This window comes from Prionailurus bengalensis, chromosome B2, assembly GCF_016509475.1.
Source record: "Prionailurus bengalensis isolate Pbe53 chromosome B2, Fcat_Pben_1.1_paternal_pri, whole genome shotgun sequence".
NCBI lineage: Eukaryota > Metazoa > Chordata > Mammalia > Carnivora > Felidae > Prionailurus > Prionailurus bengalensis.
Genome location: NC_057349.1, coordinates 118,744,116 through 118,866,011, shown reverse-complemented (window position 1 = coordinate 118,866,011; position 121,896 = coordinate 118,744,116). Strand labels below are relative to the sequence as shown.

The 121,896-nt window shown below is 38.4% G+C and overlaps 2 protein-coding genes and 1 pseudogene across 3 annotated transcripts; 2 read left to right on the top strand and 1 right to left on the bottom strand.

Moving 5' to 3' along the window:
* Positions 1-1,631: 1,631 nt before the first annotated feature.
* Positions 1,632-46,369, top strand: MED23 (mediator complex subunit 23). Of its 2 annotated transcripts, XM_043592381.1 has the most exons (30): positions 1,724-1,956; positions 2,301-2,332; positions 2,495-2,582; positions 5,300-5,424; positions 6,430-6,541; positions 8,491-8,589; positions 9,191-9,292; positions 9,878-9,947; positions 11,418-11,530; positions 13,004-13,099; positions 13,644-13,661; positions 18,749-18,949; positions 20,537-20,680; positions 22,715-22,860; positions 23,859-24,104; positions 26,148-26,290; positions 27,326-27,500; positions 29,057-29,220; positions 31,636-31,760; positions 32,795-33,000; positions 33,090-33,270; positions 34,741-34,911; positions 35,349-35,565; positions 37,127-37,363; positions 38,684-38,849; positions 39,662-39,734; positions 40,733-40,947; positions 41,882-42,002; positions 42,751-42,882; positions 44,694-46,369. In XM_043592381.1, the coding sequence occupies exons 1-30, from the start codon at positions 1,909-1,911 to the stop codon at positions 44,859-44,861; spliced, it is 4,134 nt and encodes a 1,377-aa protein (XP_043448316.1). In that variant the 5' UTR covers positions 1,724-1,908; the 3' UTR covers positions 44,862-46,369. The 2 variants fall into 2 exon arrangements, with proteins under 2 accessions (XP_043448318.1, XP_043448316.1); XM_043592383.1 differs by lacking the exon at positions 13,644-13,661 and having other exon boundaries at positions 1,632-1,956.
* Positions 46,370-47,867: 1,498 nt separating this feature from the next.
* On the bottom strand, positions 47,868-59,027 carry ARG1 (arginase 1). The gene is made up of 8 exons (XM_043592384.1): positions 58,894-59,027; positions 55,299-55,371; positions 52,684-52,858; positions 50,963-51,122; positions 49,688-49,782; positions 49,262-49,366; positions 48,687-48,823; positions 47,868-48,465 (listed from the first exon to the last, which is right to left on the bottom strand). The coding sequence occupies exons 1-8, from the start codon at positions 58,948-58,950 to the stop codon at positions 48,299-48,301; spliced, it is 969 nt and encodes a 322-aa protein (XP_043448319.1). The 5' UTR covers positions 58,951-59,027; the 3' UTR covers positions 47,868-48,298.
* A 25,350-nt stretch (positions 59,028-84,377) lies between these two features.
* Positions 84,378-87,276, top strand: LOC122490539 (annotated as a pseudogene).
* The last annotated feature ends 34,620 nt before the right edge of the window (positions 87,277-121,896 follow it).

Genomic DNA, 121,896 nt, shown 5'->3' with positions numbered 1-121,896 from the left:
TGGTTCTCCAAATATACAGTTATGTGAAAGAAGCTAGGCACAAAAGAATACATACTGTGTGATTCCAGTTATATAAACTTCAAGAACATGCAAATTAATTCATGGTTACATAAGTTAAAACAGTGTTTGGGGGTTTGGCTGCAAAGGAACATCAGGAACTTCCTGGTGTGATAAATATACTCCATCTCTTCACTGAATTGGCAGTTAGACCAGTGTAAACATTTGTCAAGATTCATGGATCTGTACATGCAAAATGTATGTATTTCATTGTTTATAGATTACACATCAAATGAAGAGATTAATATCAGGGGAAACACATGAAGGTATAGGAATAGATGGTCAATTTTTATTCAATGGATGGAACATCAGCAAGCATGTTATAAAAATTAATTTGTATTTGGTTACAAAAAAAATATAATTCTTTCTTGACCATTCTTCCTTTTTAACTATACAAGCCCTGACCAATATTGAGATTTCAAGCATTTGCTAAGAACACACTCATTTGGAAACAGAGTGAAAGCCTGGAAGTCTGCTAGACAGTAACTGAAAACTGTCTTAAAAGTGTATCTGGGGCCATCTGGGTGGCTCAGTCGGTTAAGGGTCCGACTCTTGATTTCGGGTCAGGTCATGATCTCAAGGTTCTTGACATCAAGTCCTGCATTGGCTGTGCTGACAGGCTGACAGCGGGAACCTGCTTGGGATTCTCTCTCTCCACCCTTCTCCTTGTCTCTGCCCCTCCTCACCCCAAACAAACTTAAGAAAAGGTACATCTGATCAAAGATAGTCCAAAATAAGATAGTCTGTTTAGCACACACAAAAAATCTGGTCTGCCATTCTTCTAGCTTGGATATTTTACAAAATTGATTACTGCATTATGGTTCATTAAGTACCTAACATTGTGTCTAGCTCTGAGCAAAGGGTGAACAAATATTTCATAAATGAAGTACTCCACTACTTATGCACCAAGGTGTTAAATGAAGATAAAGAAGAGACCCTAAATCAGCTTAACTGAGGAGGGCAGGCTTCCAGGAATATGTCAAACTGATGCTTGAAAAAATAAAGTGGTGAGTGAGGGGTACACTCCACAGTGCACTTAGCCACTGATTTGACCATGCCAGTAGATCAGCCTTCCTATTTGCCAACCCTTCTCCACCGCTACCCTCACCAAAGAGGCTAGGTATTCAGTAATAGGTAATAAATAACATTTATTATTTTATATGATTATAACTAAAAATGGTAGATATTATTATTTGATTATTCTAATTAAAAATCAGTAATAATGCGTTCATTTATTTTTTCAACCTTTTTTGAAAGCCTGCTATGTGTCACGCACTGTGCAAGGCACTGAAGTTACCGTACTTGAGAAGGTATGGTCCCTGTCGTCAAGAAAGGTGTGGTTTCAAATCCAGCCTCCAGAAAGTCAGCAGGTGACAGACGTCATGTTCACCTAGGTTGCAGGAGGAGCATTTCTCCCTGGCTGCCATTCCCTGGGCTCCAAGTTTTTTTCCTTCCCAGGAGGCAAAAGCATCTGAGCCAGAAGCATCTCCCGCTCCAGCCGGGAGGTGGCGACCTGCAGCCGACGACGCCTCGGGGTACTTAGGTTCAAAGCTCCACTTGGGGGCGCTCTCGTCTGGCTCGCAGGCCGCCCTTCTCCACCGGCGGAACATTTGGCTGGGTCTCTGGTTTCTGCAGGTTTCATAATCCGCACGCACCCGGCACTTCCGGGCTTCCGGGCAGACTCCTGCGGTTTGCTGGGCCTCGAAAGGGGAGCCTTTCCGCTGAGCGCTAGAGAAAGCGACTCCTGAGAGCCCAGGTTTCCGGCGGGCGTCTTCGCCCCTCTGCCCCTCAATTCCCGGAGCTCGGGTCTAACCCGGGCCGCTCGCTGGGCGTCCTAGGAAGGCAGGGGCGATGGTCCAAATGGAGACGCAACTGCAGAGCATTTTTGAGGACGTGGTGGTGAGTGGAGCCACCAGGGATAAAGGGCAGTGGCCGGGCGAGGGGGACACTCGGTGGCTGACTCAAGGAACCCGGTCCAGGCAACCTGTCCCCTTCCTCTCCTTTGTTGTGACACCGTGCATGTCCGCAAGGGTTTAGGAATCTCCAACAGCTGTCAACTTCAAAGTCGCCTTTGAAATCCACAATACCCTTCGTGACAGACCAGGCCGGGGTTGTTATTTTGTGTGTGTCTCTGATTGAGTTGATTTGTCCTATGTTACATTGTAGTGTTTTTCTCGAGGAGGTCCCTCCTTTTTTCTTCTTCTTTTGTTTGTTTTACATCGTTTACTTTTCGTTTTTTACAGAAAACGGAAATTATAGAAGAGGCTTTTCCTGGGTGAGTATATATGCATGGCAGATTTTTGTGTTTTTACATGAGTGTATTTTTGTAAGATTTTACTTTGGTTTGTCTTGGAGATATATAAGATCCATAAGATTCTGGTTATGTTGAATTACCGTTTTAGAACTAGTAGCCAATAATCTGACTTTTGTGTTTTAGAATGTTTATGGACACCCCTGAAGATGAAAAAACAAAACTAATTAGCTGTTTGGGGGCCTTCAGACAGTTTTGGGGTGGTCTTTCTCAGGTGAGCACTGCATTTTTACGACATTCAGCTGATGATTTTTGATGCCTTCTTTTTTACATTATTTTGTTGTTGCTGTTAAGGTATTTCTGGAAAGGGAGAAATAAGTTTGTCAATATTTTTTATTTGTATATTCGGGCTTCCATTTGTTTCCATTTGTATTCTTCTAGTGGAGAACCAGTACTGAGAAGTCAAGTTGATAACAGCACAGTGTGAGATGTCTTTAAAAATCTCCTCCATGTTAGATTATATAAAACCATTTTCATCCTATTTTGATTTATTTGGTGCAAGGGAAAAGAGCTGTGGTAGAAGTGTAAAAGATACAAATTTCATTCATTTTCTCAACAAAGGAGCTACAAAGCATTGATACAAAGATACTATGATCAAAGATACTATAGTAAAGGTACAAAAAAATGCCACAATAAGGATACTGTAATAAAGATACTAAGATATTACAATAAAAACAAGGAAAGGAGCAGCAAAACTTAGTAACAAAGAACAGTCACCAGAAAATATGTTCATGAAAAAGACAAAATGTGTGATCCTTAAAGAGCTGCTGTTCCTGTAGTGTATTATCTTCTCATGGTGCATTATTTGTAGGGAAATGAGAACCGTTCCCATTTAAGCCACTGGTGATAAGACTTGCTGCTCAAACATGGGTTACATAATGGCATATATTCTCTTTTATTTATTTATTTATTTATTTATTTATTTATTTATTTATTTTTTATTAGAGACCCTGAGAGGAGGAGAGGGGCAGAGGGACAGAGGGGGAGAAAGAGACAGAGAGAGAGTGTCTTAAGCAGGCTCCATGCTCAGCACACAGCCCGATGCTAAACTTGATTACTTGACCCTGAGATCATGACCTGAGCCAAAATCAAGAGTCGGATGCTCAACTGACTGAGCCACCCAGGCGCCCCGGCATATATTCATTAAAAAAAAAAAAAAATGTTTTAATTACTTTCTGATAGGTAATATATTCATATGACTCCAAATGCAAAAGGTACCAAAAAGGGGGACCCTACGAATAGCCTGCCTTCTATCTTTCTTAACTTAATCACCTACTTTTTCATGTCAGCAGCCAGTATCCCCAGTTTGTTGCCTTCTGGAAGTATTTTACACATGTAGAATCAATTTTTATAAAACATTCATATAATGTGTACACTGTTCATTAGCACCTTTTTTCCTCTTACTATTAAATTCTGAAAGTAATTCTACATTAATCCATTGAAATTCTCCATTAATCCATTAATTCTACTAATCCAAGTTACTTCTGCCTTTCATACAGTAGCATAATCCATCATATGACTGTACCTTCCTTTATTTAACCAGTCTCCTACTGAGTGACATTTAGGTTATTTGTTAGGTTATTTAAACAATACTAAATGAATAACAATACTTTAAACAGTACTAAAATGAATAATATTCTGCATAGGACACTGTGCAGAATAAATTCCTGAAAGTAGTATTGGTAGGTTAGAGGGTATGTCTATTTATAATTTTTATACAGATTGCCTAACAGCTTTTCCTAAGGGTCATACCAGGCAAGGGGAGAATAAGCGTACCTGTTCCCAGCCTCACAGTAGGGTGTTAATGAATGTTTCTTGATGTTTACCAATCTAAAACAGGAGAAATTATATCTCATCATGGTTTATTTTGCATTTCTCTAATATCGAACATCTTTTCAACATATTTTAATTTTTAAATAATTTATTAAACATTTTATGGATTAAGGATGGCCTGTGTGTTCAAGAAGTTTATATTCTAATGGGGGAGCCAGGAAGAAAATAGATATTTCTTTTTTTTTTTTTTAATTTTTTTTAATTTTTTTTTTTTTTAAATTTATTTTTGAGACAGAGACAGAGCATGAACGGGGGAGGGTCAGAGAGAGGGAGACACAGAATCTGAAACAGGCTCCAGGCTCTGAGCTGTCAGCACAGAGCCCGACGCGGGGCTCGAACTCATGGACTGCAAGATCATGACCTGAGTCGAAGTCGGCCGCTTAACCGACTGAGCCACCCAGGTGCCCCAGAAAATAGATATTTCTAAATCAGCATTATATTTTCAACAATAGAAGTGTGTTTGAGGGACAGTAGTAGTGCGGAAGAGGAGGACATGTAGGTCCCTCTTGAGGGTATCCTAGAAGACAAACTGATGTGGGTACTACATTTTGGTATCAGGTTATACAAGTCTAGAAATTTGATATGTCATTGGATTCATAATTAGGCTCTTAGGGATTAGATTTCACACAATTCTCATGAGGCTGATATACTGACTCACAGTGGATCCCCCCCCACCCCCCACCCCACCCCACCCCACCCCCCACCCAGCCCAATGACAGGAATGTTTATATCTGCCATTAAGGGCATTGCTTACGATTTCTTACACAGTACACAGTCTTTGTTAGTGCTTTCTACTGACCATGAAAATACTAAGAAAATCTTACTCCTTCTGGCAGTCTCATGTAATAAAAATAGTGGGAATTTAATCTATAGAATTGTATTGATTTTAAGCTTAATATGACTGAAATACTAAATCTGAATTTTTTCATTTTGTCTTTTTTTTTTTTAATTGTTTTCATTCATGAATGTTTATAGTGGAGTATTTCATTCATAGTCTTGATATACTCCCAGGTATATTAGCCATTTGTTAGCTATGTATATGGCTATATATAAAATATCACTTTGGGCCTAAAATATAATCATTTTTTAATTTTCCAGGAATCTCATGAACAGTGCATCCAGTGGATTGTTAAATTTATTCATGGCCAGCATAGTCCTAAAAGAATTTCTTTTCTTTATGACTGCTTAGCGATGGCAGTGGAGACTGGTCTCCTTCCACCCAGGTATGTTTACTGATAGAGCAATCCAAAGAATTTTTTTTTATTAATATTTGGAAATTGATCCAGGTTGTTATAATAGAGTAAAAGAATGAAAAAGGAGGTTAGGCTCAACAAGTAATCCTTCATAAAACGTCAGGTTTTAGTTTCTAGGATATAGTATTCTTAGAATTGTGTACATAAAAGCTCAAAACCAGGCAGGCTTTGCCTTTCAACTCAGGAGCTAGGATCACTTAACTTTTCCTGCACAGTGAACTACGTGAACACATTGTGACTTAAAAACAATAATAATCCTCTTATTAACACTCATGGTTGCAATGATTGACTGAGTTCAGTAGGCAGTTTTTCTCAGGATCTTGAGATTGCAGTCAGATGGTAGCTATGGCTATAGTTATCACAAAGGTTTCCCCATTCATGTCTGGTGGTCGATGCCTGGCTGTCATCTGAGACTTTAGCTGGGACTATCATCTGGAATCTATACATGCCCTCTCCTCATGATCTGGACTTTCTCACAGCATGATGGCACCCAACACAAGCATTCAAAAGAAGGCTAGAGAGAAGCTACATTACCTTGCCCTGGATGTCATAAGCACCCGTTTTGCCATAATCTTAGGCCTGCCCAGATTTTAGGGAAGAGAGTGTAGACCCTTCTCCCACCTCTTCATGGGAGTAGTGTCAGTGTCACACTTTAAAAGAGCGTGTGGGATTGAAAATCTTGTTTCAGCCATCTTGGAAAAATACAATCTACCGCAAACTGATAGATGGTAAGCATTTCATCTATAGTTTCTGGTAGATTTCTGTCTAGTAAGAATATACACAATATTATCGTGTTCTGTTTTGTGTTCTTTCACTTAAGTGAAAAAAATGTACATAATTTTTTAAAGTACATATGAAAAGTAATGTTCCTTTCTCAGAAATGCTATGATAAATACAAAGAATACACAGACCTTGGCTGTTAGAGAATTTGAAAAATTCTGTTGTGTAACTGGAATGGGTATTCTTATTTTCTAGGATGGTTTGTGAATCCCTGATAAACTCTGACACACTGGAATGGGAAAGAACGCAGCTTTGGGCCTTAACATTTAAACTAGTTCGGAAAATAATTGGGGGAGTGGATTACAAGGTATTTTTTCCTAATTATAAAAAGTAATCACTTTCAGACATAATTGATTTTTAGTGTGTAGATCTTAATTTCAGATGGAATAAATGAAATGGAAGCATTTATTTTTTGTTGTATTTCCTAAAGGAACTTAAAATTGCTCAGTGTTTCCCATAGCTTCTCTGCTCTCCTCCCAACATTCTTTTTATTTTTAAATTAAAAAAAATTTTTTTTAATGTTATTTATTTTTGACAGAGAGAGAGACAGAGCATGAGCAGGGGAGGGCCAGAGAGAGAGAGGGGGAGACACAGAATCTGAAGCAGGCTCCAGGCTCTGAGCTGTCAGCACAGAGCTCGATGTGGGGCTCAAACTCACAGACCATGAGATCATGACCTGAGCCGAAGTCGGACTCTCAACCGACTGAGCCACCCGGGCACCCCTCTCCTCCCAGCATTCTTAAAAATTCCAGTCCTAATATATATGATGAGTAGGGAAGTCACCAGCAGACTCTGTTGCCTTTTCATGTCACAGATCTTACAATGTTGCGCCCCTTTCAAATGAAAGAACACAGAGCAGGGGCATGTGAAACCATGAAGGGATGTAGTCATCAGCTGCTAAAGGGAGCAAGCCCTGTTTCACCTCTGCTTTGACCTCCTTTGACCACATATGCTTCAGCGCTCTTCTCTTGACCCAGAATAACAGCACACACTCTCACTGTGTCTCGTAATACAACTCAGGGTCTCCCTTGCTGCAAACACCATTCTCCTTCATTCAGACTACCTTTGTTATTGTCCTTTTTTTTTTTTTTTTAATTTTTCTTTTTCAACGTTTATTTATTTTGGGGACAGAGAGAGACAGAGCATGAACGGGGGAGGGGCAGAGAGAGAGGGAGACACAGAATCAGAAACAGGCTCCAGGCTCTGAGCCATCAGCCCAGAGGCTGACGCGGGGCTTGAACTCCCGGACCGCGAGATCGTAACCTGGCTGAAGTTGGACGCTTAACCGACTGCGCCACCCAGGTGCCCCATTAGAATTAATTCTAAGAAATTAATTAGAATTAGAATTAATTCTAAGAAATTAATTAGAATTAGAATTAATTCTAAGAAATTAATTAGAATTAGAATTAATTCTAAGAAACTTTTTTCTTTCTTTCTATCTTTTTTTAATTTTCTCTTTACTTACACTTCACTTTCCTTAGCAGGTTTACTTGGAGTTTTTGCTTTCTTCACTTGATCTTAGCCAAAAAGCCGAGAAGCGATGGAGTTTTTGCTTTCTAATTTGTAGGATGCCTTATAATTTTTTTTCTAATTTCTTTCATGTGTATGTTTTGTCTCTTTTTTGCAAGACTGATCACACAGTTCATACTCAATAAATGCATGTTAAATGAAATTTTTTCTCTATATATCTGATTCTGCTCTGAAATAAGGCAACTAGTAATAGATAGGAGATGACCAATTAACAGAATAGCCTTATTGGATAAGTTTGAGTGATTAGGTATGTGATGGATGAGAAGGGGGAGTAAAGTTAGAATACGACAAAGCGAGTAAGCAGAAGGGATCACCTGCCAGAAAATTTAATATTATGGCCCATGTCTCAGAGTGTTTTCGAGTTCTATTTAAATATATTTTTGTAAGCTCAAATTAAACTTTTTGGACTCTCATAACAATAGAAAGTGTAGTAATGTTGTGAGGGTCCGAAAAACTTAGCAGAGTGTGGACTGATTTTTATTTGTAAGTAACTTTCTTTGTTCATTCATATTGTAGGACATTCTTTAGAATTCTGTTTTGCAACATGACTCTTCTCTTGGGTTAATCTTAGGGACTTAAATGTTAGCTCTGATTCAGAAAAATTGAAAATGTGACATTGAAGGTAACATTTTTTTTCTGATTATGTGATGTTGAAATTTTTAGGTGTTTTAACTAGCACAGGGGGCACTACTTAGTTTTAACCTATGTGTTTTTTTCTTATATCAGGGTGTTCGAGATCTCTTAAAAGTGATTTTGGAGAAAATCTTGACAATTCCCAATACAGTGAGCTCAGCTGTTGTACAGCAGCTTCTAGCAGCAAGAGAGGTAATTTAGGACATGTTTGCAATTCATTGATCATAATCTCAAAAAAGTCTATGTTTATATAGATCTGTGCCTTTAAAATATATGGTAGTTTGTGAACTGTTCCATTTGGGTACTTCTACAAAAATCACTTCTAGTTTTACTGTTTATTATATTTTTATGATATGATTAAAATGTATTTTACTTTTATTGTATTTCTAATGAAAATTTTAATTAAGTCATAGCTTTTTATTATGAAAACAATATAGACTTAAAGTATTTTCAGCTGTTACAAGACCATAGCCTGTGGACCACTGAAAGATCTTTGTGCTTAGTAACTAATGTTGCAAGAGTTGTTACTTTGATCTGTTGCTTTCCTCTTAGAGGCTACCAATATTTAAAGCAAGGTTATTTACTAACATCCATTTCATTGTCCATGAATCTTCATTTTTAGAGATTCTTGCACATATAAATGAATTCTTTTATGCTATAGTGTAAGCCCATTAAACCCATAATATCATATCTTTGCTTTTAATATCTTTGTTCTTGTTGCCACTGTTGCATTTAAAGGGCTTATCTGTGGAACTAATCAAGAACAATAACATTGCTCTTTTATTTTTCTTAGGTTATAGCATATATCTTGGAAAGAAATGCCTGTCTATTACCAGCCTATTTTGCAGTCACAGAGATCAGGAAACTATATCCTGAGGGAAAACTTCCACACTGGGTAAATCTGATATTTTCTATATTTTTAAATAGAAATTTTAATCAAAAATAGTTATATTAATCTAATTTTTGTGGGTTTTTTTACTTATTTTTTTTTAAATTTACATCCAAATTAGTTAGCATATAGTGCAACAATGATTTCAAGAGTAGATTCCTTAGTGCCCTTACCCATTTAGCCCATCCCCCCTCCCACAAACCCTCCCGTTATATTAATCTAATTTTTGTGTGCTTATTTTCAAAATGGTCACTTTTATCCTGAGATAAAATGTGCTTTTTTTTTTATCATTATAATGTATTTGTTTTATTTTTCTGCTATCTTCTTGAGACAGTTTCTATATCATGTGTTAAAATATACCAGCTTCATCAAATAGCTAAGGACATGGTGGTATGATTTGGCTTAATTCAGGGACAGACGAACTGGGAAGTAATTCTTTGTAAGGAAGTATAAGAGGACTAACTTTTGAGTCATTTTTATATGCTAGGTATTGTATTAAATCTTAACATATTGTCTCATTTTATATAAACGATGGTTATATTCAGAGCAGTCTTGATTTTATTTTTGTACTTGTTTTTGTTTTGTTTTTAGTTACTTGGAAACTTGGTATCAGACTTTGTGGATACCTTCAGGCCTACAGCAAGGATAAACTCCATTTGTGGTAGGATTATAATTTAAAATACACTAAATAATACCTGGTTTTTAGTCAGCTACTGAACAAAATTTGCAGATGTACCTTACACATGTCCTAGTGGTTTGTTATTTTGATAATTCTGTAGAAGCTTAATAATAGCCATTTCCTTGTTTTCAGGTACTTTTTGTGTTGAGTGTAGGGAAGAAAAAACAGGTGTCTGGACTAGGTCTAAGTTTCAGGTGGAATCATTCTAGAAGATGTTTTTCCTGGTGAAAAGAGGGAACTTTTATTAGAGCTAGTAAAGCCCCATGGAATCTCCAGGCAACTAGAAGTCTCAACCGATCTGTCCCTCTGAGGCCATAGTACACAAAACTATCAGGTTCTTTCAGCCCATTCCAATTCACACTTCTGTTCTATACTTCATTTCTTTTGTTTTTCATTTTTTCATGTTTTGTTAGACTCTCAGAATTTTTTTATTTATTTTTTCCTTAGATTGTTCTTTTTGAGAAAAAGAGAGCAGGGGAGGGGCAGAGAAAGAGAATCTGAAGCAGTCTCCACTACCAGCACTGAGCCTGATGCAGGACTTGATCTCACAACCCTGAGATCATGACCTAAGCTGAAATCAAGAGTAGGACATTTAACTGACTTAGCCACCCAGGCACCCCTCAGAATTTTCTTTTAAAAATAATCATGTGATTTGGCAATTTGTGCAGTGCGCAGCAGTGTTTGGGTATATAGACCATTATTTAGTTGATGACCAAATTTTCAGCACTTCTTGTGAGTCAGGTGCTATTCTAGATTGGAAATACAAAAATAAAGCAGACACTAGACAGATAGTTCTCAGACGTCTAGCTTTTGTAACTGAGTGGATATTGGTATCATTTAATGAATTCTAGAAGTGGTGCAGATTTGAGAAGCATGATGAGTTCAACTTAAGATGTGTTAAGCTTGAGGTGCCTGTGGGACATCCAAGTGACAATATTCATTAGGCAGTCAGGTATCTGAGTTGATGGTCATATGCTACATCTAAGGCCTCTAGGAACATCATGTGTAAAGTGAATCATGTTGACCCTAGACTAGAGATCTGTAAACTTTTTCTATAAATGGTGATATAGTAAATATTTTAGGCTTTAGGAGCCATTCAATCTGTTGGAACTACTCAGCTCTGTCATTGTGGTGCAAAAGCATCAGCGTTCCAGTAAGACTTTACAAAAACAGGCGGCAAGCTGCATCTGGCCCACGGATTATAGTTTGCTATATCTAACCTAGATACTTGGACAAATGTAACATTTTTGAATTTGGAATGTCTGTACAATTGGTCTTCGACCATCTGGACTAAAAATAATCAAAGAAAATTCCCGAAACTTAACTACAAGCTTTTTACAATCAGTGTCTGATTCAGCCCAGATATTTATTAAATATTCACAGAATGGTCAAAGGACCAGGCATTTCTGTGTTCATGTTTACTTAAAAACATTTTTTTTGTAATACATACAGGCCGCTGCAGCCTTCTGCCAGTTGTAAATAACTCGGGAGCCATTTGTAACTCGTGGAAATTGGATCCTGCAACTCTTCGTTTTCCCTTGAAAGGCCTCTTGCCATATGATAAGGTGTGTAGATAAATCTAATGGAATTTTCGATCCATCTAACAGCCTTCATCCTGGATTATTTGATGTGTTGTGCTAAATTCTCTCTTCATAGGCTGAAGAAGTACATATTTAATGAAAAATGGTTTGTGGTTTATCATGTGATTCTAGTATCCAATTATTCCCTGTGGTTTGTGATATTGTGGATGTTTATGCTCCAGTGGACAAAGCACATAGACTAAGAAAACTGAATCTTTAAGTAGAATCCTTGTTTTTATTTTTCCTTTACAAAGTGAGGACCAAAAATGAATTTGTGTGGTTCTTAAAATTTGAAGAGTGAGCCTCTCCTTTGTTAGATTTTTTATTTTTATTTTTTTAAGTTTCTTTAAGTAATCTCTACACCCAACATGGGGCTTGAACTCACAACCCCAAGATCAAGAGTCACATGCTCTTCTGACTGAGCCAGCCAGGTGCCCTGACTTTTGTTAGATTTTTTAAAGAGGGGATGGAAAGGACAAAAGTGGAATAGAGTATTCCCAAAGGAGAAAAATCTATAAGTATCAATAAAATGAAGCATGGCATACAGATACAACACTATACTGAAATTTGATAGATTCATTATAGTATGGTTGAAATGGTTACAGAGCAGGGTATGGGGAAGACTGGATATTTTTCATGTAAATGTTTCGTGTCAAAAATGATGTACAGAGTGATTAGGAAACTTGCTCAGAAGTGAGGAGAGTGAATAGTGAAACTAAGGTCACAATTCTGAGTTCTCGGCATATTATTAGTCAGCAAACTTTGGAATGTGAAAGAGTGGTAAACTACATGGAATTTATAGTTACCATGATAGCAATGATATTGAAAATAGATAAATAAATTATGCACTTACTGTATGCCCAGCACTACTCTAAGAACTTTTTTGCAATAACCCTTATTCTCGACTATCGTCTTAGTGTCTCCATTATACATATGATGCAACTGAGACAGAGTGGGGTAGCAGTTTGGCTAAGGCCCCTTGTTTAGGAAATGGTAGAGTCAGTATTTGAACTCAGACAATCTGATTCCAGAATCTACACTCTTAACCCCTTTACTATCAAGTCATTTCCCTCTAAATTTGGAAGTAGTGTTTATATTAACACTATGAAAGTGATTGGAAACTGCCTCCATTCCTTTGGTTAGATTTCTGAACAGAAGATTCTTTCCTTACAGTGATGCTTAAGACTTTCATGTGACTGTAACTGAAGTCATTTCAAAATTTAACCTCTGTATGACCTTGGGCAAGTCCCTTCATCTCAGTTTTATCACCTATCAAATGAGGGGTGGGGTCAGATTAACTGTAAGCACTAAAATCCTATGATTTTTTTCCACTAGATACTGCCTACTGTATGAAGGTAACAAGTGCCTTTAGTGGATTTTTTTTATCCCAATTTCAAATTATTTGAATTAACATTTACTTTGATCTTGAAGCAATAATTTTTTTTATTTTCTTTAAAGGATCTGTTTGAACCACAGACTGCTTTGTTGAGATATGTATTGGAGCAGCCTTATTCCAGGGATATGGTCTGCAATATGCTAGGTTTAAATAAGCAGGTACTGTACTATGCTGGAAACCTAGTAAATTCTGCATAGAATCTGCACTATTCTTTTCTCTTTTCTTTGCTAGAGCTAACTGAGCAAAACAGTTAAGAACTATTTGGTGATTTTTTTTTTTAATATGTGGTTTATTAAACAATGAATTGTTCCTATCATTTATATATTGCTTTAAAAATGTTTAAATTAAAAAGGAGATATTTTAAAAGTTGGTTTATTTTGCATTGCTTTTTTTTCTATAAGGCCAGTTTCAAGTATACCTTTTGCCAGAGAAACCTACACATGACTTAACCATAATTTTTCACTTTTTTGTTGTTTGGGTGCCTATTTTTATAACCCTTGGTATCTTCAGCGTGGCCTGGCTGCTGATTTTTTCCCCCCTTTTTGGTGTATGTTTGTTTTTGGTGGTTTAACATGTGGGAGGGTTTGTGCTGACTCTGGGTTCCTTGAGGCTGGCCTCATAGTCACTGTTTTGTCTTTTCTTTTTTTCTTCCTTTATTTTTGTTCTGTCCTGTCTTGTCCTGCCCATCCTCCAATGCTCTAGACCTTGAACATTGCTCAGGTATGTTCACAACCTTACTGTTGTATTGTGACTAACGATACGCTGGCCGCTTTGTAGCCACTGATTCCATTTAGAGAATACATGTATGGTCGGGGCTTGAAATTGGCAGGACCATGCTGAGACCAAGGCCACTAAAGCGAATTTCTTCTTGGGATATGAGAGTTGTTTTTGGTGGATTGTTTTTGGTTTTGGTTTTTGGTGTTTGTTTTTTTATATTCTTTTTTTTTCTTTTTTCTTTTTTCCTTTTTTTTTTTTTTTTAACAAAAAGAGACAACACCTGGCACACAATAACACCTGTCACTTTTTGATGGGTGGTTTTTTCCTTCCCACTCCATTTTCCTTTTTTTTTTTTTTTCTTTTTTTATACTTTAGGGCTAAAGCTCGCCTTGTGGAATTTTCAGACATGGAAAGATTTGTGGTGGCCTTTATCTTTCCGGATTATTAAAACATAAATAAATAACATCTATAAAACTATTTACATTGCTTTGCCTTAAAACAAAAACAAATTAAAAACAAAACAAAAAAGAGGGAAAAGCACTTTACTAGAGATACGTTATTTTAAAAGTTGGAGTGGTAAACTTTATGCAGGGAAGGTTTTTTTGGAAATATGGGGATTGACTAAGAAATGTCACACTCTTAGGTGACCCCACACCTGCTTGACAAACACCCTTCTTTGTCAGTCTTTGCCAGAAGTGTCCTCCTCCTAGAGTGGGCTCCTTGCAATTGAAGCTCACCTGTGGTGGGAGAAAAACACTATGGCCAAACTTTATGAACCAAACTCTTATACAGTCCCAAGTCTGTTCCAGGACTTTTCACCTTTGAGATTTTAAGCAAAATAGTGGTTCCAATTATTTTTGTTAAAAATTTTTGAGCCCAACATATTAAAATAGACCAGCTTTTTGATTTTAAAAAGACGTTCTTGTCTAGGTTACATAAAATAGCGTTACTGTTTGCAATACTATAGTGAAGGTTGTGCCAGTGCTTCCATTTATAAAGCCCTATTTTTAAGGACATATAGCTTGGCCATAAAACTTGCTCAGTGTTGAAACTTTGCATGCCAAACCTCACCCTAGTAGCAGTATCTCTTTTATTATTTTAAGTTTTTTCTTCTGAAAAATTTACCAAGTTTCCTTGTTTGGACAAGCCTATGTTCATGTGAAACTGAACTGCCTCACACTACAGTACCTGACAGTCACTTCACACAATCTGTCAATTTAACATCTTAAATAGCAAGTCATTATTTCTGATCAGCTTTCACTTGAGTTAGAGGTAAGTATTCAGCCAACTTTGAAAGAATGCTTCATGCTATGTCTTAAAACTAATTTTTGCAATGAACTTTAAGTCATACTTGACTCAATTTTTTTTTTTTTTTACAGTTTGGTGGATAAATGTACCCATGGTCATTTGAGCTGCGAGTACCTTCCCCCAGATAGCCTTAGCTATCATTAGCTTTTTTCTCTTGGGATGCAGCTCTTCTCAGACTAGAAATTGACAAAACAATTCATCGAAGAGTATTTCTGATTTGATTATTTTAATAACAAGTTTCAACCTAAAAAAAGTTTATGACTAAGACATAAATCCGTAAAAAATAAAGTTTATAATGGAAATGCTGACAGAACATTATTAGTATTGGTCCCACTGTAAACATTGTCAAAAGTTCACAATTCATCAGTAATTGTTTGGTACAAAACTCTGTAGTGAATGGACTTGTAGATGGAAGATATATGCTGAACTGACTTGATATATTAATTTTACCACCTGGAAAGTAGAGTAGAAAGTGAGAATACAAAGTATAAGGCATATGATTAAAAATAAACAAGTTATCTTATCACATCTTTTATCATTACAGAACTATATCCTGCACTATACTTTCTTGTCCTTTCTCTAGCAATGCAATAATTTACTCAAAGCTTGAAACTTTTTAAGAGCTGTCCATATTGCATTTTCCAGTAGGAATTGGGCTATATTTTATCCTAAAGTTGGTCACATTCAAAAAGTCATAAATAGCCCAGTTCTGTGACCAGCAAGGTGGAGTGTTCCCAGTGGAAGAATCCTGTTTTAGATGTTCACACAGCTTCATGTTCTTTCTGCCCAAGAAGAACATTATATAACAGATACACCCCTCAAGCTCTTATGTGGTGGTGTGTGAACTCTGGCTACCCTGAGACAGTGATAGACCAATCACTCAATTATCTTTGAAAGGCACCATTGAAAGTGGTATTAACTGGCATAGGGCTGATTGGCAGAGAATATGATAAATGACGTACAAAGGGATTTTTCTTCCCAACTTGTCCTGAATAGGTATTGCTCTAAAATTGATTTCTAGCACTGAAATAATGGTTTGAAATTAACTTAAGCCCACCTAAGTACAGTATGTTAAAATTTTGCCACAAAAGCAGTACCAGAACTGTTACATCAAAAGGGTCAGGGGCCACTTAATCTAGGATATGGTTACTTGGACTGAAAAGCATTATCATTTGCCACTTGAAATAGTGGTGGGAAAGAATAAGGGGCATGAGTGGAGGTCAATGTTAGTATTTCTATTAATGCCTTGTGCCTCCTTTTTAGCTTTTACCAAAGCTGAAAATTTTAAATAAGTTTCCAATACAGTTTGAGCTCTCATGCAGAAATTGAAATGGTAAAATATTGAACTTAGATTCTTAATGTTAAAACAAGTTTTAACTAAATATTCATGTAAATATGATATAAACTAGCTAATTCAACCAAATGCCTAGATCTCGAAGGATTAAGTTTACAGAAGCTTTCAGAAAGCATGTTGTGAATAGCCATAGAGCATCCATTGGCTTACAGAAGTATCATAGCCTAGTGATTGATAATCTTTATCAGATCATTAAACTGCTTTACAAATTCTCATTTGTTCCACTTTGTAAAATAATGTACATGGTGGAGAGTATTAATTTTAATGTACTTATTTTTTAGTAATGAAAACTAAAGCCAAACTTACTATTCTAAAGTAGTTAGCGTAGATCATTTTATATTTCAACAGGGTTTTTTTTTTTTTTTTGTATTAATAAAATTGGCAAATAAACAGAGGAACTAACCTATCTTGAAACTTGGTTTGAGAAATATCCTTGGCTTTCATCAAAACACCTGGGAAACACAGAGTTAATCCTGATAAATGTTCTGGCACACTCAGACACCAGGGCATTAGATGTCATAGAGATTCCAGGCTGATTTAATTCTTAACAGAAAACTTAGAGGGAATTTGAATTGTGGTATGTATTGAAAGATCGTCAGCTTTAACTGTAAATTTCCTAGTTGTTCTTACTTTGTCAAAATCTTAATATTTTTGGTTTTCCTCTTTAAGTCATTAACTGTACGACTATTACTACACCCTAAAAATATGTAGGTAAAAGTCTGGTTTTTTAAAGACACACAGCTAATACTAAAAAGGGAAACTCCAAAATGACTCAGGTGCTAAAAACCAATTTTATTTAGTTTGCTCTTTTTTCCCCGAAGCAGACTGATGGAAGACCATCATGGATGGAGGAGTAGATGACAAATTGGTTAGTTTCCAAACTAGAAGGAAATTCCCATCAGTAATGAAAAATTCCTACTGGAAATCCTGGCTTTACTTCTTTTCACAAATTTTTCTGACTCTTGTATACTTTGAATGATTTCACTCTAAATTTGTGTTGTCTGACACATTCCTTAGGTTGTTGGTGGTTGGCAGAACTAGTGAATTTCAAGCCCTGTACACAGTAGTTTTGCATGCTGATTTAAGAAATAGTTCGTAGTGTTGTCTGTTGCACTTTGCTCTGCTTCATAATGATAATTACATTTGGAGGGAAAGTACTGTAGTCCCAACTGGTGGTGTTAATATTGCTATTTGTAAACCTGTAATGTGGTTGAACTGTGATCATGGCATTGTGTTTTGGAAAAAATATGAAACAACCATTGATGCTTACTGTTTCGGATAGATGTTTGTTTTATTTGCATGCTTTAAGAAAGTGCAGCTATATTGGAGCTTTACAAGTTTGGAGCTGGCAAAGAGCATGCAAAAGAGGGGATGCTATTCATTATGTTTTGTTTTTTTCCCAAATCCGTCCCCATTTTGCATTTTTTCCCTAAATTTAAAGAAATCATATCCCTTTTTCATGGCAAAAGACTAATAATCACATCTAAAGCTTAGAAGGAAAGCATCTGTATTAGTAATTGTATTCACTAGAAAGGCTTCCAACTGCCTGGCTATTAAGTCATATAACATATTTTATAAAAGAAATATGAAAATGACTTAAAATATGGCTTAACATATTTCTTTTGGTAAAAGCATATTTTTTAAATCGCTTTAAAAGCATAAATCTTTTTGCCTCTAGAAAGGGAAGTTGCATTTTCATTTTAGTGTTTAAATTCAATTCTTTTTCTTGTTTTAGATTTTAAAATAGTCTAATTTAAAATTAAAGCTGCATTATGTTTGGCTTTTAAGAAGGAAGAGCAGAGATTAACTTTGAGGTCGGTTATTCAGTAGAGGAAGTTTCCATTTCAATGTCAGGATCAATACCACACACCGAAAAACAGATACTGAGTATAATCTGGCAGCTATTTAGATATACCTTATCTCTGTGTGTGAAGGTAGTGTAAACTTGTGGTGGTTGCTTTAAAATACATAGATTCTCACTGCCTTGTTTGTTCTCCTCACAATATTTGATTCTTGGAAATTCGGGGTTCTTATATTTTGAGTTAGAATAGAAAATTAATACTACTATCCTCATTTCCTGTGCTTTTTAAATTATCTTTTTTTAAAAGGATAAATAACTAAATTTTCTGCTGTGCAGTACCCTTTGTCAAATTGAAGCAGTGATGTCTGATGTCTGTAGTAAAAGTTAAAAGTGAATAGGAAGTCTGTTTTGTGTGAGATCTGAAAAATAATCTTTGTAATGGAACTCATCCTCTATGATAATGTAACGTGATGCAGCTTTAATAGACTAAACCTAACCTTAACTTTCTAAGTTCAACTTCATTCCATGCTTCTCAGCCTCTTGTTACAATTAATGCCCATTAACCGGTAAACTTCTGAAACTAACCGGGAGGCTTTTGGAATACTGTATCTAATCTCTGCCCTACAGCACAAGCAGCGCTGCCCTGTGCTGGAGGACCAGTTGGTGGATCTGGTGGTCTATGCCATGGAGCGGTCCGAGACCGAGGAGAAGTTTGACGATGGGGGAACGAGCCAACTCCTGTGGCAGCACCTCTCGAGTCAGCTCATTTTCTTTGTGCTTTTCCAGTTTGCAAGTTTCCCACATATGGTCCTTTCTCTTCATCAGAAGGTGAGTAGCAACTGTCCTGTTGGAGCCACTTCACCTGTCGATTGGTCGGCTTTAGAGTGGTATCGACGCTGCCTAGTGGTTTCAGCAGTGGCCGAAGCTCTGAGCCCTGATGGCCGTTTTGTTCAGTGCCTTTATGGCTTCTAAACTTTCTACTTTCTTGTCACTGTAAATATTGGTTTCAGTCATTCATTCCACATATTCATAGTGCGAGGACCAGGGGATACAAAATGAAAAGGCACTACAGTACCCTGAAGGAGCTCCTTACTCATGGGAAGATATAGCTATATACAATTTGATTACGATAATAGTTCGCGTAATGGAAGCATGTTTTCCTGCAATGGAAACAAAGGGGAATAATCCCTATTAAAGACATCAGGAACGGCTTTAGCAAAGAGATATTGAAGACAAATAGAAATTTGCCAAGAGGAAAAGATAGGAAAGTGTTTCCATAGCAATAAGATGATCATTTTGGAAAGGACAAAAGTGTGTGAGAATTGGAGAGAAAAATATAAATGGGGAAGTGTTGGTGAGAACAGAAAGGCAGTAAGGCAAGACCAGACGTGGAAAGCTTTACATGGACAAACATACTTGTTCTAATGAGTTTAGATTCTCTTTGGGCGGCAAATGAGGAGGGGAATGACCTCATCATATATACGTTGGAATAATTACTGCTAATTGCCACAAGTAGGAAGATGGGGACATAAAAATGGACAGGTCCAAAGTCAGAGGCAAGGATGTTGGTAAGGGAACCTTTGCAGTGATCTGAGTGGGAGATGCTGACGGCCTAAGCCAGAAAAGAGAGGAGGAGCCCAAGACCAGAAAAGCTGAGAGGTGAATAGGACTTGGTAATGGGTAGGTAACAGAGGGAGTAACAGGAGTCTGGCATCACTCACTGGTTTCTACTTTGGCAGTGAATGAAAAAGTGGGACAATGAATCCAAAACGGAATACAAATGGACGAGTAAATCTGTAGAAGAGTTGGTTTTATCATAATGTTTTAGACATGTTGAATGCATATAAATGTTGTTATAACATCTCTACAGCATGATTTTTGGGGGGGAAATTTTTCATAAGCATTGTTAAAATCCTTCTAACCACCAGTTCCCCCCACTGCCACCCCCACCACCATTGATTTCTGTTCTAATCTACAGGAAACCAGGAAAAGTGTTTTTTGATACCCACTCCTCAAGGATTTTAAATTGAAGAAAAAAAAATCCTTTTTGTATAATGAAGTATTCCTTGTGTTTTGATGAAAGATTTTTAGCAATTGTCTTATATTAAACTTGATTCTCTTGCATACATGATCAACTTAGTTATGCTCTAAAACATTGAACTTTTGATATGTATAGTTGTTTTGGGATCAGGGAGGAACTCTATATATAATATTAAAATAATTTAAAAGGCTTTGCTTGGTGTGTCTTAAGTTGAGATTAAGTATTGTAAATGCCAAAGGTGGATGCTAACTTTCGGAGAACAGGGTTTCTCCTGTTTTTTGTGGGGGTTTTGTTTTTGTTTTTTTCCCTTTAAACTTTACTACATCCATCTCTTTAACCAGCTGTGTAGATGTGTATTTAAACATCTTTTACAGTTAGCAGGGAGAGGACTGATTAAAGGCAGAGATCATCTAATGTGGGTTCTCCTGCAATTCATTTCTGGAAGTATTCAGAAAAATGCACTCGCTGATTTTCTCCCTGTCATGAAGCTCTTTGACCTTCTGTATCCAGAAAAAGAAGTAAGTTTTACAAATTGTTAACAGTGTGATGAGGGGAGTATGTCTAATTTATGTGTAAGGATTTTTGTGTGATTTTGTGAACAGGTTAGCAGATTTGGAAGCTGAAAACCTGGGTTCTTTCCCAATTCTGTGACTAAAAATCATGAGATGGTGCATGAGTCTCTCTTGATATTAGTTTACTCATGCAAAGTGAAGAAATTGAACTAGATTAGTTCTGAAGCTTATCTTAAATTAAATTGAACATCTATAGCAAGCTCTTTCTCTATATTCTTTTTTTTTTTTTTTTTTTTTTTGAGAGGGAGCATGAGCAGGGGAGGGGAGGAGGGAGAGGAAGAGCAAGTATCTTCAACAGGCTCTACGCCCAGCACGGAGTCCAACATGGGGCTCGATCTCACAGTCATGAGATCATGACCTGAAACGAAATCAAAAGTGGTATACTTAACCAACTGAACCAGCCAGGTGTATTTCTCTGTATTCTAAGTAGGTTTACAATTTTTTTAAAAGCATTAAGCTGTTTTGATCTATACAAATCATTGAATGATCAAATAACATCAGTGTCTGTTAATGTCTGTTTTTGTTTGTTTGTGAGTTTAGTATGTTCCCCCATTGTTCTGTTAGATGAGGTATTTGGGTAAAATATGGTATATATTGACGATTGCCATTTCTTTAAACACATGTTATTATGGAAATTTTTAAATGCACAAAAAAGGTAGGGTGAATAAAAAAATAAACCCCTGTGTACTCATCACCAAAAAATATTTTCTAAGTTTTTCATTAGTCTCACGTATACAATATAGTGATTCAACAATTCTGTATGTTAGTGCTCATCAAGATAAGCGTACTCTTATCCCCATCACCTATTTTACCCATTCCCCCCACCCACCCACCTCGCCTCTGGTAGCCATCACTTTGTTCTCTATAATTAAAAGTCTATTTCTTGGTTTGTCTCTCCCTTTTTTTTTCTTTGCTCATTTGTTTTGTTTCTTAAATTCCACATATGAGTGAAATCATATGGTATTTGTCTTAACATACTCTTTAGCTCCAACCATGTTGCAAATGACAAGATTTCATTCTTTTTTGTGACTGAATAATATTCCATCGTGTGTGTGTGTGTGTGTGTGTGTGTGTGTGCATGCGCACGCACACGCCATATCTTCATTCATTCATCAGTGTACACTTGGGCCGCTTCCATAATTTGGCTGTTGTAAATAATGTTGCAGTAAGCACAGGGGTGTGTGTATCTCTTTGAATTCATGTTTTTCTGTTTTGGGGGTAAATACCTAGTAGTGTGACTACTGGATTGTAGAGTAGTTCTAACTTTTAAGGAACTTTTTGAGGAACTTCCATGCTGTCTTCCACAGTTTGCATTCCCACCAACAGTGCACAAGGGTTCCTTTTTCTCCACATCCTCACCAACACTTGTTTGTTGTGTTTTCTGTTTTGGCCATTCTGACAGGTGTGAGGTGATACATCATTGTAGTTTTAAGAAACATCCTTGCTTCATCTTTCCACTCATCTTTTTTGTTAATACTAGACAATTTTAAAGCAAATTCCACATGTCCATATCATTTCCCCCATCAGTATACAATATGTATAGTGTGTGTGATAATATATATTGAATACAGTACTTATTTAGATTGCATATTTCTTAATTTTTCTATGTTCTTGAAAACCATATATGTGACCTTTAGAAATTCGGAGTTTACGGTATATTTATCACATTCAGTAAAATTTCATAATGTGTCTGTTTTTTAAAGAATGTAAATTTTTGAATGATTGTGAATGCTCTGTGACAACACCTGTGAATTTCTGTTAATTCCTTGGCAAGTAAACAATCTTGTAATAGTTTTAATTTTTTATAGCTGTTAGATCTTCTGATTTATATTATTAAAGAGTCAAAGAACAATTGAAGCTGAATTAATACAGGGTATTTTAAGAAGAGTTATATCAACAATGGATTATTAGAATACATATTTATTAAAATATTTACAATTTGTTAATTCTCTTTCTTACAATATGCAAATTGTTTTCCAGTATATCCCAGTTCCTGATATTAACAAACCCCAGTCAACTCATGCCTTTGCAATGACTTGCATTTGGATTCATCTCAATAGAAAAGCCCAAAATGACAACTCCAAGCTACAGATTCCAATACCTCATTCTCTAAAGCTTCACCATGAGTAAGTAATTTGTAGCTTAACAGTTCATTTTTTAAAATTACTGTTTTAAAAAACGGCAATGACATTAGCCTAATGTCATTATAGGCTAATGTCAGTCTCAGTATTTGTATGAAGTATAGAAATCTCCCCACACCCACTGGAGGTAAAGGTGAATATTTAATTGCATGTCCTGCCAAGAGAGACTGACCAATAACCTGCATCAGAAAACAATTAGAAAATTAATTCTGTTTATATGTATGCAGATATATAATTTTTAATTTCCAGGTCTAATCTTAGCTTTTACATGTTTTACCTTAATTAAAGTTCTTAATTTCCAAAAGTATGTGAAAATGTTTCCAAATTTCCTAAGCACTCAGGATTTGAGCGTGATCTGACAGCTCTCTTTCACTCCCTGGCTGCCAGGACTGTTTGAGCTTTTCTGGCTGGTGTGCTCCCTTACATCATTTCCAGAGCTGTGATAACTCAAAGAAGATGCTCTTAAAAAGAGCATAGGACTTGGCTTTAGATAGTCACGGATATTAGGAATATCTGAACTTCCCACCTAGAACTTCTGGAAAGGATCCCCAGATCTCTTCATAGGAGACTGTAGGGGAGTCAGACTTCACATTCCATTTGGCTGTCCCTTTATGAGACATTCCTCAATCATCTTTTCACAGTGACATCTATAATGAAGGCACATTGTTATACTTAGCCAGATGGATGATAAATAGAATTTGTGAGTTACTTGTTCATTATTTGAATCTTAGTGCTGTGTATGTAGTAATACTTAACACATATTCATTAACTGGTAGCTTATTATTATTTAAGTTCTTATTGATATGCTACTTAAACTTTTGTACGTTAACCACTCTATATTTTGAGCAGAAACTATTATACCTGTAGGAATAAAGATAGTATTGGTAAATCATTTCATGAAAGTAAATGTTTTTTAAAACACAAAGCTAACTTTCTGGAAGTTACTTGTGTTTTTTACTGTTTGATGGTACTTGAAATTGTAGGTTCCTACAGCAGAGTCTTAGAAATAAAAGTTTACAGATGAATGACTATAAGATCGCCCTGCTGTGTAATGCATACTCTACAAATTCCGAATGTTTTACATTACCCATGGGAGCTCTGGTAGAAACTATTTATGGGAATGGAATTATGAGAGTACCTCTTCCTGGAACGAGCTGCTTGGCTTCCGCGTCTATTACTCCCTTACCCATGAACCTCCTGGATTCACTGACGGTTCATGCCAAAATGAGGTATGTTCTTTTTATTTATTTGGTCCTGTGTTGGGGAATTGATATTGGTGTAGTACAGGCATTATTTCATGATTATGTGTGTGTTTTTTATGGTCAGTTGCATTTTTTTCATGATTTGGTTTACTATAAAAGTTATTTATTATAGGAATTCTAGAATATAAAATAAACATGAATAAAATAACTGATATAATCTCATCATAACAAATAAGCATTGTAAAGTTTTTTGGTATATGTTCTGAGTCTTTTTTTCTATGTATAAATATATGAATTTATGGGCTAGGTTTTTTGGTTTTTTTTTTTTTTAATAAAATGTGTTCTTACAGTAACACTTTGTTATAACCACCTTTTCCCCATAATAATCTGTCAAACACCTCTTTAGGTTTAGTGTTTTTCAGAAACATCTGTTTTAATTGCTACAAAGAAGTCTTTGGTGTGGCCATATATAATTATTTAGCCAGTTCTGCATTGTTGGGCATGAGTTATTCATGGTGTCTTACTATTATAATGATGGCTAGAAGATTATTTTTATGTCTTTACATCTACCCATAGTACATTTTTATCAAGTAATTTGCTGGAAATAGCTGAGTCCAGGAATGTGAAAATTATAATGCCTTTGCTGTATTGATTACAAATAGGATGCTCTTAGAATTGACATTATGGTTTCCAAAAGACAGAAAATGCTCTGTTGGGTGTGATTCTTGAACCTTAAGTACCCCTTAAGAGCCAAGCTGATAATGTAAATGAGTGACACATTCTGCTGAGTGGAAGAGAGTCAGATATTAGTGCACATGGAAGTGTGTGTATATAGAAGGAATTGAGGCTGACTGAAGCTTTCCTCATGGTGCTGCCATTTTAGCTAATTTCTATAATGTAAGAACGTAAGCTAATGTAACTAAATCTTCTAAATTTTTTTTGAGAAGGGGTAGAAATCCAGATTTTTATTTCTAGTCTTTCAGCTCTTAAGTACTGGCTCAAACATCAGACACTGTGGGTGAAAGAGAATGCATCTGTGGGACATCAGTTCTAGAAAAGCCATGCTCTTTTTCTCATGGTAAACTTTGTCATAAAATTATACATGTGCTTTACCTGCCTAGGTGACAGAGTTGAGGGAAGCCCTGTTAGAACCCAACATTTGGATCTTAGCAGTGATTTTTTTTTTAAAGTAATTCCATAATAAAAGTTGTTTGCTTTCTCAAACAGTTTTAGTTACATATTTGAAAGAGAAAAACAGACTAAAGCCATTCATGCATGTTCTTTTATTAAAATTATTTTTGAGGTTTGGGTTTCTTTTTGTGTTTTAGTTTTTGTTTCAGTCTTTTTTTTTTTTTAAAAATATGTATTTTGAGGGGCGCCTGGGTGGCGCAGTCGGTTAAGCGTCCGACTTCAGTCAGGTCACGATCTCGCGGTCTGTGAGTTCGAGCCCCGCGTCAGGCTCTGGGCTGATGGCTCAGAGCCTGGAGCCTGTTTCCGATTCTGTGTCTCCCTCTCTCTCTGCCCCTCCCCCGTTCATGCTCTGTCTCTCTCTGTCCCAAAAATAAATAAACGTTGAAAAAAAAAATTAAAAAAAAATAAAAAATATGTATTTTGAGAGTGCACAGGGGAGGGACAGAGAGAGAGGGAGAGAGAGAATCCCAAGTGGGCTGTAAGCCGTCAGTGCAGAACCTGACGCAGTGCTTGATCTTATGAACCGTGAGAGCATGACCTGAGCCAAAATCGAGTTGGACGCTTAACCAACTGAGCCACCCAGCTGCCCCTAGTCTTTTTATTTTTTATTTTTTTCAATTCAAGTGTATTATGAGTTGTACCCAAATTTTGCTTTTTGCATGAGCAGAGGGATCCTGATGCACATTGAAAACACCATGGAAACCAGAATTCGTCTCGGGTTATACAGTGCATCACTACCAAGTGTCCTGCACGGCCGAAATGATTAAAATGGAGCTCATTCATTTTTGAACCTAGATTTATACCAAGTTTCCTATAAATACACCAATCCTATGTTTATGTCAAAAATATGGATTTTTCTTTTCTTTTGTTTCTCCTCAGCCTTATCCATAGCATTGCTACCAGAGTGATAAAACTTGCTCATGCAAAATCCAGTGTGGCCTTGGCTCCAGCCCTAGTGGAAACCTACAGTCGTTTATTGGTCTATATGGAAATAGAGTCTTTGGGCATCAAAGGATTTATCAGTAAGACGGGACTTTCTGGTGTTTGTACCCATTAACCCATTCATTCATTCAACAGGTATTCTTTTAGGTGCTGGGGATACAACAGCGTAAAGATGTCACTGCCATCATAGAGATTACCTGCTAATGAGGGAGACAAGTAAATAAATGAAGTATAGAATATGTCAGATGATATGTCTTATGGAGAAAAATAAAGCAGAAAAGGGGGGTAGGAAGTGTGAGAATCAGGAGAGTAAGCTGCATTTTTGAATAAAGTTATGATAAGAAAGGGGTATTATGTTAAGTGCTTGGGATACAATGAGCTAAACAGACATGGTCCCTGTACTCATGCAAGAATCTGTGGCCTCATATGCTTTTTTTGCTAGTTTGCCCCTGGGGCTAAGTCTGGCAATAGGAAAAGAGTTTTCCTGCATTTTAGAAGACAGCTTGTAATGTTTATTAGTTGTTACATAGTTCCAAATAATATATACTTTGTAATATAGAAGTTTTTTTCTGATTCATGGTAATTGTAACTTTTCACTAATATGGTATAATTTTAGTGTTAACCATAATTACTCTTCTTCCCAGATAATCAAGGGTTCAATAAAACTTTTTGGAGAGAGAGGAGGGAATAGGGGTGGGTGTAATACAATCTGTATATTAAAAAGTGATCCTCATGCTTCAAAAGACTGGAAACATTAACTTTATAAAAGTAATTTGAAAGAACTGAGAAGTGAGGAAGGGTAATTTTTTTTCTCATTTATTGTCTCTTATTTTTCTAGATGAACTTGAGTCTCATTTGTCAAATTCCAGGGGGACAAAAAGGGCAAACTTGGTATTATAATTAGGATCTGGACTTTTTCCATTACCATTAAAGGAGAAATTATGGAGAAAATTTGGAAAGTGTGTGTGTGGGTGGGTGTGTGTGTGTGTGTGTGTGTGTGTGTGTGTGTTCGTTCATGATCAAATCTTTACGTAGATTTTACTCCATGTGACTCTTGAAATGTTTTTAATTCATAACTTTTATAATTGGTGCCTTAAATTGTCTTATTCCTCAAGGTCAACTTTTGCCAACTGTTTTCAAGTCACATGCCTGGGGGATCTTGCACACACTTCTCGAGATGTTCAGCTACCGGATGCACCACATTCAGCCTCATTACCGAGTGCAGCTCCTGAGCCATCTTCATACTTTAGCTGCAGTTGCACAAACAAACCAGAACCAGCTCCATCTCTGGTGAGTTCTTTGATGCTGTCTTCCCTTAAGATGTATTAGAAACTTTGTTGGAGATGGGAACTTAATCCTTAATAGTATTTTTATTCATTTGTCATAAAACTCTTCTTCCAGAGCATCTTATTTCCAATATAGAAGTAGAGTACAGCTTTTAAATAGAAAGTTATTAAGATAGTTGAGTCCTTGCCTAGTGATCTTTGGACTGAGAAAAAGTACTTTCAAGGCCTTTGATGATATGTTCTAATTTAGCCCTTTAGAATGTTGGATTTAGGGGCGCTTGGGTGGCTCAGTCGGTTAAGCGCCAGACTTGGGCTCATGTCATGGTCTCACATTTCGTGGGTTGGAGCCCCGCACTGGACTCTGTGCTGATGGTGCAGAGCCTGGAGCCTGCTTGAGTTCTTTGTCTCCCTCTCTACCCCTCCCTCCCTCCCTCCCTCCCTCTCGCTCTCTCTCTCTCAAAAATTAAACATTAAAAATATTTATAATATTGGATTTAAATATACTTTAGATTATGGTTAAATTATCATGTCACTTTGATTTTGTTTTAAGGGAAAATGTATTTGAGATTTAAAAATATAAATTTTTTTTTAATTTAGCCCTTTAGAATGGTTGGTTGAGCGTCCAACTTCAGCTCAGGTCATGATCATCGTTCAGTTTGTGAGTTCCAGCCCTGCATTGGCCACTCTGCTGTCAGCACCCACCCTGCTTTAGATCTTTTGTCCCCCTCTCTCTCTGCCCTTCCCATGCCTTTGTGCATGTGCGTTCTCTGAATGAATAAACATAAATAAAATAAAATTTTTTTAAATAAGAGGCTACTTTAACGTTTATTTATTTTGAGAGACAGAGAGAGTACAAGCAGGGGAGGGACAGAGAGAGAGGGAGAGAGAATCCCAAATGGGCTCCATACAGTACAGAGCCCAACATGGAGCTTGAACCCACAAACTGTGAGATCGTGACCTGAGCGGAAATCAGGAGTTGGATGCTTAAGCGACTGAGCCACCCACACACCCCTAAAAAATGTAATTTTTGAAATCCTATATATCCAGGTGAAATTGTTTAGTCCTATAAGCTGCAGGCTATCTTTTTCAAATATGTAAAAAATGTCAGATGGTGTTTGCTATAACATTTGGTATCTCAGGTTTTTAAGACAAAATTCATTCTTACTCAAAGGAGGAAGGTTTTTTGTTTTTTGTTTTTAATTTTTTTTTAACGTTTTATTTATTTTTGAGACAGAGAGAGAGCATGAACGGGGGAGGGGCAGAGAGAGGGGGAGACACAGAATGGAAGCAGGCTCCAGGCTCTGAGCCATCAGCCCAGAGCCCGACGTGGGGCTCGAATTCACGGACCGCGAGATCGTGACCTGAGCTGAAGTCGGACGCTCAACCGACTGAGCCACCCAGGCGCCCCTGTTTTTTTTTTTTTTTTAATCAAAGAAGAGGAATTCAAAGTTTGCATATTTTTCAATTGTAATTAACCTAGAACTAGATTCAATTCTATAATTCTGAAATTTTATATGCTGCTTCACTTTTTCACATTTCTTTTTGTTCTCTCACTTTTAGTGTTGAGAGTACCGCACTTAGGCTTATAACAGCATTAGGTAGTTCGGAGGTACAGCCACAGTTCACACGCTTCCTGAGTGATCCCAAAACGGTGCTGTCCGCGGAATCTGAGGAGCTGAACCGAGCCTTGATACTGACCTTAGCTAGAGCAACTCATGTAACAGGTACAGTGAATGTGCGACCATCAATAAGGAAAACAAATGAATTAGAGCATGCTGTGTCCTTAGTGATTATTAAAGAAGCATCGCGAAAAGACCCTTTTCCTATGTTTAAAAAAAAAAAGTTGTTTTAATACCTTCACCATTTCAATCATTAATGTAGGTTCTTTTGTGTACTATCATTTTTTAACTAGGTTGAGCTTCAGTTTCCAGCCATTTTACATCATTTTTAAGTAGTGGTTCTTGACCTTTTTGGTCTCAGGACCACTTAACATTTGTAAATTTTTTTTAATGTTTATTTTTTCAGAGAGAAGGGAGACAGAGCGTGAGTGGGGAAGGGGGAGGAGGGGCAGAGAGAGAGGGAGACACATAATCTGAAGCAGACTCCAGACTCTGAGCTGTCAGCACAGAGCCTGAGGCAGAGCTTGAACTCATGGACTATGAGATCATGACCAGAGCCAAGGTGGAATGTTCAACCGACTGAGCCATCCAGGCACCCCAGGACCACTTAACATTCTTAAAAACATACAAATTCCCAAAGATTTTCCATTTATATGGATTTTATCAACATTTATTATTTTATCAATATTTACCTTACAGATATTAAGATCAATGCTTTTTTAGTATTTGTTTCCCTTAAAAATAATAAACATATATTAACATTCTCATTTTTTATGAAAAATAAACTATATATTCTCCAAAACAAAACTTTAGTGAGAAGAGGTGCCATTTTTTCACATTTTTTACATCTCTCTTTAATATCTGATGTAAAGAAAGCTTTGCTAGATTCTCACACTTACTTCTGCATTTCATCTATCTCAATATGTTATTTTAGAAATGAAGAAAATATGGCCTCACCCAGGCAACAGGTTGGAAAGGAGAGGAGTATTTTAATAGTCTTTCCGATAATTGTGAATACTCTTTGATGTCACACAAAATTGGACAAGAGATGGTTTCTTAAATGTTTGGTGCAATATAGAATGCAATCCAAAATTCTATCAGTGAACTTTTTTTACTGTATTACATTATAACCCATTGGTCTGTTTTGCACATTTAATGGATTTTTTTAATCCATATTTTGTAACTTCATGAATTAGTGTTTTGGAAGACATTGGTTCAGTGAATTATATAGATCTTATAAATGTTCGCACACTTCATTATACAGTATCATAAAATTACATTTGTTTATATCACTACAAATTTCTTTAGGAAAATCTTTAAGTTTTATAAAACTATTAGGTTTATAGTAGTAGATACAAGTTTTCCAAAATTTTGATTTTTCACTTGAAGTGTCAAATTTTATCACTGGCAAAAGATGTGGTCATTTGTTTTCCTTGAAGTAACAGGCTCCCTTTGTTAATTTTCAAGAAAATGTGTGCTTAGTGCCCAAGTCTGAATAACTGTAGTTTTCTGTCAGATGTTCTTTTAAGTAAAAATGGAATTCCATTTTTAAAAAAAGAGCTAATTGCACTCGGTATTCAAACAATTGCACAAGTACTTTTCCTTAAGATACCCATCATACTTTGATGTATAATAGTAGCTAGAACACTATTCATACCTCCGTTTTTATCACACAGAATATTAAAATGAGATGTACTTAAGGGCTGAGATACAGTCTTTTTCACTACTTCAAGGATATTCTTAAGTAAAACTGGCTCCTTCTCCCCACCCGCGACCCCCAGCCAAGAGCATAGTGAAGATTACAATGGCTGTTAGTATAGTTTGGTGCCACAGTTTGATTTGTTCTATGGGCCAGCAGTTTTCCCTATCATTACCTTTGCACTGTTGGTGCACATGTTAACACAGTAAAAAGGTCCATGCTGTCTTATTATAATTATTTTAGTAGTTTTTACCTCATCAAATCCGTGAAAGGATATTGGGGACCCACAGACTCCACAGACCACACTTGGAGAACTGCTGTTTTAAAGAAATAGTTACTGGATTTAGCAGCCTGAAATAACATCTGTGTGAACTATCTTATTTTATATAAATTAACCTTCTTGATTTAGAGAGTTATAGTCTATAGCTGTTTCAACCACTAGAAAAGATAGCTGCTTTTATAATTATATTTCCTTGGCTCAGTGAAGTGCTGACTCCTTATTGTCAGAGTCAACTACATGAGCATTCGTGGTGGGCCTGTATCACTGTTGTATCATTGGTGCTCTGTAACCTTAAAAAAAATTAGATTGCAATGTCTTTTGTCTTCTTTCCACTAATTGTGTTCTTACTAACGCGATCATTCAAATCACTCACATAAACTAAAAAAACTTAGGTCCTAAGCTGAATATAACTAGTTAAGCAGTGAGCGTATTGCAGTGAAATTCCTTGGGTGTACATAATTGTTTGTTGATTTCTCTGTGATATTTAAGAATTGTGGGTATGATCATTTATATCTGGATTACATTTTTTGTTTATGTTTAGATTTTTTTACAGGCTCTGATTCAATTCAGGGAACTTGGTGTAAAGATATACTTCAGACCATCATGAGTTTTACTCCTCATAATTGGGCATCACACACTCTTAGCTGTTTTCCAGGCCCACTACAGGTAATCTGGTCTTGAATTACATGTTGAATATGTAAAAATCATTCTTCCATTTAATATATATAAAGTCATTCTTTCCCATTTAGTGTTATACTAGAGGCTTTGTTTTAGTGATATCCAAAGGAAATTAGCTTTTATTTCTTTTTCAAAAAATCTTTGCTATTCCAAGTGTCTTGACTTGTTCCTTGTCGTACTCTAGGACTGTATATATTCCTAAAAATATAATTATGATCTCATATTATTAACAGTTTTAGAATCTTGTGAGAATTAACACATTACCTAAAAAATTCTTTCTCTTAGAACTGAAATGGGGAGGAATACAAGTTAATGGAGCTGCACAGAATACACATTGGTGCACTTGACTGAATTTTTTCTTAATCACACAGAGAGAAAAACTATAAGCTTGGCTTTCATAATATGGAGAAAAGAAAACTTCATCTGTCCTCTACTTTGCAAAGAAAAGTTTAAGCATAATGAACATCTGCTTTCTATAACTTCTAATAGGGCTAAAGCAGTAGTTCTCAAATTTACAAGGATCACCTAGAGGGCTTGTTCGGATACAGACTGCTGGGCCCTAGGTGCAGAACTTCCAATTCAGTAGGTCTGGAATGGGGTCCAAGACTGCATTTCTTACAGGTCCCAGGTGGTGTCAATACTGATGGTCTGAGACCCATTTGGCTGTGTAATAGATTTTCCTTACAGAGATGCTAAAATATGTAACCAAAGGATACATAAATTTCTTTTTTTTTTTTTTTTCTTTTTAATGATGAACAGAAGTATCAACAGATGATTGAAGAAGCTTTGAATTCAGGCTTGCTTGGAATTTCTGTTTAGGAAATCTAGAAAGGGAATCTTAGAGATACCAAATTAAGCCTGTGTATTTTCCCATTATAGAAATTCAAGGCTTGATTACAAGTTGCTTGAGGTTGCCTAGAGTTTATTAGTGTCATAATCAAGCCTAGAACTGGCTTCTTAACTCTGTAGCCAGTGTTCTTTCTAGTATAACCCTTGAAGTAAACTTCTCATCTTCCTTTTAGGCATTCTTCAAACAAAATAACGTACCTCAGGAAAGCCGTTTTAATCTGAAAAAAAATGTGGAAGAGGAGTATAGGAAGTGGAAGTCAATGACCAATGAAAATGACATCATTACCCACTTTTCTATGCAAGGCTCTCCTCCTCTCTTCCTTTGTCTTCTCTGGAAAATGCTCTTGGAAACAGATCATATAAATCAGATTGGCTATAGGTAAGCCAAAAACCTAGATCTGCATTCCATTTGATAATCCATTATTACCATACAGCAATATAACTTATTTTTTACTCTCTGATTTCCAGAGTATTAGAAAGAATTGGAGCCAGGGCCTTGGTTGCCCATGTGAGAACATTTGCAGATTTCCTAGTATATGAGTTCTCTACATCAGCTGGGGGTCAGCAACTCAACAAATGCATTGAAATTCTTAATGACATGGTATGGAAGTACAACATTGTTACATTGGACAGATTAATTCTCTGCCTGGTAAGAATATGCTCACTTAGGAATAAGTTTCTAAGCCGCCTCATTCTGTTTTGGATCAGTGTGTGTGACTGATAGACCTTGTGCTGATCTAACTATATTGCTTCTAAGGATTTAATGAAATTATACTATAATCAAGTATTACTATCAATTCCCTAAGGAACTAGAGATTTCCCAGTGTATTTATTCATTCATTCATTCAGTAAGCATGTATCGAATATCTGCTATGTTTGATGCACAGAAAGTATAGAAGTAAGTAAGACAGACATGGTCCTGATCTTGTGATGCTGTGAAAGTATAAACAGTTAGTTAAACCCTGAGTTGATTCCCAAAGGCTCCCACTAGAGGCAGGAGTGGTAAAAAGCCATCATATTTCTTTGCAGAGTGTTAATAATCATTTCTGTACACTTTGGTGGCCACAGTCAGAACTGAATGTTTCTCATAGCCACCCAATATTCCTCAAATTATTTTTTTCTCAACTTTGATGTCTATTTCAGCAAACAACTTTAAAAAAATTTTTTTAACATTTATTTATTTATTTTTGAGAGAGAGAGACAGGGCGTGAGCAGGGAAGGGGCAGAGGGAGAGGGAGACACAGAATCCGAAGCAGGCTCCAGGCTCTGAGCTGTCAGCACAGAGCCCTATGCGGGACTCAAACTCATGAACCGTGAGATCATGAGCAGAGCTGAAGTTGGATGTTTAATTGACTAAGCCACGCAGGCACCCCTATTTCAGCAAGATTTTAAGAGAAGACACTGAACAAGGCCGGAAAATACTTATTTGTTTTTAACACTGTAGTGTTGGGTCACCTGGGTGGCTCAGTTGGTTAAGTGTCCGACTTCGGCTCAGGTCATGATCTCATGCTTCATGAGTTTAAGCCCCACATCGGGCTCTGTGCTGACAGCTCAGAGCTTAGAGCCTGCTTCAGATTCTGTGTCTCCATCTCTCTCTGCCTGTCCCTCAATCAATCTCTCTCTCTCTCTCTCTCTCCCTCTCTCAAAAATAAATAAACATTAAAAAAAATACTGTAGTGTTGATATTGGGGTGGCTTAGTCGGTTAACATTAACCTCTTAGCTGCAGAACATAAATATGGTTATGATATAGTAGGGGAAGTAAGCTAAGTCTATAAATCAATAAGATAGAAGGATCAGATAGAGGTGTGAGTAAGGAAAATATCGCCAGGCAGTAATGAGAGCACATCTACCCAGGTGATATATCTTGAAAAATGGGTTAAATTTCAACAAAAGAAAAAAGAGTGATACTTTAGACAGAAGGAATGGTGAGAACCAAAAATGAGTAAGAAAGTTACATATGCTTAGGGAATTCTGAACAGTTGGCTAGGGGTGGACTCCACATATATTGAAACTGTAATGATAGGTATTACTGTATTCCAATTTAGACTATCTAGTGGAGGGGCCATGCTTTTGCACAGGTCAGACATTTTAATATCATTTTTCTGTTTTTCTCCAAAGGCCATGCGTAGTCATGAAGGAAATGAAGCCCAGGTTTGTTATTTCATAATTCAGTTGCTGTTACTCAAACCAAATGATTTTAGAAATCGAGTGAGTGACTTCGTGAAGGAAAATTCTCCAGAGCACTGGCTACAGAACGACTGGCACACCAAGCACATGAATTATCACAAGGTACTCATTCAAATCAGTGCTTCTGTGACTGCTTCTTAAGCCAGACTTAGGTATTTGGCTAATTGATTTGGCTGTTTTCTCTGTGGTTCCACTGTTTTCTCTCTAATCTGTACAGAAGTAAATTAGCTCTCTAAACTTCCTCGAGGTTCTAGAATATCTCTACCGTTAAGAATATATTGAAACTGCAATTTTAGTAGATGTGAGTACTTACATACAAAATGAAAGGGTTATCACAAATTTTCTATACATAAATCTTTTTCGATATACCTTTGGGATAATAGAGATTTTTGTCAAGTGAAGGACTCTAGATTTCATTGCACTGCAAAACAAATATGTTTTCATATTCTTTTAAAAATGACAAGTTTATTTAGCTCTATTTTTTAAGAGAATTAAAAAAAAGATGTTCCTAAACATTTCCCATTTTCTCACTTCCACAGAAGTACCCCGAGAAACTGTATTTTGAGGGCCTCGCGGAGCAGGTCGACCCTCCTGTGCAGATTCAGTCTCCCTACCTCCCCATCTATTTTGGAAATGTGTGTCTTCGATTTCTCCCAGTATTTGATATAGTAATCCACAGGTTTTTAGAGCTGCTTCCAGTTTCCAAGTCACTGGAGACTCTACTAGATCACCTTGGTGGCTTATATAAATTTCATGGTGAGCTTTTTCAAATTTTAATTGTTTTTCAATAAAAATGTTTTGGGAGTAAGTGCTATATAGTGATTCCATGAGGTATAAAGTAGGTGACATAAAAATATGAATAGGTAGGTCATAGCAGATGTACTAAATAGCAGAAATAAAAGTGATATGCAGGAGAGGCCCCCTTTTACATAGTGTGTGATTAATTGCCAAATGTGTAGAGAAAGAGAAGCGTTATGAGTTCAGAGCAGACTGATGGTACTGTGAACTAAAGGGTCTTGGCAGGCTTCCTGGATGATAGGATTTGAGCTGTGATGTATGTGATTTATCTAAACAGGAAGAAGAGAACATTCTAGGCAGAAGGAATCTTTTGGAAAAATCACAGCATTTTAACAACAGTGTCCTCACTGGCTAACTTGAGAATTTAAACATTGTACCCGACAATGTAGATCACCTTTAAGTGCCAGGCTCAGAAGTTTTGATTTTATAACGTGCAGATAATCAAGAGTCAACTAGATGTTATTGAGTAAGGTCATGGCATAGAGAGCATTATTTTAGAAAGTTAAATCTAGTTGTAGTCAGTAGCATGTTTTGGAAGGAGGAAGCCATTTCAAAAACTTAACGTCAAAAAATTTCAGGTGTAGGATTAGTATCTAAACAACTGTGATGGCACTGGGAATGCGAAAGAAGGGACAGATAGTCCAGGAAGAAGGAACAGGCCTTGATTGCTGCTTGTAGGGAGAATATAGAAAGAAAAGAAGAGAACTACAAAGTTTGAAACCATGTGACTAGAGAATGGTGGAGTCAGTGACAGGAGCATGAAAGTCCTAGAGCAGCCGCTGTGGGGACAAAGTATATTTCTCTGGGGTGGCGGGGTGGGGGGCAGTTCTTCTTAGTCCTTTATCGGAGATGTTTTCCTCCTAACCAGAAGCCTGAATTGCATGTTAGCATTACAGAGTAAGTATGAAGTTCAAGTGAGCATTCCTGTAAAAACATTTTGTTTTTGTTTTTGTTTTTTTTGGATTAGGTAACATGCACATGGTAGAGAAGGGTATGCAGGGAAGAAGAGTTAGTCCCATCCCTGATCTCCAGCTAGCCAGTTTCTTTCTCTGTGGGCCACGACTGTTACCAGTTCCTTGTGCTTCCTTCCTTAGCTATTGTGTAGTTAGGGTTGTTTTTTTTTTCCCCCACAAATAATATATAATACACACATTGTTCTGCACCTTGTTTTAATACCTGTATAGTGTGTTAGGATGGATTATTTTTATCAGTGCATAAAAAGCCCATTAATCCATACATGCCATGATTTACCCTGTTTTTGACCATTGAGGCTCTTCTGATCTTTTTGCTAGTATCAACAGCGCCACAGCCGTTATTCATTTACATACCATGTATATATTATTCGAAGCCTTCTGCCTTGTCCTGAAATAAAAATATTCATCGTACGCAACTTCCCAGCATGTGAAATAGTTTCATTGGCTTCTGAGCTATCTTTTGGTAATCTTGAACACAGAGGGTTAGTTTTTCACTGTTGTTGGTAACTGGATAAACTTCATGATGATTGTTTTCTTCTTGGCAGATCGGCCAGTGACTTATTTGTATAATACTCTGCACTATTATGAAATGCACCTGAGAGACCGCCCACATCTCAAGCGAAAACTTGTGCATGCCATCATTGGCTCACTCAAGGATAATCGACCCCAAGGCTGGTGTCTAAGTGACACGTACCTGAAGTGTGGCATGAATGCACGAGAAGAAAATCCTTGGATCCCTGATGACTCCTACTATTGCAGATTGATTGGCAGACTAGTAGATAATATCCTTTTCATTGTGATTTTTCCAGACCTTTCAGAAATAACTATATGTTGATTTGTGAGGACACATACTACCTTCTCAAGGTAATATATATTTTTTTAAGTTTATTTATTCATTTTGAGAGAGACATAGACAGCATGAGCTGGAGAGGGGCAGAGAGAGAGGGACTGAGAGAATCCCAAGCAGGCGCCCCGCTGTCAGCACAGAGCCCAACATGGGGCTCAAACTCACAAACTGTGAGATCATGACCCAAGCCAAAACCAAGAGTCGGATGCTTAATGACTGAGCCACCCAGGCACCCCTCAAGGTAATATTTTTATACATGCCAAGGCTTCAATTCTTTTAAGATTATTTTTGTTTTTACTTTTGTAAAGGTTTTGACATCTTAAATTAGCAACATCAACTTAGCTGCCAAATAGGCAGAAATTCACTCCATTAAAATTTAAATCTTAAAAACAGACCTTACAAGGTTTGTTTCAAAGAAAAAAAAAATTGATCTCCAAAAAAATATACTATGTATTGTAGTAAATGCATCTGTTTGCTACTGGAGAATATAGAATTTTGTTACTTTACTTTATTATTTTTTTTAATATGAAATATATTGTCAAATTGGTTTCCGTACAACACCCAGTGCTCATCCCAACAGGTCCCCTCCTCAATGCCCATCACCCACTTTCCCCTCCCTCCCACCCCTAGAATTTTGTTGCTTTAAACAAATCCTTGGATGCTTTTAAAATATATTAATAGATAATAATAAAACTTGTTTTTCCCTCCTTTTTAATGAAAAAGCTGGTTTACTTATATTTTGATTTCTTTTTTTGATTTCATGTTTTAAGTTATAAGCACACTATGTTTAATATGTTTGTATACCATGTCACTATTTACTAGGTAGAGCAATTTTACATAAATGGGCATGATTTATTTTCTTACACAAAGAGATTTATTTCCTGAAGTAAAAGAATTACTCATTATAATGTTCTTATTACCTGCCTTACCACTGTTGAAAGAAATAGGTAGATGCAGCCTAGGGCTACTTTGGTTGCATCTATGGCTGTCATGTCACAGTTATAAAAGCACACCTATAGAAGACCAGCTATTTATACCTTGTGATTATACATTTCAGTTATGTCAAACGTATTAGTGTATTTGGTTCATGGTATTTGCCTCTTAATTTCTGCTCACTTATTGAGGCCTCATCATCATAAATTGATAATCAAATGAGATGTTTACATGTGAAACATTGGAAAACTGTAAAGCACTCTACAAATATGAGCCATTAATTTCAAAACAAGCAAACAGTTATTGCTTTAATCATCTGCACCGATGGCTGGCAAATCTCCCGGTCCATTCCCAAACTGCGACTGGAGATTCAATGAGTTTCCCAACCCAGCTGCCCATGCACTGCATGTTACTTGTGTGGAGCTCATGGCCTTGGCCGTTTCAGGCGAAGATGTTGGAAATGCTCTTCTAAATGTCGTCCTGAAAAGGTGTGTATCCTGTTTCATGCAGTAAGATTCATTGTTTTTTGTAAAGAGAATGATATTTTATTAGGAGCTGTTAGACAAATCTGTTGTCCCAAGGCTGATGCACTCGGGACGGTAACTGTCTTTTGGTCCCAGATTTTGTCTTTGTGATATAGATATAATTGAGGGAGCCCTGGACAGGGTCAGAAGACCTGGGTTTGTTCCCACGTCTCCTATTTTTTTTTTAATTAAAAACAAAAATTTTTTTTTAACATTTATTCATTTTCTAGAGAGACAGAGCACAAGTGGGGGAAGGGCAGAGAGAGGGAGACACAGAATCTGAAGCAGGCTCCGGGCTCCGAGCTGTCAGCACAGAACCTGACACAGGGTTCGAACTCACCGCGAGATCTTGACCTGAGCCAAAGTCGGACGCTTAACCAACTGAGCCACTCAGTCGCCCCCCCCCAACCTCTACTCTTTAGTAGCTGTTTGACATTTAAGTTAGGAATAAGGTTATCATCTCACTAAAGATAATCTTTCAAGATTCCTTTCTTGAAGATCAGCGTGAAGTGGGGGATAGTGATTGGAGAAGTAGAAATAAGTGGCAATAGTCTTAACATCCCAGCAACCGCTGTTAAAGGAGACAACCAAAAAAAAAAGCTTTTGGATATTTAAATTTTTACTCAATGAAAATCCATTGTAGTTTTATTGGAGTAGATCAGTTGTTAGCCCCAATTTGTATATGTTGTCAAAATAAGATCCATTATTAACCGTATAAAGGTGTTTTTGTAATTTCACATTTTTTCATATTTTTCTTATGTTTTCTTCACTTATAGTCAGCCTTTAGTGCCAAGAGAGAATATTACAGCATGGATGAATGCAATTGGACTCATCATCACTGCACTGCCAGTGAGTTAATCATTTTGATTTGTATCAGAATACAGTTGTTCCCTGTCAGCCAAAAGAATAAGATGCATGAAAAAAAAAAAAAAGATGCATGTAAGATGCCCTTGTATAAGGACGTCATGCAGTTAAGGAAGTGGTTCCTATTTTTCAAGTTTTCATATCATTATTGCTTCAGACACCTACAGTGACTATTTTGTTTGCCTTCTTCAGATCTAAAAATCTGCCTGACCAATGGGTCTCGGTATCCTTTGACCAACTTTAGTTCTTACATTATCTATCCAACCTTAGTTCTGATCTGCTTTTGACCACTTAACATGTTACATATCTAGAGCCTTTCACTCATGCAAATAACACTTGTTGAGATATGTTTGAGGTACTTCTGATGTGTTATAGAATGAGACATTATGCAGAGCCCATCTTCCTTCTGTCAGCTTCTCTAAAGCCTGTTCATTCTTTGCCAGCTTAGGTTCTGCTTCTTCAGTGAACCCTTCCTGGACCTCCCCTCATGTGAAGTCTCCCTTCTGTGACCTCACATGTGTCTGCTTAGCACTATTCAGTTGTCTATTGTGATATCTTTCGATGTCAATGACATTATCTAACTGCTCTCCAAACTTGTTTGATTATGCACCTCTATGAATCAATCATTTTTTCCTTGCACACCTCCAAAATATCTATATTTATCTGTGAGTTATATATGTATACCAGTGTTGTCTGTATAATAGGTATTGGTAAGGGCAATTTTCCGTACACTAATATCAGATACTAGCCCTCTAACTCACAGACACTTATCCCCAGGTTCTTAGTAACTGTATTTGACTTACTGTGAAACCACTCACTTTTGATTTCAAAATCTCCATTACACAAAAACACAAGCTAGATAAGTAAAAAATTTTAAAGAATGAGAATGCTCCATTATGTTAGGCTTTGGAGTGGAATATTAGAAATGGGATGGAATACTTGATAAGTGATCATTTTCATCAGGCTTTCCTCTCATTTTAAAGGAGCCATATTGGATTGTCCTTCATGATCGAATTGTGAGTGTTATCAGCAGTCCCAGCTTGACATCTGAGTCAGAGTGGGTTGGCTATCCATTCCGCCTCTTTGATTTCACTGCTTGTCATCAGTCCTACTCCGAGATGAGCTGCAGCTATACATTAGCTCTCGCACATGCTGTGTGGCACCATTCCAGCATTGGGCAACTTTCTCTCATTCCCAAGTAGGTATTATGATTTCTTAAATAAATTGGACTTTTTTTGTTTTGTGTGTTTTTTAACTCATGTACACATGAGGTATGCATCTCATTCAATAGGACAACTTGCAAAGTGAATTTTAATTACGTAGAGTTTCTAAATAATGAGGAAGCTCTTTAATTTCAGAATTGTCTGTAAAAATTAATTTGTATATGCAAGAAATAATCTGATATCTAGTTTTCCATCACAGTTTCAGGAGACTTCGTCAAATCCATGCTTTTTCCAGAATATGTATTTTGAACTGAATAACTCATATTAGCCTGTTTTCTGATTATTTTTTCTTGACTATACAATTGGTATTACTTAAATTCACATTTCTTGAGTATGGCATTTATATTAGATTGGCCATTCTCTTTTTATTTCAGATACATGTTTTTCCTACTATTCAAAAGTAGAACATTGCTGTGAAACCTTTCATAAGCCAAAATGGCGTAAAGTGAAGCGTATCCCACTCTTTCTAAAAGTTCATGTTACGCCACTTCGCTTTTATGGAAGACCTATATTAGTACCTATTTTTGCAAACCAAAAGAAGACCAAAGAGAATTTTTGCTTTTACAAAAAAAAAAAAAACCATTGCTATAATAATGTAGGTCTTTTGTAAAAGCAAAGTGGCATGATGCAAACTTTCAGAAAGCACTCAGGAGATCCAGGGGTACCTGTAATTCCCCTCTGTCATTCAGTAATTGTACTGTTGAGAATGATTCCTAAATCTGAAGTAATTTATTTTGATAATCAAATGAAAATAATAGCCAGTGAGAAATATAAGATTAATTAGAAAGAGAAACTTTAAAAAATATTACAGATTTTACAAATGCTTGGGTAGGCTGCATCAACAAAGTTCAAATAATTCAAATGATTTAAAGTCACAGGAAATTTTTATTTTTAATCTTCGAATTTTAGGTTTCTCACTGAAGTCCTTCTTCCTATAGTGAAAACTGAATTCCAGTTGCTTTATGTGTATCATCTTGTGGGACCATTTTTACAAAGATTTCAGCAAGAGAGAACTCGATGTATGATAGAGGTAAAATATAATCTGGCTTTTCTGTGATAAGATTAAGTCCTAAAAGATCTATGTAAGTTTATTTCCCAGTGTTTTCCAACCTGCATATCGTAACCATTAGTAGTGAAATTAGTTTAATAGGCTCTAAAAGCAATTTTAGAGGATTTAGCGTGCCTGTAACTTAGAATGCCTATAATGAGTTTGGTGCGGGATACACTGAATTGGAAATATAGAGGAAATAACCATGATCAAGCTTGAGAAGAAAGTTAAGATGGAGAAGTGCATTTGAGAGCCTGCACTATAGTGCAGAGGAATTGATTAAAATCATGGAAATGGATGAAGTCAGTCAGTCTTACAAGAGTATAGAGAAAAGAAAATGAGACAGGAATAGAACCTTAAAGTATGAGCCACCAAATGGAACTAAGAAGGTACAATCTGAAGTATCTCTGAGACTGTGGTTATCTCAGACACTGAGAAGTGGTTTCTACAAAGGAGATTGTCTACCTCTTAATTTTAAGCGACATCCTTGAGTTACGAAGAGAAACTACGTTTAAGCCCTATTAGGGGGGGAGTTTTGTAGCACTCTGGATTCCATTATTAATGCAGACCATATATATCCCATGCACATAGAGGTTTGTATGATCAGTGACAATTCTTCAACAAACATGTTATCCCTCTGTGTTTGTCTTGTAATGGAGTCTAGCTGCATCATTCTAAATTACTGAACATTTTTGCCCATTTAAATAATTTTATATTATTTGTTAAATAGATCGGTGTGGCATTTTATGACATGTTGCTGAATGTAGACCAGTGTAGCGCCCACTTAAATTACATGGACCCCATCTGTGACTTCCTGTATCATATGAAGTATATGTTTACTGGTGACAGCGTAAAAGAACAAGTAAGTTAACTTTATCTTTTAATGATGTTTAGTTTAGACAACTTGACTATGTGATGATATACTTTTGTTTGAGATTTTTAAATTTTTTTCTTTTAAGAGGAGAAGGCTGATGTTATTAGACCTTTTTAGGCTATATGAACACATTATTCTGCACGTATAAAGTAATAGGGAATACATGTTATCGTTTCTCAAACTTTCTCCCCTTGATATTTGCAGCAGGGCATCTGAAAAAGACCGAGGTTGTTGATTAATAGTAGTCTCATTAGAAAGAAACAGTATGGTATGACTACTTTTTGAAAAGACCAGGGAGGTGTGGTGTAAAGAGTAAAGGAGGTCCTGCTTTTCCCCCACAGTGATTAGGGTACACTCTGGGGACATTGGACATATTGCAGCATGACTAGAAAACTGAAGCCAGGGGGATCACGAGAATAATTCGGAAAGGGTATTTGAAGGAACTGGAGGAACTTAACATGAATTGTCAAAGTCCCAGGGAATTGTTCATGTTCTCACTATTTGGAGGATTGCCATTTGGAATAGGCATTAGATTTGTTCTGTCACTTCAAAGGGCACACAAACTCCAGTGAAGTTAAAGGGAAGCACGTTCTGAGTCAACATATAAAGAGCTACTTTCTAGTAAAGTCACTGGAAAGTGGCAAGGACATCCTTGAAATCATAACTGAGTTTCCTTATCTGTAGGAAACAGAATCTTGGCTCTTTTAGAAGGATGGAGGTAGGGCAGGTAGGTGAAGGCAGGTGAACTCCTCTCCATACCTTAATATTATTTCTCTGGTAGGAAAGGAAGGTAAGTTGATATATAAACACATGAATCCTAGTCTACTGGATTGTTTCCTTGGACCTAGGGACATGGGGTAGGGAGGATGTTGATTCCTTTATGCCTCAGCAAGATTGTCAAGGAGATTTGAGTGGGAACCAATACAGAAATGTTTTATTTAGCATATCCTTTATATTTAGGCCTGAAAAATATGTATATTTGGGACACCAGGGAATACAGAAAGGAAAAATTATTAATGGGCTGATTTTTCCTGGTAAGATCAAAGAGCATTTGAATGAAGCTAAGAAAGCCATGGAACTGCTTGATGTTTTTATTTCTAAGTAAAAGTAGATTTTTTTTTTTTTTAGCTTATTTATTTATTTATTTTGAGAGAGGGTGTGAGCACGGGAGGGGCAGAGACACAGAGAGAGAGAGAATCCCAAGTAGGCCCCATGCTGTCAGCTCAGAGCCCGATGGTGGGGCTTGATCCCACAAACCGTGAGATCATGACCTGAGGCAAAACCAAAGTTGGAGGCCCCTAAGTAAAAGCAGATATAATGTTATTTTGTTTCAATTCCAAGTATAAATCAAAACCAAAAAATTAGCTGTGTTGATAAATGTTACAGATATAAGTTATTCAAAGAACTTCAAAGTATAATCATGCTTCACGCTTCTGTGATGGTGGCATTTTAAAAGGATGAAGAACGCGTAATGTACACTATACTAGCTTTTGACAGTGAGATGACTGGCTAGCTAGGTAAGTGGGTATGTTTTTGTAAGTGTATGCATGTATAGGTATATGCACACACACATATACACACATATATAACATATAATGTGTGTGAGGGAGAATGCAGTTTTTTCCTCGTGTATGAGAATTTTATTTGCTTTTGTTAAAACCTGAAACACATAAGAAACTCCTCATCCAGCCCACTCTACTCCCTAGTTTATCATCTCCAGATATGTATAAGTCACTTCTTTCAAGGTGGGAAATTGAAGTTCTCCGGTTAAAGTATTTTTTAATGTGTTTATTTCGCAGGTAGAGAAGATTATCTGTAACTTAAAACCAGCTTTAAAACTTCGTCTTCGATTCATCACACACATTAGCAAGATGGAACCAGCTGCAGTGCCCCCACAAGCCATAAATAGTGGGTCTCCAGCACCTCAGTCTAATCAGGTGCCAGTGTCCTTACCGGTCACTCAGTGAGGGCAGGGTGTACCGCAGTGAAAAGGAAAACACGTCTGTCTCTGGAAGTGGACTCAAATCTATTAAATCTGAACATGATCCTGCTACATAGAGAGAGATACAGTAGAAGCAGTGATGTTCAGATTGTTTTATTTTGATTCAAATGATGAATCTGTTGATACTTTACAACTCCCGTCTCCCTACCTGTATTTTTGTCTCTAAGAGATAAACTACATGTTGCTCATATCCATCACAATTTATTAGAGCTACCTAGGAATACTGAGGTATCTATGATCAAATGACTCTTACTAGATACTTTCAATCTTTCCTATCTAGTCCCCGGTTTTATTTTTAATTTTTATTATTAATGACTTCTGCTTTCAAATACATTGTTTTAAAGGCAACACACATGTGAAATAGTTACTACAAATCATTTTATACATAAATCTCTCTTGGTGTATCTTTGAGATCGGAGATTTTTGTCAAGTAAAGGACTCGAATTTTCACTTCACTGCAGGAGCAAACACAGTTTCCTATTCTTTTAAAAATGGCTTAAAATTTTTACCATAGATTTCCAAAGAAATGGGCTAACATTTCTATTAAGGCAGATTGGCAAGTTTTTGCTTTTGCTATGGACTTGAACTTACTGTATGAAATGAGTTTCAAAGCCATGTAAAAAAATAACACAGAAAGGCATAAACTTAATAAAATAATACTTAAATGGTGATTCTCCAATCTCTGTTTCTAAAAGTAAATTAATTGCTTTTCCAGGTTGACACTCTCACCTGGCCAATGATGTGATTCTTTAAGTTTTTATACTCTTGAAATTCTTAAGTTAATGTATTTTTAATTATAGCATACATTGTGGTTCTTTATGGTTTATCAGATTTTAAGAGGCAAACTGTTAATTTGGGGAGGGTGGGGCAATGGCGTTAAGATTGTAAGATTTGAAAATAATTAGTAAAATCTGTTGAATGAGTAAACTGTCTGATTAATTACTCAGTCTGAACGGGTGTCTGCTGTGTTCCAGGCAGTATGCTGGCTAGGTTGTAGCAAGAGAACCGGGCTGTTTCTACAGGTTGTACACTGCATTTGGTGACTGACACTGACCTAATAAACTGTAGTTTACTCTCATTTATTTTCTCCACTTTCCTGACATTGACCTAGGAACTAAGAGTTACTGATTTTTTTTTTAAAGAATCAGAAATGTGGCCAACTGTATTTTAGATTTTTATTTCTGAATACATTTCTCTTAGATCTCTCCTTTGGTTCATATGATTGTAATCACTAAATCTTTATTTGCCATGCAAGTCTGGCTTAAAATGTATGTAATGGTATAAGTGATTTTTCTAGGTTAATAATTTCCTTAAAATTCTCCAGAACTGTTATGCTAGAAATGATTTCAAGTGTTCCTTTTGGCATAGTTTCACTTACTCTTACTGACTTGAAGAATATATTGCTTTGAGATCCTAGAATGGAATAATTGTGACTCTGGTATTACACAAACAGAATAAAGGAAGTGAAAATCAGTGTGACTGTCTCAAGAACAAATACATTCCAGTTAATTTATTAAAAATTCCATTTGTTTCCTCTCTAGCTAAAAATAAGGGGATATGATTTTCCCAAAATAGGCTTTTAAAAGAATTGTTAATCAGAAACATTAGAAGAAGATAGAAGCTTTATTTGGGTTTAGAATGCACCTGAGGGAAAAACACCACCTTTATATTCATTTCATCCTCAAAGTTTTTCTTTCTGAAAATGAATAGTAATCTAGAGTGGCTCTGTCCCATAGGACTTTCTGCAGTGGTGGATATATTCTGTATCTGTGCTGTCCAGTACAAGAGTCAGAAGGTCCGTGTACTGAGCACTTGAAGTGTAGAGCTGAATTTTTAATTTCATTAAGCTTTAAATAATTTAAATAACCCCACGTGGCTATTGTATTGAACATTATACTTTACAGTAAGATGTATCATAATTGCTTTGACCTAAAAGTAATTCAGTAAAATACGTATCTGACAGAGTCTATAATGTCAACAGTTAGATTTAAAATTCTGGATTGCTTGTGAAAAATCAGGTGATAGGGGCTCTTTAACACATAGCTGTTACAACAACAATAAAAATCCTTTCATGGGACCTGCTTCATCACAGAGTCCATTTGAGTTTCTATGTAAGTTGGGGAGAGGGGGAAGAGTTTGCTTCCCTGGTTTTAATTATATACCTGACCCTTGAACAACACAGGGGTTAGGGGTGCTGACCCCCACACATAGTCGAAAGTTTGTAACTTTTGACTTCCCAAGAGCTTAACCACTGATAGTTTACTGTTGACTAGAAGCCTTACGGATAACATTAGCAGTCAATTAACACACATTTTGTCTGTTACGTATATAATATACTGAACTCTTACAATGAAGCTAGAGAGAAGAAAATGTTATTAAGAAAATCCTAAGGACAAGAAAATACATTTACAGTACCGTATGTATCAAAAAATTGTGTATAAGTGGACCCATGCAGTTCAAACCCATGTTGTTCAAGGGTCAACTGTAGCTTACTCTCATTTATTTTCTCCACTTTCCTCACTATATTGCATAGCCAAGATGAGTTTTCAGGGTGTTTAAGGATTTCAGCTAATGAGATACACTCTAATTGCAATGAGTAAAAGTGAGAAGTTTGGAAGCCACAGATCATTTTAAGTGAAATTCCTATCCGAGTTAGATCTTAGAAACAATAGCAATTTGATTTCTTTTTTCTACCTCCAGGGTAGGCCTCCAGAAAGCCTACGTGAATAGAAGCTTTGCTTAAAATATAAACCAACACCATGTCTGAGGTTTTTACAAAAGTAAAACATGATCGTCAAACATTAATGAATGTGGAGATTCCCCAGGCCCTATCATTGCCCATTTTGCAGTTGAAGAAACCAGAGCCAGAGTTTCATTTCACCAGGCTTACAGAATTTTGAGGATGATGATTTCACTGTGGCTTTTTAAATCCTTAGCAATTCCATGTATTTAGAAGCATGTAGACATGAGAGAACCTTAATATAGAGAGTTTATTATAAAAATCACATCTTTTGAACAACATAAGAATATGATCCCTTTCAGGTGGGGTGAGCTTAATCTGCTGACATCAGGAGTCCCATTCTACATGTGTGGGCTTAAACAGGTGTGTGTTTGTTTTTAATGCCAGCAAATTTTACTTGGAAGTTAGCGTATCTTTCTCTAAGGATGTCTTTTGCCAAAATGGGAAATACAAACTTCAATTTCACAGAAGTTAGAATGTCCAAGTCTTGAATTTCATACCAGAGGGAATTGATAGTTTATACTAATTTTAATAATAATTACCAAGGCAGAAGATTTTTTGGAAAGATCAAATCATTGGGGCAATAGCTGTAAGCTTAAGTAAGTTATTAGATTGGCTAATTATGACATTAGCTATGAGATTTTTACATGGCATGTCCACATTTACTTAGGTGGGTTAAGGTAGTCAATAGGCTTATGATTACCCTCCCGAGCAACTCCAAAGCAAGCCAAGGTTACTGTTACTGCTGTGTTCACTGTTCGAGTTACTTCTTCCGGTGTCTTCCCCAGAGATGGGTTCACTTCCATTATATCTAATCCTGAGAGTAGCCCTGTAATAACAAAAGAAAATAATGTAATTTGTTAAATAGTTGATGTTTTTAGTTCGTAACCTGACTTGAAATATTACCCAGGAGTGTAAAGAGGTGGGGATTGCATCATGCGATGGGCATTCTGGAAGTGTCCAATGGGCCTTGACTTTGAGATCAGGGGGTATAAATCTATATTGGCCATGTGTACACTTGCTTCTTTATTCACCCCAGTTTTTACCTACCTGTTTTGTAAATTTCTTCTGTAATGTAGAGACCTTCTCTGTAAGTCAGACCTCCCGGGACTGGTGTGCCAGTAGCTGGTGTGAAGGATGGGTCCAGTCCATCAACATCGAAGCTCAAATGAATTGGCCTTTTCTTTCTTTTAAGAGGTGGGAAGGACACTCAGCTTAATTTTTTTTTTTTAATTTTTTAATGTTTACTTATTTTTAGAGAGAGAGACAGAGTGTGAGTGGGGGAGGGGCAGAGAGAGAGAGGGAGTCACAGAATCTGAAGCAGGCTCCAGGCTCTGAGCTGTCAGCACAGAGCCCGATGTGGGGCTCGAACTATGAACCATGAGACCGTAACCTGAGCTGAAGTCGGACGCTTAACCAACTGAGCCACCCAAGGCACCCCAGGAAACTCAGTTTCAAGTTAGTGGTTTAATATGTAGTACATAAATACAGTTCTTACCTTGTTTCATCAAAAGTAACAATCCAGTGAAGTTCTATGATTTTATATAGAGTCCTTATTAATAACTTAACATCTATTAACATCAGTAGTAAGTCTTTTTAGTAATATTTACAAGGATCATACCTACCTTCCTAGTAGGTAGCTGAGTGCTTCTTCCATCACCTTGCCAATGCCCAGTTTATCCACTTCAGTCATTGAAAAATACTTGATACCCAGAGTTTTCAAAATATAGCTATGAAAGAGGAGATATTAATATAACCTACAATTAATAAAGAGTCTAGTTCTATGCACTACTGTTTCCTTTTAAAGAAAAGATCGTTGTGGTATGATACATAAAATATTTGAGTTCTGTGACCTATATGTATATATCAATGTATTTTTAACAGCACGCCAATATAAAATTCACCTGAGTTATATACATAAATACTTATATGGATATATAGATATCGATATAATGCTTGGTACTTAAAACAATTTTTGTGTCACAGGTTTGACCAGCATGAATGCAAAAGGGAGAAAGCAAAGGTAAATCGCATCAAGGAATTAAACTTACTGTTCCCCAGGATCCACGTCTCTCAGACCAATATACACAATATCTTTGGCGGATATGCAGGGAGTCACCCACGAGAATCCTGGTACATCAGGGATCTAAAATTGCAATGTTTCCATTTGGTTAACATGTGTGATTCTTGAGCAGATCTTACCTTAGAAGTAAAGGGCACTTATTGGACTGCGTAGATCTTACATTTAGAACACGAGTTTCAAGGAAATCATTAAAGACAGTACAAAATTCAGAAGAGAATGCCTGCCTCCCCTTGTGGCACTCTAGATTTGCTTACCCACCCTCACCCTGTGGCCCAGACCTGACCTGAATCATTTGTCAGCATTTACCTGCTCTGTGCCCCATTCCACTGGACCCTGTTTTCCCAAAACTCTGCCATAAAGAAATCAGTGTGCTTTCATTACTTTTGTAGCTTCCTTCTTTCTCTCATCAGTAAGGACTTAATCCCAGAGGATGGCTTAGAGTGACTGGGGGAATTTTCGGGCAGCCCTTTGGTTGTTTTCCAAATGTCCCAGAGCCAGGGATGGCTGTTCCCATGTAAGTTTATAAACCTATCACTTGGTCATCAGTTCTGAGCCTTCAGCAAGGGGATTTGCATCCCCAAGGATCATCATAAAGACCAACATACTACAGCTATATCAATAAAAATTGTTTTATTGATATGCTACAGAATATCAATGAAAATTATGAACCACAATGTTAAATCTGGAATGTCATATGTGTTAGAAAAGAAGTTTATAGGGAACAGGTGGTAGTTCTTCTTGCGATGTAGATATGAACTTCTCACAGTAAAGATGTTAAATAATAAGCCATCGTAATCCACATTTTAAAACACTTTTGAAAATTCCCATGACGTGGAGGGGACACTCGGTAAGAATGAGAGGCTGTGTGGCATGCAGTAGGAAGACATAGGTTGTCGGAGACCGGTTTTGGCCCTTGCCTTGCCATGTACTTGGCATGTGATCTTGAGCAAGTTATAACCTCTGAACCTCTGCTAACTTGCTTATATAAAGGATCACTTTCTGCCCCACCTACTAAAGAGGGTAGTTTAAAAATCAAAAGGGAAGATATATGTAAGCTCAGTTTGCAAACTACCATGTACGGCAGAGGCACAGAGCCTCACTACCCTTTGCTTATTGACTGCTGAGAAAATGGATTGAGATCACACCACAAATAAGACGGCACAGGGTTCTTCCTTCCTTTCTATCTCCTGAACTTCTGTAAAGCGATGATTCTTCTGTAATAGAATACCAACCAGCCTTTTACCTTTCCTTTTAGTTCCTTCAGGAGGAAAGACACAGGTTGTCCGTGCAAGTTCCCACTTGTGGTTGTCAGTGGAGTGTTGATATCAGTGTGAGCATCCACCCAAATGACGCAGAGATCTGGGTGGACCCTGGCATGGCCAGAGATGCTTCCAATCGCCATACTACACAGGAAAAAAAAGTTTGTGTAAACATCAGCTTTGCGGTTTATGACATCCATCATATTATTAACTCAGTGCTCTCACTTGGTTTTCCTTTAAGTCAAAATGGCTGCTATTTCTGACAGATTTTTAATTAGAGCTGCCAATTGAAAGAGAAATGATAGCTTATGTTAATTGCTAGCAAGTTATGTTTGCATCAATGGCCTTGCTAAAAAACTTGTGATTTTTTTGTTTTTTGGAAACCACCTTCTAATAAAATTGCAAATTATTATTTAAGCCAAAAAAATAAATCTGTATAAAACACTAACCACACGAATTCCTTAGCATGAGACACTATTTAATTCTCAATATTGTATCAGGCTGATTTTCTGTACTCTCAATTCTCTTGGTAAATACTTCATTCTCTCAAGTGAATTGCCACAGAATCCTTCCATTTTTCCTAAAATCCAATTATTTTACAATTGGAGAGTATCACTCAGAAATCCTTGTATGCATTTCAGCCAGGATATCCTGGGTGCTTACTCACTGTTCAACACTCAGATCCTCTGCTTCAAGTTTGAGTATTGATTACTCAGCTTGATGTTTGTTTTCCCTTCAGATTTCTTGTCTTGAGGCTATTTGCCACTCTTAAAATTTCCACTTACAAATGTTTCCACTTAAAAAGAAGGTGAACCCCAGTTTCTCAGCTGTGTTTTAGGGGAAACCAAGGAGCTGAGGTGATTGACTCTTACATCAAGAGTGATTGTAATGTTGTACTTTCTGATCTGATCAGACTTCTGATAATGTATCCAGCGACCTTGAGGGTAGACATTAAGAAGGCTGTTGCACAAAAATATTGTTGCCACATTTATAATCGTGAAAATTTGAAAATTACCTGAGTATCTGACAATATGGATATGTATAGTGGTTTTTAATACCTTGATGAAAAATTATGCAACAATAAAAATTATGCCTATCTATATCATGAAGTAACATACGGAAATCTGTGCTTTAGGTTAAGAATAACGTATAGGATAACACACGCACTTGGTAAACAAAATCAGGTACAATAAAAACAGTACGGCAGGAAAGAAATATGCCAGAATTTCAGTTTCATTTGAAATGGTTGTTAGGAAGCTAAAATTATTACAGTCTTATTTATGTGTGTGTATGTTTCAAGAATTTAAAAATATTACCTTTATAATGGGCAGCATAGACTTTAAATGTTGACTTAAATAAGTTGTTCCTATTACCCTATTATTGTATCAAGTACAATGAGCTGGCTGTGACTTCCTCATGCTTATTTATTTTGGAATGTAAGTTTGTGTGGAATTGTTTACGCAAATCCATTCATGTCATGTATTTTCTGCTGTAATAAAGATAACGCAAGACTTCAAATAGAGGGGAGTCTGTGTCTCCAAAAGAAAGTAGCAACCAATGCAATTAAAAGGAAAAAAGGCAGAAAATTTGGTATAAAGCATTGATCAGTGCTTTCCCTTTCATATTTTCTCTCTCCTCATGGTTTTGGTCATCCTCCCTCATGCCATTTGTGCCAGACTTCATGGAGAAAAGCATTAAACAAGACCTGTGGTCTCCGCCCAGCACCAGGCTGGTCCTTCCATTCTTCTTCACCTCTGCCACCACACCAGCCAGCTGCTCATTTGCTTTTCCCACAGACCTTGGATTCTTCACAATTTCAAAGGGAGGATCATTAGGGACGTCAACAAAGGGCAGGTCCCCGTAATCTTTCACATCACACCCTGTAATTAACACCAAAAGTTTCAGGTTACTACATAAAAAAAGATGACAGTCTGTGTACAATGATTCCAAATTTACAAAACTGCACTTTTATAAGCAAAGAAAGCATCTGGAAGGGCTGTAAAAGTTGCAAAGGCAGAAGAATCCACGTCTACTTTTGCCTGACGTCACCCTCTCAGCTGTACACCGGGGTCTCGGTCAATACTTGTGGAATCAATCCAGTTAGGCTGGACGCTAAAGTATGACAGCGATAATCTGGTTTGGGCTTAACGAGTGGCTTCTCTGTCTTGATCTCTGTGTGGCCCTCTCTCTGCCTATGTTCTTTCCACCTTTGCAATAAGCGTGTCTTGTATTTATAATAAAAAATAGTTTTTTTAGAAGAATATGTGTGTGTGTGTGTGTGTGTGTGTGTGTGCATTTATGCCCAGAAGGAAATACACTAGTATTTTCTAAGTTTCCTGACTCTGTAATTAACAGTCCTTGGTTTCAATCCAATCTGTCACTTGCTGAAGTAGCTCAGCTCTGTCCTCTGTGCACTGGACCTGCCTCAGTGGTGGTATCAAAATTCAATAAGTATATTATCTGCAATGAGCCTAACACTTCAGTGAACTCAGGAAATAAAGACTTTATTATTATACTTTTATAATAGGGAGAAATTGCAGGTAACCCAAAGTTCCTAAGGACATGGGTGCATTTGCTAGAAAGCCTTGCATTAAGCTTCAAGGTACAGAGAGCTTCATGTAAAACTGACATGGGACCAGTTCAGTGTTCTGATCTAACTAGTCGTTGTATATCGTATTTATTATATGCTTGTGCATATCCATGATTCAGTAACACCTTTAAGAGATTTAACTTGATATGAAATCTGACCAAATGATGCTTGTTTACTGAGACACTAGTCCAGTCCATTTACCCAACATTTCTGTTCTCTAGCTCCCTCCTTTTTTCAGCTTCATGAGGTGTAATTCTTATTTACTATTTCATTCTTATTTAATTAATTCTTATTTACTATTTTATTCTTATTTAATTAATTCTTATTTATTATTTACTAAAATTCACTCATTTTAAGTGTATAGGTCAACGAGTTCTGGAAATCTATAGTCTTGTAACCAGCACCATAATCAAGATTCAGAACACTTCCCCTATGCCCCCCAAACTCCCCCATGCCCCTTTGCAGTCATGCCCTGCGCCCACCCCAAGGTAGGCCCCCCTGCTGGTCATCTTGCTGTTGCTGTGCTTTTGTCTTTTCTAGAATTTCACGTAAAAGCGGTCGTACAGTAGGTAGTCTTTTGCGTCTGGTCTCTTTCACTTAGCATGTTGTCTTTGAAGTTCATCCATGTCCTTGCCTGTGTCAGTGGTATGTTCCTTTTTATTGTTGGGTACTATCTTATAGTACGGATGTACTACTTGTCATTTATCCATTCACCAGTTGATGGGTATTTTGTTTTCTTTTCTTTTTTTTTTTGGCTATATAAATAATGCTGCTAGAAACATTCAAGTGCAAGTCTTTGTGGGGATGTGTTTTCACTTCTCTTGGATAAATACCTAGGAGTAGATTTGATGGGTCAAAAGGCAAATGTATATTTTTTGGAGAAACTGCCAAACTGCTTTCCAAAGTGGCTCTATCATTATACATTCCCACTGGAAACGAGAGGGTTCCAGTTGCCCTGTGTCCTCTTCGATACTTCATCAGGATGTTATATGCAAAGACGACATCTGCTTTAGCCTGTACTTTTAAATTCTATATCATTTTTTCCTTTGTCTGCTCACGTATGTGTATGTGAATGTATATGTACGTGCATACGCACATATACACTATGCAAACACCAGGTACTATCATCATCATCATCATCCTCGATATCATCATTTATTTCCTTTTATAAACAGGCGTCCTCTTGCTAGCATTGTACTTCCTGCTGCCCCTTACTTTTCATTTGCAAATCCCCCACCTCCCTTACCACCCACCCGACCCCAGTTCTTGCACACAGATTCTCTTATACAGTAAAAAGTTTGTCTGGAAAGACAAAATACCTGAGTGAAGATATTCATCCAACAATACTTACTGAGCATTTTCTCTACACACTGCCATATATATATATATATATATACACATATATATATGATTGTACTTATATATGATTGTACTAGTTATCACTAGTGCTGCAATTCTGTGTGATAAATGTCATTCCAGATATACCCCGTTCCAGCAGGAGCCTGTACCTTTTTTTTTTTTTGAGAGCACATGAGCACACAAGTTGGGGAGGGGGTAGAGGGAGAAAGAGAGAGAGAATCGTAAGCAGGCGGCACACTCAGCGTGGAGCCCAACTCGGGTCTTGATCCCACGACTCTGGGATCATGACCTGAGCGAAATCAAGAGTCAGCACTTAACCAGCTAAGCCACCCAGGTAACCCAGGCTGATCGTCTTTCAATGGAAAAATTACCTTGTTCTTTAAGTTTCTCAAGCAGGCCAGCCTTTCTCAATACGGTAGGGCCTTCTTCCACGCCTCCTCGTGGCTGAACAATTAAACAATAAAATAATTCAGATATGATCAGCTGCCCACAATAGAAACTCTTCTCATTATTTAACCAGTTGAGTTCCTACAGAGCCGGGAATTTACACCATCTCATTTAATCATCACAGCAAGGCAGACTAAATTAGTCCTATGTTAAAAATGAGGATCTAGAATCAGAGAGGTTATAGAGTTCTCCTATGGGCACACAGCTAACAAGTGGCAGAGCCTTATTTCACATCCAAGTTCTTTGGATTCCCATGACAGACACCATGACAGACACCTCTCCCCATGACAGACACCATGTTATCAACATGGTGATCACGTATTTTGTGCGAAAGCACTCTGATAGAAAATCATGAAAAAGAGAGGGCTTCTTTCTTGGGGTAACTCATAAGCTAATGTGGAATTTGTGTATTGAACCCCAATTACGGTACTAGGAGAGTTACTTCAATGCAGATACAAGATGCCGTGACGACAAAAACAGGCTGCTCCTAGCTCAGCTGGGGACAGAGCGTGTGTCAGGTAAGGCTACATGCAGTAGGTGACATTTCAGCAGAGTCTTGCAACACAAGTAGGTTTTCAGGAAAATGGATGGTGGGATGGAAAAATACTGCAAACCCAGGGGAAAACTTGGGTAAAAGCATAAGGGAAAAAAAAAAAGCAAGGCAGGAGAGCCCTACGTGCATGTCCTCATGGCAGTGAGTTAGCAAGCTCCTGGGGAGAAAGCAGGCAGCAGAACGTCATCACTTGGGAGCTGAATCCACAAAGACCAGCCCAGTATTTCAGGTTTTGACCTGCTTAGGCACCATGGACAAGAATTCTCCTCTTGCTGTTTTTACATCAGAAAAGCAAACACACTTCCTTCTTGCAATAAATCCTCTCTAGACTCCTGGCAGAATAGAAGTCTAAAGAAACAATTTTCTTATGCACCTCTCTGATTCTAATTTCCAACAAGGCTTTTAGACACAGAACGTTATTTTGCATTGTCCCATGAGATGTGCCACAAGGCTCATGTGTCTATATCCCTGAGATTGGGGCTATGGCACCAAACGAAGCAAATATTTCTACCTAATTCCAGATGACTCACCCTGGCTGCTAGGCAAATCTCAATGTCAAATTCCTGTTCCTGACACACGTTGCTCCTTTTCTCCATTCCCTTCTTGAATGACTACCCTCCCCCCCCCCTCCGCCCCCACACACACATCCTTCATCAAGCAGATATAATTTCCCTTTCTTTAAAACTCAATAGAGTGCTGCTTGGCTCAAGTTTTGCCTTTGGTTTTGTACTTGCTTGCTTTGTCTTTCCTCCTTATTAGATTTCAGTCCAATGTTCTTTCCACTTGCGGCGCTACGTGTTGTAGTATAGGGCTGACACTTAGTAGGTGCTCACAGATTGTCAACTTGAGAAAAACTCCCTGGTCTTTTCCCCTTTCCTTTCAAGCTTTAAAACAAGTCTTACAGATGCCTTGGTTGACACTATATCTGCTCTAACACAGTGGTTACATTTCCCAGAGTGACTCTTTCCATCATTCTTTATTTGTTTGATTCAAAATGCTTCTCACGATTGGTATCTCCTCATTGCTTGGTTTATCCGCCCAGTTTGGAAATCGTTTTGTTAGCTCTACTGACTCTGAAGCTGGGTCCAGATCCCTAAATGCCCACAAGTGTGAAGTATGCTGTGGCTCTACAGGCATCAACACAAGTCAGGTGCATAGGCTTTGAATCATACAATCCTGTCTGGAACCACACAGCCAAGGCTAGCAACTTAGCAAATTACTAAACCTCTCTGATCCTCAGTTAACTATAAAATAAATATAATACCTCATGTTTTGTCATCGCCTCTCCCCCACCCCTCACTGCCTTGCGAGGGAGTGAGGCAGGGGACGGAGGCTTTTCTCAGACTCAACCTTCTCCTCATCCTAATCCTCTAATCCTCTCCTTTGCCTGTTTGTCAGACTTCTACCTCCTTTAGGTGAGGAGAGATGCTAATATGCTGGCCACCATGTCCCTCTATGCTATGGCTTAGTGCAAAAATATCTCTGCCTCCTTACTACCACGAGACAGTAAGCTTCGTTCTCATGGGGCCATTAATAGGGGAAGAGCTGTAGGGAAAAACAACAAAAAAAAAGAAATACCAAGAATGGAAAATGCATCAGGCTGTATTTCAAAATACTATCCCTTTGAAGGGCTATCCCTATCAGCATAAGGTCTTCTGCTGAGGTCCAGGGGCCAGAGTATGCTCAGGCTGTTACCTCTCTCCCTCGCTCCCTCCCTTCGGCCTCCCTTCCTTCCTTCTGAAATTTTTTGTTTTCCTCCCTCCTTTCCTTCCTTTTGGTCAGCTATTTTAATTCTGTCTTTGCTAAAACCTGTCCCAAGAATAGGCGAGTCCATTGTGGGTTTTGCGATTAACCCCAGCACTAGAAGAAACATTTCTCCGTCAGCCAAATGTCCCCATGATTCGGGAGAGGGCTTTAAAGGACTAGGAGGGAAGTGCTGCCGTATTTACTGACAGTCCAAATGCAGTTTGGGTCTCTACCCTCTGACCTCTCCCAATCTGTTTTGCAATAAAATGCCAGAGTGCCAAGCGCAGGTTCAAAACTAAAAGGAGCGAAGTACGGCCTACATGGGCAAAGAGACAAAGAAGACCCCGTTTGAAATAACAACAGTGACAAAGTTTCACCCCTAGGAGTTTCAATTCGCTTTGTCAGGTTGCCTTTGTTCTTGTTCTTTATTTCCCCCTTTAAGCACAGATGCATCCTGGAGCCTAAGGTGTCCATAATCACATTCTATCTGCCAGAATGAGTGTGCCCAGGCAGAAGAAAAGACCATGTAATGAAATGTTCCCGGCATGTGTTGGCAATCAGGGAATTTCATAAATGCATCGGTCCTTTCAATACTGCCAACTTCCAGTTGGATTTTCTTTTCTTTCTTTTTTCCTCCCTCAAAAAGGGCTACACAAAGGGTTCTGCCCAGCCCATGAACTAACACTTTCACAGAAGCATTAAAGCCCTCAAATGTTGTGAATCAGTCACAAAGTTGCATGAAGCAATAACATTTAGGTTATGCAAATTACAAGAAGTCTGAAAATTGCTGTCAATCTATGAAATGGCTCTAGGCATTAATACATCCCTAAACCAATGTGTTTTCTTAAAATCCTCTTGCCCTCTATGTATGCACTGTAAAACCCAAAACCACAAGAACATGGAAATCTCAGTGAATAGCTATAATACAAAAATAGTCCATTTCCATTCAAATAAAAAAATATGTTCTCTTAAACAATAAGAAGAAAAACTTAGTAGGTTCAAATAGAACGGGCTGTGGCTGAGATTAGGAACCACCAGGATAGGTGACATGGTGATCATAATTCTACAATGTTGCAAAAGGGTAAGAAGACTTTAAAATATATATTTCAGGCCCAGTTGCACCAGGGAACTGAACTAACCAGACATGAACACTTTCCTAATTCTAAAGTCTGAAACTCTGTGATAAATTCCAGTTATTCAAAGCCGGGTGTTTTACTCACCTGGCCCTTTGAGAAAGGCACTCCGATGATCCCAATGGATTTTGACTTGGAACTCATGCTCTGCCCCTTTTCTCCGCTGCACTGAGTTCTCCAGCCAGGCACCGCTCTCTACAACCCTCAGTGACAGAGGACACACATTTTTCCCCCCCATTTATAACTGGGTCGAATCTGTTTACCTTATTCTAATGAGGAAGACTGGCTCCACCCGCTGCACCAAAGCATGACAGGCAAACCGGGATGTCTTGCGAATTCTTCAGACCTGGAATCGCCACGAGTCTTTGGAGTCCAGGTCTCTAATTAAGTGAGATTATTCATGTCACCGGTTCATCCCATTTTACAAAGTCAGCTGAATGACTGGACTCTTTCCTGACCACAACCTTGATTTCCTAATCATGATAATCTTTTTTAATCACAACCAATTAATCATAACCACACAAGTAGCACCACGGTTCTAGCTGTGGCAACTCGGGGCAGGGCACTTGCCTCCTCCAGGCCTTTGAATCCTCCTGTGTGGGACAGGGCTGGGCCTGGTGAGTCGGTCTCTCACTTCCCCTCCAGTCCTGCAACGCTGAGTTCAGGTGTCACACAGGAGGATTAATGTTTAACCCATGGGACACGCCTCAGACACCACCAGGGTACAGAGGCAGGGAAAGCATATGATTTGCTTTTCTGGTCATTACTTAAAAGGAAAACGAATTACCTGATTCCTAACCCGAAGATGTTACCGTACTCATTTTGAAATACGGTGTGCAGGAAAATAACAATTTTTGGAAGCGTAAGGTCCTAATCAAGACATAGAAGTAAAAAGAGCCAACATTAAGTTTTTATCATGTGCCAGATGCTGTCCTGTTTTATATTATATCATTTAATCCTTTACCAATTTCACAGCAAGTCTGTTCCATTTTATGATAAAGACACTGAAGCTCAGAGAAGTTGCCAAATACTATGCATAGGTGATAGGGAAGAGCCATGATTCAGTCTTAGGCATTCTGGGTCCACCCAAACACTAGGCTTTACACTCCAAACACGGGTGAAGCGCCAGCTTTCTGTGCCTGTCAAACCTGTGTGTCCTTGGAAGTTATTTATCATCATGCAGAAGTATGAATTTAAAAGAAATGCACCCTAAAAATTCCTCACAATTCAAACTGATACCATGGACATTTAAAAGGAAATTTCATTTAGTAGAAACTAATGTCTTTTTCCTATTAACAGAAGAGAATATTGTGGAGTATTTAAATGCCATAAGGGCAGGAAGCATTGTCTGCTCTATCCCCAGTGCCTGGAACAGTGCTGATATGTGATAGCCACTCAATAAGTATTCATTGAATGAGCAAATGAGAAAACCAAGGTGTCACAAGTCTATCTTGATAGGACCTTTTCTAATTAGGCTTCTTTTTTTTTCAGAGGCTTATTTATTTCTTTTGAGAGAGAGAGAGAGAGAATGCAGGGGAGGGCGAGAGAGAGGGAGAGAATCCCAAGCAGGCTCTGTGTTGTCAGCGCAGAACCTGATGCAGGGCTTGATCTCACAAACTGTGAGATCATGACCTGAGCTGAAGTCAAGAGTTGGATGCTCGACTGACTGAACCAGCCAGGTGCCCCATAACTAGGCTTCTTATCTTTCACTTGTGAATTGGTCTATGTATCCTAGATATTTACTTGTGGTGTTTTGCATAGCTAGGTATTCACTTCTCATGGTGTTCATGTTTGCAAATAGCTATTTCCAATCTATCACTGTTTACTCTGATAACTTTGCATAGGTTATCACTGAAAAATCTTTCATTTTGAAATAGACACTTGAATATTTCCCCCTTAGGGCTTTGTGTTTTGGCAATTTCATTTAAGTCCTTCCTACTCCAAAATCACAAAATGTGTATATTTTTTTTCTGTTTGCTTTAGAGTTTCCTCCACATCTAGTTCTACATCCACTTTTACACTAATTCTTCCATCTATATTTTTCCCCGCACAGTCCACCAGTTTCCTCAACAACACCCATTGAACAATCCATTTGTTCGCCACTGAGTTGTATCTCCAACGTGCACTAGGTTGCCCTAATGGCATAAGTCTGTCACTGAGTTCTTCTTTTCCATTGGCTTGTTTCCCTGTGGCCGCACCGGCTCCCTCCCTGTTTTATTATCATGGCTGTGTGGTATACCTTACCATTCTTTGGGCAAGAGTAACATTTTTGCTCTTCTTTTTCAAAGGTGATTTAGCTACTGCTGTGTCTGGGTGGCTCAGTCGGTTGAGCACCTGACTTAGACTCAAATCATGATCTCACAGCTCGTGGGTTTGAGCCCTATGTCAGGCTCTGTGCTGACATCTCAGAGGCTGGAGCCTGCTTCAGATTCTGTTTCTCTTTCTCTGCCTCTCCCCCACTTGGACTCTGTCTCTTTCTCTTTCAAAAATAAACAAATTAAAAAAATTATTTAGCGGGGCGCCTGGGTGGCGCAGTCGGTTAAGCGTCCGACTTCAGCCAGGTCACGATCTCGCGGTCCGTGAGTTCGAGCCCCGCGTCGGGCTCTGGGCTGATGGCTCGGAGCCTGGAGCCTGTTTCCGATTCTGTGTCTCCCTCTCTCTCTGCCCCTCCCCCGTTCATGCTCTGTCTCTCTCTGTCCCAAAAATAAATAAACGTTGAAAAAAAAAATTTATAAAAAAAAAATTATTTAGCTACTTATAGGCCTCTATTCTTCTACATATTTAGACCAAGTTATTAGATTCCTAAAAAAGAACCCCCCTGGAGTTTTTACTAAATTTATAGATTAATCCATAAGGATTTGCTTTCTTTCAAATGTTGTTGTCAGCATTTTTTATTTTACTCTAACTTCCTGAAAGCTCCTTTTATGCCAAGTGGAGGTCGCCTTCCTACTGTTTGATCCATTGATCACAACCCTTCAAACCAAGTAAAACTATCTCTTGACTGCCATGTCTTTCTTGGGTCCTCCATTGTTTAGCCTCAATATCCCCAAATACCTCACTTGGGGTGTGTGTGTGTGTGTGTGTGTGTGTGTGTGTGTGTGTGTTACATAACTACTACTGTTTTCCAGGTTACTAACCTAGTCACTCTTCAAAACATCTTCTGGCTTCCCTGTGCCCTCCTTAAGTAAGTGGCTCCATCCAGAACCACATGCATACCTCTAGATATAGATGGAGTCATCTGGCCCATCAAAGAAAAAAATGGCAATGCTTGAATCTTCCAGGTCACTGATAAAAATGTGGAAAACGGCAGCACTTACATAAGAGCTTCTTGGCATTCCACTGGAAACCTCAACTCAGGCTGGCATAGCTCCATTAATTAATCACCAATCCATAGGTATAGCTATCCTAAATCCCCAACTTAACCACTTCATCTTGTCCATAAGGACATCATAAGGAAAACTGCCAAGTGTGTCTAATTCTTGCTATGCTTTGTCTGCTACCTTTTGTCATCTACCAGTCTGACTTCCCAGTCAAAAGTAATGAATTGACTTTGATGCATACTGTTCTTGGAAAATATGCCAACATCTGGTGATCCCTGCTTCCCTCTGCCCATAAACACAAGCCATGTTTTCAGTCTCCAAAGTTGTCATCTCAGGACTTCCAAAGGAAGAAGACAGAGGCTATCTTACCTGTGTCATCCCATCAGGGCTCCACTTTTTCCAGGCCAACTCTTTTATTTATTGTAGAGTGTGTGTATAATACATGCGTATCTTCTCTATAGATATATAGATATAGATATAGATATAGATATACATATACATATACATATACATATACATATACATATACATATACATATACAGTGTTGTTAAAGCCCTTTTCCTAACAATACAAACCTCTTAACCAATCTCTTTCTCTCTCTCTTTTTTAAATTTTTTTTTTCAACGTTTATTTATTTTGGGGACAGAGAGAGACAGAGCATGAACGGGGGAGGGGCAGAGAGAGAGGGAGACACAGAATCGGAAACAGGCTCCAGGCTCCGAGCCATCAGCCCAGAGCCTGACGCGGGGCTCGAACTCACGGACCACGAGATCGTGACCTGGCTGAAGTCGGACGCTTAACCGACTGCGCCACCCAGGCGCCCCTCTCTCTCTCTTTTTTAAATCCTGTCTGGTATTTTCCTGAGAATGAGATCGCATCTTATTTGATTATGATCCAAAGCCAGTAGGATGAGATTTGACACATGGGCCTTTGTACTAGTTTCTTAAGGCAAAATACCACAAACTGGATGACCTAAGACAGCATAAATCTACTGTCTCATCATTCCAGAAACTAGAAGTGTGAAATCCAGGTCTTCCTTGCCTCTTCCTAGCTTCTAGTGATTTCTCAGCAATCTTTGCCATTCTTGTTTTGTAGATGCATCACTCTAATCTTCCCGTGGCATTCTCCCTGTGTCACTGTGTTTTCACATGCCCATCTTTTTATAAGAGCACAGGTCATATTGTGTTAAGTGTCCATCCTACTCTAGGATAACCTCATCTTCACTAATGGCAACTGCAGTGACACTATTTTCAAATAGGGCCACATTCTGAGGCACTAGAGATTGGGACTTTAACAAAACTTTTGGGGGAATACAATTCAACCCTTAGTTTCCCTCAATGATTATTTTTGCAGTAACAAAGAAAAGATAAATAAGTTGCATGATGAGAGGAAGCAAAAAATGACATATCTCTTAGTCTCTACTTTTTTCTCCTTCTGAGGCTCTAAACTGTGACTTATTTCTTGCATTAACTTTTCCTCAGCCAGCTAACAGATAAGGCTCTGTTCAGATGAAGACCAGGATTCCTAGCACTTTTATGGAGGGCTGGAAAATACACAAAATCCAAAGAACTAAATCTCTAATGGAGTGATTTCAAGGCACATTGTCCAGACTCTTTAAGTCCGATGCAGTAAAGATAGGGCTGCTGCTGGAACACTTCAAGTTTTGGGAAAAGTTTACACTGGATAATTCCTGGATAAGTTACTTAGTCATATCTCTGGGTAATGACTCTCAACCCTTTGAGGCAAACCGGAAGCCTAAGCAGAGAGCGTGGCCATGAAAGAAGGTTGACTTTGAACGTCTGGCTCATGTTGCTTCATGTTGCTTCATGACTATATGTTTATAATCTCCTCCTCTGTCTTCACCTTCCTCTCTCCTTACCCAGCCAGACTTGAAACAGCTTTCCTGGGAGTTTGGAGACTACAGGAAATAAAATACCAAAGAATAATATTACTGATATCTCTAGGAGCAGAAGGAGCTCAAGACCACGTTGCACCAGGTGACAGAGGGTAACCCAAAAGTGGGAGCTCCACCCACATTGGTTCCCTGGGTTCTCCAGAGATATCACACAGTGTCCAATGGGCCTTGGTGTCAAGAGAAGATATTTAAGTTCCATTTTGGAAGCTGCAGCTACATATTAAAGAGAGTCTAAAATAGGGAGAAAGAAGAAAGAAATAATAGGAAATTAAAATCACTAAGTTCAGGAGCATCTGGATGGCTCAGTCAATTAAGCATCCAACTCTTGGTTTGGGCTCAGGTCATGATGCCACTGTTCATGTGATCGAATCCCACATGTGACTCTGCACTGTCAGTACAGAGCCTGCTTGGGATTCTCTCTCCCCCTTTCTCTGCCCTTCTCCAACTCATGCATGCAGATCGTCTCTCCCTCTCTTCCTCAAAATAAACAAATAAACTTTTTAAAAACGATCACTAGGTTCAGGAGCACATGAGTCAGGTCTGGGTGACATCTGGAAGTAGTATGGGGACTTAATGTCCTGCACTAATGGGTAAAGATTAGAACCAGAGAACAAGACACCATTACTTTAATCTAGATTTACTCTGAGGTAAATGTAGAGAAACTCAGAACATAGGGTGGTAGACACAAAATAACTGTGGCCCCTGAAGTAGAGTGGCTTGTCCAAATCACACAACTATTTGAGTCTAAACTGAGACTGGAATCCTCATCTTTTGGATCCTGCTAATGCTATTCCTACTTCCTTGGGCCACCTCTCTTCACCTGTGAGACTTCTTTGTTCTTATAAATGAGACAGTCATCCTACAGCTTTTAAAATATTAAAGGGATTTTCAGAATCTCTCAGACACTAAACCTGGTGAGTAGTAAAAAAACATAGTCTCAAAAATTTGACAAAAAATCTCCAGAAAATTCATCATGTCCTCTACCCAAATCCAAAGAGTCAAGCCAAATTTATATTTTATGTTTCTGTATTTTCTTTCTTTTGATTGGTTCTATTAAACGGTGCATACCTTCGAAATCCAACTTCTCTGGAAATTTAACAGAAATTAAAAGCAAAATTCTTTCTCTGCTGAGAAATTTTAGTGTGTCTTCATATTAATTGGCACTTAATATCAATTTCTTATAATTGTTAAAGGAAATCAGAAGTGTGTTAATTTAAGAGATGGTAAGTTGGTTTTTGCTTTGTTTTTGTTTTTGTTTATCTTCCTTTTTGTTTTTGCTTTTGTTTTGTTTTTGTTTTTGTGTTTTTGTTTTTGCAAAATAAAATATCTGGGCTAAAGCTCTGAGAACTAACTTATGTAAGTTTCCACTGAGGCATTTCTGATGGAAAGTGTGTTTTTGTTTAGTTGTTTTTAAGATTCTTCTCTTCGACTTTGGTTTTTTGTAATTTTAGTGTGCTGTATCTAGCTGTGGATTTCTATACATCTTTCTTGAATTTGTTAGGCTTCTTGAATCTGTGGGTTAATAGTATAAATTTTTAAAAATTCATAGCCAAGGGGCACCTGGGTGGCTCAGTCGGTTAAGCATCTGACTTAGCTCAGGTCACGATCTCACGGTCTGTGAGTTCGAGCCCCGAGTCGGGCTCTGGGCTGATGGCTCAGAGCCTGGAGCCTGCTTCCAATTCTGTGTCTCCCTCTCTCTCTGCCCCTCCCCCGTTCATGCTCTGTCTCTCTCTGTCTCAAAAATAAATAAACGTTAAAAAAAATTCATAGCCAAAAAAATAATAAAATAATAATAAAAAATTTCATAGTCATTTTTATGTGCTCATGTCTCATATTCTGTACCTCATATTCTCTCTCCTCTCCTTCTGGGATTAAAGTCAAAGGTATGTTAGGCCTTCAAACTTTATTCTCTTATCTCTTGTTCTTGCTGCCTTTCTATATTACATTCTGGAGAATATCTGCTGACCTGTTCCCTGGTTCAATAATTCTTTCTTCAGCTAAATCTGTTCAATGAATTCTCAATTTCAGTTATTTTATTCTTTTTTTTGGTATGGTTTCTTTTTTTCTGTACTTATTTTCAAGTCTTCTTTTATTTCCTTAAACATATTAAATGTAGTCAGATTGCAGCCTGTATCTGGTGATTTTATTTTTCTGTATTTATTTTTTAAAGTGTATTTATTTATTTTTGGGATAGAGAGAGAGAGCATCTGTGAGTGGGGGAGGGACAGAGAGAGAGGGAGAGAGATAATCCCAAGCAGGATCTGTGCTGTAAGCATGGAGCCCAATGTGGGGCTCCGTTTCATGAACCATAAGATCATGACGTGAACCCAAATCGACAGTCAGATGCTTAACCGACTGAGTCACCCAGGTGCCCCAGAATCTGCTGATTTTAGTATTTGAAATCTTTGTAAGTCTATTTTTGTTCTTACTGTTTCTTTCTTAGGGTGACTTTTTTTTTTTGTTACCCAGTCATCTTTGTTTCTGTACTGATCATTGTTCATGAAAATACTTTCAGGAATAATGTGAGAATATGATAAAGGTATCCTCCTCCAGAGATTTGCATAGTTTCAAGGTACATGGGGGCAAAATGAGTCAAGGACCACCTTAAATCAAATTCACGGGCTGATGTTCCCTGTACCTCCCAGGTGAATTAAAATTTGGATGTAAATCTTTGTGAAAGTTGGTTAACTTCTTATTCATCTTACTCTAAAGATCTAGCTCCTTAAAGTCACAAGTTTTTCTCATGTGTCTATTATTTTTAGCTCTCCTCTTCAGTTCTGAACTTTTATATGTCCTGAGCTTTGATTTATGTCTGAGGCTACCAAAACAAAAGTTACAATTGACCGGAATTGTCAAATTCCTCACTCCTGGGTGGCTCAGTCAGTTGAGTGTCAGATTCTTGATTTCGGCTCAGGTCATGATCCCAGGGTCATGGATGGAGCTGTGCATCAGGCTCCATGCTCAGCAGGATGCTCCACACTGAGCATGGAACATGCTTAAGATTCTCTCTCCCTCCCTCCCTCTGCCCCTCTCCCCAACTCATGCTTCTCTCTCTCTCTCTCTCTCTTCAAAAAAAAAAAAAAGAATTGTCAAATGCCCCCCAAAAAAAAGCAGTTTCTGTTCTAGCTCACTCCTTGAGGTTCCCATTTTATTTTTTAATTTTGGCCTCACAATTCTTTACTGCCATGTTAGGTCATCACTGCTTCTAAGTGATTTTTGCCCAGTAGTTTTAGTTTTTTTCATCAAAAGAGATGACCTCAATAGCTAGCCTACCATTCTTGGAAACTGAAAGTGTACAGGTGGATTTTTTAGAGCACTCAGGCAAAATACAGTGGGAATTTTAATTTTTTATCTTTCCAATGACATTTCCCAAAAGAATAAATAGGAAAGGTATCCACCCTTAGGATAGATACGTGAACCAGAAGAATGCCATCTTGGACAAACATGCCACGATGACCACTCTGTGACCTGCAACCTTCTTGAACACAGTCCCCCACCCCATTATTTCTTTTTGTTTAATTACACCCTTAAGTACACCCTGGGGGCACAATATCTTTGATCTATTTTGGAGATATGACTATGATTCTCAAATATTTCCTCCCAGGCAGTCTCACAGTTATAAAAGGAGGCCTTACAGGAGGTGGGATTATGGAGATCTATTAATCTTGTAGCCACCCAAGACATGCTTCTGTCCATAAGTCCTTTTAATAAACTATTTCTTGTCAAGCTGGACTTGAGGGCCTTTTTCTTCAGTCTTATGGCTCCTTCAGGTTTTGGAGGTCATTTTGCATGCACCTTCCTTTCACAGAACAGTAGACATTCTAAGATGTGGACTAAGGACAACATGATCAAGGGGCCCTGGCTCTCTAGTTCTCCAGAGCCAAGAAAAAATGAGTCAGAGTCACCTCTGAGATCATAAAATATCTTTACTTGGCAGAGTCTAGCAGTTTCAAGGCAACTGTTCAATTTTTTTTAGCCTATGTACTATAAATTCTCTGGTGAAGGACAGAGCTCCTCTGACAAGCCTAAATGCACGCCTATCCTCTATGGATGGTTCAGAGCACATGCTTCTACTCAGAGAAGGGAATGCTAATTAAATCAAAGGACTCTAGTCATCTAGATTCTTTCGTAAACAATCAGTATTTTCTTTTTTTTTTAATGCACTCTTTTTTTTAATGTTTTTTTTTTTAATTTATTTTTGAGACAGAGAGAGACAGAGCATGAGCAGGGGAGGGGCAGAGAGAGAGGGAGACACAGAATCCAAAGCAGGCTCCAGGCTCTGAGCTGTCAGCACAGAACCCAACGCCAGGCTTGAACTCACAAACCGAGAGATCATGACCTGAGCTGAAGTCGGACGCTTAACCGACTGAGCCACCCAGGCACCCCAACAATCGGTAAGTATTTTCTAAAAACCACTGTACTTAGTGCTTGCTTCTATGTTTTTTGTTATGTGAGACCCAGAAGTATCATATATGACACTACCCTTAACTCAAGATGGATCTAGGATCACAGATTGCACGAGCTTGTCACCTCTGCTTAATTTGGTATCGTTCTTCAGTTTTTGTCTTTCATGAACTTCAGACTTTTAGGGTCTCTCATTTTAGGTTTGTCTAAGGTTTCCTCTGATTGAATTCAAGTCTGTGTTTTTGTAAGAATACCACAAAAGCAATAGTGTGTACTTCTCAATAGATAATAGTAGAAAACATGTGATGGCAATTTGTCCTATTACTATTGATGTTAACTTTAATCACTTGGTTAAAGTCGGATCTGCCAGGTTTCTCCACTATAAAGTTACCATTCAGGATTAATAAGAATCTTGTGGGGTGATACTTTAATATTGTGCACTTACCCTGTTTCTCATTATACTTTGACTCACTAAGTTTAGTATCGATTGGAGATTCTTGACGAAAACAATTATTACTCTGATATTTGCTAAGTGGTGATTGTTTACTTCCATTATTTTTTAAGTCTTTAGTTGGAATTCTGCTCTACCAAAGAGCTTTTATTTCTCTCCCACTTGTTCAGTTATTCAGTTATTTACATGTCCATGGACTTGTGGAATCTTATTTCACTCTGTGGGTTATATTTCATTATCCATTATGGACTGAATGTTTGTGGTGTCTCCAAAATTCATATTTTAAAGCCCTAATCCCCAATCTGATGGTCTTGGGAGATAAGAGCCTTTGGGAAGTAACTAGATATAGAAGAGGTCATGAGGATGGGGCCCTCAGAAGGGGATTGCCCCTATAAGAAGAGACGCCAGAAAGCTTACTCTTGCTCTCTCTCCACACATGCACAAAGAGGTCAGGTGACCACAGTGGGATGGCAACCACCTATAAGCCAAGAGAGGCCTCTGAATGAAAACTCTCTTGCCAGCAGCACCTTGAGCTTGGACTTCAGAACTGTGAGAAATAATTTTCTATTGTTTAAGCCACTCAGTCTGTGGTATTTTGTTATAGCTACCACAGCCAAGACATCATTATTTTTTTTGTTGCTCAGACTACTCCAGATTTAGTCAATGTTTTAGGTTGACTCCTATACCTTTGTTTATATGACTGCCACGTTTATTGAGCGCTTGCTTTCTGGCACCACAAGATATTCCAGGCTCATCTTGTACTTCATTCTATACTTTTCCTGCTATCATCCTGCTAGCCATTTGTCCAAGGAGCCCCAGGTCCTTTTCTTTTAGAATGGTATGTGAAAACAAGATGTGTGCTACAAGGGCCCATTTGTACTGAGTAATCATTCCCTCTCTGGGCTCTTTTAGCACATTGAGCTAAAAAGTAAATGTGTGTGTACACATGTACACACAATCACACGCGCACACACACACACACACACACACATCTTATTCTTGTATCTGTCCATCTGAAGATATTGTAAAAATCACAAGTTTTTACCGATTGAAATATATTGGATTGTACTGATACTCCAATCCAATCCCATAAATTTCAAGGATTCATTCTAGCCTTCTGTTTTTCTGTATTCATAACTCCCTTTCTGACAGCAAGACACCCGGCTCTTGTTACCCACGATGTATTCATTTATTTATTCATTTGTTTATTTTATTCTTTAAATTTTTTAATGTTTATTTTTTGGGGAGAGAGAGAGACAGAGGGTGAGTTGGGGAGGGGCAGAGAGAGAGGGAGACACAGAGTCGGCTCCAGGCTCTGAGCCGTCAGTACAGAGCCCGATGTGGGGCTCCAACCCACGGACCATGAGATCATGACCTGAGCCAAAATCAGATGCTTAACTAACTGAACCACCCAGGCGCCCCAATTTATTTATTATATTCTTTAAATTCATCAAGTTCTTTGTTCATCTGCCGTTCTCCTTTTTTCTCCTTGATGACTTTTAAAATCTTCTTTTATATTAAGACTATTAATTAGTCCTTTGTTGCTCAAATGTGTTGCAAATGTATATATTTTTCTTTACCTTTTTATGTTTCGGCTTGAGTAGTTAAAAATACTTTTCTTTGAGACATTAAATTCATTAACTGGTGTTTACTTTCTCATAAATAAGTATATTCTTGAGAAAAGGGAGGAAAGCAATGTGCACTGACCAGCTTTACCTATTCTACAGGTGTATTAAATTTAGCATGATTTCACTTCCTGTGTAGACTCAATTCCTCCCTTTGGCTTAGGACAAGCAACTGTCATATAAATGGGAAAATCCACATACAGTAACAGCTCACCAGTCCCATTAACTTGGAGGAAGACCTGTCTGAGTGAAAAGTCTGAATTATGAAATCATTCCAAAAAATGTTGCTTTGTGGGGTGCCTGGGTGATTTAGTCAGTTAAGCACCCAACTTTGGCACAGGTCATGATCCTGTGGTAAGTGGGTTTGAGCCCCCCGTCAGACTCTGTGTTGACAACTCAGAGCCTGGAGCCTGCTTTGGATTCTGTGTCTCCCTCTCTTTGCTCCTCCCCAGTTCATGCTCTGTCTCTCTCTCTTTCTCTCTCTCTTTCAAAAATAATTACATAAGCATTAAAAAAATTTTTAGTGTTGCTTTGTTACCTTCACATAAATAGTAACTAAAACAGCTGAAATTTTAAAAATTATACATATATAATTGACATATCAAACACAAGAAAATACAATCAGATGATATTGTTAGTGTTGTGTTTTAAATTATCTTAACTAGGTTAAACATTCTCATAAATAGCATGTTACTTATGATGTTGATGTTTGGCCAGCTCCTTTTCTCTTCTACCTTTTATTCAACTGTGAACAAGCCCAGAAAATTACTACAGATGTTAAGCGGGGAATAAAATTGTTTACATATGTATTTATTATATGCACTGATTTATGACCTGTATATTTAATTGTACTGGTTGGATTTTCAAAGCAGCTTACTGAACATCACTTTTCGTTTTTAATTATCAATAGCTTGTCATAATGTTGTAATGGACTTTACATAAACAGTCACTATAATTATTATTTGGCCTTTGCATTGTGAGTTTAGAGGTTTTGTTCCCTCGGTGCTGTTTAGGCGAGAGCTGGTCGCAGAAAGAAGAATGTAAAAACATTTTTTTGGAGTTATGACATGACACACTCCTACTTACTATATTTGACGTTAACAATTGTGCGATGGTTGTGAAATGCATTAATAAGCATTAAGCAATTTAGGGGCAGCTGGGTGGCTCAGTTGGTTAAGCGTCCGACTTCGGCTCAGGTCATGATCTCACAGTTTGTAAGTTCGAGCCCTGCATCAGGCTCTGTGCTGACAGTGCAGAGTCTGGAGCCTGCTTCGGATTCTGTGTCACCCTCTCTCTCTGCCCCTCCCCCATTCACACTGTGTCTCTCCCTCTCAAAAATAAACAAACATAAAAATGTTTTTTTTTAAATACGCGTTAAGCAATAACTGGTTTGAAGTGCCCTGTGCATTAGTAGGACTGTAGGGGCCAATGCTCTGCTGGCGACGGCAGAGGACTAGGAGATGCCTAACATGATCTATGCTGTGCATGGCTGCTTTTGGAAAACACGTGAAAAGATCATTCTTGAATAGCATGTAACATCTGAATTCATCAAACTTCATTATCTTTTAAGATCTGAACTCAGGCAATAAAATTTAATCTCACATGGAAACTGGAATACAGCTTTCAACCCTGGGGCAATTTTTAAAAGTTCTTCTTTGAACATTTTATCAGTTGTCAATTACTTATTAATGACAACTCTATGACAAGATCACAGAGGGCTTGATAAGGAGGAGAAGCAGAAACACCCCATGCTGTCTTTTCTTTGAGAGGCCTCCCAGGCAATCCCTGATGCTCTCAGCTGTGCCAGCTGTCAACAAGAAGAGAAGTTATTGTCAAGGGACACTCAACACCATGGAATAGCGTTCTAACCCCCTTTGTATTAAGGGGCCATGTTTCCATTTTGTCCCACCAATAGCATTTGATAGGTACTCAAATACTTGTTAAACTGAATAGGTAAAGAATTTTAAGAGGAAGTTATTAGGGTTATAATCGGAACCTTTAGTCCAAACAAATTTCTAATGGTCCTAAATAAAATGCTAACAGATGTAACAACAATCTTAGACATTTTGTTGGTGTTTTACAATGTACAATGCCCTTTCAAGTTATTTATGTCATTTGATCTTTGATCTTTGATTAACTATTCCCATTTTTCCAAATAGAAGTAAACTCAGAGACACTGGTTAATTTGCCCAAGGCTTCATTGTCACTGGTGAAGCTAACTTTACGCAGACTTAATTTTGGTCCAAATGATATCATTCACTGGATACTTTTGAAATATTTGGTTATAGGTTTATCCTATACAATTGTCAAGAGTTATTAGTTGACACTCTTAAAACTATATTTTCAACAATTTGGCTCAAATGCAGTCCCCAAATTGTTGTTTGAATAACATTCTAACTTTGTAGAATAGCTCATCAAGATAGACTGGATTAACCCTTGATTTTATAAAAGAATATCAACACTAACTATTTGGTTGATCTTAAAGTATTTGACTGGAAACTCCTTCAATTAATGTAACTTTATATCTGCATCTACTGACACAGAAATGATCTAAGGTGAAGTAAGTCATCAATTCTGATTTTTTTAATGCAGATTTTATTCAGGGGTTGAACTAAAATCTAAGAAAGCAACATCCTTGGGCATCACTTAGATTCACAGGAGACTGGTTTCCCTGAGTTGCTTTCTACTATCATGAAACTGACTTTGAGGGGAAGACACAACAACAAGTAGCCTTATAAAATCAAGATCTACATTTGTTGCAGGGATATTACTGAGGTCATTATATACTATGTCTTTAAGTGTTCCCTACATGCAGTCCACTGGGTAATTTCTTTCAGAACGGAGTTCTATACAGTCTTTGTTGGCCTGAGAAATTCTGAATTTTCTTCTTTTGGGCAATAAATACTATGCAACTGACTTTTCTCTTAGGCTATGTTTTACAAGAACTCAAAGCCAAATTTGTGTCTCACCTGTAGCCAGTTATGTTGAACTATACTATATGTTGAAATAGTCTCCTAACTAGTTGTGTGTGTGCGGGGGGGGGGGGGGGGGGGGGCAGTGGTGTGTTTTTGCACCACACTTTCATTTTATCTGGTCCTGATTTTTAATTTATTTTTGACTGTTACAGTTTATGTGTTGCCTAAAAGCACCCTCAAATTCTTTATACTCTCAAAGCATGAAAAAAAATCCACCAAAACCCCCAATTAAATTGTAAATTTTAAATGTTTTCATATACTCTTTTTCTTAAAATGCCATTGGCTGATTTGTTTGCATCTGTTGAAAAAAAAAAGACCCTAAACTGTTTGTGAGAGTTATGAATAGCCACAGAGCCCCGAGAGTATAAAACTACAACTTTTGTTTGACAAACCGTTTCTCAGTTGGGTGGATCTAATCTCTTTTCTCCGATTTAGGGATATCCATTGCTTTGCATTCCAACTAGGGTCCAGCTTCTGCACATTGGTCTTCCAGAATTACAAGATGTTTGCCAACAAGGCACTTGGTATCAGGGCTATGAGTCATGTTTACTCTGCTGTCTATGGACTTGGTTGCCAAACCACTACAAGTGAAGACCCAGGAGGGTTTGTGCTATTGGGAGGCATTTCTACCATTTCGAGACTTTGAGACAACTATATGCACGTTTAAGATCTGATGTTTTCTTTTCCATATTGTCAGAAGGAAGTCACACCCTCATTAAGACGCGTGTAGTCTTAGTATCAGTTGAATTCCTATTGCTGTTATAAGCATAGTAAAGCTCATCCTTCTAGAGGTGGCTTAGAGAAAACTATGGTTAAACTATTTATAGGATAAATGTTCATAAACATACTTGATGGTTGATTAAATAAAAAAGAATCCAAGATTGCAGTGATAAAAGAAAGTGGGCAAATGGTGACCTCTTCACTCATTGCAATCTGAGTAACCATTCCTACTCCTTCCTCCAACCAACAAATACTTATTGACAACATTCTTTGTGACAGGCAACTTCTATTCTCTTTCCAGCATGAAAACAGTGGATATTTACAAACTAAACTCCCAACAAAGGTGTTAGGCACCGGTGGTATCTATAAAACAGGCACTCTTTCATAAAAGTTTTACATCTAAACGTGAATATCTTTTATTATTATTATTATTTCATTTAAATCCAAGTTAGTTAACATACAGTGTAATAATGGGATCAGGAGTCGAATTTAGTGATTTATCACTTACATATAACACCCAGCGCTCATCCCAACAAGTGCCCTCCTTAATACCCATCACCCATTTAGCCCATCCCCTCACCCAACACCCATCCAGCAGCCCTCAGTTTGTTCTCTGTGTTTAAGAGTCTCTTATGGTTTGTTGGGGCGCCTAGGTGGCTCAGTCAGTTAGGCATCCTACTTTGATTCAGGTCATGATTTCATGGTTCATGGGTTCGAGCCCCGCTTCAGGTTCTGTGCTGACAGCTCAGAGTCTGGAGCTTGCTTCAGATTCTGTGTCTCCCTGTCTCTCTGCCTTACCCCCCCCCCCCCCACTTCTGCTCTCTCTCTCTCTCTCTCTCTCTCTCTCTCAGAAATAAATAAACATTAAAATTAAAAAAAGAGTCTCTTAGGGTTTTTCTCCCTCTTTGTTTTTACCTTATTTTTCCTTCCCTTCCCCTATGTTCATCTGTTTTGTTTCTTAAATTCCACATATGAGTGAAATTGTATGACATTTATCTTTCTCTGACTGACTTATTTTGCTTAACATTGTAATTCTAGTTCAATCCACTTTGTTGCAAATGGCAAGATTTCATTCTTTTTGATTGCTGAGTAATATTCCATTGTATGTATATACCACTTCTTTTCTATCCATTTGTCAGTTGATGGACATTTGGGCTCTTTCCATAATTTGCTACTGTTTATAGTGCTTCTATAAACATTAGAGTGCATGTACTCCTTCAAATCAGCATTTTTGTATCCTTTGGATGAATACCTAGTAGTGCAATTGCTGGGTCGTATGGTAGTTCTACTTTTAATTTTTTGAGGAAGCTCCATACTGTCCTCCAGAGTGGCTGCACCCGTTTGCATTCCCACCAGCAGCACAAAAGAGTTCCCCTTTCTCCTCATCTTCACCAACATCTGTTGTTTCCTGAGTTGTTAACTTTAGCCATTCTGACAGGTATGAGGTATCTCATTGTGGTTTTAATTTGTATTTCCCTGATGATGCGTGATGTTGAGCACCTTTTCATGTGTCTGTTGGCCATCTGGATGTCTTCTTTGGAAAACTGTCTATTCATGTCTTTTGCCCATTTCTTCACTCGATTATTTGTTTTTTGGGTATTGAGTTTGATAAGTTCTTTATAGATTTTGGATATTAACCCTTTATCTGATATGTCATTTGCAAATATCTTCTCCTATTTCATAGGTTGCCGTTTAGTTTTGTTGATTGTTTCCTTTGCTGTGCAGAATATTTTTATCTTGATAAGGTCCCAATAGTTCATTTTTGCTTTTGTTTCCCTTGCCTCTGGAGAATGTCTAGTAGGAAGTTGCTGTGGGCAAGGTGAAAAAGGTTGTTGACTCTTTTCTCCTCTAGGATTTTGATGGTTTCCTGTCTTATATTTAGGTCTTTCATCCATTTTGAGTTTATTTTTGTGTACAGTGTAAGAATTCTTCTGCATGTCGCTGTCCAGTTTTGCCAGCACCATTTGCTAAAGAGACTTCTGTTGGATATTCTTTCCTGCTTTGTCAAAGATTAATTGGCCGTACATTTGTGGGTCCATTTCTGGGTTCTCTTTTCTATTCCATTGATCTATGTGTCTGTTTTTGTGCCAGTACCATACTGTCTTGATGATTACAGCTTTGTAGTACAGCTTGAAGTCTGGAATTGTGATGCCTCTAGCTTTGGTTTTCTTTCTCAGGATTGCTTTGGTTCTTCAGGGTCTTTTCTGGTTCCATACAAATGTTAGAAAAATAAAATTATTTATTCTAGCTCTGTGAAGAATACTGGTGGTATTTTGATAGAGATTGCACTGAATGTGTAGAATGCTTTGTATAGGATCGACATCTTAACGATATTTGTTCTTCCAATCCATGAGCATGGAATGTTTATCCATTTATTTGTGTTTTCTTCAATTTATTTCATAAGCTTTCTACAGTTTTCAGCATACAGATATTTTATCTCTTTGGTTAGGTTTATTCCTAGGTATTTTATGGTTTGGGGTGCAATTGTAAATGGGATAGATTCCTTAATTTCTCTTTCTGCTGCTTCATTATTGGTGTATAGAAATGCAACCAATTTCTGTACGTTGATTTTATATTCTGTGACTTTGCTGAATTCATGTATCAGTTCTAGCAGTTTTCTTTTTGTTTTTTGTTTTTTGTTTTGTGTTTTGGTGGAATCTTTAAGGTTTTCCACATAGAGTATCATGTCATCTGCAAAGAGTGGAAGTTTGACTTCTTCCTTGCTGATTTGTCTTTGATTTATTTTTGTAGTCTGATTGCTGAGGCTAGGTCTTTCAACACTATGTTGAACAATAGTGGTGAGAGTGGACATTCCTGTCATGTACTTGACCTTAGGGGAAACCTTGAGCTTTTCCCCATTGAGGATGATATTAGCTGTGGTCTTTCATATATGGCCTTTTGGTATTGAGGTATAAATATGAATATCTTTAATGAGACTGACTGGGGTATTTATCATTTGAGTTAGTTAACTCTTAGTTATTCACTGGATGATTTCTGAAATTCCTCAGAATTTTAATTTTCCTCCTGCTGATAGACCAAAATAATATTTCTTCTTATTAAAAAAATGGATATGTGCTTATTTTAATATATCTACAATATTGAAAACGTGAAGCAAATGAACATTACCCACAACCCTAGCTCTCATAGGTAAATACTGCTAATATTCTGCTCTATTACATTCTAATATTTTGCATATTTACATATTTTTGTTTGGGGAGGACAATTTTGCTTTTTGGGAACAATTTTATACCTTGATTTTTTCCTCATGGATTTATTTTCTGAACATATCTCATATTATTAAAAAATATTGGAAGAATTTTTTTTAAATATTTGAATATTCTATCAAATAATACTTATTAAATACCATAATTAATTTGAATAATGACTATTTAGATTATACCACTCTTCGCTCCTGTTAAAAATACTGATAGGGCTTCTGAGGGGCTCAGCCAGTTGAGTATCCCACTCTTGATTTCATCTCAGGTCATGATCTCAGGGTTGTGGAATCAAACCCCAAGTCAGGCTCCATGCTAAAGCATGGAGCCTGCTCAAGACTCTGTCTCTCTCCCTCTGCCCTTCTCTCCTACTCATGCTCTCTCTCTCTCTCTCTCAAAAAACAAAAGATACTGTGAGAATTAAAAGTTATTTCAATATCTGATCTTCTATGAATAAATTTAAATAAAATGGCAGTGGCATTTGATATAATAACTGCTGAATTTGGTCATTTCTCTTTTTACTTGTACCAAGAACTTTGGTTCCTGACGGATTAAATGTTTCATGGATTAAAAACTCTGATTTTCTGAAAATGTTTGTTGATGTAATAAATCAACATTCACATGTGGATGAAGAAAGCAATATTCCTAGAAAGCACAACATCATCTGTTTCTTAAACATTTGGCATTTCCAGGCCAGCATGAAGCATGAGCATTTAGAGACCATGGTTGTGATGAAATAAGCAATGTGGGCCAAAGTCATTTATACCATTTTCCCTTGAAGCCTTCCCTTTCCCCTGAGATGGTCATTTTATTATTTTCTATTTTCCTTTCTGATGAAATGCACTTGTATAATCCAACATGATAAAGCTGGAGGTTCAAAATTATCATTCATAAATCAGATTTGCAACATACCAGGAGTGAAGCAGCCTTGGGGAAGGAAATGCAGAACTGTTTGTGCGTCTCCCACATGTGAACCAGTAATTAACCTGGTGGGACCGAAGGGCTTCTGGAGGCTTTACAAGTGGTCCTTCAGACTTCACAGAGAATAGAGGTGTAAGTGTGAAATTCTGTAAAAGAAAGACTTTGCACCTATTGCTTTTGCCTACAGAACACAATGTGACGATTTTGTTCTAAGGCAAGTAAGTCATTAGGATCTGTAAGAACCATGGTGTTGTTAAATAGCAAGCACGTGCTAAAATTCTGTTTCACCTGAAACTCTTCCCACAGGCTGTCATGTCGGGATCACGTAACCAAGCCAAGTGAAGATTTGGCAAATGTATGTTTATTCTCTTTAATATAAAGACATATCACATCCATCGGGCCCTAAATGGATAGTTCGTTGCTTAAACAATGTGTTTAACTTTTCTTCAACTTACCAAAGAAAGCAGGTCATTCTTAGAGAGGTATTTTATTCTATGTGACTTCAGTGCAGTCTTAGATGACTGTATGAGTCCATCCATTCTACAGGCTCTCCATACAAATGCCAAGATAAATCTCCTATCAAATAAGAATGTTTTCCCAGCTTAAATTGGAGGCAGCTCTCACAGCAACTAGAACTGGGAGATGGCGAGCAGTGGTGCAAGTAGTTTGTCAAACAGTTTAAGAGTGCTCTTAGAAGAGGAGTTTGGAGTTCTGTCATATGAGTCTTTCCCCGGGGTCATTTAGGAAGCATATGACTGTGAGGGCTCTGTGCATTGCAATCAGAGAGAGGATCATACAACGTGGTGTTAGAAGTCCATAGACTCTAGAATCAGAAAGGTCTGGGTTTGCATACTGAACGTTTGACCTTGAACAACATCTACAAAATGGGAATAATAATAACTCTGAGTAATTCTTGTGAAAAATATATTAAATAATGTATGCAATAGATCCAATGCAGTGGCTATCTGTACTAATTGCTCAATAAAATGGTGGCTATTATTACTTTATAATAATAGATATACCCCATTATTTAATAAAGATCACTCTAATAGGAAGGGCAGTGACTTTTATCTGATGTTTGTGACCCCTTGCAGATATTCCAGAGGGCAGTGACTTGCAAAAGTTGCCTGTCATGTAAATCAAAAGCCTACGATCTCTTCAAAGCAAAGATTTCTCCATTCATTGTGAAATAGATGTCTTAACAGAAGCTGTTAGCAGAGAGGCTGATCAGTAACAAAAATTGATCTATTTGTTGCTAGGGACAGCAATTGGAAGGTAAGAGCCTCCACCCACAGAATAGAGTTCCTATCCTCGAGTTTCATACAGACAATTCAGAAATTGTCTTTTATCTTTTTCATTTAAAAAAAAACCCAAAAGAGAAATTAATATTTATTAATTAACTAGAAAACGGGATTTGGAGCTCCTGCTCTTGAAGGGTGAATTAGTCCAAGGGAGGTGGGGCGTCGGGACACAATTTCCAAAGTGCCCTGTGATGGAAGCAGGGCTGCCTAGTCCTTTAAGGCTCCTAGCCTGGAGCCACAGTGCATGCATGCTGGGAGCCATACCAGGTGTAGACCATGGATTTTTTTCCTTTTGGGGCTATGGGTGTTTATCAGGAACAGAAGGCACATTCCAGTATTTAAACCAGTAAGTCTCAACTATGTTGCATATGGGGATTTCCTGGAGATGTTTTAGGAATACCAATGACTGGCTCCCCACATCAGACCAAATAGATAAAAACTCACCTCCAGGGGCCAGGGCCTCCGTACGGCATATTTTGGTTTAGGCTAGTGGATACCAAACTTCAGCATGCTGACGCTTCTGACGAATCACTTGAAGGGCTTGTTAAAGCAGATTACTACCCTACATCTAACATAGTGCTTTTTCATAGTATAGGTGCTCTAAAAATAGCTGAAGAGTATCAGATTTACATTTGAAAAGAACAGCCTTCTAGAACAGAATTGATTTCCTGGTGTCCATGGATAGGTTTGGTCATTCTTGAGCTCCTAAAACTAGCTGCAATAGTTCATGGGTTTGTTCGAGCACAGTTCCTTATCTTCATCAGATTCTTCAGGGGGCGTGGATGGGGGGCCCATGACCTAGAAATGTGATAAGACACTCTAATGAGCATTGTTATTTTCCTTTAGGCTTTGTTTTCATGAAGAGTAAAAAAAAAAAAAAAGTAATCTTTTGTTTTCAAAAATAAAACCAAACTTCAGTATTCACAAGCACAAAAAATCATTTCATCTTGTTAAAAATAATAAATCAGCCACTAAAGACATGAGACTCTTCACCTAAGAGCCTTTGCCCATCATTTGTTCTGCCCACGCTTGTTTTACCTGGAACAGAATTTATTGCAGGTTGAAAAATAAAGGGTAAGACTCTTGACTCTCCAAGGCAGAGATATTATCTTGCCATCTTTGTCCCCCTAGGACCTGCCCAGGAAAGGCATACCATGATGGGCTAAAAGCAGAATGATAATGATAATACACATTACCCAATTCTGGAAAAGCATACAAGGAAACGTCAATAAAGTATCATCTTTTTTTTTTTTTTTTTTTTAAATTTTTTTTTTCAACGTTTATTTATTTTTGGGACAGGGAGAGACAGAGCATGAATGGGGGAGGGGCAGAGAGAGAGGGAGACACAGAATCGGAAACAGGCTCCAGGCTCTGAGCCATCATCAGCCCAGAGCCCGACGCGGGGCTCGAACTCCCCGACCGCGAGATCGTGACCTGGCTGAAGTCGGACGCTTAACCGACTGCGCCACCCAGGCGCCCCAATAAAGTATCATCTTATTGCACTCTGTAGTTGTGAATTGGAAAACTTCTTTGACTATTTTTCACATATGTGTTTTTATTTTTTTTTTCCTTTCTTCCAGCCAGTACTTGCCTTTCAAGAGTCAAAGATTCACCTTCAAAAGACAATCTTCTTCCTAAATGCATTTCCCTTTGCAAAGTATATGACAATTTTTAAATTTTTTTTACAATGCTTGGCTCTTATAAACTAATACCTTCATTTTATTGCTGTTTTGGGTACATACATTAATGTTACTCTGTTATAGCATATGAAATAGAATAGCATTATAATTATAGTTAAGAAAAAAGTTGTGAGGGGCACCTGGGTGGCTCAGTTGGTTAAGTGTCCGATTTCGACTCAGGTCATGATCTCACAGTTTGTGAGCTCGAGTCCCACATTGGGCTCTGTGCTTGACAGCTTAGAGCCTGGAGTCTGCTTCAGATTCTGTGTCTCTCTCTTGCTCTCTGCAACCCCCCTTCACCCCCCGCTCACACACTCTCTCTCTCTCAAAAATAATAAAATAAACATTAAAAATTGTTTTAAATGTTAAAAAAAAGTGATTTTTTAAAGTTTGTTATTTATTTATTTATTTATTTATTTATTTATTTTGAGAGAGCAAGAATAGGAGAAGGGCAGAGAGAGAGAGAGAGAATCCCAACCAGCTCCACATGGTCAGTGCGGAAACCAATGTGAGGCTCAAACTCAGGAACCTTGAGATCATGACCAGAACCAAAATCAAGAGTCGGACATTTAACTAATTGAGCCACCCAGGCTCCCACAGAGCTGTGATTCTAAGGAGAAGAGACCCTAACCAATGGCCAAAACCCCTAATGCAGTTCTTTCTATACCAAATATGTCTCAGATTTACATACAACTTAGAGAAATTATCTCTTGTTCCATAAAGGGTCAAGTGAAGGCTCTATTGACTAGTATTTTTACAATGGCAACTATTCACCAGGGTGCCAAAAAATATAGCAGTAATCTGCACCTTTCATAGTGCTCTCGCTCGCTCGCTCGCTCTCTCCATAGTGCTCTCTCTCTCACTTTCTCTCTCTCTCAAGGTGTAGATGGAAATGGCCTCAAAGAATTTTATTTTTTTAATTTACTTATTTAAATTCAAGTTAGTTAACATACAGCGTAGTGTTGGTTTCAGTATTAGTGTTTCATTAGTTTTCAGCATTAGTGTTTCATCACTTACGCATAACACCCAGTGCTCATCCCAACATGTGCCCTCCTTAGTACCCATCACCCATTTAGCACATCCCCCCACCCAACACCCCTCCAGCAACCCTCAGTTTGTCCTCTGTATTTAAGTCTCTTATGGTTTGCCTCCCTCTCTGTTTTTATCTTATTTTTCCTTCCCTTCTCTTATGTTCATCTATTTTGTTTCTTAAATTACACACTTGAGTGAAATCATATGGTATTTGCCTTTCTTTGACTTATTTTGCTTAGCATGATACATTCTAATTCCATCCACATTGTTGCAAATGGCAAGATTTCATTTTTTTTGATTTCTGAATAATATTCCATTATATATACCACATCTTCTTCATCCGTTCATCAGTTGATGGACATTTGGGCTCTTTCCATAATTTGGTTATTGTTGATAGTGCTGCTGTAAACATTGGTGTGGGCCTCAAAGAATTTTAAATACATGCATAGTTTATCCATAAAATTGATCATTCTGTACATGGAGTTCTGTGGTTTCTTTTAAAACTTTACAATGCATCACAAACATTTTTTCCATTAGTAAAGATCTACCTTTTCCTTTTGAAAGACTGCAGAGTATTCCATTGTGTGAATACACAATACTTGGATTCTTTTAACCAAATCCTTATTTAGACTGTTTCCAATTTTTCCCTGTGGTAAACATAGCAATGGACCTTTGTGTAAGCACAGCTTTATGCCCTTGTCTTTCAGAGGGTTAGTATACCTATCATTAAAGTTTTCTTCCTTCTATCCCCAGTGGTCAAAAGTCCTGGATATTATCTATGTCTATCACCTAGCAGCCATAGAACCTGGGAGAAATGACTTACGTTATTTCTTCTGTAAAATGGAAACACCAATCACTGCCTCTCACATATGTGGCACGGAGGGGAAAAAATGGAGGTGAACATGTTTTGCAGACCCTCTACTCATCAGTATTTTGCATCTTTTGTCTCCTACACGGAATGCAGAGTTTTCGTTCATGATATCCAGTTTTACCCTGAACACTCAGTAAACGCTCACTGAATGAAAAAAACCTGTGAACGGCATCTACCAGCACTCCTCACACTGTTCTGGGCACTGCCTGCCAACAAGTGACCTGGTGCACTACTTCCTGGGACCATCTCCCTGACCTAGTGCGTTAAAACCTGTGTGTAAAGGTGAGGGCAGAAGCAGAGAGACCTGGATTATGACTCTTCTCAAACTTCCCAGGTGATTGGGAGACAGATGAAAATTTAGAACCGTTGGACCAGGCTAACACTGTCATCGGCAGTCATCATTTAGAGCTCCCAGGTAGGAAAGGGTCACACTACCTCTTTGAGTAGAGGAGAAGCAAGTTCAACACAGGGAAGTGTCCCCTACCTGTTTTACTGACTTAAGTCCCATCAGAGGGTCCTGAGAGATCCATCACAGAATAGGCATAATACCCAAATAGACAGTAAATGTCTTGTAAATCAATTTTCCCAAGAGGGGCTTCAGCTTTTTATTAAGTTTTAGGGTGTGTGGATGTCGGGATCTAGATGAATAAAGTATTACCTGTCATGACTGCTAACAGTCACACTGCATGTGAGCTGTGCAAAATGTCCCTGTGGAAATAGAAAACTAGGCCAGTCCTTTCTGAGTAATGAAGGCCATGAATAATGCACAGAGAAGGTAGTTTCTTTTCATATAGTTCTTACCGTGCTAATATTTGTGACCACTTTAGAAGGTAGAAAATGCAGAGAAAAGAAGAGGGGGGAATACATTAAAAATGCATCAAGCAAAAAAATATCAAATCAAGCCAAGTTCAACAACTAGTCCTTGCTTTCTCATCTGGTGTGGTAAATGGCAACATGAGAGAATGATGAATAAAATCATTTCTCTGAAGATTCGGTAACAAGAATAGCTCACAATGGGAGAGTGTGGTTAGTGTCTAAGCTGGGTCAAGTGTTTACATATAGTATTTTATTAAACCTCATTAGTTGGCCAATCAATACAATGTTTTTAATAAAATTAAATGTGGAACAAAGTTAAGAAAACATGAACAAGGGCTGCAGATACTTCAAGCCGGCAGTCAAGCCAGAAATCTTGGCTTGTCCTAAAGGTTATTAGCTTCAGTATCTATGACGTCATTTGCCAGATGACTTTATTGGACAAGGCTGTGGTTTGGTAAGCCACCAGGTGAACTACTCTGGGGAATGTAAGGTAGTCCTCTTGGGAAAGAAAAACAAACACGTTTGGAACATCTAGTGCTGTTTGATATTGTCACCAGTGACGCTGAGGACAGAGCCGTGAACATTCCCATCAGAATTAAGGGAAATAGATGTCAGTCAGTTAATATTTGACTATCCTGTTTGTGTAGTACATAATATAAGGCATCTTGTATAAGGTGGGTTCGTATCTCAAAGGAGCTTACAATCTATGTGGGGGGTGGGGTGGGGGGAAAGGTATTAATTCCCAAATATTTTTATTTTTAAGCTTGTATGTTAACCCTCAAAAGTGGCCCGAGCATTACAGACTAGTGGGTGGGAACCAAGAGATGAAAAACAAAGGTAGTGAGGCTCATGGAGCCAGTTAGAAGGGGTCCCAGCCTCAAGGGGGATGGTTAGGCATAAGCTGGATGGTTAGAGAGTCACGGAGAGCATCTGAGACCACCTCTGCTGGAAAAGAGCACAAGAGAAAGAGGAGAAAATTAAGCTTCTGGTTACCAGCCTTGTCCCAGTTACATTATGCTTTAACTCCCCAGATCTGTGTCTGAGGGTTCAGTGCTGTCTTCTCTCTGCCCCACAGGCCTCATAGGAGCCCCCACACCCCCACCTTCCTTTTCCTTCTTCCTGAATCTATGCAGCCTGACTGCAGCTCCTTCAGTGCTGGCGCCCCTCAGAGGCACCAGCAAGGCGTGGCATTCCCAGCCTCCCAGAATCCAGTGTTCTGCTTCCTTCCCAACTTTGACCTTCCCTGGAAGTCTGAGTGTGCCCAGGATGCCGCTGTGCACCGATGTTCTCTTGGAAATCAGCCGTCCCCTCTTTTCAATAGCCTATTATAACTGGGCAGGGGTTTGATTCCAGTGGTGACCAAGGAGCGCTCCTGCCTATTCATATAAATGGTGATGGCAATAGGAGCAACGTTTCTTAGTCCAGCTCCCATGTTCTGAGCAGTGAGCTGATATGTGACAAGGATCACGGTATCAGAAGCAGGCAAGGGTCTGTCATGTGGTCACTTCTGCTGGTATTCATTGTTCCATTAGTTTCTTGGCTGCTTCTGCTCTTGGGCAGCCAGGTCTACAAAGCTCATTCTGTCCTCCTGTGTCACCCCAAGTCTTCTCCAGATCCACTCCCTCCTTAGCTATGTCTCCTTTAGTGTACAATAAAACCCACACCTCTGCTTATGACATCCTCCATGTTCTGTTTTGGCAGAAACATTAGTGTGTGAGTTCTCCCAGTTTGCTCTTGATACTCAAAGATGAGATTTTTGGACTTCTAACAGACAACTCACTGAATTTCTTGGTACCCTAAAATATCTGGATCTTGAAATTGAAAATTGTGTTTTGAAGATGAACATCTCCCTTATTGACGGGTTTAAAGAATCTCAGTAGGAACCCCAAAGTCAATAGTTTGACTCTTTGTCCCATTCCTATCTCCTATACCCAAAGCCATCTTTGCTGCCAGAATGAAGGGTCGGGGGGAGGATATTGAGACTAGGAAATTCTGACATTGGGTAGAAGGCTACACCCCATCGAGTTGAATATCTCCAATTACCATCGTGTACAAGGGAGGAGCAAAACAGAGAATTCAAAACTTGGTTGCTTTTTTCTTTCTTTTCTTTTCTTTTCTTTTCTTTTCTTTTCTTTTCTTTTCTTTCTTTTCTTTTCTTTCTTTTCTTTTCTTTCTTTTCTTTTTTTGAAGCAAAGTAATGAGGATAAAACAAATGTCAAGGACAGGCTGAGAGAGTGGGTCAAAGATAATTTATTACTGATGAAGTAAGGACAGATGGTACATTCTTTTTCCTCACTCTTTGTATTTAGTATTGTTTAATCATTATTTTTTCATAAACAGTATTTAGGTCAGAGTTCTTAGTTGTAAGCATGAAAAACGTACTCTGGCCAATTAAGCAGAAAAAGAAATTTGTTAAAGACTCCCAGGCAGCTCAGAGAAACGTTGGATGAGCTGGAAAAACAGGCTCAAGGCTCTGGGCACACGGCCCCAAACATCACTGCAGAGGGGGCCTGACGAAGGGACCCTCCCTGTGACCACTGCCCACAGAGCACCATATGCTACCAGTCACCCTGTTGCCACCAAGTGGACTTTACCAAATCTGCAAATGACATAGTCACCCACGCCACTTTTGCACCACAGACTGATCTTTGAAGCGCTCAAAAGCCTCACACTCCTGCCATCAAAAGGGATATTATGCAGAACTCCTTCCCCAAGCACTGTCTGCCAGTTCAGCTTGATTGGAGGTATGCCAATGCCATTTTGCAAGAGGAGTGGGGCATGAGAATCCATTTTTCTGGCTCTATCTACCCTTATGAGGATACATAGTCACTAGAATATGGTGAAACTGTTCAAAAGATGGATTAGGGAACTCAATACAGTTAGAAAAAGGCAGAGCTCTTAACCTCCATCACAGGAAACATGACAGCTACCCTACAGGCAGCCCTGAAATATCCCCCCATCAACACCAAGAGTCAGGCGGTGAAGGCTCGAGCAGGCAGCATCGTCTTGAAGGGGCGCACCTCTTTTAAAGCTAATGATATTGAAAAGGCTGTTCAATCCCTGGACAAGAATGGTGTGGATCTTTTAATGCAGTACATTTACAAAGGCTTCCAGAGCCCTCGGACAGTGGCAGTGCCGTGTTATTGCAATGGCATGGAAAGACACTTGCTGCCAGAGGAGTGGGGTCCATTGTTCGAGTGTGGACTGCAAGGAAAAACGTGTAGTCCAGCAGGGTCTGGGTCTCTCCTGTGGGTGTGGGAGTTGCTGGTACAAAGACCAAAACAACCAAACGCCACTGTGGCCCTTGGCAGTGTAGCATGTTTCTCTCGGCTTTGCCTTCTTGCTTCTTTTTTCATATCTGTAAAGAAGGAAACTACATATCAATTTTCCTTTCATGAAAATTGGGATAATACAGAGGAAACGTTTCAACGTGAGTGTTTCATGCTCTCAAAACTATTTTGGTGATGTATATTCCTCTCTGTATGTCATATAATTTGCCTTCCAGCTTAATCGTGCAATTTTAACCCCTGTTGGCTGGTGGGTTTTTTGTTGTTGTTGTTGCTTGTTTTGCATTTTTTTTTTGAGGTGTTTTGTTTTGTTTTTGACTAACAGTGAGAAAGTTGATCTGAATTTGAGGCCAATTTCCTAACTCCTTGCTAGCCAGGAAATGATCTTTACAAAAAATATCTTTGAGAAACTGGTAGCTATTAACATTGCAAAACTGGACCATAATTCCTTTCTTTAAGCAAAATGTGTTTCTGGAACAGGTGGTACATGAACAGCGCTACCGAGTTCCAGCTTTGTTTGTGCTTATCTCAAGGTCACGTGAGCTTAAGTATGCCTCTTCCTCTCTGCATCCATTAAGCATGGCCTCTCAATTTCTCAATGGTCTCCAGGGTCCAGAGCAAGAAGTCTTGCTCTACAAAAATGTATCTCTGAAGTGCCAGAGCCTGTTTGGCATGAGCATAAAACTTTGTTCTAATAATATGACCCTATTTGGGGAAACTACTCCAAATCAGAAAAAGTGTGAAAACTTTGATCAAGTTCAAACTCTGGGCAGCCTCTGAATGAGATGCTGTTTTCTTTATAATAGTTGCCTTAGCCATTATGAGGTATATAACAAGTATTTGATATGCCCTGTTAATCTCTTCAGTATTCTTCAGGATAATTAGGATCTTAAAAGTTTTGGTTCAGATCCAGACACATACACATTCTGTATTTTAGCTCAGTGGTTTTTAAAAAAGGAAAATGCTGTACAGCAAACACTGTTTACTTATTGGACAAACCAATTGGGTTCTCAAAAAAAAAAAATGACTGGTGCTTATAAAAAGTTAGTATTCAGTAACTCCAAAACAAACCACCTGGATGCATATGGCCAAGAAGGAAATCAGCTGTGTTTCGTGTTTACATTGGACACCGGTTTCATAATCACTATCTTACGTGAAAACTGTGGGGAAATTCTACAACCTCTTTGCTGTTTGTGAGACCTGCTTTTTGTTTTGTTTCATTAAAATTATAAAGTTCAGAAACTAAAAAAAGAAAAAGAAGAAAGAAAAAGGGAGAGATACAGCACTGTGGGGAGATCCCCAGGATATAGAGTTATTATAAAAGCAAGGGAGAAGAAAAATAAACAACATGCTACATTTTGGGTAGGAAAGGAGGACAATAAGAAAAAAATATGCACTTGCAAAACTGAACACTGGCAGGATAAAGAAGAAATCATTAAAAATGGTCGCCTAGGGTGGGGAGAGACAAGGAACAAGGTGGACGATGAAAGTGAGGCTTCTCATCTGGGTCTGATTTCTGAGTCACTGCCTACTAAAATTAGCATTTCTTATAAATCCCGATGGCTGAAGTGGAAAGCAAAGCAAAACAAATGAACCTAATTGTATATTAAATTCCTAGAGTCACTCCACAGAGGAAAGATGGATTTTTTTTTAATTTTTAAAAAATATTTATTTTGAGAGAGAGGAGAGCAAGGGGACAGGCAGACAGAGAGGGAGAGAGAAAGTCCCAAGCAGGCTCTGCAGCGTCAGCACAGAGCATGATGCAGGGCTCGATGTCACAAACTGTGAGATCATGACCTGAGCTGAAACCAAGAGTCAGATGCTCAACTGACTGAGCCACCCAGGCGCCCTAGGAAAGATGTATTTTAAGAAACTTTAAAATAATGTACCTTGACTGGGATGCATTCTAAGAAAGAAAAAAAAAAGAAGAAAATCTACAAAAGTTTTTTAAAAACATTTTTTAGTAGTAATACTGTTTTTTTTTTGGTGTTGTTTTTTTTTTAATTTTTTTTTCAATGTTTATTTATTTTTGGGACAGAGAGAGACAGAGCATGAACGGGGGAGGGGCAGAGAGAGAGGGAGACACAGAATCGGAAACAGGCTCCAGGCTCTGAGCCATCAGCGCAGAGCCCGACGCGGGGCTCGAACTCACGGACCGCGAGATCGTGACCTGGCTGAAGTTGGACGCTTAACCAACTGCGCCACCCAGGCACCCCTGGTGTTGTTTTTAAAAGCATTTCTTTATATTGTAAGATAAAAGATAAGGGGACTGAGATAAAGAATTAGGTAAAAATGCTGTATTGCTATGATTCGATTGAAAATACTAATATGAACTCACTTTTTAAATATATATAAAGTTTAAATATATATATACATGTATTATATGTACTATATATACATATGTGTGTGTGTGTGTATATATATATATATATGTATATATATAAACTTTCATTACTGAAAATCCAAGATGTAATGTCACTGCGTTCTCATCTTGCCATCTCAGAACAGTGATTTTGGTCTTTCATACCAAAGGCACAGATTTAGTACCCAAAAGCAAGCAAGAAAACTTTCAAAGATTAAGGAGTTACTTTCCCCCACATGCTCTGTCTCTCTCTCCTTCAAAAATAAATATGCATTAAAAAAAAAAAAAAGATTAAGGAAGGACTCATGTCAAAAAGACCCAGGAGCCAGCTTAAAGTGTCTTCCACTTGTTCTATTTGTGACCGTTTGAACAACCCCCCTGCCCCATGATTGTTGTTTATTAAAATGCATTGGGGCGCCTGGGTGGCGCAGTCGGTTAAGCGTCCGACTTCAACCAGGTCACGATCTCGCGGTCCGTGAGTTCGAGCCCCATGTCGGGCTCTGGGCTGATGGCTCAGAGCCTGGAACCTGTTTCCGATTCTGTGTCTCCCTCTCTCTCTGCCCCTCCCCCGTTCATGCTCTGTCTCTCTCTGTCCCAAAAAAATAAACGTTGAAAAAAAAATTAAAAAAAAATAAAATAAAATGCATTGAATTTGTAAAAATCCACAAGTCTATATTGATCCTAACAAAAGGGAAAGAAAAAAAAATCTCTCCACCATTCCAGACCGTTATTAAACTAACTCTTGTAGGTGAGAAAAAAGAATTTTCCCTCCATCCTTCTCAGTTTCTGAGACATCCCCAACCCTCAGTAATAAAAGACGTATTAACAGGAGAAAAATAAACAGAACATATAGGAAATGATAAAAGTAAGAAATCATTATTTTGCAGCACTTAATAAAATCATTGATTCAAGCAAGGAACTGACCTCAGTAGGAGGCTGATCGATGGGAAACTGGACGCGTGTATGGGGTCAAATAACAACACAGGATTAGTTCTGGTCACAATGGATGGACCAAATGTTGCCACCACATTTGGCTTCACTCAGCATCCCACAGGTGAGCAACCAGATATCATGAACCTCCTGATGAGATCCAATATGAAATAAAACACACCATCTAGAATGTACTGTTGCCAAAAAGGGTTTGATCTAATTGAGCCTTTGTATCTAACTCCAGTTTATAGGGAAAAAGTAAATGATACCACAAGGAAACAATCAGATAAATTCAGAATCTGAGGTATTTTTTTTCACTGTGAGCCATTGCCTTCAGAAAGAAAATGCCATTAAAATGTGACTGGTCATATTAAGAGATTTAAAGAAATAACAATCAGTTGCAATACTTGAGCTCAAATTGGATCCTATTTTGGAGTTAAATATGATTTGGGGGCATATAGGGATATTTTTTTTTAATTTTTTTTTCAACGTTTTTTATTTATTTTTGGGACAGAGAGAGACAGAGCATGAACGGGGGAGGGGCAGAGAGAGAGGGAGACACAGAATCAGAAACAGGCTCCAGGCTCCGAGCCATCAGCCCAGAGCCTGACGCGGGGCTCGAACTCACGGACCGCGAGGTCGTAACCTGGCTAAAGTCGGACGCTTAACCGACTGTGCCACCCAGGCGCCCCAATATAGGGATATTTAAATGTAGACTGGTTGATTGATAATACTAAAGATTTTAAAACAATGGTTTTAAATGAGAAAGTGTTATTTTTCTATGTAGAAAAATGCTTTTAATTTTGAAAGATGCAAATTTTGTGGTGGAATATCTTGATGTCTAGGAAGTGATGAGCACAGGGTATTGTTTGGAAGTGTTGAATCACTATATTGTAGGCCTGAAACTAAGATACAGTTAACACTGTATGTTAACTAATTGGAATTTAAATAAAAACTTAAAAATTAAAAATAAAAGAATTCCACGTAAAAATAAATATTCAGCAATCTTCTGGGTATAGAGGAGGAAAAATAGTCTAGTTTATGGGAAGTTATCAGGCAAACATGGTATGGTGGCCAATTTAAGTCCTTGCCTGCTGCATTGATGAGACTTTTTTTTTAAGTTTATTTACTTATTTGGAGAGAGAGAGAGAGAGAGAGAGAGAGAGAGCACAAGCAGGAGAGGGGTAGAGAGCGAAGGGAGAGAGAGAATCCGAAGCCAGCTCCGCACGGTCAGCACAGAGCCCGTCGGGGCTCAAATCCAGGAACTGTGAGCTCATGACCTGAGCCAAAATCAAGAGTGGGACACTTAACTGAGTGAGTGACCCAGGCACCCTAACATTGATGAGACTTTGTAGAAATGTAATCATCCTCTTTCTGGGACAGAAGTGTAAACGTCCCTTCCAAAAGGGTAACTTCTATTCCATTTTCAGAACTATTCTTGTCTGTTTCTTCAAAATAACCAGCTGAAGATAATCCTTAGGCCAAAGAGGAATATTTTGGGGAGGCATCCTCTGCTCCCCTTCAGGGGCAATTTCAAAACACATTCTTCACTGAGCTAATTACTTTCCGTGATAGAATATTTAATTGCATTGCATTTCAAAGCTGTCATATCTCTGGGCGAGACAGGGAAACCTAAGGGAAAAAACTGTCCTTTTTTTTTCCTTTGCTTCTTTTCCTGCTTCTAGCTAGGACCTGCATCCCCACCTTACACATGACTCAATGTGTGTCCATCTCCTAAAGGTCAAGAAGTTAATGATTTCTTTGGAGTCTTCCAGCACAATAGGTGACATCTAAGGAGTGTCTGGGTGAGGTGGCCATGAACGTTTTTCAAGACCACTGACTCCAAATACCTTGACCCCAAGACCCTTGGCTCCCGGGCGTAATTGACTTGGGAAGGACACCTGAGCACTCGTCCTTGTTCGACCAGTTCCTGGTTGTCTGAGAGGACACATCCCCCAGATCACTGTCTTCGGTAAAAACTCCAGATCCCAAACAAAGACAAGACTCATCCTCCTTTTCCTTTCTGAGTCTCCCAGACCCTCCACCTGTATCTTCTCTATCTCTTCAATAAACTCTGCTCTCACTCCCTGCCAGCCCAAGTTTGATCTCCATCCTATGTGAAGGCCACAGACTCTCTTGGCTGGTTCTGCCAGACCCCCTCGGAGTCCCCGGATCCGGCCCGCCTGCATCGTGGGGATTTGTAATTGCTCAGGCTGACTCTTAAGTCTGTGTTAGCGATGCTACGTCAGGCAGCGGTAACAACCCCCAGTGCCACTGACCGCGAATGTGGGCTGTTAGTTTGTTAGGGCTCCAGTAATAAACAGGTGGCTTCAACCACAGACGTGTGTTCATTCTGGAGGCTAGAAGTACAAGACGAAGGGGTCAGTAGGGTTAGTTCTCTCGAAGGCTGTGAGAGAATCTGCTCCAGCTCTCTCCCCTAGCTTCTGGTGGTTTACCAGAAACCTCTGGTGTTCCCTGGCTTCCAGGTGCATCACTCTAATCTCTGCCTTCATCTTTACAAATCCCCCTTTTTATAAGAACACCAGTCATGTTGGATTAGAGCCCACCCCGATGACTTCATGTTAACCTGATCATTTCTGTGAAGACCCTATCTCCAAATAAGGCCACATTCTGTAGTACTGGAGGTAAGGGCTTCAACATATGAATGTGGGGGGACACAATTCAACCCTTAACAGTGGGGAAGAGCAAAATCTGTAATTGTGATGTCAAACCATCATAGTTCTGAGAAGCCTAAGAATTCAGAGAATACACAGCCTGAGTAGCGACCCAGAGGAGAGCCCAATAGACGGGGTGCCACCCACCCAGCCTTTGACTAGAACAGCACTGTTTGTATCTCTTCACATACTGATGTGCACATGAGATTTCCTGAAAAAAGAAAAATTGTCAGAAAGGAGAAAAGAGGAGTTGTTGTTCAGTGGGTACAGGGTTTCCGTTTTGCAAGATGAGAAAGTTCTAGAAATCTGTTGCACAACAGTGCTCATAGAGTTAATACTATTGTACACTTAAAAATGGTTAAGATGGTGTATTTTATGCTACACGTTTTTACCACAATTTCTTTAAAAAATAAATTTGTCAGAAAACCGTGCTCTGACCAGTCAGAATGGCTAAACTTAACAACACAAGAAACGACAGGTGTTGGCAAGAGTGTGGAGAAAGGGGAACCCTCTTACACTGTTGGTGGGAATGCAAACTGGTGCAGCCACTGTAGAAAATAGTATGGAGGTTCCTTAAAAAGTTAAAAATAGAACCACCCTACAACCCAGCAATTTCACTGCTAGGTATTTACCCAAAGGATACAAAACTACTGATTTGGGGGTGACTGGGTGGCTCAGTCAGTTGAGTGTCCAACTCTTGATTTCAGGTCATGATCTCAGGATTGTGGGATGGAGTCCCACATCGGGCTCCACGTTGAATGAGGAGCCTGCTTAAGATTTTCTCTCTCTCCCTCTGCCCCTCTCCCCTGCTCATGCTCTCTCTTTCTCTAAAAAAAAATACTGATTCAAAGGGATACATGCACATGTTATAGCAGCATTATCAACTATATATGTGTGTATACATATATATTTGAATATTAATCAGCCATAAAAAAAAGAATGAAATCTTGCCATTTGCAATGAAGTGAACGGAGCTAGAGAGTATTATGGTAAACAAAATATGTCAGTCAGAGAAAGACAAATGCCATATGATTTCACTCATATATGAAATTTAAGAAACAAAACAGATGAACATAGTGGGGGGGGGTGGGAAGAGAGGCAAAGCAAGAAAACAGACTCTTAACTACAGAGGACAAACTGATGGTTACCAGAGGGGAGGCAGATGGGGGATGGGATAAATAGGTGATGGCATTAAGGAGGGCACTTGTGATGAGCATCGGGTGTTGTACATAAGTGATGAATCACGAAATTCTACACCTGAAACCAATATTGCTCTGTATGTTAACTAGTTGGAACTTAAATAACAACTTGAACAGAAGGGAAAAAAGAAATCCATGCTCTGTCTGGAGCACTAACAGTGCCCATCAGCCTGTTCCAGCCCCACACAGTGACAGCAGCCTTTATACAGGAAAAACAAGTGCCAGCCATATTCTGTCCCTCATTAGATCTCCACATTTTCTTCTTGCCCTAAAATTCCAAGAATCTATGAGAACTAATTGTCCGGTTTTACAAAATTATTTTTCCTGTCTTGCAAAATTATTTTTCCTTGGTCTCTTGATCGTGCACCTGGTTTTCTAAAGAAATGTCCTGATTCATAAACATATGTTTTGTTTACTGACAGTCATAGGCATAGTACAAAACCTGCAAATTTCAGTCTTGCTCCTTTCAATGGTTTTTATTAGGTATGTCTTTGAAGATGCGAAGGAAAAAAAAAACACAAGGAAGATAAAATAATGCCATTATCCAATGACTGTTATCCTTTAGAATTAGAAATGAAAACAGTATAGAAATAGACTCCCAAAGTTTGTTATTAAAATGTATTACACAAGGGGGCGCTAGATTAACACATAACAGAATGTCTGAAAAAAAGGACTGACATTTAAGTTAGCTTTAGTATATAATTTAACCTGAAGTGAATTTCATCCATCAGTTTTTCAGAGCTGAAGATTGGCAGTATTTACTAATGAAAGAGTCTTTTCACATTCAACATAGAATTTAATCTCTCTTTACTGTTGAAATTCCAAGTTTTTTTAATAAAACCTCCAAACATACACACACACACACACACACACACACACACACATTTACACACCCACAAATGCCTGGCAAATACATACATACACCTCTCACTTGATCTGAAATGGCAATGGGGTGTTATATTATTACGCATTTTTTCTTACCCATGTAATGTGTGTTATATTAAGTAATTAGAAGTAGTTGTCAAAATAAATTAAGTAAACTCCGTTGGTGCTGCAGCATGCCCTTGAGAAGGTTGCTCATTTACATGGTTGCTTAGTTCAAATCTATAAGGGAATTCTGTGTTGTCATGAATGTGCAGTTCATTCTGGCAGGCTTCTTCCTCCTAACTGTACCCTTAACCATCCCACAGAGTTACTTATAGAAACTATCAGGCCAAATCAGCACAATTTTCAGGAGTGAGAAGAAATATCTGGAAACATGCATGTCCTCATTTCAGATTTGTCCAAGAAATGTCCAAAGTATAAAATTTTGAATTTATGTAGCAGAAAAAGATCATCAAACTCTAATTAAAGTTCAAGGGGAAAAAGTGCTCACAATGCAAAATCTTAATCTATTTTACAGACTAGGTATTCAACTGATAACTTTGCAAAAAATAACCAGAAATCTTACTAAGTCTCTCCCCACCCCACCACATACATTAAGTTAAAAAAAGAGAGGGGTCTGGGGATAGGTGTACATGGCTTTAAATCCCAGAGCCTTGGTTTCTACCTCTAAAATGAGATCAACATTCTCAACATATTTGCTGTATTGTGATGACATTTTCAATAAGATAATGTTTGTACATCGTGAGGGTCAAATAATATTTATAAAGTGTCAGATATTCTTTCTCTGCTTTTTTTCCCTCTTCCTTTTTTCCTTTCTTCTTTCCCCAGTCTCCTCCTTTCTCCCCTCCCAATTTCTTTGATTTCAAAAGGTGTCAGGCTTCCAAGAGTAGCAAGCTTTATATGTAGCTTTTACCACCATGTTTAATATTTTATTATTTTTATCTGTTAATCTCTTCTTGCACCCTCCGTGGTCACCTCATACCCCACACTTAGATTTATAAGCTCACACAGGGAAATCCTTGGAGTCTGTACTGCAAACACTTTACATAGTATCAGGTGCAGACTAGGCGAATCAACCATATTTGAATGTGTATTTCAAAGGTTATATTCTTTTCCTGTTGTTAATTTCAGCTCTACTGAGAATGCGATGATCTGTCATAGTCATCTGTGTTTGGTAGGTTTTTAGTGATAGACGACAGATTCCACTCCCACCCAGTGTAAGACAGATTTTTTAAGGGATAGAGGCAGTTCACAGAATTGTTGGAATAACTTCAGAAATGGGCTGAGCTTCCAGGAACTGCTCCCTTGTCCACAGTTGGAAGCTGTCAAATCAGAAAGCCACTGATTGCCACAGCTGCTGACACAAATGTGCCACCTCTGCCATGATCTCCAATGACAAAGTGGATGCCCCAAGTTCTGCCTTTCCCGCCACATAACTCAATTGCAAGTGAGAAACTACTACAGACAAACCAATAACAAAAGGCATGAAAAGGAAATTAAAAGCAAATCCTTGCGTATTGCTAACACACCATTGCTTTTCAAAATATGAAAAGAATTTCTATAACTCATTCATTTCTTTGGTATCCTCAAACTACACTCCAGGAATGAAAGGATTGATAGATTTGGTTATGTTAGAATTGACTATTGCATAACAACAGACATAATAAATAAGTGACAAGATACAGACAGAAATCCTTAACAGTGTATAACTGACAGAGGACTAAGTTTGCAGAATATATGGAACAAAAATCACATACTTGCTTAGGGTTTTTAAATTGGTATCACTTTGAAAGTCAAGTTGACAATGTCTAGTAAAATTGAAGATGCTTATACTTTCAATGTAGCAATTTCTAGATACAGTCTTCAGAGAAATTCCTAGACTTGTGTGCAAGAGGATATGTACGAGAATATTATTGCAGCACGGTTTATAATGGCAAAAAAAAAAGTTAAACAAAATCCAGTTCAGCAATAGAATGAATAAATAAATTGTGGCACAGTCATACATTGAATACTACAGAGCAATGAAAGTGAATGACCTAGAGCTTCATGTATCAGCATGCATACACTACAAAAGAAAATGGATAGGGCTCCTAGCTGGCTCAGTCTCTTTAAGCGTCTAACTTTTACTCATGTCATGATCTCACCAGTTTGTGAGTTCAAGCCCTGAATCAGGCTATGTGCTGTCAGCATGGAGCCCATTTCAGATCCTCTGTCTCTGTCTCTGTCTCTTTCTCTCTCTCTCAAAACTAAACATTAAAAAAAAAAAGAAAGAAAAGGGATAAACCTCAAAAGAAAGCACTGGGGTAAATTATTGAAGGGTACACATAACTTGATACTTTATATATGATACTTTAGATGTTTTAGGCTAGCTACATGTATATGTAGTAAATGTGTAAAGATATGCTTGGGGAAAAAAACAGACCAGATTCGGGATGGTAGTTACCACTGGTGAGCATGGTTTGTGGGAGGGAACTGGCTTCTGAGAGCAGACCACAGGGGACTCCAACCACGTTGGTAATATTTGATTTCTGAAGTTGAATGACAGATACATAGATATTTATTCTATTACTTTCTACATCTTTGTGAGGTCTAAAATGTTTCATTATTAAAAATAAATCAAATGAAGAACTATGACAGTGTAATGAAGAGGCAGTGATGATAAGTAATAATATTAATAATAATAATTAAATAGTGAAAGAACACAGGCTCTGAAGTACAACAGATATGGTCTTAAATTCCAGCTTCCCCACTCTCAAGTCATTTGACCTTGATAAGTGACAACATTATAGACCCTCATGTAATATATAAGAGTATTAATAGTGTTCATGTCATGCCACATGTACCCCCACTCCCTGCTATCCTCCAGGGAAAGAGTGTCTGACCTATGGTTCCTATGGTTCAACCATACTGATCTTTCAGAATGCCTGTTGTTTTCTCTAACCACAGGACCTATGCACATATTCATGCTATGTACTTTACGTCATAGCACTCATCTGACCTGGTCATTGTGCACTATGTGGGCAGTTGTTTGATTAATATCCATCTCATGGCCAGGCTGCTAAATTCCACAACAGCAGAGTCACTATTATTTTGTGATTTCGACGTTGTATCCCTAGAACCTAGTAGATTTCCTGGCTCCTTCAGTGCATTCTGAAAGCATTCATATTGAAAAGTGAATGCATAAGCACTTAATAATAACTACTGATATTATTATTTTGTAATTTGACTAAGGCCATAGCTACCAAGTGAAAGAATTGAAATTCAAAGCCACCTGAAGGACTGTAAAGGTCCTTGGGTTGACACTGTGTTACCAGGTCTCCTGAAGGAGGGTCAGTTGGGTCACCGCACATAAAAGGAACTGGAAAATGAAGTGTCTAAGCCACTGGTTCTCAACTGGGGACAATTTTGCCCCACATGGGATACATGGCAATGTTCGGATGCATTTTAGATTGTTATGACCGAGGGATGGGGAGTATGCTCCCAGCACCTACTGGAGAGTGGGCAGAGGTCAAGATGCTACTAAACACTCCATGGTGCCCAAGACAGCCCCCATAACAAGGAATTCCCTGGCCCAAAGTGTCACTGGCACTGAGGTCGACAAACTTGGGTCTAGGTTCATCCAACCTTGTGTCTGGGAATTAGGACCATATTTTTAATCACCCCTAGAAGACAAAAATCTTACAGAACAGCCTCCTTTTTTCCTCAGTCATCTTGGATTCGAGCAATTAGGCTACTCTGTAGTCTCAGACTTCTGGATATTCAACTTGCTTTCAAGTGGCCAGCACTTTGGAGCGTTACCCATGAACTCTGAAATCCCAAGTAGCTCCTCTTTCTTTCTTTCTTTCTTTCTTCCTTTCAACTTTGATTTTTCTTCTTGGCCCATTTACAGGACTCTGTGTGAAACCTATTTTTCCCATTAACTTTCAGGTTTTCACTTCAGGGTTTTTTCTTCTGTTTTCAATGTTAAGAAATACTTCTCAGTTGTGGAAAGCTGGGAATAAAATACTTTAATGAGTATTTTACAGTATGGGGTCGGGAAGGGAATAATAACCATGCCTTTCACAGTCATACGCCCAGTTCTTTCTGTTGCTTTAGTGTATAATGCGCATTTTTTTTTTACTTCATCCCAAACAGAGAATTGTTTTCTCTTCCACCCACAGCAGTGCTGACTGCTAATGGGCTTATTAACCAAGGTTCCTTACATCACTGCCACCTGGAGCCATTAGCATGTGCTGTGAGTCAGGGATACAGAACAGGGCTCCAGGAGAAGGAGATTAAATAGAAACGTCAACACCACAATGACCTCAGGGGTACTGTTGTGGGTTCCAGAGTCTAGCTGGAGATATTTTGGTATTGCAGAGCGAGAGGAAGTAGGTTTTACTCATAACAACAGACCAGTTAATAACAAGCTATATGGCAAAGGACTAGAAATGCCTCTGCTTACTAAAATATTTACTTGTAGTAAAAATCCTGCTACAAATGTTCTATGTGACACTTGCCTTGAGAACAAATGAAAATGTACCTCTTACTAATGAAGATGAGTGGGAATAAGGTCTAGAAATTCCTATACTTCACCTTCACCATTTAGGAGCTGAACAAACTACTTAATCTCTTTCAAGTCCCAGATGCCTCATTTTTAGAATGAGGCTGATGATGGTAAACACCTCACTAGATTATTGTAAGAATTAAACGAAACAATGAATCTAAATAGGCAGATTACCACGCCTAACACATACTAAATGCTCAGGAATAGCTATTATCATCATCCTTATTATTAGCAATCCTAGGCAGTTCTGAACACTTTTCCTATCCCTAGAAACATCTGAAAGATGACCGTTAAGACGAATTATAAAATATAATTAACTAAAGTGGAATTTTTTTGTTTTCTGGAAACTTTCCTGGAGCACATTTTATTGCCCGAGGTAAAGGACAATGCTTCTTCACCAAATGTATTTTGAAATGTAGCAAGAAGACAACTCACTGTTTGGAATTAATGTGCTATCTCTCGTCTTCCCTAAATTGGTTGCCTTGTGATCTGACAAGTTATAAACCGTTCAGTGTCATCATAAGCTGAGACTCTCAGAGTAGAACCTACACCTGACTGCAACGATAAGAAGACATTGATAATAGGTTGTCTTTGCATTAGAGGAAGTGAAGGTAACACTATCTGACCGTATTATCTCTAATTTAAGTTTACAGGTTTATGCGTCATACACATGAATGTATCCCGTGTTGTGTCGTTAGTGTCCCGAGGGAAGGAAAACTGTGGTTGTTTATCTTTGTGTTTCTGGCACCTAATTTTACACCTACCAGGTAGAAGGTTCTCGGCTACTTGTTAAGGCAACAAAATAGTTTCTAAGTGTTAAATGCTCATGACAAGTCTCACATGACTGTGTGAACTATTAAATAAAAACCTCACAAAAGCAGCATATTCTGCATTTTAAAGCAAAACTTAATATGTTGTTTATTCTCTCTGGGTTTATTACAAAAGAAGTTAAGGCAAAATTGGGTGGAATGTAGCTGAATATTCTATTTATAAAGTGTGTCTAATGGTCTGAATGGGACTAAGGACATTGTGTTGTCATGGTGACAGTATGTGGGGCTGTTCTGCACAAAGACATTGTCAGTGTATAAAAGGAGATTATTTGGAAATATATTGAATTATTTTTCTCTTATTCAAAAGTCCTAACAACCGTCATCTAAGGATGGTGATAAGGTAGTGAAGTGGCCAGGATTTGAGTTCAAGGTGATACACTATGAAACCCAATGTAACAATTAGAGGACATTGAGTCATTCACTCAATAAACATTTAATGAGTGCCCCTGTGTGCCAGGCAATGTCTAGGTTTGAGACTAAATGCCTCGGATGCCCTACTAACCTAGACTGACTTACTGCTATTAGTAAAGGGGTGTCTTAGTCCATTTGGGCTGAAGACTGGGTAGCTTATAAACAACAGAAATTTAACCACTCACAGTTCTGCAGGCTGGGGGCCTGAGATCAGGGTTCCAGCATGGCTGGGTAAGGACCCCCTTCTGGATCACAGACTTCTCATTGTATACTTACGTGGCAGAAGAATGTATGAAGGAGCTCTCCAGAGCCCCTTTACAAAGGCACTAATCCCATTCATGAGGGCTTCACCCTCAGGACCTAATCATCTCCCAAAGGCCTAACCTCCACCTCCTAACACCATCACCTGAGGACCTAATACATCAACATGTAAATTTCAGGGGTACACATATGTGCAGCAAGGGATAACATTAGAAAGTGGCTTGACTTCTTTGAATCTCAGCTTCCTCATTCCCCACATCATTATACCTAGAACAGAGAATACAAAAGAATTAAACAAGATATACACTGCATATTAAATTATTGCATATTAAACAAGATATATATCACAGCTACTTTGTGCAGCATGTGTTCATAATTATGATGCAGATTATTATAATGTACAAGGTCACCGGTAACACATGCCAAGTGAATGGCATAGACTCTGAAGACCGTTGGAGTCCAGACACAAAGGGAGTCTGGGAGGGCCCTGAATGGATTCTGACAATCACTTTCTTTGACTTTCTTTCACTCTTAAGTATATATTATCTATTTTAGAAACATCGCCCTTCACCTCTTGCCCCTTGTCATTATATGGTAGTGTTAAACTACAGAAAAAACTTTATGGAGATTTTTTTTCTCTTGAAATCAACTTAACTCAGAGATGTATGGACTATGCTCCGAAGCCAAACAAAAGCCAACCATCTCTTGGGCAGACTATTACAGCTTTTATGAAGAATGCAATTAGTCCAAACTTAGCTATACCATTTATTTACAGTCTTCAAGAACCTAGAGACAATTCATTTTATGCCACACACAGGATGCATTTATTAGGATACTTTGAGCTGCAGTTTTTGAAATTGGCTTAAGATTTTGTAAGGATATTTATTAGCTTACACAACTGTTGGCCAGATTTCTGTGTTGGTTAATTTCACAGTCTAGTGATGTCAACAAGGACCTAGGTCCTTACTGGGCAATCTCCAATCATCCCAAGGTTGGTTACACTCATGTTTATAAGACATAGATCTGCAGTAGTATGAATTTTCTTGTTCAGACTGAATGGGAAACACAGAAAACCTAGCTGTCTTTCCCATAGTGTTTTCTTAGCTGTCTAAAAGCTTCATTTCAGATGACTCTGGTAAGCCTCTCCTTGCTTGTCTTTGAAATTGTTCTGGGTCTGCTTCTGTTAAACCTTTATTGGCAGGGGAATGGGATTATTGTGGTCAGTTTAGGTTAAGTAGTTGGCATGGAATGGATGTTGGTGAGTAAGCAACAACATGTAATACACATAGAAGATTTGGGATTTTATTTGAATCTTTAAGCTATTCTTCAATCATTTCTATTTTTATTTGATTTTATGAATTGGCTTGGGTCTTTAACTTTTTTCAACATGAAATAAAAATCGTAACCAACCACACCTGCGACACAATCATAATCTACAAAAGATTCAACCCCAAATACATCTGAAAGAGCAGTGATTGAACAATACAAGAGATCATGGGACCTCTTTTCTTTCCTACCTAGACTCTTTTAATGATTTCATCCAATTTCATGGCTTTAAATATTAATCATTTATTAAGGACCACTGAATTTTTCTCTGGCCTATATCTTCCCTGAGAGCAGCTTCTTATCAAAGAGCTTAATAACACCTCCAATTAGGTGTCTAATAGGTATCTCAAACTTCAGACATTCACAACTGAACTCCTGCTCTTCCTCCCAAAACTGTTTCCATCCGAAATCTTTCTCATCTCATTAAATGTCAGCTTTTCACCCTTTCAGGACAAAGGAAGAAGATCTGCTCATATCTCCAGCCTGGTCTGGACGCTTCAATCTCAGACTTTATCAAAGCACTTGCCTTGGGACAGTAGGCCCTGTGCAAGTGCTTATAAGGGGTGCTTCAACTCACAAACCATTATTGATATTTGAGTGTTTAATTCTGCCAGGAACTCCTGGAGACGAAGATCTTCTGGCAAGACAGGATTCATGCATTTCAGGTATCGTTACAAAAGCACCAACATTTTACCATAATTTTGACAATATCAACTACTACAAAAGTAATTATCCAAAGTCACGATTTGAAAGAATACAGAGAGCACAAAAAACCATGAAAAGATCCCTTCAGTTACACGATGGGGAAAAATTCATTGCCCTTGTAGTGGGATGCTCAGTACAGCTCATCTTGATTTAATTTCAGTATCTCTCCTCCTTCCCCATATTTTCACGCCTCCTCAACTCTCTGCCAACAAGAACTTGCAATCTAATAAAGAAAGCACGCAATTATCTATAATATAAATCAGACCCTTGACACAGGAGAATTAAGCAATTAATCTAAAACTCTAGTTGAGGGAACATTTAAAGGCTTTACAGGGAAGCCAGGCCAAGAATGAGTAGGTATCAGTGGTAGCAAAGTGGGAACATGTGGCAAGAAAATATACATTCAAAGCACAAAGCAGTGGAAGTGTCAGAGGATGTGAAATTTGATTTTAATGTTTTGGGTTCCAGAGTAGATCTCAAAGGTGAGAACAATAGGTGACAGCACCCTCCCATTGAAACAAAGGAGCTACATCATCCTAAGGACCTACTACTAAAGGTGGGCAAGATTGGTTCCACAACCAGGATCTTTATATTAACTTGTTTGTTTTTTTTTAAACTGGAGACACACCTGCTTAATGCTGCTTCACCTAGAATTTTCAATATATATTGGATCCAGAATCCTTGCTTCACTCTGATAACATCTATTGTTCAACAAACCAAGGACGTTCAATATACTGATACAACGGGTGAGGGAAGTAGGAGGGCTCACAAAGTGGAGAACTATTCATATGGAAGCACAATGAAAAAGGCAGGAGAGGTAATGCAGGAATGTAGAAGAATGAAACTAGAAAATAGCAGTGGTTGGGGTGCCTGGGTGGCTCAGTCAGTTAAGTGTCCGACTTCAGCTCAGGTCATGATCTCACAGTTCATGGGTTTAAGCCCCACGTTGGGCTCTGTACTGACAGCTCAGAGCCTGGAGCCTGTGTCTCCCTCTCTCTCTGCTCCTCCCCAGTTCACACTCTGTCTCTCTCTCTCTCTCTCTCTCCCTCTCTCAAAAATAAATAAACATTAAAATTTTTTTTAATTAAAAAAAAAAAAGAAAATAGCAGTGGTTGACTTAAAACAATGAGATGGAAAAGAATCTTTTCCCAAAATAAGGCTATTGTTGTATTTCTGCGCTCTGATGATATGTTATCTTCTGGGGCATTTTTTCTTCTCTATTCACTTTTTAAGGCTATTTATTTAGAGAGAGAGAGAGAGAGAGAGAGAGAATGAGCAGGGGAGGGGCAGAAAGAGCAGGAGAGAGAATCCCAAGCAGGCTCCATGCTGGCAGTTCAGAGCCCAACACAGGGCTCAAACTCATGAACCATGAGATCATGTCCTGAGCCAAAATCAAGAGTCTGATGCTTAACAGACTGAGCCACCCAGGCACACCCAGGCTTTTTATTTTTAAATTATCATAGATTTATAAGAAAGATGCAGACAGTAGACAGCTCCCATATACCTGTATCAGCCTGCGAGGGCTGCCATAAGAGAGCACAGATTGGGTGACCCAAACAACAAACATTTATTTTTTCACAGTTTTGAAGTCTAGAAGTCCAAGATCAAGGTGTTGAGGCTTGGTTTCTGGTAAGATTCTCTTCCTGGCTTGTAGATAGGCACCTTCTCACTGTGTCTTCACATAGCCTTTCCTCTGTGCATACGCACACACATACACGCATGTGCACATGCAGGGTGAGAAGTCTGATGTCTCTTCTCCTTATAAAGGAATTAATTATAGTCCTATTGGGATAAGGCTCCCCACTTATGATCTAATTTATCTTTAGTGATATCTCGACTCTACCTCCAAATATAGTCACAATGGGGTTAGATCTTCAACATATGAATTCGGTGGGGGTAGGATGCAATTTAATTAACCATAATCCTCACCCAGTTTCCTACTGTTATCATCTTACATTACCATTTACAGTACCTTAAAAAATGTCATCTCCTGACTGTCTTCTCCTTACTCATCCCACTCTGGAATGTCAGACACTTTGCTGGCTCACACTTTTTCCCTTTGCTGTTCACCTCCTTTAAATCTTTGCTCAAATGTCACCAGCCACCTCGAGGATATAAAGGATGAGGGAGGATTCTTTGAAGCAAGATTGTAGGAGTAAAACATTGTAGCATTTTCCTTACCATCCCCACCTCAAGCCTAGTGAGGGAGCCCCAAGAGAAGTCTTCGCAGAGAGGATGTTCTGGCTAAGAGTCCCCAGAGAGTGCTTGTTGTCCTACAGAAACCTGTTAGCCTGGTCTTACCAGAAATGCATGGCCTACATGGCCCCTGCTTCCTTTGTAGCTCCTAGAATGGAATATAAAAAGACCTTGGAAGGCTCTGACATGTGTCCCCATGAAAATGAGGGTCCCCATGAAAATGGCAGCAGGAGGAGAGTGAATTGCAGTAGAGGGAAACAACTACAATTCCATGGACATGGAATAAGATGTGTGACCTTTGTGTTTGTGCTTGTCATCCTCAGGAGGGTAGCCAATCTTCAGTCAGCTAGAAAGGACCTGACCCCAGAGGACTGCCTGTTGGGCCAAAGGATAGCAAGAAAACTGGCTGGAAGGTACCACTGGCCGGGCAAGAGCTGAAAAGGAGCGATCAGTTAGAGAGTGTGTCACCAGTGTCAAGGTACAGGGTGGAGGCCATTGCTGGAGAGGCGGTGTCCAAAGAAACGATAATATTACTTCTAGAGAAATCAACAGTTCAAAGTCTGTCCTGGAAGGAGGCATTCGACAGCTTCATGAGAAGGAACAATAGCACCGGCTAAATAAAAAGGCATTTGCTCTTCAACCCTCATCCCTTTCCCCTGATCTGATCCTGGACAAGTCAGAAGTAGCAGAGTAAAAGAGAAAGAGTGGAAGAGTCTTATGGGCTGAACTGTGTCTTTCCACCCCCTGCCCCAACTCCCCACAAATTTATACATTGAAGTCGAACCTGCAGAGCTTTTGAAGGTGAGCGTATTTGGAGTTGGGGTCTTTAAAGGGGTCGTTAAGTTGCAGTGGTCATCAGGGTGGGTCCTAGCCCAGTATGACTGGTACCCTTAGAAAATAAGGAAATTGGGACAGATACATGTAGAGGGCGAGCCACATGAAGAAACAGGGATGACAAGATGGCCATTTACAAGCCAAGGAGAGAAAGCTCAGAAGAAACCAATCCTGCTGACACCTTGATCTTGGACTTCCAGCTTCGCTTCCAGAATTGTAAGAAATCCAAATTGTTGTTGAAGCCCCTAGCATGTGGTATTTTGTTATAGCATCTCTACAAACGAATACAAGGAGCAAGGTGGAGGACTAGATATGCAGAAGCATAGAGCCTGTGTGTGCCAGAGGAAAGGAAGAAGTTTCCATTTGACCGAGAGATGAAGTTTTGATATGACATTGGACTTGCACTGTTCCAGGCATCACATTCATAGTCTAGGCCAGGTGTTGACAATTTCTTTAAATTTTTTTAAGTGTTTATTTTTGAGAGTGAGAGAGAGAGAGACAGAGAGAGAGAGAGAGAGAGAGAGAGAGAGACAGAATATGAGCAGGGGAGGGGCAAAGACAGAGGGAGACACAGAATCTGAAGCAGGCTCTGGGCTCCAAGCTGTCAGCACAGAGCCTGATGCGGGGCTAGAACTCACAAACCGTGAGATCATGACTTGAGCCGAAGTCTGATGCTTAACTGACTGAGCCACCCAGGTGTCCCGGCAAAATTTTTTCTAAAAGACCAGAGAGCAAACATTTTCAGCTTTATGGGCCATACCATCTCTTCATAACTATTCAGTGTACTATGGTAGCCTGAACGTAGCCAATACGTAAACAAACAAGTGTGGTGTGATGTGTCCCAATAAACTTAATTTATGGACACAAACTTGAATTTCATGTAACTTTCTTATGTCATGAAATATTCTTCTTTTTCTAATTATTTTTACCAAGCATTAAAAACATATTTAAAAAAATTGGGCCACTGAGGAGTTTCCAGGTCCTGTGACAAGACAGTAACAGAATGGAAGAGAATAGAGTGAACAATTTCTGTGTCAGCGGTTTGGGGGACATCCATGTGCTTGGGGTCAGGGGATTAAAGATGGTGGATAGAATTAAATCGTTGGCCTTGGCTGAGAGCAGTACATATAAATGCATGGTAATTTGGTTTACACGAAATACTGGGAAAAATTGTATTTGCTTTGCATTAAATTCAGTAAGACAGATATTATGATCCTAGAAGATGGAACCCAAGGAATTACTTGTCCACGCTAGTGTTTTTAGCTTTTGAAGACTGAAACAGAGCCCTACCTTCTGAATTCATCTCAGTTCTTCCCCCTAAGTGATGAAGAATTACAGGAGATTAGTTTGCTTTCCTAGTGACCCAAACATTTTTGTCCATAGGAATTTTCCTTTGTTTCAAGAAGGGAGAGATTCCATACCATGATGTGGGAAGTTCATAGCACTGATGGAAGAAAAAGTACCACTGAATAATCAGACATTTCATAAATGTGAATTTAGAAATCTGATCTTCTAAGTGATTCTTTTCCTAGAAGCCATGAAGCTCTTAATTGCTTTGAAACAATTTGACAGCAGTCAGAGCAGGGTAGACCCACCTGACCACCCCTAAAGGTGCTCATTTTATTCCTTTTCTGTCCTTTATGCTCCACTTACTCAAAACATCTTTAAATTATTCATTACACTGCAGGGAAATCACTCAAAAGGACTCTCTTTGGATGTGTCTCATAATAAATGAAAAGTGGTCTTCACCTCTTCAAAATTCATCTAGTCACCTTTTGGAAGCTCCGATCACATCCAACAGCCCTTCCTCTTCACCATGTCTCCTGCTACCAATGTGGGCAACTATAATACCCATTATCAGTAAATTGAGAGTACACTCACAAAGACAAAGAAATTAATAAAGTTAATAAATTAGAAGGCAAACATAGAAGTAGAATTAATGAACAAAATCAGGGCTATTTCTTCCCCCAAAAAGGCAATAAAAAGAGAAAGAATAGCTAAGATTAATCAAGGAAAAAGAGGCTAAAAAATGTACGAATTTATCAATGAGAAAGGCAGTAAAATCACATACAGGGATACATTGGAAGGTTATAATAAAGTATCATGTGTAGCTTTTTGCCAATAAATAGGAAGATCTAAATGAAATTGCTGATTTTCTAGAAATATAAATTTTAAAAGTTGACTGAAGAATAAATAGAAAACCTGGATAGACCAATTATGACTGAAAAAAATAAAAAAAACTCCCAAAGATCTACTTTTAAAAAATGTGCCCTGCCCGGGTGATTTTACAGATAGTTATCCTGTATCTGACCTTCAAAGAACAGGTGTCTCCCATGTTATTTAAATTAAATTACTGCTGAGCATAAAAAGATGGAAACCTTTCTAGTTCATTTTAGAAAACTAGCATATTTCTTATACTATATCTGATAGAGATAGTACAAAAAAGTAAAACATAGATCAATTTCATTTATGATGAGGGAGCTTTCCTAAATAAAGACATTTTTTATAGCATTTCCACGTCAAATAATCCCAGATTTCTTACTCTTTCCTCATAAATCCTGTATTCTTTTTTTTTTTTTTTTTTTTCAACGTTTATTTATTTTTGGGACAGAGAGACACAGAGCATGAACGGGGGAGGGGCAGAGAGAGAGGGAGACACAGAATCGGAAACAGGCTCCAGGCTCTGAGCCATCAGCCCAGAGCCTGACGCGGGGCTCGAACTCACGGACCGCGAGATCGTGACCTGGCTGAAGTCGGACGCTTAACCGACTGCGCCACCCAGGTGCCCCAATAAATCCTGTATTCTAATGCTGGGGTATGAACGAAGTTTAAAGGAGAAGCAAGTGGAATTTGGAACTTCAGGAAAGACCAAAGTAGACCCCAAAACGTAGTCATAAATAAATTCTAAGATGTTTACAAATGGCTTGTGATTTATCACAGCCAGTCTTTAAAATCTAAGGGTGTTTTTGATTTATTAGCTCCCAAAGTCAATGCTGATGATCAGCAGTTCATCTAGATCCTAGAAGTTGCAATGTAACCAAATTAGACCAAGGCTTTGGGGAAAAATACTCACTACTCTAGCTCATTTTGTGTGCACACGATGGGCTTACATGTCTGATTCTCAGACTTGGGGTCAGCATGTCACAATAGTCAAGTTAGGGAATGCCCCTTAGCCTTACCTCAGACAATCTATTTTTTTCTGAGTCATGCTCAGAAAATGTGATCCCAGAAGGAGTAAATGGCAATATGAACACAGAAATACTTCTTAATGGCTGGTTCAAAGGTGAAAAAAGGAAGATTCTTAGAATCAGGTGATAAAGCATTACAAACAAGACACACACACACACACACACACACTCCAAATCATGCCTTGGCTAAGACGTCCTGAACAGAATTTACAAGCCCACTAGGGTTCTGCAATGCCTCCCATCCTGCATGGTCTTTTGCAATATAACTTGTCATCTCCCCATCAAAAGCTGGAGTCCATTTCCCCGCCCCTTACATCTGGGCTAACCTTGTGACCCATTTCTCTGTAAACTTTTAATTTTAAAATAATTTTAATTTATAGAATACTTACAAACATAATATAGCGGGTTCCTGCATACCCTTCATCTGGCTTCCCATAATGTTAACGTCTTACACAACCAGGGTACATCTCTCTGATATATTTTGATCGATAGATTTCAGTGGTGGTGGGTAGTTCCTTAGACTGGGTTTGGAATGCTTTTTCTTAGAGCCCAACATGAACGCAGTCAAAAGCTCAGGCAGTCCCCTGAGACTCACAAAGAGAACCACTGTCCCCAGTCAACAGTCCCAACTGAGCCCCCTGCTGGCAGCCGGCACCAACTGCCAGCAATGTGAGTAAGGCTATGTTCTTCTAAAGTCCCAGCACCCCAGCTGACACCTCAGAACACAGGACAATCACCTGGTCAACTCATAGAGTTGGGAGAAATAATAAATTGTTATTGCTTTAAGCCACTAAGTTTGGGGGTAGTTTGTTATGCACCAATACGTAACTGAAACATCAACTCTAACTATTTTGACATTTATATATGTATACTAAATAAAATTAATCCAGACAGGCTGGATGCCAAAAAAATAAAAAAAAATTAGATAAGCAATATTCTATCTCTCTAATTCAAGCACACTAGTCTCTTTTATTATCAGCCTAAATATAAAGCAAAGGTGTTTTTCAGTGATAAAACTCAGCTCTGGCATTAGAAGATTCAAAGATCTAGTTGGCTAGTGGAGAAAGGCTGATAAGGAACCTTTTGAATTCTGATTTGAATGAAATAATGTTCATGTTTACCTATTCAAAAACTACATTTAAATAAAGAATCCACAGACATCTGAACTAATTTTGTTAGTCACACATTCCCTCTAAGCTTAGCTGTGAAATTAGCAGTTACAAAAATGTCACATAAGCAGGACCCATTGCGAAGGTTCTCTCAATTACCTAGATCAGGAGCCAGCAAACGTTTTCTGTCAAGAGTTACGGTTCTCAGGCCGAGAGGCAAAAATCGATAATGTTTTATAGGACAAAAAAGTATTTTTTAATTGACAAAACTCAAAGAGTTTCAATAATAATTGAGTACACTTTTTTGTAACACAGGTCTATTAATAAGAAGAATAGAATCCTTTTTTGCGGGTATAATAATTTTCTTATTTAGGGTTCAAATGTAAAAACCATTCTTACCTTACAGATTGTACAGAAATGGGCAGTAGGCTGGGTTTCAGGCAGTCTACAGTTTGCCAAGGCTCTGGCACGCTGGAGAGGCAATTTTGCCATGGGCAAAGTAGACATTCCTGTACGTTGTTGGTTGGTATGCCATGAATGCACAGCTCTGACTGCTGTTTACCAGGCCATTTTCAGGATCACGTTCGTAGGAAGCAATATTAGGGGATGAGGTACGTCTCCCCCAGACTAGGAGTAGGCATGTTATAAAAGTGGGATTCCCCAAGATCAGTGTTCCTCTTCTGTAATGCAACTCAGTGTGTCTGCAGGTATCCCTCATGGGCTCCTTGAATTGCCCTGGAGAGACTTGGGGACCATGAGAAACTGATGGAGATGAACATGAAGATCTATCTACTACTTTTGCTGTGATTGACAGTCCTTGTTCTCTCTGATTTAGGAGTCTCATGTCTTCTGCCGTCATCCACGAGAACTTGCTAACTTGTAAGTAGGAAAGGTATCAGACCCGTCACACTTCTTGCCACCAATCCATGATACAGGAGCTAAGGCTATTATGGGACAACCAATGACACATTGGAGGAAGTTCAAACACAGGGAAGAGACTGGTCTAAGGGCAACATGCCATAACCTGGTCTTAAAGGAGAGCTCTGGAAGTGACATTCAGTGTGAGGTGAGGGTGCAGATTGGACGAATCCCCACTGCCAACACAGCCCTACTGGTCAAAATTTTTCCAGTCTCAGTTTAAAGTTTATCACTTTTTTTTTAAGTTTATTTTTTATTTAGTTTGAGAGAGACAGAGAGAGAAAGAGACAGAGACGTGTGTGTGTGAGCCGGGAGGGGCAGAGACAGGAAGAGAGAATCCTGAGCAGGCTCCACGCTGTCAGCACAGAGCCCAACATGGGGCTCAATCTCATGAACCGTGAGATCATGACCTGAGTTGAGATCAAGAGTAGGACATTTAACCAACTGAGCCACCCAGGTGCCCCAAGTTTATCATTTTTATGTTTTAGTCAAAGATGTAAAATATCCTACCGATAATCCTTGAGTAAGAGAATCCTAGAATAAAGAATTCTAAGCCAAATGCCAGGAAGAAACGCTAGTTTAAGAATCAGTTGCTCAACACTCAGTACACTAAGGAGTAAAGAGTTTCTTTTCTATCAGGAACCTGAATCTTTCCTGGTACATTTTCTATAGCATATAGTAGAAGACAAAAAGATATATATGAAGGTTACAATAGTTTCCTAGTGCTGCCATAATGAAGTGCCACTAATTAGTTGCCTTAAAACAACAGAACTTTACTGTCTTGCAGTTCTGGAGGCTAAGAAGTCTGAAATCACGGTATCAGCCATGCTCACTCTGACACCTGTAAGGGAGATTCCCTCCCTGCCTCTTCCCAGCTTCTGTTGGTAGCTGGCAGCCTTTGGAATTCCTTGGCTTATAGCTGTGACATTTCAGTCTCTCCTTCATCATCACATGGGATTCTCCTCTCATGCGTATTTCTCTTCCTCTTCTTATAAAGACAACAGTCATATTGGGAGAAGTGTCCTTCCTACACCTGTGTTACCTCACCTTAAGTCCACAATCTGAGATAATCAGATAAGTCCACAATATGAGGGGCTGGGGCTTAGGACTTTAACATATTTGGGGGGTGTGGGAGAAACACAATTCAACCCATAACAAGGGTCTAAGGCTCACAACGTGGCTGTGTTTATTCAATGTGACTGGGAGAAAACCATGCTTCTTCTCTGTGTTCTAAAAGTTTAGCAAACCAAGGTTCGTTTTGGGCGGTCCATTTCTTCTTTTAAAGACATGACTCACAGGGGATGGGTCACAGTGGCAACAGAACAATTGGCCTGACTCACTGCTTATGTGGCATCTACCAACCTAAACTCCCAGCATTGTGAACTCCGAGATGTATGCCAATGTGGCCGCTCTCTCAGCTTGAAAGAATTCCTGTCTTGCCACTTTTAAGGAAAGACCTTTAGTGCAAATACTGATTCCTGCTACCATGTCAAAATTCATGGAGAAGATGGCAAGTTTATTGTCATTTGTGGGTTTTTATTTTTGTTTTTGCCTTTTTGGCTTTTGCAGTTGGCTTTTTCTCTGACACCACATAGATAATGTCTTTTCCAACATCAATTCTCCAATTCTGACCCTATCTGCACAGTTAGCGTCAGATCCCACAAGTTAGAGGACTCAGTCCCACCACCAGATTCCAGATGCCAGCGGTAAATGAGGTGCCCAGGCTACTCACACTTTCGGCTGGCTGACTCTAAATTTGGTGATTCCCACAGATCACCCCTATCTCAGGTTCAATAATTTGCTAGAATGGCTCACAGAACTCAGGGAAATACTTTACTTACATTTATGTGTTTATTATAAAGGATACACCTCAGAAACAGCCAGATGGAAGAGACCCATAGAGCAAGGTGTGGAAGGTAATTCAGAGCTTCCCTGCCCTCTCTGGGTACGCCACCCTCCCTGCATTTCCGTGTGTTCACCAACCCAGAAGCTCTCCAAACCTTGTTGTTCAAGAGTTTTTATAACCCAATCCTTAGCCCTCTTCAGTCCCCAATGGTTCACCTGCTAATCATGGTTTTAGTCTTTCTGGTGAGCAGTCCCCATCCTGAGGCTATCTAGGAACTCCACTCTGAGTCCCTTCTTCAGTATCAGCTCAGGTGTGTTATAAAGGGGTTCAATATGTGTAACAAAAACACTCTTATCATTCGGGAAATTCCAAGACGTTTAGGAGCTCTGTGCCAGGAACCAAGGACAAAGACCAAATATATATAATATACAGATCTTCCTCAACTGAAAGTGGGTTACATCCAATATACCCATCATAAGTTGAAAATATCCTAGGTCTAAAATGCATCAAATACACCTAACCTACTGAACATCATCTTAGCCTGACCAAGCCTAAACATGCTGAGAATGGTTACATTAGCCTACAGTTGGGCAAACATCATCTAACACAAAGTCCATTTTATAATTTTATAATAAAGTATTGAATATCACATGCAATTTATTGCATCCTATACTGAAAGTGAGAAGCAGAATGATTCTAAGGGTACAGAAGGGTTTGTTTTTTGTTTTTGTTTTTATTTTTTTAATCCTGGCTTTCCTATTTTTTTAAAATATATGAAATGTATTGTCAAATTGGTTTCCATACAACACCCAGTGTTCATCCCAAAAGATGCCCTCTTCAATACCCATCACCCACCGTCCCCTCCCTCCCACCTCCCATCAGCCCTCAGTTTGTTCTCAGTTTTTAAGAGTCTTTTATGCTTTGGCTCTCTCCCACTCTAACCTCTCTCTTTTTTTTTCCTTCCCCTCCCCCATGGGTTCCTGTTAAGTTTCTCAGGGTCCACATAAGAGTGAAAACATATGGTATCTGTCTTTCTCTGTATGACTTATTTCACTTAGCATAACACTCTCCAGTTCCATCCAAGTTGCTACAAAGGGCCATAATTCATTCTTTCTCATTGCCACATAGTACTCCATTGTGCATATAAACCACAATTTCTTTATTCATTCATCAGTTGATGGACATTTAGGCTCTTTCCATAATTTGGCTATTGTTGAGAGTGCTACTATAAACATTGGGGTACAAGTGCCCCTATGCATCAGTACTCCTGTATCGAAGGGTTTGTAAATGCACTGGTTGTCCACCCTTTTGATCGTGTGGCTGACCAAGAGCTATGGCTCCCTGTCACTGCCCCACATCATGAAAGTACGGTACTGCATAGCGGTAGCCCAGGAAAAGATCCAAATTCAAATTTTGACGTGTGATTTCTACTGAATGTGTATCACTTCCACACCATTGTAAAGTCGAAAAATCATTAAGTTGAAACACTGCAAGTCAGGTACTATTGGTATAATATATTTATTTTTATTATAGCCCATGCAATCGAATTATGTGTTCCTTTAAAAACCTTCTAGGAATATGTACTAGACTCTTGATATGCATGGAATGAATAAAAAAGAGACATGGCAAATCCATTTTATACAAGCCACCCTGCAAGGGCAAGTCTGAAGTGCAATGGCAAAGATGGCCAAAGGCATCTGCATCATCCACCCTCTATCTCCCATGCCCACCAACTGTCTCCCCCATGATGGTGACAGGTCCTCTCCCCCAGCTTCTGCTCAGTTCATTCTCACTGGTCCCCTCCTTTCTTGTATTCTCTCTCAACCCACACTCTGGTCAGCTTACCCAAGCTACAGCCCTCTTCCCTGGACATCTTGCAGCCAGAACCAGCCTCCTAATATATTTCTGACCAATAAGTGGAAGTGTGTTGAGTGGGGCATCTAGAAAACTTTGCTTACATACTAAAATAAGGACAGGCACAGCTGACACATCCCATTTGCCCCTTCTTATAGATTTGGTGTGGATGGGGTGGATTCATTGGCAAGCTTAGCATAAAGAACTCCCACATAAACCCTAGTGCACTTCAGGTGTGAATGCAAATTGATACAGCCACTATGGAGAACAGTATGGGGGGGGTGGTTCTTGGCAGGTTAGAAATAATCGACATGAAATACCTACCACAACGTGTGGCACCATAGTGCTTGTTGAGTAGATTACAGATGTGTGAATTTTAAAACATCACTTACTATTTGACGATTCAGGTTGGATAGCCCAGCATATGAAGATATTTAGTTTGGACATTCCAGCAGGTTGAAGGCCATTAATCCTGAAGAACTGGCACAATACTGGAAGTGGACAATGTTTTACTGTGTATGTGTTAATATGTGTATATGTTTGGATTTTACACTGGTGATGGGCATTGGAAAGTCTGTGCTTCTTTCAGTATTATAATTATAAACTGGGAGTTACTGGGTTAAAAGGTCATGTAACAAGTTAGTGGAGGGAGCAACTCGCTGGCAACTTGGAGCCATGAAGAGGAACTATAGGGAAACTGATCAGTGCTAAAGGACAGGGTAAAGAAGAGAAATCACCTAGCAGTTCTTCGGGGGTGTGGGTGAGGGTAATAAATGTCAGGGTAAAAATCTCTTTTACGTAATAGGCTAAGGTAAGGCTGGTTGTGTTCAGTCTGCAAATCCTATCTGATAAAAGAGTTCAAACTTTTTGGTGAGGGGGCACCTGGGTGGCTCAGTCAGTTGAGCATCCAACTTTAGCTCAGGTCATGATCTCACTTCTCGTGAGTTCGAGCCCCGTATTGAGCTCTGTGCTGACAGCTCAGAGTCTGGAGCCTGCTTCGGATTCTGTGTCTCCCTCTCTCTCTCGGCCCCTTCCCTGCTCACACACACTCTCTCTCCTCTCTCTCTGTATCTCTCTCTCTCTCTCTCTCTCTCAAAAATGAATAAACTTAAAAAAATTTTTTTGAATTTTTTTTTTTTGGTGAGTTAGTGCCTTTCTTTTGTAACTTTTTCTGTGTAAATATTTTTTGCAAGAGGAAACAACATTGCATCTAGGAAAGAGCACTGCCAGGAAACATGTGGGACTGTGACACCTGGAAATTTCTGGAATCTTAGAAAAATACTGCTCTTGATAGGCTGGCATGCTATTAATGAAGGAAACCAGCGATATTTACTTTAAAATGGGCTGTTTTTATTCTCCTTTCAAGTGACAATTTAGAAAATAATACTTTTTTGTGTGCTATTATTCCCTATGGTATAAGTTTTTCTGGCCTATGAATATTTTGTATTATTGTATAAAAACTTTATTCTTTGGGGGAAACAGATACATATTCATTGTAAAATAAATTCATCTATAGAAACTACATGGGAATGCAAGCTGGTGCAGCCACTCTGGAAAACAGTATGGAGGTTCCCCAAAAAACTAAAAATAGAACTACCCTACGACCCAGCAATTGCACTACTAGGCATTTATCCAAGGGATACAGGTGTGCTGTTTCGAAGGGACACATGTACCCCGATGTTTATAGCAGCACTATCAACAATAGCCAAAGTATGGAAAGAGCCCAAATGTCCATCGATGGGTGAATGAAAAGAAGATGTGGTATATATCTATACAATGGAGTATTACTCGGCAATCAAAAAGAATGAATCTTGCCATTTGCAACTACGTGGATGGAACTGGAGGGTATTATGCTAAGCAAAATTAGTCAGAGAAAGATAAAAATCATATGACTTCACTCATATGAGGACTTTAAGAGACAAAACAGATGAACATAAGGGAAGGGAAACAAAAACAATATAAAAACAGGAAGGGGGATGAAACAGAAGACACTCATAAATATGGAGAACAAACTGAGGGTTCCTGGAGGGGTTGTGGGAGGGGGGATGGGCTAAATGGGAAGGGGCATTAAAGAATCTACTCCTGAGATCATTGTTTCTCTATATGCTAACTAATTTGGATGTAAATTTTGAAAGATAAAAAAATAAAATTAAATAAATAAAATTAAATAAAAAATTAAATTAAATTTAAAAAAAAGAAAGCCAGAAAGAACAAAGTTATAAAGCATGCAAATTCTACTACCTAGAGACGGATTATTACAGATAATATTTAATACCTGTTATACTTCCAAGTGTCTCCCTAGGAGGGTGTATGTGCATGTATCTCTCTTCTCTAAGTGTGTGTGTGTATAAACACATATACACATATATGCATATAAATATATGGTATGATATACATATATTTGCATTATATGTGATGTGGGCATCTTTCTGTGTCAACAAATATGAATGTACATCTCTGTTTAACCAAGGAACACACCTACAGAATATGTAGCTATAGAGAAAAAATGCTGAAAAAAATTTTTTTAAGTTAAGGGTATTCTTTTCTAAAAAAAATTTTTAACATTTATTTATTATTGAAAGACAGAGAGACACAGTGTGAGCAGGGGAGGGGCAGAGAGAGGGGAGACACAGAATCAGAAGCAGGTTCCAGGCTCTGAGCCATCAGCACAGAGCTCGACGCGGGGCTCGAATTCACAAACCGCGAGATCATGACCTGAGCCGAAGTCAGATGCTTAACCGACTGAGCCACCCAGGCGCCACAAGATAAGTGTACTCTTAATCCTTTTTATTTTACCCATCCTCCCACCCTCTTCCCTTCTGGCAATCACCAGTTTGTTCTCTGTATTTAAGAGTGTTTTTTGTTTCTCTTTTTCTTTGTTTGGTTTCTTAAATTCTACATATGAGTGAAATCATATGGCATTTGTCTTTCTTGGACTGACTTATTTTGCTTAGTATTATAGGTCCATCCATGTTGTTACAAATGGCAATATTTCATTCTTTTTCATGGCTGAGTAATATTCCATTTTGTATATATGAATGTGGTGTATACATAGCACATCTTTATCCATTTATATAAGGATGGACACGAGTTACTTCTACATCTTGGCTATTGTAAATAATGCTGCAATAAGCATAGGGATGTATATATCTTTTCAAATTATTGTTTTCATTTTCCCCGGGTAAATACCCAGTACTGGAATTGGAACTGGATCATATGGTAATTCTATTTTTAACTTTTTGAGGAAACTCCACACTGTTTGCCACAGTGATTGCATTGGTTTGCATTGCGACCAACAGTGCAAGTGTCCTTAAAATAAATTCTTTAAAACAATTTTTAAAAATGACCAACAGAAATTGTTTTAACAACTGTATCTGTGTATATATAAATATATATTTGTCTGGCTACTTGAGTTTTTAAAATTTGTCCTTGTTTATTTTTCAAAATATTCAAAAAGTACAAATCTCCTCTGACTCCTGCTGTAGCTATCAGGTTTCCTTCCCTGAAGGCAAAAATGTCATCACTTATTTGTTTATCCCCCTAGAGATAGCTTACAAACAGTTGAGCAAATGCATATATTGCATTTATGTAACATAAATGCATATAAACACCAAAACATAGTATTGTCTCCTTCTTATATAAATGGCAGCACATTATACCACTGCTTTGTACCTATTTTTTTCAGAAAAACTACATGTTTTGTATATCATTTTAAGTCTTCTATAAAGACCTTTCTCATTTTTTATATTTCCATTGTATTCCATTTACAGATACCCCATCATTTATTTAACTAGCCCCCTATACATAGATGTACAAATTATTTCCAATAATTTACTACTGCAAACAATATTGAAAGGAATTACGTGATGACAGTGCAAGTTTACATGAGTGGGAATACGCAAATATTGTTGACATGCCCCAATTTTATTTTAACTGCTTCCTTGATTTGTGGCAAAACAAAATACTCCAGGCTCACTTTTTTTGGACTTCTCTGTCCAGCCATGAACTCGATCATTCTCTAAGGATATTTGCTTCCTTTTAGTGAGGAAAAGATTTAGAAACCAATATTTGGACAGAGAGTCACACATTAAATATAAGGGCACAGGTAGGATAAAAGAAGAAGGTTGAAAAAGTTGTATCATCCAAATACCAATCATTAGGAAGCTAGTGTGGTTATATTAATGTCAGATAAAACAGACTTAAAGAAAAAGGCCATTACCAGAGATTAAGTGGGATATTTCAAAATCATAAATGGGTCAATTTATTAGAAACACATAACAATTCTAATTGTGTATGCATCTAATAATGCTGTTTCAAAAGAAATGAAGCAATAAAAAAAAAAGGAATAAAGAAGAAATGGATAGATCCAGGCATCAGAATTTTTAGCATCTATCTTTCAGTAACTGATAGAACAGGTAAGCAAAAATCAGCTGGAATATAGCAGTTTTCAACAATATTAAACAAGTTAACTTAACTGATGTTATAGAACACTGCAACAAAGAGCTGCAGAATATACATTGTTTTCAAGCTCATAAGGTACATATACCAATGCAGACCATGGATAGGGTCATAAAGAGAAATTTAAAATTTTAAAGTATGTTTTCTGACCATGATAAACCTATAAATGAGTAAGAAAAAGAAAGCAAGAAAATCTCCAAACATTCATTGTTTAGCTAATAAGTAACACCTTTGTAAAGAAGTTGAGGGTCAAAAACAAAATAATAATGACATTTAGAAAATGTTTTTGACTGAATAATAATGAAAACATATCATAGCAAAGTTTTTGAGATGCAGCTAAAACAGTGCTTAAGGGGCGCCTGGGTGGCGCAGTTGGTTGAGCGTCCGACTTCAGCCAGGTCACGATCTCGCGGTCCGGGAGTTCGAGCCCCGCGTCAGGTTCTGGGCTGATGGCTCAGAGCCTGGAGCCTGTTTCCGATTCTGTGTCTCCCTCTCTCTCTGCCCCTCGCCCGTTCATGCTCTGTCTCTCTCTGTCCCAAAAATAAATAAACGTTGAAAAAAAAAATTAAAAAAAAAATAAAACAGTGCTTAAAGGGAAATTTATAGTCATAAATATATATAAATTAGGGAGAAAAAGCGTTAATACTAATCATGTAGACTTCCATCCTCAGAACCTAGAAAAGGAAGAATATATTAAACCAAAAGAGAGCAAAAGTTACCTTTCTATAAGGATCTTTTAACACTATTTTTTTCAGATCTTAAAAAAGAACGCTGTAAGTTCCATCTTTGATTTGTCTTTGTCCTGTGTCCCAATGGCCATAGCTATGATTCAGCGAGAAACAGTTCCATTACCCAATCTGCATTATTTGCCCCCCCGAGGCCATTTCTTTCTTACAACAGCATGCTCATGCTATCAACATTCTGCCTTCAAATACCTTTCTAATCCCACTTTCATTAGGCCATTTTCTGCCTTTTAGGGCGTAGCAGAAGACAGTTTGGCCAAATGCTTCACCAGTACATAAGACAGATCATAAGTTTTCCAACTTCCTTTATTGGTTTTCATACAACCTGGCCCCTAGGCCCGTAAACGATACCACTTATAATAGATTTTTGTAAAGGCAACAACCCATTTCTAGCGCCACTGTCTATATTAGTCAATATTTGCTACGTAATAGACTCCGAACTTCAGTGGGCTTTCAACAACGAACGTTTATTTTCACCCTCATGGGTCTGCACATTGCAGTGGTTTGGCTGATCTAGTCAAGGCTCGGTGATGCCAAGCCCAGCTCCAGGTTTTTGGATCCACTTTATTTTTGTTACAAGTGTCTTTATACTCAGACCTTTACGAGGCAGTACTAGCTACCTGGGGAAGATCGAAGGAACACTTCCAAAGACTTTGTGAGTCATGTAAGTTAATATTCCAATGGCCAAAGCAGGCCACATAGCCAAGTCCAAGGGCAGGAAGTACGCTCTACCACCATGACCCGGTGTGGACCTGTATCCGGGATGGAGGAAGTACTAGGAATGTACTATCCGAAAGCAAAGGTAACAACAGTTTAAATAAAAACATACTAAATCCATTTCTACTGAAATCAGAAGACTGTGATCACCGATATCAGCAATATTAATGAATGCAGCATCATAAAATAAATTAAAAATGTTATTACTATATTACCTGAGTAAAAACCACGTCGGAAGTTAGCCGAATCAGACAAATTCACATTCCATGGGAAAGGAGGCAAGATCGGGATTAAATATTTTAGACGTGAAAATACGTAATATATATATTACAGTTTTAGGCACCCTAGATCGGCAATCCTCCTCTGTCAAACATTATTTTTCAAGGAGAGGAAAAAAGGAATTTCATTCCCCCCAAAGACTGCTTTCTAAAATCTCATGGACCAGTTTGGAAAAATGCTCATGATCAGGTGTCTGTACAATGTACAACGATGAAATTCTAGGAAATAGAAGACAGCAGACACTGTGGTTTTTCTCAAATGGCCACACCTGGTTTGTCTTCATGC

Bases quoted from the DNA above. Each gene is read 5' to 3' on its own strand.
- MED23 (XM_043592381.1), top strand. From the start codon at position 1,909: ATGGTCCAAATGGAGACGCAACTGCAGAGCATTTTTGAGGACGTGGTG. The intron at 24,105-26,147 runs GTATGTTCTTTT...GTTTCTCCTCAG, and splicing joins ACGGTTCATGCCAAAATGAG to CCTTATCCATAGCATTGCTA. The intron at 35,566-37,126 runs GTGAGCTTTTTC...TCTTCTTGGCAG, and splicing joins TGGCTTATATAAATTTCATG to ATCGGCCAGTGACTTATTTG.
- ARG1 (XM_043592384.1), bottom strand. From the start codon at position 58,950: ATGAGTTCCAAGTCAAAATCCATTGGGATCATCGGAGTGCCTTTCTCA. The intron at 52,859-55,298 runs GTAATTTTTCCA...TGTTAATTACAG, and splicing joins TGAGAAACTTAAAGAACAAG to GGTGTGATGTGAAAGATTAC. The intron at 51,123-52,683 runs GTCTTGTTTAAT...TTTCCTGTGTAG, and splicing joins GTGCTGGGCGGAGACCACAG to TATGGCGATTGGAAGCATCT.